This window comes from Rosa chinensis, chromosome 7, assembly GCF_002994745.2.
Source record: "Rosa chinensis cultivar Old Blush chromosome 7, RchiOBHm-V2, whole genome shotgun sequence".
NCBI lineage: Eukaryota > Viridiplantae > Streptophyta > Magnoliopsida > Rosales > Rosaceae > Rosa > Rosa chinensis.
The window spans coordinates 47,062,491-47,206,669 of record NC_037094.1 but is presented as its reverse complement, the minus strand read 5'-3'; the positions used below and the strand labels follow the sequence as shown (position 1 = coordinate 47,206,669).

The 144,179-nt window shown below is 38.7% G+C and overlaps 10 protein-coding genes and 2 long non-coding RNA genes across 15 annotated transcripts; 9 read left to right on the top strand and 3 right to left on the bottom strand.

Moving 5' to 3' along the window:
• The first annotated feature begins 5,913 nt into the window (after positions 1–5,913).
• LOC112180140 (WAT1-related protein At1g68170) lies at positions 5,914–9,464 on the top strand. Of its 2 annotated transcripts, XM_024318641.2 has the most exons (7): positions 5,915–6,365; positions 6,798–6,860; positions 7,348–7,464; positions 7,746–8,007; positions 8,113–8,271; positions 8,406–8,557; positions 8,701–9,461. In XM_024318641.2, the coding sequence occupies exons 1-7, from the start codon at positions 6,169–6,171 to the stop codon at positions 8,921–8,923; spliced, it is 1,173 nt and encodes a 390-aa protein (XP_024174409.1). In that variant the 5' UTR covers positions 5,915–6,168; the 3' UTR covers positions 8,924–9,461. The 2 variants fall into 2 exon arrangements, with proteins under 2 accessions (XP_024174411.1, XP_024174409.1); XM_024318643.2 differs by lacking the exon at positions 7,348–7,464 and having other exon boundaries at positions 5,914–6,365; positions 8,701–9,464.
• An 815-nt stretch (positions 9,465–10,279) lies between these two features.
• On the top strand, positions 10,280–17,715 carry LOC112178023. The gene is made up of 4 exons (XM_024316245.2): positions 10,280–10,613; positions 10,747–10,827; positions 11,246–11,414; positions 17,518–17,715. Exons 1-4 carry the CDS (start codon positions 10,315–10,317, stop codon positions 17,713–17,715), a joined length of 747 nt encoding a protein of 248 aa, XP_024172013.1. The 5' UTR covers positions 10,280–10,314.
• A 25,725-nt stretch (positions 17,716–43,440) lies between these two features.
• On the top strand, positions 43,441–44,569 carry LOC112180944. Its single transcript, XR_005802719.1, has 4 exons — positions 43,441–43,710; positions 43,846–43,929; positions 44,066–44,134; positions 44,434–44,569. It is a non-coding gene; the product is annotated as an uncharacterized LOC112180944 (long non-coding RNA).
• A 583-nt stretch (positions 44,570–45,152) lies between these two features.
• Positions 45,153–45,934, top strand: LOC112178022. The gene is made up of 3 exons (XR_005803027.1): positions 45,153–45,246; positions 45,443–45,500; positions 45,832–45,934. It is a non-coding gene; the product is annotated as an uncharacterized LOC112178022 (long non-coding RNA).
• A 1,453-nt stretch (positions 45,935–47,387) lies between these two features.
• Positions 47,388–49,085, top strand: LOC112178021. Its single transcript, XM_024316243.1, has one exon. The coding sequence runs from the start codon at positions 47,388–47,390 to the stop codon at positions 49,083–49,085; it is 1,698 nt and encodes a 565-aa protein (XP_024172011.1).
• Positions 49,086–49,799: 714 nt separating this feature from the next.
• LOC112178020 lies at positions 49,800–51,500 on the top strand. Its single transcript, XM_024316242.2, has one exon. It carries the CDS (start codon positions 49,800–49,802, stop codon positions 51,498–51,500), a length of 1,701 nt encoding a protein of 566 aa, XP_024172010.2.
• A 14,535-nt stretch (positions 51,501–66,035) lies between these two features.
• Positions 66,036–66,509, bottom strand: LOC112178019. The gene has a single exon (XM_024316240.1). The coding sequence runs from the start codon at positions 66,507–66,509 to the stop codon at positions 66,036–66,038; it is 474 nt and encodes a 157-aa protein (XP_024172008.1).
• Positions 66,510–82,380: 15,871 nt separating this feature from the next.
• LOC112178018 (WAT1-related protein At1g25270) lies at positions 82,381–87,384 on the top strand. The gene is made up of 7 exons (XM_024316239.2): positions 82,381–82,615; positions 82,739–82,801; positions 84,397–84,513; positions 84,602–84,869; positions 85,284–85,442; positions 85,549–85,700; positions 87,018–87,384. The coding sequence occupies exons 1-7, from the start codon at positions 82,401–82,403 to the stop codon at positions 87,232–87,234; spliced, it is 1,191 nt and encodes a 396-aa protein (XP_024172007.2). The 5' UTR covers positions 82,381–82,400; the 3' UTR covers positions 87,235–87,384.
• Positions 87,385–87,716: 332 nt separating this feature from the next.
• On the top strand, positions 87,717–97,972 carry LOC112178017. The gene is made up of 3 exons (XM_024316238.1): positions 87,717–90,481; positions 97,444–97,699; positions 97,856–97,972. Exons 1-3 carry the CDS (start codon positions 87,717–87,719, stop codon positions 97,970–97,972), a joined length of 3,138 nt encoding a protein of 1,045 aa, XP_024172006.1.
• A 16,927-nt stretch (positions 97,973–114,899) lies between these two features.
• On the bottom strand, positions 114,900–118,286 carry LOC112178015. The gene is made up of 5 exons (XM_024316237.1): positions 117,711–118,286; positions 117,323–117,491; positions 115,453–117,261; positions 115,258–115,348; positions 114,900–115,155 (listed from the first exon to the last, which is right to left on the bottom strand). Exons 1-5 carry the CDS (start codon positions 118,284–118,286, stop codon positions 114,900–114,902), a joined length of 2,901 nt encoding a protein of 966 aa, XP_024172005.1.
• Positions 118,287–119,680: 1,394 nt separating this feature from the next.
• LOC112175961 (CDP-diacylglycerol--inositol 3-phosphatidyltransferase 1) lies at positions 119,681–124,797 on the top strand. 3 transcript variants are annotated; one of them, XM_024313701.2, is made up of 12 exons: positions 119,681–119,828; positions 120,178–120,254; positions 121,416–121,552; positions 121,666–121,750; positions 122,202–122,251; positions 123,025–123,064; positions 123,164–123,208; positions 123,285–123,350; positions 123,454–123,568; positions 123,671–123,727; positions 123,806–123,904; positions 124,540–124,797. In XM_024313701.2, exons 3-12 carry the CDS (start codon positions 121,480–121,482, stop codon positions 124,597–124,599), a joined length of 690 nt encoding a protein of 229 aa, XP_024169469.1. In that variant the 5' UTR covers positions 119,681–119,828; positions 120,178–120,254; positions 121,416–121,479; the 3' UTR covers positions 124,600–124,797. The 3 variants fall into 3 exon arrangements, with proteins under 3 accessions (XP_024169469.1, XP_024169468.1, XP_024169470.1); XM_024313700.2 differs by having other exon boundaries at positions 120,178–120,281; XM_024313702.2 differs by lacking the exon at positions 120,178–120,254 and having other exon boundaries at positions 119,715–119,828.
• Positions 124,798–125,209: 412 nt separating this feature from the next.
• On the bottom strand, positions 125,210–128,088 carry LOC112175960. The gene is made up of 2 exons (XM_024313699.2): positions 127,632–128,088; positions 125,210–126,331 (listed from the first exon to the last, which is right to left on the bottom strand). The coding sequence occupies exons 1-2, from the start codon at positions 127,935–127,937 to the stop codon at positions 125,492–125,494; spliced, it is 1,146 nt and encodes a 381-aa protein (XP_024169467.1). The 5' UTR covers positions 127,938–128,088; the 3' UTR covers positions 125,210–125,491.
• Positions 128,089–144,179: the final 16,091 nt, after the last annotated feature.

The following is a 144,179-nucleotide window of genomic DNA, read 5'->3' as shown; positions in this document are numbered from 1 at the left end:
TCAACCGGTCAACAAAGCATGATGCCAAACAACACACCGATTATCCAGATTAAGACTGCACCATTCACCACGATCCCATCGTAACCTATACTACTTTGATATTCAGATGAAGTGTGTGACACAATCAATCACTACAAAAAAAGAAACATGTGGGGCTTGAGTTTATGAATTATGATGCAAGGAAAAGAGCTACTAATAAAATATTAAGGGAACGTCATTTACCTGTTCTGTTTATGGGTGCGATTATCTCCACTATTGAAATAAAAAAATAGAAAGAAAGAAGAAATCCTTTAATAAATACTATAAAAAAATAAAAGGATAAAGAAATGGTAGGTTTTCTACATATGTATCGTTCAGTTAGCTTTTTAGGGAAATAAGTACTCAAATCTGTTGACATCTTGCCAAGAATCGGTCTGCAATGTATAGACCAAAACACAAAGTTTTACGTTAAAGGTAATTAAACAAAAATAAAAGATAAAAGTTGTTTGTTAGTTAAAATTTAAAAATCAGCATAGCGGTACCACTTTTTCTATTCATACAAATAAAAGAAGAGTTGGCAAATGATTGAAAGACCAATCTAGTTAGGTTGGTATTGCACTATATTGATTTGAATGAGGAACGGGTATGAACACCCTGAAATGGGCTGAAAAATTTGGATAATCTAATCTAATATATCACAATAATTGCTGAAATATCAAAAATATTGGTGAGATTTCCCAAAGGGAGGTTCTAGTTGGACCTCCAAATTTGATATTTGGACATCTCCTACTTATTAAACTCAAATTCACTTTTTTAAATACTTAAATAACTAAGTAGACCTCCTTAATTTTACCAAAACACCTTTGAACAATTAAATATGTATCTTCAACAATTTGTTGTTGTTTTTTTTTCTTATCTCTATCATTGCAATCATGAAGAATTGTGTGAGTAAACTGCCAATATTTTTAATGTACTTTCAGTGACAAAACAAGAAAGTGATTCTTGCCTTCTTGGAGGATCCGAACAAGTAGACAATTACAAAGATTTTTTTATTAATCCAGATCATAGTTTTTTGTTTGTTTGTTTTGCAATATGGATGGTTCTAGAAAAGACTTTGGTTCTTAGAAAAATAATATATATATATATATATATCTATTAAATCTAAATAAAAGCTTGGATCTTAATTAGTAATAACTACACTAAGATTTTCAATAAATTTAGTTTAAGGAAATTTCAAATTCATATTGTTTTTAATTTACTTTTGTATTAAATGAAATGACCCTGTATAGAAATTAATTATCTTTACTTAATTGTTTTAGGTAAATTATAAAGTTATATATGTAATATAAGGAATTTCGGGATTTTTTTTTTCTCTTTGTCCTTATTTGTCTTTTATATAAGTTGACAAAATCTATTGATAATTAAAAAAAGATGGAGGTCCAAATATCAAATTCGGAGGTCCAACTAGAACCATCCCAATTGTCACAATATTGGGCAATATTCATTGATATACACATATAGTTTTTGTTAGTAGAATTAATATCGAAACCTTGAAAATCCATTGACATGCACGCCGTAAAAAAACAGTTCATATACGACACAAAAATATCCGCAATAAATAATGTAAATTGTCGTGTTATAAAAAAATATTTTTCTAGTAGTGTGTTTTTTTTTCTCTTTGTCCTTATTTGTCTTTTCATATAAGTTGACAAAATCTATTGATAATTAAAAAAAGATGGAGGTCCAAATATTAAATTCGGAGGTCCAACTAGAACCATCCCAATTGTCACAATATTGGGCAATATTCATTGATATACACATATAGTTTTTGTTAGTAGAATTAATATCGAAACCTTGAAAATCCATTGACATGCACGCCGTAAAAAAACAGTCCATATACAACACACAAATATCCGCAATAAATAATGTAAATTGTCGTGTCATAAAAAAATATTTTTCTAGTAGTGTCAGCAATTATCACAAGTTGAAGGTTTGGTCATTTGGTTTGTTGCTACAGGGACAGGTCAAGATGTTAAGCCGGGTCTTGTTTGCTTCCTAGGGTTTGCTTAAACGGCTTGGGTGATGGTCGTAAGTGGCTTTGGTGCTATATAGAAGGAAACTGATGATGGTTGCGCAATTACAATTTAACACAATGTGTGAACGTGGTGACAATTTGGTGTAGCATCTTCGTTGGTTGGCCTGACTTTTGGCAATTGCCACCGAAGGGTTTGGTGGACGTTGCCTGAGAACGTCTCTAATGGCAACAATATTCCGGAGTTGAGGCTGATCGATTGTTGCAGCTTGGTCGATGAGAACTAGGTGTCGCTTGGTCTTGACAGTGCTTTGTCGTTTTTCCCTGTGTTTTTTTTTGATAAGAAAAGAAAAACAATTTAAAGAAGGAAGACTCTTTGTCGTTTTTCCCTGTGTTGAAGTTGACAATTTGTTGAAATTAAGCACAAAATTGCTTATCATGAGTTTGGTTTCTTCTGTGGGCTCCTTTTGTTTTTTTTTCGTTTTTGTTATTAGGGATGTCGCGAGAAATAATAGGTTCCAAGTTTATTATTTTTTGATTTCAAGATTTTGAAGTGTGTCATGATCGGTGATCAAAAATGAAATAAAGTGAATTGTTTAGGTATTCGATCCTATCTGACATGCCATGTAGCGTAGATTACTATGAGTAATTTTGCTCTATTTTGTTGCAACTGATGATGTCCTTTGCCAATTTAAAAATTAAAAATTTAAAAAAAAAATTGAAATATAACTAGCTCTATATGATGAACTGAGACTTAGGATTTTAGGATATACAATTTAGGGGAGCCCTTCTAATAAGGACTTTTAAAATGAGGACTAGTTGAGAACTTTCTAATCAACGTACGGTTTGAGTGATTCATTTTTCAATTATATTACGACAAGTCAACTGTTAAATGTTTAAGTATGAATGCATAGATCACTTTTGAAAATTTGTTATATTAGAAAGTAGGGCAAAATACTGTTTAGTCCCTGAAGTATGCCTTCGTCCTCATTTCAGTCTCTGCCTTTCTAATTTAATTCCAAAAGTCCCTGAACTCAAAATTTTTAGTCCAACTGGTCCATTCCCTCCATTTTCTCCGGTTGCTCGATGACATGTCAGTTATTGCTTGCCAGCTCAGCGCCACGTAAGACACATATTTTGTAAAGTGACGAGAATACCCCTGCTTCAGTTTCTTCCAAAATTTCATCTCTCTTCTTTCTTATCTTCTTTCTCCCTTTTTTCAGATCATTGATACCAGAGATTTTTTCTCCTTCGCCGTCGTGGGTGTACTGAGAAGTTGCTTAGACTGGGATGAAGAGGAGAGGGGTGATGGTACGACGGTGGGATGACCGGTGCTTGTCGGTGGGAGCGCCAATGAGTATGATGGTGACAGTGGTGAGCAGCAGCATAGAGAGAGAAACCACCACCACCTAGCTCACCAGCAACAAAATTGAAACCATCTTGAACCCAGAACTAACGCCGATGACCTACAACCCACCACCATCAGCAACAAAGAGCAAATAACCACCACCACCCATAAACCATCAATTACAAAACACCCACCGGAGCAAGACTACTACGATCAGCATGGGATCAAATCCTCCAAATCCTACTTCACCTCTCCTAGCAACCTCAAGCTCTTCACCCGCCAATGGCTTCCCCTCGTCTCTCCTCCACGTGGCCTCATCTTCATGGTCCATGGCTACGGCAACGACATCAGCTGGACTTTTCAAGCCACAACCATCTTCCTCGCCCAGAACGGCTTCGCCTGCTTCCCTCTGGACATCGAATCCCACAGCCAGTCCCACCGCCTCAAAGCCTTCGTCTCAAACGTCGATCTGGTCGTCCCACAGCCGGTCCCACAGCCACAGCCGGTTCTTCTTCAATTTCGTCAAGCAAAACCCCCAATAGGAAACCTTACCGTCCTTCCTCTACGGCGAGTCGATGGGCTGCGCGATCTGTCTTCTGATCCACTTCCCTGATCCCGAAGCCTTTGACGGTGGGCTTGGAGGGAGAGGGACTGGCAAAGCTGCTCGAGCTAGTCGATGAGGGCGAAGACAGCGAGCTTGGAGTGGATGACCTCCTTTTTCTCCAGAACATCAGAAATTGGTGGCGAAGAAGATGGGTTTGTTGCATCTTCAAGGTGGGTTTGTGGGTCAGATGATGAAGAAGAGGAAGGGGGAAGGGTTTGGATTCGACCCGTGATTAGAGCAGGGAGCTCACAGTCGCCCATCGAATGAAAAGACGATGGAGGTTTGGGATCTGTAAATTGGAGTTGGTTTGGGCAAATCCAAGGATGTGTTTGGATGGAGAGCTCGGTGGTGGTGGTGGAGAGCTCGGTGCTGGTGGAGAGCTCGGTGTAAAGAGAAAGAAGGAAGAATAGGGGTATTCTCGTCACTTTACAAAATATGTGTCTTACGTGGCGCTGAGCTGGCAAGTAATAACTGACACGTCATCGAGTAACCGGAGAAAATGGAGGGAATGGACTAGTTGGACTAAAAATTTTGCGTTCAGGGACTTTTGGGATTAAATTAGAAAGGCAGGGACTAAAATGAGGACGAAGACATACTTCAGGGACTAAACAGTATTTTGCCCTAGAAAGTAGGTACAAATAACTGATAAAAAGCAACACGTACGATTTGATGTTACACCAAAGTTGTTGTTTTCCTACCAAATCGTAGGCTCATATAATTCTAGAGGACCTTTATATCTCTAGAATGATATGAACCTATAAGTTTGAAGGACCTTAATTCGATGTTACTGCTCTAGCTACTGCCTTCCTTGGAAGACTTTATGCTTTGAATAGCGTTCTCTATAATTAGGTAGATTATGTCCACTTGCACGAATCTATTATCTCCATAGACACACTTCTGGGAAACAAATTTGGGTAGAAGAATCAAATTCTAATTAACACGTACTAATCTTCTCTTCCAGTCAATTATTGCCATGCTTTGGTAGGACAACAACAACTTTGGTGTACCATTGCCGGCTTTAATACATGTCATTTATATATATATGGCCTTTAAAGTTGGTTTTACTTATCCTCTTTTACTTAGTGGCATCGGAAGGATCATACCGACTGCAGAGAGAGATGAAAAAGATGACGATGAAACAGTGCGTGTAATCCCTTTACACTTCATAGAAGCACATCTTCACTTTGCCTTGTACGGATTTTATAATAATTACAATACTTGATGTCACCATCTATCGATCTGATCACAATTGAAATGAAAAAGTATGCAATTCGATCGTTTTAGAAGGCACGTTTAAAGTGGAAAAGACAAGCCAAAAGAACAAGCCGTGGACTGGTAATTTGGCACTGCGGGTATCAATGAGATGAATTTCCAACAATATGAAATAGATGATAACATGTGATTCTCCACTCCTGCATGTTCTTGATCTGTTCCGATCTGCATATTGTAACCACCTGATATAACAGATGATCAAGAGTTGGACATAAAATGGTATATCTCATTTGAAAGCTAATTGCACTTAGCGGTTACTACTTTTTTTTTTTTCCACTTACATATTACCCTAGATAATACACAGTTAGAAACATGATCAATAAGGTTAATTCTATAGACCAGATAGAGACCAGGTAGAACGTACTTTATATATTCCAGCGGCCATATTAATTGTTGTCTCAAGTAATATTTCGTTGAAGTGAGTATGCCTAGAAGATATATTGGTTTTTACTATTTTCAGCTAATGTAAAAAGAAAGTACTTGCAGGTAGAAAATTATATTTGAAAAAGGTAAAAAAAAAAAATATCTAAAAAATTGTTATGCAGTAAAATTTTGAGAAAAAAAAAAAGAGAACGCAGCTCAAACGATTTGCAGCCGTTCGACCGGTGCAAGTTAAATATGGTCTGCATGGGAAGAAATAGATTTTCCTTCGATTTTTGTAGCTTAGTTGAATATAGGCCTCCATGTGTGGTACAAACAATACAGGGGGTGACGTGGGGAACAACCAAAGAAGCCAGAGGCACAGACTAGCTTTGCTACCTCGCAACCTGCTGGCTTTAAAATCCCATTTCCCTAAAATTAATCACTACCCAATTCAATTCACTGCGCTCTCTTTAATCACTCGCAATCTTCTCCAGATCTCTCTCTCTCTCTCTCTCTCTCTCTCTCTCTCTCCCTGTGTGGATGCGCAGATAGTCTCAGATAGATATAGTGATGGGTGGTAGTTGTTTTAATGCTTTGCATGGGTTGAAGCCATTGATGTTAATGCTGGTGGTTCAGTTTACATCTGCTGGAGTCAACTTGTTCTACAAACTGGCCGCTAATGATGGAATGGACATCAGGATTATTATTGCCTATCGCTTCAGTTTTGCCACCGTTTTCCTTGCTCCTATTGCTTTCTTCGTTGAAAGGTAAATCCTCAATTCATTGATTCACTGCATGTATCATATCTCTGTTCTATTTCATCCACAACCATTCCTGCAAAACCTATTTACATAGATCAGAATTGCATGCCAGACGGTGTTCTACCTTTACTCTTTTCCAAAAGGAATACGAATGCAACAAGGATACCTCTTCTTCATTTCAGTGTCATGTTATATATGACGTCACATACTATTAATTTTGATAATTATGTTTTCTCTTTCACATTATATTGATCGGTTTCAAAACAATCTAGCTCTTTTCAGGAATAACAATGCCTTTACTCTATCTAAAACTCTCTGAAAAAGGACAGACAGAGAGAGCATTGCCTTTACAAAATTTTTATGGAGATGGAGATCGATATTGCTTAATTGTTTTTTGGTTAATTAAAATCAATCTGCGCTTATAGTTTTTACATGCAGAAAGAGCAGGCCAAAGCTCACTCGGGTGGTACTCCTCCAAGCATTTCTGTCTGGCTTGCTTGGGTAAGCAAAGCAGCATATATATAAATTATATTTATATATACGTATATAAGAACATATACACATACGTATATTGTTTTTCTTTTGTCTTATTCAATTTGTCAGCAAATAAAGCATGAACCTGGATCATGAATATCATGATCTGGGCATGCATGAATATATGTACACATACTGATGGAGACAAAGTGAGACTTAAGTACACGCTTACACTTGGTGATCCATTGGAAATGGATGCTGCCAACTGTATGTTGATGATATCCATGAGAACTTTTTACATGACTATCATGTTAATTGTTCTTATAGGCTTCTTAAAGTGCTTTTGCATGCCCGGTTATGGTTGTTGACAAACAGCAACGTCTTCCATTTTCCATTATCACTAAATTATGAACAAAATCTATGCTGCAGCCTGCAGAGATGTTAATTAACATGCTTAGGATAAACAACCTCTTTATATGACACTCTAATTAGTAGTCAATTAATATTGATGCAGGGGAGCATTGTCACAAAATTTGTACATTGCAAGTTTAGCGTTAACGTCTGCAACATTTGCTCTCGCCATAAGTCAACTCATCCCGGCCATAACTTTTGTTTTGGCCATCTCCTTTGGGTACGTAATTGAATCATATCCCAAAATTAATATATTGCTAATTACTATAAATGATGTTCGAAGAATCGAAGTTCGATCGGGAATCATCATATTAACAATCTTGTGATCCGTGTCAAAACGGAAGGCTGACAACTTTCTCTAGGTCAAGTCGCCAATCGCCGAGCCAATCGTCCACCAAAACGCTGTCAACTATATATTTTACTGCAACGTAGATGTATTTAATTTGTTTTATTATAAGTATTGTATAATTTGCCTTAATAATTTGCAAAATGCAAGCTTAGGTTGGAGAGATTGAATTTAAGGAGCGTAGGAGGGAAGGCAAAGGTGTTGGGAACATTAATGGGAATAGGTGGAGCAATGCTTATGACCTTTTACAAAGGTCTGGAAATCCACTTATGGACCACCCATGTTGACCTTTTGCATAGTCATCAGCAACAACCACACTTGGAGGCAGCAGCTTCGCATGAGTATGCTCATCGTCTGTTAGGTTGTCTTCTGGCTCTGGCCAGCTCGTTGGGTTACGCCTTCTGGCTAATTATTCAGGTCATCTCCATGATTTTCATACATATTTTCTTTATTCCAAAGATTAAAAAAAAAAAAAAAATCATTCTTTTAGCTAATTATAATTATTTTGGTTTTCTGCAATAGGCTAAGATGGGTGAGAAATACCCTAGTTTTTATTCAAGCGCAGCTCTAATTTCACTTATGGGGTCAATCCAGTCCCTTGTTTTTGCCCTCTGCGTCAACAGGGACTGGAACCATTGGAAGTTGGGTTGGAATATTAGACTTCTAACAGTCTTATACCTGGTACGTGATTTGATCTCAAAATCGATGACTCCACCTTTCTATATCGGTTGCAATACAACAGTAATTTCTTTCTTTTGCTTATCCATCTTCTTAAATTTCCACCTTAAGGATCTAGTTATTTATACGTGTTTTAGGGGACTGTGGGTACTGGAGTAAGTCTGACATGTACTACACTTTGCATAAGCATGAGAGGGCCTTTGTTCGCGTCAGTTTTTGGGCCTCTGGTTCTTGTTCTTGTTGCCCTCGTTGGCTCTTTGGTGTTGGACGAGAAGCTGCACCTCGGAAGGTTCCACTCTTATCAATTACTCCTCTAATGAAATTACCTTGAATATTAACTTCTCTGATCATTGAACAGCAAGTTGGATGCAAAAAATGATCACTTAATTTTAACTCTTAATTTTTTTCCTTTGTTAAATTTGGAAATAACAGTGTGCTAGGAGCGGTTCTAATCGTTGGCGGCTTATACGCTGTTCTGTGGGGAAAGAGCAAAGACATAAAGAAGGTGAATCAATCGGTGCCAACAACAAGCTATGAGGAGGAATCTGCAGGATCTGTAGTTGAAATTGTTTCAATGCCTCGGGATAATAATAAAGGCAATAACTACATGAATGAGACCGTCACAAATAGTCAACATGATCGCATAGAAACCTAGGTCGATACCCATGGAGAATAAAAAAATGGTTCGAAGGAACCACTATTAGGAGATCTCAAGACCTACGTACGATGGAATGAGAGATCGAAGTTTTTAAAACAAATTATATCTATTGTCATCTGGTGACTCATGACTGGTTTGATTAAAACAGTGTGTACGTACCGTACGTTGTTCTTTTTTTCATGTCCTGGGCAACCAGTAAATCCAACGCTACTAGCTACTTCAACCTGGAGCTTCAACTCTTGTTCAGAGAAGGAAAGAGATGCTGGACACATCAGCTCCTTTGCACACTGATTAGATCTAAAATATATATTACGGAACATGTAGATCATGTAAGGCAAAGGAGTGAATTTAATTTCATACCAAAATCGAAGTCACCGGAAAACATAAGAGATACCATGAGCTTTCAAAGCTTGATTCGTTGTCATCATTGATTGCATGGAGAACTGGCTTTGTTAATTAGTACAGGCAAAGAGTCGTTCATGACTTACCTTCATGATGCAAGCTACCGGCAGCCCCTCAAGGTTCTAATGTTCTATTATATCACCTTTATTCTTTGCAAAGTTTGATACCATAAGCTACTTTTATCAAGGTTGAGGCCATCTCCAGTAGGAAATTGCTATATTGGGGCCAGGGCTATAATTTAGCCCCAGAAATATTATTTTTTATTATTGAAATAGTGAACCATCTCCAGTAAGGTAAGGGCTAAATTTTAGCCCTTTCAAGTATTTTAGGCTGTGTTTGTTTCCTGGGACTGGACAGGACTGGACTACCTTACGTAATAAAATTAGACTTATCCCACGTTTGGCACACACAAGGACTCATTTAAATGAGATAACAGAGTCCCCGCATCAGCTCCGCACCTTCTTACACAGACCCCCCAAAAATCACCGGACTGTGGAAGGCAGGACTTCAACAACGCTCATTAGTCTCTCCTCTCTTTCGCGCGAAGCCTCATCTCTCCATCTCTTTCACGCGAAGCCTCGTCTCTCCACTCTCGATCGCGCTTCATCCTGCTTGAACTACTCTTCCAGGTTCAATTTCTTGTCTCTCTGATGCTCCTTTTGCTTTGATTCTGATTCCCTCTTCCCTTCAATTTCTACTGTGATTTGTTAAATTAAAGACTATGGATGGATTTTCTATTAACAATTGTTTATGGGTTGTAACAATTGGTGTCTGGGTAGCTTGATTTGCTAAGAGAATTGATCAATTTCAAGACTGGATTTTTTTCTTTTCTTTTAACAACGTCTGTGTTTTTACCATGAAGTCTGGATTCCAGCTGCTGAAGGAGTCTTGAAGGACTTGGTCAAGAAAAGGGGTCTGGATTCCAAGTTCAAGATTGACTCTGCTGGCACCATTAATTACCATGAGGTAGAGGGACGAAGAAGAAGATGGCCATGGATGGCAGCAATGCAGCAGCAGCGGAGGAATTGGCCGTGGGTTGCTTCGTCTCCATCAAGACCACCTTGGGCGACGACTTCCAGGGCCAGGTCATCACCTTCGACCGCTCCTCCAACATCCTCATCCTTCAAGAGGGTTTGAAAGGAGGGCCTAAGCGGAACATCAGGCTACTCAAGGCCAACTATATCAAGGAGTTGAGCTATTTGGGTCAAGCTGAAGACCCACTTGACATTAAGAACTGTTACCTTGATCTTAATAGTCTCAGAGCCAGAGAGGAATCAGCTATCAGGTAGTTTACTTGCTACCCAATTTGGAGTTTTGTTGAGTACTTGTTAATCCAAGTGTTTAGAGGATGTTAAGTCATGAAGAACCCAATTGTGAATTTAGTTGAATAATGTAGTGTTTGGTGTGTTTAATTGCAGACAAGCAGAGGCAGAGTGTGAGAGGATCAGAGTTGGTGTCACCAGCCAGGCTCAAAACATTTTCGATGCCTTGTCTAAGACGTGAGTGCTTTGCTCTTTCTTCTTAAGTTAGTTTGGAGCTAAACATATGATGTAATGCTCATTGCTGGTGTTAAATAAGCTGCATTTTTGGATTCATGGTCGTTCAATTTAGTAATGCTCTGATACTTGTTTTCGTGCAAAATGCAAGCAATTGTTTGTGGAGGGCAGATTTGGTTGAACTTTGTAATGAGGTGTTGCTCTAATGTTTTGTTTCTAAAGTAGCTTAAGGGTTAAAGTTTATGGGGTTTTAGGCTGTTTGTAGAACTATTGAGTCACTGATGGATGCAAAATCAAAACTTTCTAACTTTCAAGACATAAATCATAATAAAGTTAGCTCTAGATTGTGACTTGTGAATTTTGTAATTCGTAAGTTTGTAGAAGTTATGTTGTCTGGACTGATTGTCATGGTGGTGATCAGGCTTCCAGTACGCTGGGACAAGACTGTCATAGTTGTGATGAATGAGGTTCGTGTGAGCAGTCCATATCTTCCCGAGTCTGTCAGTGGAGGAACTCCTGCTGCCCATGATCGGGTGAAGAAAGTGCTTGAGTTGGAGAAGACTTTTCCCTCAAGGGATAAGTCATTGTGGGTATGTTTGTATACTCGGCCTTCTCTGAGGGGAGCATTATCTTTTTTTTTAAGACATGTGCAGCTCAAGATAAATTGTTTAATCATGGTGGTAAAATTGATTAAATGCAAGTATGGTGGTATGGTGGTCTTGCTGTCAAGACGTAAGACCAAGCATGAAGTGTTGTAGTATGGTTTTGCTTTTTAAGCTTGGAGATCATAATTTATTTGCATGGTAGCTTTGTTTTCTGAGCATGAACTCGAAAAGAGTAGTTCATTTGCAAATGTGGGAGACATGCTTTTTAAGCATGAACTCGAAGAACAAGAATGAAAGATTGTTTAATTGCATTGTGGTGGTCTTTCTGGCAAAAGACCAAGTCTGAAGAATATTGTAGTTTGTGTGTGGTGGTCTTCTTCTTTCACTTTAATGTGTGGCCATTTTCTCCTTCATGGAGAACTTGCTATCGAAACAGAAAAGGAAGAACATAGCAACTAGATTTTCCATCTTCGTCTCATGGAAACCTTGCTGTCAAAGAAGAAAGGAGAAAGCAATTATATCAGATTTCCATCTTGTTTTGCTGTCCACTCGATGCAATCATGATGACCTTGCTGTCTAAGATGGAAGTGGGAAGCAAGAGCCTCTGCACCTCGTCACCATACTTCAACCAAGCTGAAGCAATCTTGGTGATTTCTTCCTCATATAAATATACAGGTTCTGTGGTTCTTGTTGCTATTGAGTATAGTTTGATTTTCAATCCTTTGGTTGTAAAAGAGTTGGTCCAATACTTTTAGTCCAATACACAAACAAACATGGGATAAGACTATTTTGACTATTCTGCTCTTTAGTCCTAAGCAGTACCAAACATGGGTCTTGTATTAACATAGCATATCCCAAGCTAGAAGAGTCCTAGACTACTATAGGAAATAAGGTGGGGGATAATAGTCCCACGTAACAAACACAACCTTATAGTTTTAAATTATATTTTTCAAATTTATCATTTTATTGTATTATAATAATATTTTAATTTAGACAAAAATTAATTTTGGAGACAAAAATTAATTTTTTTTAAGTGTATGTTTGGATGAGGTATTTATGTGGTATTTTTTTATAACATTTTCGGATAGGATTTTTAAGTGCCACATGCCCCTTCACAAGTTGGTGCTTCGCCCAATTTCCTCCTTCTCCTCACGATCTAGTTGTGAACTGAATCGATAACCATGTCACTAACTGTAACTGGTCACGTAACTGACCATGTAATGTATGATGTAACTAACCATGTCACTGACCAAGTAACTGTAACTGGTCATGTAACTGGTCACGTAACCAAAGGTGGAGCCGCTAAGGGCCACGGTGGGTCACGGGACCCAGTAACTTTTTGAAGGTATAAATAAAATGAAGTTGCATTACCTTCAATAATTGTTAGTATGGTTTAGTGTTGTGGCCTAGCTACTTACTTTATGGAAGGGATCTAGGTTTTGATTCTCCCTAGCGACAAGTTTTTTTGTTCAACATATTTACGGTTAGTTAGACTAACTTTTTTGGTATGTTGTTTTGTTCAAATTTTGAAGTTTTTCTCTTTATGTTCTTGTTTCTTTTTGGGTTTGTTTACGTTTCTTCATTACCAAAAACAAAAATTATGAATGAATTAGTTAATTATAAAAGATTTTTTTTTTTACTTGATATATCCATTTAAAAGAAATGAATGATTTCTCAATTTCTTCTATTGAGAAAATCATTTTACTAGTATAAATAAGAGACTTTTATGGAAAAACTTTAAAATATAAAATCTCGTTGAAAACAATCACTATTTTAGTAGGTAAAAATTTCATTTAGACATTTTTTATGTTTTGATATTATTGATTTGTGCCCCGGTAACTTTGAAATTCTGGCTCCGCCACTGCACGTAACTGACCATGTAACTGACCAAGTAACTGTAACTGGTCATGTAACTGGTCACGTAACTAACCATGTCACTGACCAAGTAACTGTAACTGGTCACGTAACGGACCATGTCACTGACCAAATAACTGTGAGCACACTCTTGTATTACAAGATCATGGCTGAGAGTTTCTTCAAATTGAAAAATTCTTTAAACTTTTGCTCCACTTGTTTCCAAATGCCGGTCTCTTTTTGGCTCGTACCTTTGTCGGAGTTTTCAGATACTTGGATGAACACAATGCAAAGAGCTTCATCTTCCTTTCTTGTCCAATTAGCTCCTTTGATGGACATGCTTTTCACTAGAAAGAGAATAGAAAGATGGAAGAAGTTTGTTGAAGTGAATTGTAGAAGGAAAACTAAAGGTGTGAAATTATAGAGAAATTGTGGTTGTATTTATAGAGAAAATGATGCTTTCAAATTTTATTGTTTTGTTAAAAAAAAAAAAAAAAAAAACCAACTAGCCGTTGGATAAATAACGGCTAGATAATAGCAGCCATTGATTTGCAATTATGGTGATAATTACTTAATTGATAGCCATTGATCAATTATGACCGTTGGGAATCAAATTGGTTTCATTTAAACCAATAGAAAGCTGCCACATGCCCCCCCCTTTTCCTTCTTCTAGCAGCCCATTTTCTCCACATTTGGGTCTACTACTGGGACCACAAATTCTGGACTATGCCAGCCAAAGGGCTAAACATAGCCCTCTCACCAGCTCGATGGTATTTTCATGGCCCTTTGACCCTTTTAAAACTTGCTATTGGAGATGAAATAAGGGCTAAATTATAGCCTTTGGCCCTCTAGACCTCCTTATTGGAGGTGGCCTGATAGACGAGATTACGGTGTGGTCAGTCCATTCTGGGGGAGCACTTAATATGTACTTGTGCCTCCATCGAGTCCTTTTCATGAAACCCTATTCCTACCATAATTAGGGTGAGACGTAGAAGCTAGAGGGTTGTCATTTTATTTGTAATTCTTTTCTTGTGTACTAGTCATTTGGATGCTAAACATTAAAATTTTCACTTACCACTTTCATTTAAAGCCTTTAGAGAGCCCTAAAAAAAGACATTTTCTTCGACTCAGTTTTTTAGAAAACTTCCTTCATAAATGTTGTAGATACGTTAAACCTAGTCCATCAACAAAAAGAACTTGAAATTTGGAGTTCATACAACAAGTTATGATCTAAGAAAAACTTGTTACTATTTCAAAAAATTACCCTATATGCAGCTTCCCGAAAGGGAAACTTTCATTTTGAATCTAGAATCCCAACTAACGCCAACTAAGAACAAGCTCACCCGTTGGGTCACTGAATCAGATACTATTCATTGTTTTTTTTTTATATATGTTTTAATTATTTCTACCCTGTGGGTCATTGACACAATTTTCAAACTGACCTGGGTCACTCAGTTTGCATGTAGGTCACGAAATTGACCCAGAGGATGGAAATAAACATCAAAAGGCAATGTATAGTATCTGACCTAGTGACCCAACGGGTGAACTTGCTCTAATTTTCTCAACTAGTTTCCCTCCTTCAACCCAAATACGTGACCCGTTTCCCAGACTACCACACCAATCATGTTCGAAGTTCCTCTTCAAGCCTAAAAGCTTCTCGGCCTCGTTTTCCTTCAACTACCATCAACATAAGAAAATCAAACAAAATTGGTTGCGGCAGACCCGTTTACTTGACTAGATCAATTTTCGCTTTTCCGACCATCATCAGTTGAGCCATCACCTGGGCTTGGAAGCTCTCTTGCTTACAGCCTCAACACCACCAGCCTCAGCTTCCAACTCAGTTGGCCACTGCTAGAATCGGGCTTGGAAGTTTCGAATCCTCGAAGCTTTCGAGGGCCTTCCCGGCCAAACCACATAGAATTGGTTTTAGCCCAAGGTACGTATAAAATTTAGTCCCTGGACTTGTTGATAGGAGCATATTTATGCTACATTATTATTATTTAACCCTATGCTTTTCTTTGTTAGTTTATATTATTTTTAGCTGATTTATTTGTTTTTGTGTTTATTAGGTTTTTCGAAGCAAATTGGGAAAAGAAGGCTTAAAGAAGGAAAGTGCGTGGAATTCTGATTCAATAAGGATTTTCAATGGATTATGACTTTTTTTTGAAGTAAAGACTTAGAGATCCACAAGGAAACAAAGTGGAAGAGTTTTAAGACTGAATAAAAGGCTTTTAGAAGTCACAATCAAGGACAACAATGCACAAGAGAAGCAGGAAACCATTGAAGCAACTCAAGGAGAAGAAGTAAAGTTCGGAACCCAGAAACGATCGATCGCTGGAATCCGGAGATCGATCGTTTGCCCTGTTTTCCATCTTTTTTATTCTTTCTTCTTTCCAAAACTCATGTATTTCTTTTGTGTGTTTTTCAAGATAATGAGTAGCTAATTTTCTTTTAGTTAGGGGTTGCTTTCAGCCCTAGACATGGTGTAACTATGACGTTGGTGTTTATTTAATAAGTTCTTTGAATTTCGGATATTCATTGGTTTATTGTTTGTTCATTGATCAACTTTGTATGTCTATTGATGGTGCACAACATTAGTATGCATGCTAGGTTGTAAAGTTATGAGTGTCTTGTATGATCATCATGTCTATTTGCATTCTAGAGTAGCGAGTGAATGACTTGAGCCCCATTCATATAAACCAACGTCTAGGTAGATTAGGACAACATCAGTACCAAAATTGCCTAGCCTTATTCATAATATTTTGGACCTTAATGACTTCTAGGTGAGAGCTGTGAGAGAACATCACTCTAGGTTCCATTCTAGAAGCTAAGTTAAGTTGAAAACATCATTCTCTTAACATACCAAGTAAGAAACATTGATAGGTTAAGTACAACACATCATTGGCTTAGCTTGAGTAAGGATATCCGAATGATTGAACATGTTAGTAAATACATCATAGGTGTAATCATTGTCTAGTGGTGAGAAGTAGTTCCTAGCTAGTTTTCTCATATTTGATCAAAACCAAAATCCCCAAATTGTTTTCTGTTTTCATTAGTCTTCTGTCCTTTGTTTTATTTATTTTATTTAGTATAGAAATTCAACTCTGATTACGCTTAAATTTTGTGTGCATCTTCGTCTGTGTGTCTAGTTAGTGTTTATTTAATTTTATAATTTTTGGCTGATTCTAGGTATAGTTTTTATTTTCGTCTTTGTCTAGTGTTTGTTTAGAGTTTTCAGAGTATGTTTTGCAATTGTTGAGCCACAATCCTCTGCGGGAGACACCCTTGTTCCTATACTACCATCGATAACCATTGAGATTGCAAGGATTTATTTATACACCTATTTTAGGTGTATCACTTGTCAAGATGAATCTATTGATATAAGTTTCATTCGGAGTGGGAAAAACCGAATCCAGAGTCCAAGACCGACCGATCCGCACTGAATAATCGGGTCTAAAAACCGAACCGACTCAAAATAGTGAAGAAAAAATGTGAAACAGCACCGATCCCAAAATAAACGGTCCGGGTTCAGTGTCGGGTTTGAAACCGACCGTTTCACACTGAACCGGACCGATTTTAAATATATATATTTAAATTAATTTTTTTTATTTGGTGTCATTGTTTCATTGGTGACTCTACTCTCATCGTGCACCTTACCGCATACGATTTCACTCTCATTGAACAAAGTGCTACTGCAGGTCAAAGTGTCAAACCCTAATTCATTTGCACCGACCTCTTTCTCTCTCGACCTCTTCTCTCACAGTCACAGCCGCCTCGCCACCTCACGATCTTAGCCGCCTTGCCACCTCACTGTCTCTAACTATCTCAGCCACCACGCCTCTACTCTCTCGACATTAGGGTCAGATTCACTCTCTCAATTTCATTTTTTTCGATTTGAAAATTGTATGTGTTGGAGACTTGGAGAGTTTCTGGGTTGGTAAATCGGGTTTATGGGTAACGTTCTGCAGTTCTAGACTTCTAGGTTTGGCCACTTTGGTGTTAGAAAACTTAGAATCTAGGGTTTCGACTTTCGATTTGGATTTTGGGGTAATGGGTTTCGAGTTTCTTTAGGGTTTAGGCTGTTCTCTAGGTTTATGCTACTAAAAAAATTGTCTAATGGTTTGAACTTGTTCAGTTGCTATTCATATATGCATTGTTCAGTTACAAGTTACAACGATTTGTGATTTTGTTCTGTTTTATTTCTTCGACTAATTGGGGTTTTTATTGATTGCAGATGATGGAGGGAAACTCTCAAACTATCACACTGACGCCGACACCAATGCCGACTCTGACTCCGACTCTGACTCAGACTCAAGCTGAATCCAGCATTGGGAACACATCAAATCAAGCTGTTGCTGGACCAATCGCCGGATCATCCTCTGTATCTGTTGGAATTCCTCAACCTGGAGTAGCAACTCAACCTTCTGAGTAGCAAGATGATGCTGGTTTGAAGAGGAAGAACACAAGTGTAGCCTGGGATCACTTCACCAAGCTGACAAATGCAGATGGAAGCAAGATAGCCAAACCGAAAGCCAAGTGTAATTACTGCTCGCAGACATATATGGTGCACTAAAAGTCAAACGGGACTTCATCGATGAGGCAGCACATGCTCTACCAATGCAAGAAATGCCCGCTGTACATTCCAACAAAAAGGCGGAAGAACTTGGTTTTTGATTTAGCTGAAAATGAATGTAAGATTATTGTTATAGGCTATGATAAGGATAATTGTAGGATTGCTTGTGCTAGGATGATAATCAGAGATGAATTGCCTTTTAGCTTTGTTGAGGGGGATGGTTTTAGAGATTTTATGAGGGTAGCTCAGCCACAATTCAGTCCACCTTCACGTAGGGCAATTGCTAAAGATATCTAGGATCTCTATCAATCTGAGAAGACTAGGATTAAGAACATTCTAGCTACCTATGGACAGAGAGTGTCCTTGACCACTGATACATGGACTTCTATCCAAAATATCAATTATATGGTTCTTACAGCCCACTTTATCGATGATAATTGGAATCTGCATAAGCGAATCTTAAATTTTGTTGTGATTCCAAATCATCGGGGCAAGACCATTGGTTAGCTTGTTGAGACATGCCTAATTGGGTGGGGAATTGAAAAAGTTTTTACGATTGTGTAGATAATGCTAGTCCTAATCAAGTAGCTCTTGATTATATGAAAGAAAAAATAGGAAATTGGCGAGAGTTGGTGTTGGGAGGGAGTTTTTTGCACATGAGGTGTTGCTGCCACATCCTTAACCTAATTGTTAAGGATGGGATGAAGGAGCTGGATTCAAGCATTGAGGGTATTAGAAACTGTGTTAAGTTCATTAGGTCCTCACCTGCTAGGTTGGAGAAGTTCAGAAAATGTGCTGCTCAAGAGAAAGTAGAATCGAAGGGTGGGATTGTGCCACTTGATGTGTGCACAAGGTGGAATTCCACCTATTTCATGCTGGACATAGCATTGAAGTATAAAAAAGCATTTCTAAGGTTGGAGGATGAGGATTCTCAGTTTGAATCCTATTTCCATGAAAGAGTAGGTGGGAAAAAGAGAGATGGGCCTTCGACTAATACTGATTGGGAAAAGGTAGCAAGGTTGATTAAGTTTCTGAAGATTTTCTATGATGCTACACTAAAGTTTAGTGGAACCAAAGTGGTCACAGTAAACCAGTCACTTCCTTGGATGTGCGCCATTGTGGGAGAGATCGATAAATGCATAGTTAGTGATGATCCACTGTTGGTGAGCATAGGAACTTCGATGAAAAAGAAGTTCGACAAATATTGGCTCAAACTTGAAGACTTGAACAAGATTCTGGTGATTGCAGTAGTCTGTATCTTGAGTATTTTTTTCCCAAGTTACAACAAGATAAGAGCATGGTCGCTTCGATGGTTGGTGAGATCAAAAGCACCTTTCTTCAGCTCTACCAAGAGTATGCTGATAATGATCCATAAGCTACCCAGGCATCTTTGGATGCCACAATACCCAAATTCAGTGATGCAAGTGCCACTGCTGTTGAGGAAGATAGCCATGCTGCAACCATGCACGAGTTTATGATGCTTCAACAAGAAAAGGATATGGTAGAGATCAAGAATGAGGTTGACAAGTATTTATTAGAGCCATCGAAAGACCCCGCAAACGCATAGTTCAACATACTCAACTGGTGGAAAGAAAATGCAGGAAGATATCCCATCTTATCTCAGATAGCAAGAGATGTCTTTGCTGTTCCTGCATCCACTATTGCTACTGAGAGTGGTTTCAGCCTTGGGAAAAGGGTTATTGACCCTTTTAGGGCATCATTGACTCCCAAAACTGTGGAAGCACTTATTTGCTGCTCGGATTGGTTGAGGGCCAATTCTCAGCCACTCTTTACAGAACCTACTTTACAGAACCTACTAGGACTGAACTTGAGGTTTATGCTGAATTGGAGAAAATGGAATTAGGTAAGCACTTCTGCTTTTTACTTTTGAACTTATATTTTACTGATTTTAGTTAATAATGTTCACTTTCGAAATAGATTCTGTGATAACAGAGGAGTCACTGACTTGTTTGAGTAAGTTTGAAACTATTTTCTAGTTGAGTATTTGAGTAAGTTGGACTATTTTTTTGTTTTTTTTTTTGAATTTGAGTAAGTTGGAATCAATTGCTGCTGCTTTATTGTTAAGAATGTTGAATGTTCATTATGTTTGTAGCTGCAATTTTCAGGTTCCATTGTAGTTTGCACTCTGCAACTACTTTATGTGTTAAGAAAGTTCATTTTCTAGTTCATTATTTTTGTTGGAATCCAAACTTGAATTTGCAGCTGCTTTATTGTTAAAAATTTCAACAGCTGCTATATCACTATTGGTTGTTTCCTCTTGCAGGATCCATTGGGCAGTAGCTTTTCTCCACTTTGGGACTTAAGATGAACTGTTGGACTGCTATAGACTTGTTTTCATTTGAACATTTTGGTTGTTATTTTAATAGGACTGCACTATTTTTATTTGGGTCTGTAAGCTATGGGTTTGGATAAGTACTTGGCTGCTTGCCTTCTTTTAGTTTCTGTTGTTGGACTTGTGAATTTGTGGACTTATTTCATGCTGGACTAGTGGACTTAGTTATTGTAATTGTGGACTATTTAGTGTTTAGAAATGAAAGTGCTTAGGCATGATTATATGAAGAAATGAGAGATTAGGAAGAAAAGTTTTAGGCCTGTGTAAAATCCAAGTTTAGCCTAGAATATTGGGCCTTGAAAATGACCCAACATGTGACTTTTGGGCCTAAAAATATAAACCGAAGCCAAACCGGGCTGATTAGAAAATTCGGCCCAATCGAAATATCGACCCAGCCCATTTCAATTGGGTGCTCGGTTTGCATTTTGGCCCAGCCAATTGAATCGGTCTAGAAACGGTTTGGGCCTCAAACTGGCCCGACTTATGCCCAGCCCTAAGTTTCATGTCCCAATTAGGGGTTGAGATGGTGCCGCATATGGCCGCGTGCTGCCTCTTTAGACCTTCTATTTTAGGTTGTTAGGTAGAGCAAAGAGTTATGAGCACGTAGGTATAACTTTTGTTGCACATTTTGGACGTTTGGGGATTGATCAAAATTTCATAGTTTAGAATTTTTGGGTTTCGATTCATGGGAATCCAACCATTAGATCTTCATCGTTTTTCATTAGGTTGGTAGAACTCTTTTGTCAAGGTAACCATTAAAATAAAGCCGATTCTGATGTGAGTTCGATTTTCAAGTTTCCTATGAACTATCGATAAATTATTCAAAAAAAAAAAAAAAGAACTATCGATAAAATGTTTCTTGTTTTGTTTTATATTTGAACTTAATTTTTTGGTCATCCAGTTAATGGTTATGAATCATCATTTTGTACAAGACGATATGTAGAGCCATCGCTCGATGATGATCCCTATCGATGGCTGACCTGCTAGCCGTACTTCTGTGAGTGGACTTTTGTTTTATATTATGGAGCTTCTATTCATACCTCCAAAATTGGTGTTTGGACCTCCCAACTTAATAGACCTCCAACTTACTTTTACAAATAACCAATATGCTATCTATACCTCCCTAATTTTTCCAAAATGCCCATCGTCCAATAAAATCAATAAAAGTTTTCTTTTCTTTTTAGATTCTATTCATACCTCCAGAATTGGTAGATGGACCTCCTTAAATTTTGAACAATTCATAATCCTATTTTACCTTTGAAAAAAAAAAAAAAAAAAAAAATCTCCCGGTGGTAGTCTCTCTTTTTCAATTAATTTTGGTGCTTCTATTTTGTTTCTCTCATTCCATACATATTGTTTAATCTTTCTTCCATTAACAGAACGAACCCATTGAAGTAATGCACCTTTACTTTCAAAAATCTGCACAAACCACATATATATCATTTGGACTTTCGCATACAATCTTAGTCCAAGTAATTCTATATATACCTTATACACACATATATTGCAAGCTCTGAAAATAAACAACTCTATAATCACATATATAAATCATTTGGACTTCAGCATTGTAATACCCCGAAAATTCATTATTAATTTATGATGATTTTCTGGAAATGATTAAATAGGTTGTTACTACGTTACATGGTTCAGGGGTGGAGTGAAAGTGTTTCAGACGAATAAATTCTTGAAACGTTTTATTTTCGAGGGGTCAAAAGGTTGACTTTTTATTTGTTGGGTTTCTCCAAAAACTTTTTTCACAAAAGTTGTAGAGCGCGTTGATACGAGTTCGTGGATATATGGATCACGGAAATCGGAGTTCGTATGAGAAAGTTATGGGCGATTGAAAAATTGGGAAATTTATATAAATAGGAAAAATTCTTGGATTTTTCATAAAACCCAAGAATTTTCCTTTTTATATTTTCCTCCCCCCGGTTTCTCTCCGTTCTCTTTCCTCAGAACCGACGAAACCCGGCAGACCCAACCCAGATTTTCTGGCTTTTTCTGGCGTTCTCCGACCAAGCTACCAACGCAGACTTCTTTGTTGCTACCTCCCCGTCCTCCCTCTTGTGCTCGACGGCGATGACAGCCACCATAAGCGGCAGATCAGAGCTCCATTTTCGACCCGGTCGAAGTTTCTGATTCCGGCAATTTGTAGGGCTGATCCTTATCATTTTTGGATTCCTCTTCGCCTCTAGATCACATCCATACTAGCCTTGAAGGACGATTCAAAGTGTGGAGCAAAAGATCAAGGTTGGAAGATCAACGGCTCATATTAGTTCTGCAGATCAGACAGCCAAGGTTGATCAATCTTGGGAGTTTGATCTAGGACAATCTAGGATGAATCTGACTTAGCTCCAGGTATAAAAGCTGTTCCTCTCTTCATTGTGCGCATTTTGGGACAGTTCGATTAGGGTAGTTTTGAGTTTGGTCCCGCGGCCGTGTGCCACCGCATGTGGTGGCTCTTGGTGGCATTTTTCAGCCCTGTTAAGGGCAGCTTCTGGTTTTATTTATCATTTACTCGTCAATACAAGCATTTTGATATTTAATACGTAATTTTCGGAGTTCGTATGAAATTGTTAGGATTTTTATTATTTTTGATTGTCTCGGTTATCGATCCGTGAGGATCCGGTAGTTCCATCGATTTGTAGCTTTGACATATTGATCGTAGGAGTGTTCCAGAGACGTTAAGTGGTCTTCGATGAGGTTTCGCCTCAATCGGCGTTACTATCGGTTTTTTTTGTTCAAACGGGGGTTTCGAACTTTAAATTGCTTGTAATTCGTATGCTGAGTTGTGATCTTATTTTATTAGGTGCTTGACAGAGGGTGTTCTATAATTAATATTGTTTCGTTGAAGACGCAGCTGTAAATCTCACGTGGTTCATTTACGAATGGATTTACTTATTTTTCTGAATTAATTGATAAATTGTAAATCATTTTTGGAAATGAATATTTGTTTTAAATGATATGAACTCGATCGACTACGGTTCATAGGACTGCAGTTCACTGATTTGGAAAATGAGTTTTTAAGCATAAAAATGAGTTTCTCGAGTTTTGTGATTGTGAACTATAGTTGGTATTAGTGGCATTCCTGAGTGGATGACTACATATTTATATAAATTTAATAATGCGTTTATGTTATGAAGAAGGGAGCTTTGGTGTGGAATTGTATGGGTTGTGATTGTGATTATCTTGTAAATGTGTGTGGTTTCGTATAGTATAACCAAGGTGGTGATAGCCAAGGTGGTGATAACAAATGTGGTGATTATGATTCATATTGCGGATTGGTTATGATGCTATTGATGATTTCGATGAGCTTTATAGTAATTCATATTTCATTAAGTGTTTGCAGTAGATTGTTGGGTACATTAGGTTATGTGTTATTTAAGCAATTCCACGTGCATGTAATCTCCTGAACTAAAATCATACGCATGGATTCCCATTATTCAGTATTGTTTTAATTGCATATAATCTCCTGAACTAAACTTTATGCAAGGATTATCATTGCTTGCCTTCATGTAATCACCTGAACTAAATCATATGCAGGGGTTACTAGTTTGTTTGATTTGTTTAATTTCAGTATTCTCGTCTTCTATGTTGTTTGTTGAAGTTTACTCATATAAGCTGTCATAAACTTACCGGGTTTGTTATTTCAACCCGGTGCATTATTTAATGGTGTAGGGGTTGATCCTGCAGGTCAGGGAAACCATGGCTGAAGTAGGAATCGTGCGGTCGTAACTGTAGGTGTTTCGGAACCTAATTTTGTTGCTTAACTTTCTTTAGACTTTCTGTTTTATAGTAATCTCTGAGGGAGCGTTTACTTATTATTTTGTTAACGCAACTTAATATGTAAATTTGGCATAATGTAATATATGACTCTAACGAACGAGTCTGTATAGACATTATCATGTACTTGTTTTAAGTTGAATTTTTACAGGTATTTATTGTTGATGTTTGAACCATCATGCCCTGTTATTTCTATTTGTTTGTTATTTGTGCTTGAAAATTGGGGCGTGACATGCATACAATTCTATAACTCTATATGAGAAGGCTTACCTACATAATATGCAAACCAATTTAATTACTACAGGGCACCTATGCAAGCTCTGCAAACAACTAACTAATTACCATCAAAGGTGCATGTAGCCATCTTATATGCCCACATTTTGCTTTAATGTTCATCAAACATACAATTAAGGGATCGAGAGCCTAGCCATAATGAGATTTATATTCTGTATATTGAATCACAATTTTTTTTTAACTAATATATGGCATGTGTTACATGTTTATGAACAAGGAAATAAAGAGAATTATATATATATATATATATATATATATATATATATATATATATATGATTTACACTTTTGCACATACAACTGTGAATAGTATTCAACGTCACTCACCTGATTAGTTGTAAATTGGTTGGTATAGTCTTTTGTGGACTCCAATCTAACCCCACTTTTACTAGATTCATTGTCTTCTTGTTGTTGTTCCTGAAAGTAAATAAACTTTGATAAAAAAAAAGGCCAAGAGGAGAAGAATGAATGACCAAAAATAGCTAACTAATATACTTGGTAAAATTTTGAAACCAATATTGACCAAATAATTATTTGTTTTCAATTTTCACAATTTGATATCAATATGTTTAGAATGCTGGTGTGCAAATTCTAACTATCTGGGTTGGCTAGGTACAGATCATAGTTTGGCTTTTGTTTTAGTTTGATTTCTGTTATGCTTTCTTGCTATGTTTCTTCTGGTCTTCTGGTCTCTATGGATTGCTATTGTATTACCAAATATATATATATATATATATATATATATATATATATATAGATATATAAAAGTCTACCAAGCTCTTGAGTCTATGAAAGTATAGTATAAGAGAATTGAAGTGGAAACAAAGAAATCCAACAATTAGATAGTTAGATAGCACAATAGCACCAAGCTTTTAGGCCATTCAAAGATAGCACCGAAAAGCGTACAATTATAGAAGACTAATTAAATAAAAGGCCATTCAAAGTAAGATCAAACACAACTATAGATACAAGACTCTCTAAGGAAAAATACGAATCCTTTTTCCCAATGGCCTGCACAAAAAAATATGGTGCCAAATCGAACCATTTAATCAAACCAAGAACCAAATTCCAAGTTTTTATGAAGTGGATGCTTCTAGTTTTGAGTACAGTAGTACTAATCGAGAACATCATATCATGTAATCAAGCTGCAGAACCAAAATTCCAATTTTCGCAAATGGATGCTTCTAGTTTTTAGTAGCATTAATCAAGAAACCAAAGTTAGACATTGGTACGATACAATGGTCAATGATTTTAGGGTTTCTATTGGAGGAGAAGGTTTTCTCCAAGTTCAAGACTACTAGAAGTAAGAGAAGACTTTTTTTTTTTTTTTTCTTCCTCCCATCTTTTGTGTCCTTGTTGGTAATTTGACATGAGTTGACAAAGTCAACTATTACTTAAAAAAAGATAGAGGTCCAAATACCAATTTTGGAAGTATGAATAGAAGCTCCCTTTATATTAAATTGCATGGAATTCTATTTTTTTAATTAAATAAATTCTCTTTTGGAATATTTGAATAGTGATTTTCGGTTTGAAATTGCTTTGGTGAATTCTCATGTTTTAAATTAAATCTTCGGTTTGAGAAACATTTATTTTTCCGTGAGTTATTTGATTTTTGACAAGAGCTTCAAATTTATGGTTTATATTGACTAATGATTTTGAAAAGTATTTCAGAATTATGTTTTATTTATGATTTATAATTCTCGATGAATATTTTGGATTTGAGTTTTGAGTATGATTTGGATATTTGAATCGATAAATGCTTTGGATTGAATTTCAATTAGGATTTTTGAATTCTCGGATTATGGAATTTTATTCATTTGTCGCGAATATTAATGTTATGATCATTGATTGAGTTTATTATGTGATGAATGTGATTTGATTACTAATAGTTCTTTTAGATTTTTTATTTATATATTATTGGAGACACTAGGAGAGGGGGAGAGAGAGAGATAATGGACTAGTAGTCTTCAGTATGGGAACCAGGAGAGAGTGGATGTATTGGTGGCCTAGATATTGAGGTTGATGAGTGGAAATTCTCATGTTGTGTCAAGTGTTCTGTTGATTCTATATTTTAAGCCCATTAACATGGTGGCCAACGAGTGCTATGGTTACGTTTCAAGGCCGGCCATCGACAAGTGGTATGAGTGATTTTATTATAGTGGCTGATCATGTGACTATCTAGTGAGTGCTACGAGGCATGTTAACCCAATGGCTGTCTGGTGTGAGCTACGGGTGAAGTACTAGTTGTGTGATTTATTTTATTATTTACCAGTTTCGGACAAAATGCTTTCACAAATTGTTGATTAAAGTACTTTCTACTTAATGAATTGCATGCATAAGTTTTAATGAAATAACAATTTAGCAAAGTATTAAATTTTCACTTTTATTTTTCTTTAACCTATTTATTTTTGTCCACTCACTCTAACATTTAATTTTCAAATATTTTTTTACTGGGCCCTTCGGTTTTATATTACTCAAGTTGCAAATTAATTGAGGTTAGGCGTACCGGGTCCCGCATAGTCGTCTTTATCGCTTTCTCTTTCAATTGTAGGGTTTATATTTATCCTACTCTTGTACTATTTGTATGATTTTAGTTAAACTACTAGATTTGTTTTGATAACCAACCTCTTCTAGAAACTTCACCTTTATGGATTTGATCTCTATTGGAAATTGGTTAGTAATGTGGAGAGCATGCATGCTCTTAGTTATTGAGGTTGGTTGATATTGATTTGGAGCGTTAAATTTTGTCATCATAAGGTTTTGGGTAGTCCATTATTAGAAGTGATTCTGCGAAGGTGGGCATTGCCAGGCCATTTCAGATTTCAGGGTGAAATTTAGGATGAGTCCTATCATTATTTCCCTTAGACTTATCACCAACAAGATTTTTTTTTTTTTTTTTTTAAGCTAGGAAAAGAGTCGAAATAAATGAAGAAATGTATGACTTCACAAAACAGACGTTTCTCTCTCGAGAAACCCTAATCTCAGCGGCGGCGGCTATTTGAGAAACCATTCAGGTCTGGTGGCGGCCCTGGCTTCTCAGCTGGCCTTGGCCTCGTCGATGCCATGCGGTTTTGCTGACGGGGACTGATTGTGACAGCTTCAAGTGTTCCCTTGTGTTGGATATTGCTCAAGCTTCTGGCGAGAGGTGTTTGGTTTCGGGTGTGGTTGCGACATCTCTGGGAGGTGGTTGTTCTTGTTTTATGGTGGCTCGGATTGACGGCGCGGCTCGAAATCGGAGGTGGTATGGATCGGAGTCTCCGAAAATGGAGCAGGTTTGTGGTGGTGTTGCGTGTGGCGGTGAGGTTGTCGTGATTTGGGTTGTGAGGGAGAGTTTCGTCGCGATTTGGGTAGTGGCGGTCTTGGCTCGAGACGGCGAAATCATGGCGGTGCTATCAGGTGGCGGAGTGGCGCTGGGATGGTTGGTGGTCTAGAGGTGGAGGCTGCATCCTGGACCAAGCTGGGCCTGCCAATCCTTGAGTGGGCCTTCTCTTGGGCTCCCTTGAACTGTACAAGATTTGGGCTGGAGTTTTCTTGGCCCATACAACTTCTCTTTGTTTTAGGGATACTATGTTAGTAGTTTTACTTCAATAATTCCCTGAGTTTTTAGGGATCTATGCACTTGATGTGTCTATAGTGCCTCTGGAGTAGTATTGAAGGAGGATTTACGCTAGTCTCTACAAATTTAATGTATAATGAATGGACCTATTTCTATGTACCACCGTGGGTACTACCACACTTTCTTGATCTGTCTAGTTGAAGACAGCAGAAGGGTATGTAATAGTCATTCTAGCATGCGATGAATACTATTGACACCCGTTTTGGGTTTGATTCAAAAAAAAAAAAAAAAAATTTTTTTTTTAAAGATTTATTCACATTAGGTGGATAATATCTATAATTTTGGTTTATAAGCCTAATCATACCAAAAGTCCCATTCTCTGAACTATCAACTGCAAAATGTCCTACCTTTCCCCTAGAGCAGTAGATGCAATAAGCTATTTTTCATTAGCATCCCTACCTATCTCAATTTTCTCACTCTTTAAAATGATCCCATACAAAACTATGTTTAGAAGTTGAAGATGCAGGAGCAGGTGGAGTCTCACTTACTGACGCATGAGCTTGATTTTGCTAAGGCTGACTTGAAGATGCAGAAGTTGTTGGGCCTTCAATTTCATTGACACAAATGGTAAGGTAGCTATTGAAGAATCCTGATGAACATATGCCCTTAGTCGAGCTACTACCTTCTTCGATCTAGCCATCAAATCAAAAGAGAAGTGGTGTCTTGGTGATGGCAATTAGGGTTTGCTGATTAATTGCTTCAAATTCTTCTGGTGAGAGAATCAAATAAAGAGAGAATTCAATCTCTCTACGGTGAGGAATTGCCGAATTGGTGTCTTGGTAATGATGATTAAGGATTTAGGCCTTTAGGGTTCGATAATGATGGTGTGGTGATCAAAAATTCAAAATGCGAGAGTGAGAGAGTGACTGAGTGAGAGAGATTGATAGAATTGGAGGATTTAGGGTTTCATATCGGAATGTGGGATAATTGATCAATATACGAACTTATTTGAGTTATTTAATGTGAACGAATATAGACTTCTAATATAGACTCGACAAGACAACACGTTTTAATAAAACTAAAATTAATTTATTTCATTTTGGGCTGGGCCCAATTAGTTTTGAAAAAAAACATAACCGTGGTGTTTGCTCGGTTAGGTACGGTAGGGCCTAAACAGTATATATATATATATATATATATATATTTTTTTTTTTTAAAGTGAAACATTTCCTTCCCGTCTTTCTGTACAATTTTAGTTTAGATCTGGTATCTCGATTTGAAGAACGTTTAGATCTGGTATCTCGATTTGAAGAACATCCAAAATCTAAAAATCATATGTAGTAAATTATTTTAAAAGAAAGAGAACACCGCTCGAATGATTTTGGAGCCTTTCGAACAATTCAAGTTATTGCCTGCATGGTAAGAAAAAAGATTTCCTCCCGATCTAAATGAGAAATTTAGCACAACCTTGTGGAAAATTTGAATATATTTTTACGAAATTTGGAAAAAGACCACACTGATTTTTTCAGTCTAGTACTCTAGTTGAATATATATAGGCCTCCATGTGTGGTGCAAACTAACAATAAAAGTGGTGACGTGGAGAACAACCAAAGAAGGCAGAGGCACAGTCGCACATACTAGATTTGCTACCTGCTGGCTTTAAAATCCATTTCCCAACAATTAATCAGTACCCAATTCAATTCGCTACTTCTCTCTCTCTCACTGCATGTGCAGATAGTCTCAGATAGAGATGGGTGGCAGTTGTTTTAATGCTCTGCATGGCTGAAGCCATTGATGTTAATGTTGCTGGAGTCAATGTCTTCCACAAACTGGCTGCTAACGATAAATGGACATCAGGCTTATTGTTGCCTATCAATTCATTTTTGCCACCGCTTTCCTTGCTCCTATTGTTCTCTCCTATGACGGGTAACATAACAATTCATTCATTAAACACTGCCTGCATCGTATCTCTCCCGTTTAATCCACAACCATTTTTACACAGATCAAAATTTCATGCCAAACGGTGTTCTACCTTTACTCTTTGCCAAAAGGAATACGAATGCAACAAGGTGAAACTTATTCATTTCGGTGTCGTATACTATAAATTTTGATGATCCGTTTTCTATTTTTCACATAATATTGATCGGTTTTACAACGTTCTAGATCTTTTCGAACAAGAATGCCTTTACTCTAAAACTCTTTAGAAAAGGACGCAGAGAGAGAGAGAGAGAGAGAGAGAGAGAGAGAGAGAGAGAGAGAGAGAGAGAGAGAGAGCATTGCGTTTACCAAAATTTTATGGAGATGAAGATATTATTGAGGAATCAAATCCTACATGATCTAGAGTACTTATTATTAGGTTTTTTTTTTTTAGGAAAAGATAACTTCATTCATTTATCTATGGTCAGAAGGCACGTACATCGAATGTTGTCTTACACCAAAATCATAAATGGTATAAGCTACCAAACAAAGGACAGGTGACCCTCACTGCTAACATATGCGCTCACTTATTGAGCCTACATACAATCGATCAAATCCTCACTACAAGCCTCTCTTTGAAAAGTAAGCCTAGTCGCCTAGAGACCTCAATTGGTATACAACTAGAGAGAACTAAGAAGCAAATAGTAAAGACTCAATTTCAAGTACTAGGCAAGGAGACCTGGGAACCAAAAGCTTCCCTTCGCCCTTATCTCGAGAATCCTCTGTCGTTACTACTCTAGAGGATTTACTAGAGGCACGAAAGTGCGTAGTTCCCTAACAAAATTAGAGAGTAATACTAACCTAGGGTTCCCATAACAAAGAGAAGACAAAAGTAAAGTAACTGAAAAAAAAAAAAAAAAAAACACAAGGCAGGGCCCAAAAAGAACCCCAACCTAAGCTTCAGCCCAAAAAAGGCCCACAGCCAGTGCCCAAACCCAGAAGGTGGGCCGTACCCAACCCTCCCTGCCCAAGCCGTAAACTGCCTCGCCGCGCCTCCATCTCCGCCTCCCAACCAGTGGCGTCGAACTTGCAACACGACCCATCGCCGCCTGACCAATGGGGAGTGACAGCTATCCCGATCCATACCAAACAGCCTCTGCCTGAGTCGAAACCAATGTCTGATCATTGTCATCAGCTAACCAACCAAAACATTCAACCCCAGCCGCAGTTGACCACCACCAAACATCGCCTCTACCCTTGCAAGGACTCATGCCCACTCCGATCTCGTTCCATTGCCACGACCTATCCACCACCTGCAATCGGGAGAGAGTTAGTAGAACACCCACCAATCTCAACCTCCGAGTCGAAAGCACGTCTCTGAACTAAACTACCCTTCCAGCCATCCCTAACGTGCGCCGGCTAGGCCAAAGGCCGTCGGAGATGCCGGAGCGCAGCCGGACAGGCATCTGCGTAGCCAACGACATTCTAGAGAGAGGTTTCCTCTAGAAGTCAAGATATATGGTTAAATAGAATACTTATTATTTAGGTGATTTGCTGTATCAAGTAGTTATTAACTAGATATGTATTACTACAGTTAGCAGCATAGATAGTCCTACAAGTTAGGGGATTAGCTGTATAAAACGTTGTAATCATTCATCAATTTGAATTAAGAAAACACTTCTTCACATTCTAAGAATTCTTTATGGTATCAGAGCGTACGCTCTTGGGAACCTAGAAACCCAAAAACACACATCCTAAGACACAACTTACCTCATGGGCGGAGAAGAAGAATAGAAGGCTGTAGTTCAACAACAGAACTCTTCCAAAGCCTCGATACCATGGGAGAATGCCAATCACCCTCTCTTTCTCCATCATTTAGATAAACCAGGTGCTGTCCTAGTTGCACAATCTCTTATGGAAGATAACTACACGACATGGGAGCAGTCGATGACTATGGCGCTTACCATCAAAAACAAAAAGGGTTTTATTGATGGAACCCTCATCAAGCCAACTCACAACGCTTCTGAGGAGCTACAGTGGGAACGATGCAACACCCTTGTGAAAACATGGTTACTAGGAGCTATGTCGAAGGATATTTCAAGCAGTGTAATCCACTGTAAGGATGCGCGAGGTATGTAGTTAGAATTGAAAAAAAGATTCTCTCAGATCAATACAGTTGCACTTTTCCAAATTGAAAGCGACATCCATGGCTGCAAACAAGGCATAACAACAATCACATCATTCTTTACAAAGCTTAAAAGCTTATGGGATGAGAAAGATGCACTTTGTGCTTTCCCTCGTAGTTGCGAGGCTGCTTCTAAGGTCAAAGATTACATCGAGACGCAGAAAACCATGAAGTTTTTGATGGGGCTGAATGAAGGCTATGCACAGACTAGGAGTAACATTATTGGTATGGATCCTTTACCAACTCTTAACAAAGCTTATGCTATGGTCCTTCATCAGGAGAAATAGGCAGAGGTATCCACTAGGAAAAACACACAGGCCTTAGAAGCTTCTGCATTTGCTGTGAGGAAGTCTTCTCGTGAAGTTTAGTTTACAGGAGGAGATACCAAGTGATGTGAAAAATGCAAAATGGACAACCACAATACCAAAATTAAGCTACAGGGCACACCTCGAGTGTATGTATTGTGGCCTCAAAGGCCATACGTATGACTACTGCCGCAAGAGAAAGAAAACATTGGCAGGAGAAGAAGGGAGCTCGAAAGAAAACTTTGTGGGAATGTCTAATGAAGGCAATGAAGACCTTACCGGTCTTCCTTTATCACAGAGTGAATGCAAGCAGATGATGGGATTTTTTTAGCAAGATTAAGGCCGCAGCTAGCAAGACCAATGACGACCATCAGTTGCTAAAAATGTTGAACACTACACAGCCATCCTCTACAAATTTTGTCGGTAACGTTCCTAATTTTGAAGAGATGCCAAGTAAAGCATTTGTTCTCACACAACATCATAAAGATGTGATTTGGATATTAGATAGTGGAGCTAGTGACCATATTGTATGTGATCCTATCCATCTTACGTCATCTCGGCCTGTCCATAATTGTACAGTCAAATTACTTGATGGTACCATGTTGCAAGTCTCCCATATTGGGACTGTAGTCTTTTCCTCACATTTTATGCTGCATAATGTCCTCTGCGTCCCATTGTTCTACTTAAACCCCATATCTATTAGCAAGCTTGCGTTGGATTCCTTTTATGTCACCATATTCATCAAAGAAGTTTGTTTTATATAGGACCTTCAATCAGGGAGGATGATTGGGATGGGAGCTGAAAGTGAGGGACTCTACTGCCTCAATATGCCCAAGAAAGGAATGTGCAATGTGGTGAAGACCAAAAATCAAGACTTGTGGCATTAGCGACTCGACCATCCCTAGCTAAGCTTGTGATCTTAGTCACTGTTCCGTTTGTCCTCTAGCTAAGCAAACTAGACAGCCTTTTCCCTTAAGTTTTTCAACTAGTACTTCTTGTTTTGATTTAATTCATGTGGATATATGGGGTGGCTATCATGTACCATCCCTTTCTAGAGCTCAATATTTCTTAACAATTGTTGATGATTATTCCAGGAGTACTTGGGTTTTCCTCATGCATCATAAGTCCGAAGCAAGAAATTTACTCATTCATTTTATCACTTTAGTCGAAACACAGTTTGGGAAAAGAGTCAAGGTTGTTAGGAGTGATAATGGTCCCGAATTTAAGTGCGTCAAATATTATTCTTCTAAGGGTATTTTATACCAAACGAGTTGCATTAATAAGCCCCAACAAAATGGCATCGCTGAGCATAAACACAGACACTTGTTAAACATTGCTCGTGCACTTCTCTTTCAGTCACACTTGCCTAAACCTTTTTGGGGGATCGGAATGCCATATTGACGACTGCTTACTTAATAAATAGGACACCAACACTACTCTTACAAGGGAAAACACTCCTTGAGAAGTTGTTTCACAAACCACCGACCTATTCCCAGCTTCGTGTCTTTGGTTGTAGGTGTTTTCTTTCCACCCATCCGCTGCGACCTAGTAAATTTGACCATCGTTCTACTGAATGTGTTTTTTTCTGGGTTATCCTCACGGTCAAAAGGGTTACAAGGTTTATAGCTTAAAAGACAAGAAAACATTAGTATCTCGGGATGTGATCTTTTTCAAAACTGAATTTCCTTATCAGGCTAGGACTCCCACATCTTTGACTCCTAATAACTCTTAACCATTAAGTCACTTATGTCCTTACTCATTTAATTCGTCCCGAATAGATCACCACATCTCACCAAATCTTTTCGAATATGAGTTTGATTCCAATCCCATCACATCACCAGATTTTCCAAGATCACAATCTGATTCCAAGCCTAACTCTTCCAATTAATCCCATCACGACACCAGATCTTCCAGGATTACAATCTGATTCCAATCCTAACTCTCCAAATCTTCCAGGATCACAATCTAATTCCAATCCGAACTCTCCCACTTCTTCCTCAACCGTATCGCCTACCACTCATTCTCCAATCATCTCAGACTCTTCCACTTCCCAAGAAGTCGCTCTACAACCACGACGGTCCACAAGAGCCACCAGAACGCTGACCATAATGTAAGGCTTTCACATTGAGGCAGCCCTTCCTTCTCGCCCTACTCCGTAGTCCTATACGAGCGAAGTTCAGCCTTCAAGTACTCTTCATTCCATTGCTCATGTCTTATCCTAAGACAGACATTCTCCCACACACAAAGCTTTTACTGTCAATCTTAGTCTAGAAAAGGAACCATAGTCTTTTTCTCAGGCCGTACTTGAACCAAAGTGGAGATAAGCCATGAATCAAGAAATTCAGGCCCTGCAAGAAAATAAGACATGGAGTTTGGTACCACTTCCTCCCAACAAGAAACCAATTGGCTGTAAGTGGGTCTTTAAGATCAAACATAATCGTGATGGCACCGTGGAACGTTACAAGGCTCGTTTAGTTGCCAAAGGTTACAGTCAAGTTACCAGAGTTGATTATAGAGAAACCTTTGCTCCTGTAGCCAAGCTCACCACAGTTCGTATCCTTCTCAATTTAACAGCTTTACAGGGTTGGCATCTCCACCAATTGGATGTCAACAATGTCTTTCTCAATGGTGACTTATATGAGGAGGTTTTCATGAAGCTACCTCCTGGTTTTGGATGAAAGGGGGAGCATAGAGTTTGTCAACTTCACAAATCACTGTATGGATTGAAACAAGCATCCTGACAATGGTTTTTGAAACTTTCTGCTGCTCTTAAGGCTGGTGGGTTTAGTCAATCCTGGTCCGACTATTCACTTTTCTTCCGAAATTACCAAGGAAGATTTACAACCTTGTTAGTATATGTTGACGATGTCATAGTAACCGGGAACAACTTGGATGACATCTTGAAGATGAAGCAATTTCTTGCAAGCAAGTTCAAGCTCAAAGACATGGGGCAGTTGAAATATTTTCTCGGCATTGAGGTAGCACGGTCTAAACAAGGTATTGTTTTGATTCAGCGCAAATATGCACTTGAAGTTCTTGAGGATGCTGGTTTTCTAGGAGCTAAACCATCACGATTTCCCATTTATCAGAACTTGGTGTTATGACAAGGTGAGGAAATATTGTTAAAGGATGCGTCTCGATATCGGCGATTGGTTGGAAGACTCATTTATCTTACAATCACTAGACCAGACCTTGTGTATGTAGTGCACATTTTGTGTCAATTCATGGACAAGCCTCGCCAACCTCACTTGGATGCAGCTTACAAAGTGTTGAGATATTTGAAATAGACCTCAGGTCAAGGGATATTACTGCCTTCCACCGGACAATTAGAAATAAAATTTTACTGTGATGCAGATTGAGCGAATTGCAAGGACACACGAAGATCTACTACCGGGTACTGTATTTTCTTAGGCAATGCACCAATTTCATGGAAGACAAAGAAGCAAGGAACTGTACCTCATTCCAATGCAGTGGCAGAGTACAGGTCTATGGAAACAACATGCTACAAAATTACGTGGATTAGAAATCTATTGAAGGACTTAAATGTTAATTACACACTTGTAGTCAGATTATTCTGTGACAATCAGGCCGTAATTCATATAACATCAAATCCAGTTTATCATGTGCGGACAAAGCACATTGAAATCGATTGTCATGTTGTCCGGGAAAAGGAACAAAGAGGATTGGTTTAGACTGTTCATGTCAAAACACAGGAGCAGCCAGCCGACTTGTTCACCAAGCCACTGAGTTCTAAACCGTTCACTGTTCTCTTGAGCAAGATAGGTGTAATCAACATACACTCTATCTTGAGGGGGAGTATTGAGGAATCAAATCCTACATGATCTAGAATACTTATTGTTAGGTGATTTGCTGTATCAAGTAGTTATTAACTAGATATGTATTACTATAGTTAGCATAATATTGTAGTCCTAAAAGTTAGGGGATTAGTTGTATAAAACGTTGTAATCATTCATCAATTTGAATTAAGAAAACACTTCTTCATATTCTAAGAATTCTTTAGATATTGCTTAGTTACTTCTTGGTTAACTATAATCAATTGATCTGGGGTAGCTTATATTTCTTACGTGTAGAAAGAGCAGGCCAAAGCTTATAATCCAAGCATTTTTGTCTGGCTCATTTGGGTAACCAAAGCAGCATGTATACATATAAGAAATGAACATGGATCATGAACATATGTACATCCACGTTACAGACAGTTGAGTGCATGCATGCTTACACTTGGTGCTCCATTGGAAATGGAAGCAGCCAACTGTATGTTGATGATATCCACGAGTACCTTTTACATGACTGTCATGTTGTTGGTCTCTTCTAGGCTTCATAAAGCTGCTTTTGCATGCTCAATTATCGTTGTTGACCAAACAGAAAAGTTTTTCGTTTTCCATTATGACCATAGTATAAACATAGCCTATGCTGCAGCCTACAAAGATGTTAATTAAGCATGCGTAGGTTCAACAACCCTCTTTATATGATAGTCTAATTAGTTGTCAATTAATATTGATGCAGTGGAGAACTGTCACAAAATTTGTACATCGAATGCCTAGCCTTAATATCAATGATATTTGCTTCCACCATAACCCAACTCATCTCGGCCATAACTTTTTCTTTAGGCACGTAATCAAATCACATCTCCAATTAGTTTATTGCTAATTACTATTGTTGATGTTCAAAATTGGAACGGAAATCATCAAATGGATGATCTTGTCAAAACGGAGGACAGACAATTTTCTCTAGGTCAAATCGGCAATCTCTGCGAGCTCATCGTCCACCAAAACCCTAGCTAGCAACGACTACATATTATTACTGCAATACTGCAACATAAATACGTGCTTTGTTTTATTAGTCTATAATTCACCTTAATACTTTGCAAAATGCATGCTTAGGTTGGAGAAATTGAATTTAAGGAGGATAGGAAGGCAAAGGAGTTGGGAACATTAATGGAAATAGGTGGAGCACATATTAATAGGAAGGCTAGGCAATGCTTGAGTTATGACCTTTTAAAAAGGTGTGGAAATCCACTTATGGATCACCCATGTTGACCTTTTGCATAGTACTCAGCAACAACCACACTTGGAGGCAGCAACATAGCCAAGATCAGCTACGCATGAATGTGCACATTGTGTGTTGGGTTGTCTTGTGGCTCTGGCTTGCTCCTTGGGTTACGCCTTGTGGCTAATTATTCAGGTCATCCATGATTTTTTTTACTAAATTTTATATTCCAAATTAAAATAAAATTACAATTGAATTAAAGAAAACATGTGCTGGCTTATTAGGCTAATTATTTTGGCTTTTGTAATAGGCTAAACGAAGTGAGAGATAGCCTAGTTATATATTATTCAAGCGCAATTCTAATGTCACTGATGGGGGTCAGTCCAGTGCGTTGGTTTTTCCCTCTGCGTCGACTAAGACTGGAACCATTGGAAGTTGGCTTGGAATATTCGACTTCCTTCACTCGCATACCGCCTTGGTACGTAATTCAGTCTCAGAATGAATGAATATATCTCCACCTTTCTATCTTCTGCTTCATCTTTTTAAATTTACACCTCAAGGATCTAGTTTTGTATACGTGTCTTAGGGGATTGTGGGTACTGGAGGAAGTGCGACATGTACGTACTACATTGTGCATAAGCATGAGGGGTCCTTTATATGCGCCAATTTCGGGCCTTTGGTTCTTGTTCTTGTTGCCCTCATTGTCTCTTTGGTCTTGGATGAGAAGTTGCACCTTGGAAGGTACTAGTCCTTTTACTACTTGCATCTCTAATGAAATTATCTAAATGTTAACTTCACTGATCAGTCAACAGCGTTACACTTACAGCAAGCTGTATGCAAAAGATAACATTTATACTTAGTTTTAACTCTTTTTTTCCTTCGTTAAATTTGGAAATAACCCTGTGCTAGCTAGGAGCAGTGTTACTTGTTGGCGGCTAATATAGAAAGAGCAAAGACATGCATAAAGAAGATGACTCGAGCTTTGAGGAGGAATCTACAGGATATGTAGTACGTTGAAATTGTTTCAATGCCTCCGGATTGTAAAGGCAATAACAACCGTAATGAGACCATGACAAATTGTCAACAAGATCGTATTGAAACCTAGGTAGTTAAATATATCTATAATTGAGCTGATACAACACATGAAGAATGGAAAAATGGATCGAAGGAACCAGTATGAGTAGATCTCAAGACCTATGATGGAATGATAGATCGAAGTTTTTATAATAGAAAGTAATATATAATGTCATTTGGTGACTGGTTTGATTAATAGTGTGTGCGTTGTTCTTTTTTTCTTTTCACGACCTGGCCACCAGTAAATCCAACACTAGCTACTTCAACTTGGAGCTTCAACTTTTGTTCAGAGAGAGAGAGAGAGAGATGTTGAACACATCAACTCCTTTGTGCACTGATAAAATATATGTTACGAACATGTAGATCACGTACGGCAAAAGAGTGAATTTAATTTCATACGAAAATCGCCCAAGTCACCGGAAAACATAGGAGATACCATGAGCTTTTAAAGCTTGATTCGTTGTCATCATTAATCACATGGAGATGTGGCTTTTCTAGTATGTTAGTACATGCAAAGAGTCATTCATGGTGCAAGCAAGGGCAGCCCCTCAAGATCCTAGTATATCACTGTTGGTGGGTCCACGGAACTGGCGTACCGCTGCGTTCATGCGATCACAATCCAACGCAGGCACAGGCCTCGCTTAGCGACAGCTGGCATGGGTCCCAGTACACGCCACCGCCTATATCAGGAGAGTCTCACCTCGAGCTCATGGTATTCGATCATTCCATTCTTTCCACTCGAACTTTCTCATCAATAGCTTCCGTTTTGTTTCCATGTCTAACTTGAGCGTCGGATGAGAGAAGTCTGAAACCTTCTGAACTTCCTCTTAACATTTCCTCTGTTGTAGGTTCATTGAGAGATATCAAGTAAGAGCCAAGTCACAACTTCCTTCCACTCATTCGCCCCCATTCGAATCCGTGTACAAACATTTGGCGCCGTCTGTGGGAATCTAACTAGTATTTATATCCTAAATATCAGTATGTATTTATCACATATTAATTTGTGTTTATCACGTTAGTTGTACTGCTTTTTTGGATTCCTAACTTGTAGGAGTTTTCTTGTTGTACAAGAACTATTCTCTATATATAATTATGAGATATCAATGCAAAAATTCATTTTGCCTCAATACTTTTGCCGCACAGCCTTTTCTATTTCCCATTTTTACCACCATTCATGGCTGCAAAAAGATGTTTTTCCTTCTGTTGCTGGCGGCTTCTCTTCTGATGATTCCACCAACCCTTTGTTCCTTCATCATTCAGATCATCCTGTTCTACTCCTTCTTTCAAAATGGTTGAATGGCGACAACTACAATTTTTAGTGCTGTGCTATGAGGATTTCTCTGAGTGCCAAAAAAAAAACTTGTTTTATTACCGACAGGATCAAGGAACTTTCTGCGACTTTGAACCTAATGGACATGCTCTTTTGTAACATTGCAATGACATGGTACTCTCCTAGATTCTTAATACTATTGTACCAGACCTAGCTGCCTTTGTTCTTTCATACCATTTGGGAAGATCTCTGAGAGCTATATATAAGAATGAACAGAGGTAGATGTCTGTTACTACATATTACAAAAAATTTAAGGTACTGTGAGATGAACTTGCATCCTTCAAGTCTTCAGAGACCTGTATTTGTGGAGCTCAGATTAATGACCATACCAAGCTTAATGCAGTTTCTCATGGGATTGAATGAATCTTATTCAGGTACACGTAGTCAGATTATGTTAATGAATCCCTCACCATCTGTTCGTCAGGCTTACACTTTTGTTGCATAAGAAGAGAAGCATTATGAATTAGCATCCTCTATTATTGTTCCATCAGACACAGTAGTCATGACTATGCTTGGTAGCAATAACAATATGTATAGGACACGACAAAACAATCAAGGTCATGAAAATCGAGGCAACAATTTTCGCAATCGGGAATCATTCAAATGCACTTATTGTGGTGAGGATTATCACAAGGAGGCAATATGTTATAAAAAGAATGGTTATCTACCTGGTCATCCTCGATATAGACCTTGCAACCAGCACCAAGGCAGCAACAACAAATCTTCTGTAACACCTGGCAACACTCCTTCTGACAATCATGTTGATTCTAGTCCCACTTTCAAGGAACTTCAGTCCACCATGACAAATCTCACCAAAGTTCAGTATATATATTCATATTCTTGTTGCCCTAAATCCTAAACTAGTGACACCTCAGGCCAACGCAACCTCACCTTTAGCTTCTGATTTTGCATCAGGTTTGTTACCAACTAGCTCCCAATTGCTAGATCATTGATAGCCGAGCATCTCATCATATTACTTCCTCTTCAAAATTATTTATGAATACTGATGAGCACTCTTCTCTACCGTTGTTGTCTTTACCTAATGGTGACAAGGCTAGCATCACCATGACTAGGTCTATCCGTTTTAATGATTCATTTTGTTTGAATAATTTTCTATGTGTGTCGAGCTTTGAAGTTGATATTTTATCAGTTGGTAAAGTTATTAATGAGTTATATTGTTCGATGACATTTTTTTCTGTCTGTATTATGCAAGATTTGGCTACGAGGAAGATGATTGGTGTGGGTAAGTGATGGGGTGATCTTTACTACCTTGTGGTGTTGGCTTCTACATCTTTATCTCAACGCTTTGCTTGAAATCTAACCTTCACCTCCGACCTTTGGCATCGCCGATTGGGACACTCTTCCTCTGATCATTTATAGTATCTAGCCAACAATTTGCCTAATTTTTCTTTTGATTCTCATCATATATAAATGTGACATTTATCCATTGGCTAAACAAACACACCAACCTTTTTTTCTAGTTTAATTTCTACTTCCAAGTGTTTTTCCCTTGTTCACAATGACATTTGGGGCCGTTTTGAAACACTTTGTAGTTCTAGTGCTCATTATTTTTTGACTATTATGGATGATTTTTCTCACTTTACATGGGTTTTCTTATGCGTCACAAAATTGAAACACAAACTTTGCTTCATCATCTTTTTAATTATATTGCTACCCAATTTAACACCAAAGTTCAACAATTCCGTTATGATAATGAGGCAGAATTTCTTTTGTGAAAATTTTTTTATCTTCAACAAGGAGTGCTTTTTCAACATTCTTGTGTCTATATACCACAACAAAATGGTGTCGTCGAGCAGAAATATAGACACATACTTAAAACTGTTCGAGCTCTACGTTTTCAATCTCATTTACCTATTTTTTTTATTTTTTAAGGAAGTGTGTTCTCACTATTGTCCATAACAACCGTCTCCCTACTGTGTTGCTTAACAAAAAAACACCATTTGAAATTCTCTATAATAAGCCCTCTTGATTACTCTCGTCACTACTAGAATTTTGGCCTTAGACATCACGACAATTAGATCGCTGAGGAATTCAAGCGATGTAAATTAATGTCATTAACATCGATTCCTCAAATACCGATTTCTATGCATATTACTGACATCGATATTTACTGTTGACTGATGTCTAAACTTTGATTTAAATTTTCGCAGAAAGGCTGAGCGGCTAAGTTAAATTTTTTTTTAAAGAAACGCGGGGATGAAAAGTTGTTTCCCACACTTAGATATATTTGGACTAAAATTGACTTAAGACTGCCCTAACTATTCGACAGCCTCCTTTTCCTCCTCTTCGTTCTACGCCTCAAACCAAAACTCTCATCCTCTTGGTTCTTCGAATCCAACCAGAACTTGACGCCTTGTTCTCCTTCTTTTTCGCGTCACACCAACTCCTCTGCTTTAAGACAGTGAACATGATTGGAGATCGAGGCTGCCGTTTCGGAGAAACTTTGAGCTTCTGAGTCATAGGTAATTCACGAATATGTTCAGTACATGTCTTTGAAGGATTTATGAGTTCTGAAATCACCGATCTAAGCTTTTGTTTCTTAATTTGCTTCCAAGGATTTGTGTTTCATCTACCGAGGCATTCTTCATTGAGTTGGGCAAGTTCGAAGCTTGGTGACCATATAACTGGAGCTTCCTGGGCATTCTTTATCTCTGGTTCGCTCTTTCTCAATTCTTCTCATTGTTTGTGATTGATTTGGCAAATTTTGGGGCTTCTGTTGAGTTTTAGGTTTCGGGTTTTGCAAATTTTGGGGCTTAAACTAAACCATAAGCTTAAATTTCCAAACTTTGATGGACCCATTTCACCAAACGTAGCATACATGTTCTTGAGTGGTCAGCCAATGTCAATTTTTGCTTGTTTATCAACTAAAAAGCTTCATATTATCGATGTGATTTGCTTCAAGGAAGGTGCATGCTTTTGTGTTTGAGCTTCACTGATGGCTTCGATGGTAAAGTTTTAAGCTTTGAGATGAGTTTTGATGTGGGTTTGGGTTGTTTTTATTCAGCAGTTTCTGGGTTGCTTCTGATTTTGTTCTTTACCTACTGATTGTTGGAATCTGGATTATAATTGCTCTTTTATCAAAGCTGTTTAGAATTTGTTGTTTTTTGGGTTTATTTGAGGTAGCTCTGAACTTATCTGGGGTTGTCCATACTGGTCTTGGATTTTGTATCGATAGACATGTAGGTGTTGTTTTATATATGATAAGCTCCGGTAGTGAGTGTAAAGCATGTTTCTTTTGAAGTTATGTATTGAATTTGAGATTTGAAATTGTTATGTTTAAATATGTTTCTCTTCAGAAAAAAATGCAATGAATGTTTGGTAAGTGTAGGATTGTGAAAACTATTCCTCTGGGTTACAGAATTTGGTGACGAAAGTTCTCATTGATAATTTCTAGTTCTGCCCGTGGAACTCTTCCAATGTGGATTCTCATTGCTTCCGCTGAAAAAGTCAAGGGAATTGATTTCCCATTTACTCCACTATGCTAACTGAATTAATGTTCTCAACTCTTACTCAAGAGTTAAGATATTGGGATCTCCTTGGAATTTCAGTGAAATAACTATCACTTGGTCTTCCTTAGAATCCTAAATCTGTTTGTTCAAACTTCTGTTACAAATTAATTTTCCATTTATGTCCGAAACACAATGCATTTTTCTTTTTTCCAGTTTGACTGACTACACTGACTTTCAGTGCTATTATGTTTAAGCTCTTCAAAAGCTGGAAAAAAAAAACTGAAAACGATGAAGATTAATGCATGCCTTTTGGTTTTTGTCAGTGTTCCACTTCCATTGTTTTGAATGCTTGCACATGGATTAGTTGCCACACACAGTGTACAATTGTTGACTGCAAAGAGTTTACCTTATGGATTTGGGAATTCTGATGCTAGCGTGGTTTTACTTGGGACTACAACCTCCATGGCAGCTGCTAGTGCTTGTTTCTTATACATTCTTAGCACACAGTTTTCAAGAACTTCGTGCTTCGTATTGTTTGTGATCGGCTTTCCTTTCCTTCAGCTTATTTCATCACTTTAAAGGTTAGCTATGAATGCTATTCAATTTCTTTTCTTTGGTTTGATGTTGTTGTTGAGAATGACCTGATTTTGTTTCCTATTATTGAATTGAATTGAAATTTTGCTATCATTGTTTTGACTCTCACCATCACCCTGCAGGAGTCAATCATTAAGGACATAACCGAAAACCCTTAATATGCTGCTGGCAAGCTGCTATTAAGTCCTCAATGTACCAATTACACTGTAAGCCTTTAACTGTTGGCATCTTCTCTGTGATAATTTAGAAGATTTTCCTCTTTTTGTCTCTGCACTCTCAGAAATGCATATATTGGTTTTTACGTTTGACTCTAACTCTCAAGATTTCCTTTTCATTGCACAGGTTGGTGAGTTTATGCAGCTTCTATGAGTTGAATCAATATCTAAAAAGGAGTTGTTGGGTGTACCAATTGTAAGTCATCCAAAATCTTTCAATTAAAAACATAAGGTTCTGATGCTTTGCCATTGCCATTTGTATGTCAAATGCTAGATCAATTTCTTTAACAAAGATCAGGTCATAATTTTTGTTTACATACCTATTATGTCTTGCTGTTGGACTAGGTTGGTCAGTTTTCTTTTCCTTTTGTGTACTTTTATCGGTCCAGCCTGAATATGTAGTGAAATTAGCTGTGCTTTCTATAAAAGTATTACTCACTCCCCTGTTTCGTCACATCCTTAATATTAAGGCATTTACTTTTCAAATATTCGTAGGTTTCTCCAGTATTGATCTGTACAGGTACCCTAGTTATTTCTCAATTGCTATCCAAGATATATGGAGCATTTTCAAATGTCGATACTGGCATCCAGTGAGACCTTTATGTTGCAAATGGCTCTGAACAACTAGCAGCATCATCAACCTCAATATGCTACTCTGGTATGTTCTCTGGTTTTCCATTTCATCAAACCTTATATGTTATCCATGTCTGAAATTGATATATCACTTCTGGCATGTTAATATGGCTTTTTTCATCTTATTTGCAAACTGGTTTATCTTTTGTATATTATTGCTTCTTGATACCCTACATGTAAACAATTGTTTGTAATTTATAATAGTTTGAATACTATGACAGTGAACAGTGGCTGACATGAGCGATTGCTTTTGAGCATTTACAGAGGCATTATTATTCTTAGTTTAGACCTTCAGCTATGCTGCTATAACTAATGCTTAATAACTCTAGCCAGGAGTCAAATATTCTCTTTGACATAGCTTGACTGGTTAATGGGGCTTGAGGTCCAAATACATGGTGTTCCCCCTTAAATTTGGTAGAAAGCATAAACAACTACATGCACTCAATTCGCTTAGATTTTTATCCTATAGCTCACTTGCTTGGATTTCCAGTTGTTTACTCTTAAAATTGTGGAATTTGATAGTTTGTTGCGACAAGTAACAAGTGTGAATGTGATTATGGCTTTTAATTTTTTTTTTAAAATATTTGTGAAGGTGGGAAGGTGAATGAGGTACCTGTAATAAGAATTTACGGCTCTACTCAGGCCGGTCAGAAAGCTTGTCTGCACATTCACAGAGTAAGATTGTTACTTTCTTCTTCCTCATTGAAAAATTCTTATTTTTTTAGGTCTAATTCTAGTTTACTGTTGCATAAAATGGTTGAGAAATACAGCATCTTTGTTAAGAAGTAGTGCAAATAAAATTAGTGCACTTGTGGTGTGATTTTATTGAGTTTTTTTTTTTGGCGCTAATTTTTTGTTGTTTATTTTGCAGGCATTACCATACCTATTTGTGCCGTGCAAAGATATACCGATTCAACCACATCAGAAAGGTATATAGCATGTTTAGAACTAGGGTGATATTGAAAAATGGATTGAGTAGACTCCTAGTAAGAAGGGGTTAAGGCCTTACTAGGTTGATAATGCAAGTTTTGTATTTATGATTAGGCTTAGTGTACGTCCTTTTGCAAATTTCTGTAATGGAGTTGTTGAGTTATTTTGTGTACCTAGGATGTGCCCCGTAGGCATTCTGATAATTCCTTTATATTGAAGTTGAAGCTCTTTTATTTGATTTTTGCTGTGATTATGATTTAGGTACCTTTGTTTTGGAAAACAGATGTGATGCTTGAATGCTTCCTCTCTTTTTTTCCCCTAAATGTGCAGGTGATTCGTACACATATGATATATCTCTTGCATTAGAGAAAGCTTTGAAGGTATGGGTCATTGCTGTAGAGAGGGTGCTCTCTGCAATAATGTTGTATATGTGTTTGTGGTGTTCTGCTTGACATAGCTGGGATAGGAATGTTAACCAACAAATTGTGTTGTGGATGCTAGGATAGGAATCTCTTGTAAGCTCAATGTCTTTTTGCCTTTCCCTTTGTGGGGGTAGTCAACAAATCTGACAATGCAATCGAGGCAATTAAAGAAAAGTAATGGCAGCAGTAAATGCGACAGTTAATATAGCCATAAATGTGACGGTTAATGCATTTAGTGTGGCAATCATGGCCGCCAATGAATGACGGTTATTATAGGAGTAAGTGCGGTCTTAAAGGTGGCTTGCTCTCCAAGTTGTCAGTATCTTGCCATGCAAGTTTACTTGCAGCCCAAGTTGTAAGCCGCCTATAAAAGGAAAGCATAACCTCCAGGTATGGCATGGAACTCTAGTGGAGACCTCAATTGGATAAATACTGACTTAGGCATCAGAGGGTCTTTTGCAGGTACCCCCTCCTCCTCTCTCACATCGACGATAGAGAGGAGACTTCGCTCCTTCGTCAAAGCCAAGAAGGAGAGAGAGATTGCAAAGAGGAGCTACGGAGAGAGGTTACATAGGGAGGTTACGGAGGGAGCTTGCATAGGGAGGTTATAGAGGGAAGTTATGTAGGGAACTCGCATAGGGAGGTTACGGAGGGAACTCGCATAGGGAGGTTACGGAGGGAGCTCGCGTAGGGAGGTTACGGAGGGAGCTCGCATAGGGAGGTTACGGAGGGAGATCGCGTAGGGAGGTTACGGAGGGAGCTCGCATAGGGAGGTTACAGAGGGAGCTCGCATAGGGAGGTTACAGAGGGAGCTCTCCTTGGGAAAATACAGAAGGAGGAAACTAAAAGGAGTCTGCGCTTCGTCAACATCAAGTCAACAACAAATTGAAACCTCTTAATTGTCCCCGGTTCAGCTTCCGCTCCAGTCCGCATTAATTGTTGGGTCAAAACTCCTCTACGGAATTTTTCGCCTCCAACAAGTGGCGCCGTCTGTGGGAAACACTTTTCCCTAAAAGTGATGGCGGGAGCTGCCCCTGACGGGATTCCATTTCTGTCACTAAGGACTGGTAGTGACGAAATTCCGCCCCATCAGCCGCCTCATGGGTCTATCCCGAGCCCCATCGGCGACCTGAATTTACCCCCAGCTGACGAGATGCAAGGGCTGCGTCAGGAACTTGAGCAATTTCGGAAGGAAAAGCGGGACCGCGAGGCTCGTCGTCGACGGAGACTTGAAAGGTTCTTGCAACTTGACAGTGATTCGTCAGATGACAACGCTGCCGGCGATCCCCATCAAACTAACAACGTAGCAGCAAATGCAGGCGCCAGCGGTGTTCTGGGAGGCATCTTTGGTGGACCCCCATCGAAGGGGTGGGAGGCACATCGAATGGAGGTCTGAACGGTGCAGTTGGAGCAGGCCACTCCAAAAGAGCGCACAACGAAACGTGGCGCGAGAGGATGGAAAAAATGATTGATGCATGCAAGCGTGCCGGCCCACGAGAGTTGGCGGCAGAAATCGCGAAGGACGTCGGTAAATCTCCCTTTACTGACGACATTTTAAATGCCGCGAAACCTCGCCGGTTTACCACACCGGTATTCCAGAAATATGTTGGAACAACTGACCCGGTGGATCACATCAAGGGCTACAAACAGCAGATGTCCATCGAGACGACCGATGAGAAATTGATGTGTAAGATCTTCCCTTCTAGTCTCACAGGGCCAGCATCGACATGGTTCCAAGACCTCAAACCACATTCCATACCAGATTTCGACACATTAAGCCGGGCTTTCATTTCGCAATACTTCTGCAATCGCAAACAAAAAAAGGACATGGCTACTTTATTTAGTACCAAGCAGAAACCAGGTGAAAGAGTAGGGAAGTTTTTTGAAAGGTTTAAAGCCGAAATGCGCCATGTCAATTGCGACCCTCAATTCGCTGCGATCGCCTTTCGAGAAGGGTTGCTTTTGGGAACACCATTATACGAAAGTTTACTACGCGATCCACCAAAAGACATGGATGATATCATCACAAGGGTCGAGGGAGAAATCAGAATTGAAAGAGCCAAAGAAGCACGTGAGGCTAGATACACCAATGTCGTCGCCTCCGGGGATGACAGAAGGCAAAATCGAGGCAGCCGCCATGGCGTGAGGCAGGATAACCGACATCCGTATGAGGCAAAGCCCCGAGCCCGTTTTCCTAAGGAATGGTTCACCTTAAGCCCCACGGCCATATTCAGAAAGCACCAACACAAAGGGCTTTTCACGAAGCCTCCACCTCAGCGGGAATCAAGAGACGTATTTGAACGGACCAAATATTGCCCACTCCATGAGACGTTCGGGCACGGGTTATCCAAATGTGAGGCATTGCGGCCAGCCATTTCGGAACTAATAAAGACAAGGAAGTTGCGTCAGTATCAATCTGACGGTCAGGCTAATGAAGGCAGGGTGGCAGACAAGGTTGAAAGTAGAACCCCAGCAAAAGGCCCAGAACCGATCATCAGAGAAATACTGGCCATCCATGGGGCCCCGTATACCGCTGTAGAGGAGGAAGTGCGTTTGAGATCAGAAACCCGCCAGGCGGAGAAGATACGTAGAGTATGCCAGATCACGGGCAGCCCCTCAGCGGGACAAGACGCATTTCCCCCGCCGGTCATCAGTTTCTCTGCATCCGATACAATCGGCATCCAGTTTCCCCATCGGGACGCCTTAATCATTTCTACTCAAATCGCGGACGCCCTTGTGCGGCGGGTAATGGTCGATGCTGGGAGCAGCGCAGACGTAATATTTTGGGAAGCGTTTGAACAGCTCGGACTAGACAAGACGTTAATCCACCCCAGCAGAGCGCCACTGACGGCCTTTGAGGGTTCGGAAACATGGCCTGTGGGCGAGATTTCCCTACCAGTGACGACGGGAGGGAAAACCGTGAAGGTCGACTTCGTCATTATCAAGAAACCGTCGGCTTATAATGCCATTCTAGGCAGGGATTGGCTCCATAGGATGGGAGCTGAGGCTTCAACCAGATGTCAGGTACTCAAGTTTGTTTCCGACAAGGGCCAGCAAGTGATATCGGTTCGCGGCGATCAACTACTCTCTAAAAAGTTGTATGCCATGGAAATCAAGCGCTCTCCGCCAACGCATAAGGGCAAAGAGGATCCCTCAGCATAGCAATTAACGGAGGACCTACCAGAAGATGAGGAGCTCAAATCCGAACCTGAACCAGCGACCACTGAGCCGCTTCGCGAGGAAGCCCTTGATGCTTTTGGAGAAAGGAAGGTTATGGTAGGCAGCCTCCAAACTGAGGAAGAACGAGCTCGTTTGTTGCAATTCTTGAGAGACAATCAAGACGTGTTTGCTTGGTCGCACAAGGATATGCTCGGGATCGATCCTGGCGTTGCATGTCATAAATTAAATATAGACCCAAGCTTTAAACCTTTCAGGCAGCGTCAGCGGCGCTTTGCCCCTGAAAGGAATAAAATTATCAGCGACGAGATTGCCCGCCTCCTTGAGGTAGGTTTCATACGCGAAGTTTGGTGCCCAACTTGGATTTCGAACGTTGTCGTGGTAAGAAAGAAGAATGGAAAGTGGCGAGTGTGTGTGGATTATTCGAATCTAAAAAAGGCATGCCCAAAAGATTGTTATCCTCTCCCCAAGATCGACCAACTCGTGAACGCCACTGCCGGATGCGAACATTTATCCTTCTTGGATGCGTATTCCGGTTATAATCAGATACCCATGGCCCCAGAAGATCAGGAGAAAACAGCGTTCATATCAGAACGAGGCCTGTATTGCTACACGGTCATGCCGTTTGGCCTTACCAACGTCGGCGCAACCTATCAAAGGCTAGTCAACTGAATGTTTAAAGAGTTACTTGGGAAGACCATGGAGGTTTACATCGATGACATGGTGGTGAAAAGTAAGCATCGGAAGGACCATATAGAGCACCTAAGGGAAGCATTTGAGATATTGCGGCGTTACGGCATGAGGCTCAACCCAGCCAAATGCGTGTTCGGGGTATCCTCAGGACAGTTTTTGGGACATCTCGTCAGCAAAAGAGGAATCGAACCAAATCCGGAGAAGGTGGAAGCCATCATACAAATGCGCGATCCGGAAACCAAGGAGGATATACAAGTGTTAACTGGTCGCATCGCCGCTTTGAGTCGCTTCATTTCTCGGCTCACTGATCGATGTAAACCCTTCTTTAGGGCATTGAAGAATAAGCGAGCTGATTTTTGGGGCCCGGAGCAGTCTGAAGCTTTGGCTAGTTTGAAAAAATACCTCTCCGGAAGACAGTTTCTATCCGTGCCCCGCGACGGCGAGCCCCTTTGCATATATTTGGCGATATCAGATGTGGCGACGAGCGCCGCCTTGTTCAGAGAAGAGGGACATCGGCAAGAACCTATAGCATATACGAGCCGCAGTCTCCTGGACACCGAGACTAGATATTCCCCGTCTGAAAAAGTGATCCTAGCCCTAATTACTGCGAAAAGAAAATTACGACAATATTTCGAGGGGCATAGCATCACAGTATACACCAATCTGCCAATTCGTTCCATCCTGTCGAAACCAGATACGTTCGGGAGGATGGCTAAATGGGCTATCGAATTGAGTGAATTTGACATCACATATAAGCCGAGGTCGGCACTCAAGGGCCAAGCGTTAGCAGATTTCTTGGTCGAATGTCATTTCCCAGCACCAATCCCGAAGGGTTCATGGATAGACCCATCCTGGGAGATGCACGTTGATGGCGCGTCCAATTTCTCCAGAGCAGGGGCAGGTATTGTACTTCAAAGTTCTGAGGATATCCAGATCGAGTGCGCGGTACATTTGGATTTTCCAGCATCCAACAACGTAGCTGAATATGAAGCTCTGGTGACGGGCTTGACCCTAGCGAAGAAACTGCGAATCCAACGCTTGCAAGTATATTCCGACTCACAACTAGTCGTTGGATTGACTAATGACGACTACGCCGCCAAGGACGAACGCATGTCTAGGTATCAGGATTTGGTTCGAGGGTTGATGCGCGGGTTCGAGCAACTTTCATTGGTCAAGGTACCTCGTGAGAAGAATTCCCGTGCGGATGAGTTGGCTAAAGCCGCTTCAGGTTGCACGGAGATCACCAACATCGCTAAAATTGAGGTGCTCGAAGGACCAAGTATTGAAGGTGTCAGGCCTCGCCATCCGGTCATGACGATCGAGTCAATTCCAAACGACTGGAGAGGTCGAATTGTCAATTACCTTGAATTTGGCATCCAGCCAGATGATCCAACGGAGGCCAAAAAGCTCAGGATGAAGGCTGCGCGGTACCTTGTTGTCGAGGAGGAGCTTTTCAGACGTTCATTTTCCGGTCCCCATCTTAGATGCTTGGGACCTTCTCAGGCACTGCTCGTTCTCGAAGAAGTTCACGAGGGGTCATGCGGGGCACACATCGGAGGTAGGACCCTTGCGCATAAGATACTCTCTCAAGGATATTATTGGCCGTATCTCTCTCGCGGGAGGCTGAACAGTATGCCAAGAAATGCAATCAATGCCAAAAGCATGCACCAATCAGTCGTTCACCCGCTGAAGAGCTCCATGCACTAGCCGGTCCATGGTCGTTCGCCAGATGGGGAATGGATATAGTCGGCCCCTTACCGACAGCTCCCGGAGGATTCAAGTACGCCCTATTAGCCACGGATTACCACACAAAGTGGGTAGAAGCAGAATCTTATGTCACGATCACAGGGGAAACCGTGACGACTTTCACATGGAAAAACATCATATGTCGGTTTGGCATTCCGTGGTTTATCATATGTGATAACGGAACGCAATTCAATAATCGGAAGTTTAGAGCTTTTTGTGACCGACAGGGTATTACGCTACATTTTTCATCAAGGAGTTACCCCCAAGGTAATGGCCAAGCCGAAATCACAAATCGTACTATTTTCCACGGAGTCAAGCGGCGGTTGGAGCATAAACGAGGCAAATGGAGTGACGAATTGCAACATGTTCTTTGGGCTTACTGAACCACCCACCGGAAACCGACTGACAAGACTCCGTATGCCTTGACTTATGGGATGGAAGCTGTCATCCCTACTGAAATCATTCTGCCGACGGTTAGAACTCTCACGGTGGAGAGAGGAAATAACGAGGAACAAATCGCAAGGCACCTGGATCTCCTTGATGAGCGGCGAGAGGCCGCCGCCATTCACCTTGCCAACTATCAGAGCCAAGTGGCCCGATATTTCAACAAAAGCGTTTGGCCGCGCGTGTTTAGGGTGGGAGAGCTCGTTTTAAAACGAGTAGTCGAAGACATCAAAGACCACGGTGCGAGAAAATTTAAACCTGTCTGGGAGGGCCCGTACGAGGTAACGGAAGTCTACAGTAAGGGGGCATACCGCCTTCGGAACCTAGGCGCTGGATGCATGCTGCCCCGCCCATGGAACGCAATTTATTTGAAAAAGTATTACAGTTAGGTAGGCCGCGACCGGGGTGGCAACACGGGTAACATAGTTCCCTTCCTGTCTCTCGTGGTAGTCAAACATTATTACTAACTCTCATTCTTTGTTGTATTCACATTGACTTTTATGGCCAACGGCCGGGATAATGCGACATCGTTTAGATAACTTGTGTGACCACATGTACCCCACCCTCGCCGCGGGCGGGGTGGATGTTGGACCACACCCTCGCCTAGGGCGGGGGTGGGATGGCGTGCCTCACCCTCGCCGCGGGCGGGGGTGGGATGTTGGACCACACCCTCGCTTAGGGCGGGGGTGGGATGGCGTGCCTCACCCTCGCCGCGGGCGGGGGTGGGATGTTGGACCACACCCTCGCCTAGGGCGGGGGTGGGATGGCGTGCCTCACCCTCGCCGCGGGCGGGGGTGGGATGTTGGACCACACCCTCGCTTAGGGCGGGGGTGGGATGGCGTGCCTCACCCTCGACGCGGGCGGGGGTGAGATAATGGACCACACCCTCGCCGCGGGCGGGGGTGGGATGGCGAGATAGGTTTTACATTTGCACGATATGGCGGTTGTGTAGGGGAAATGGGGGCAATTTACCCCGGAGGCCGTACATGAACATCAGTACCCTCATTGAGGTTGTCACCGATAAGGGAGGGGCACGAAGCCTACCCTTAACGTGGGAGAAGCCAAAGTTTTTGGAGAGGTTAATTCATCTTTTCAAAGGTACGTAAGGCCATTCGCAAGTAATATTTATTTCTCCAAAGTTTTTGGACAGGTTAATTCATCTTTTCAAAGGTACGTGAGACCGTTCACAAGAGATATTTAAAATTCCGGTGCATGTATTATTGACATATCGAGAAAGTACAATAGAAAGTACAATAGAACCACAGTTCATGAATAGAGAAATAGCAGTCACCTTTCGTGCGACTTTTATTACATAAGCATAAAACACAAAAACAAGAAAGAGACGCGAGCGTCCTCAAAATCGAGGAGTGCCATCAGGTCCCACATAATATGGCAAAAGAGATCGGTTAATCTCCGGGAAGTTCATAATCATGCACTGACGATATTCAATCACTGCATCTCGATAGCCATCTTCACGATTTTGAACCCTGACTTCGTCTAAAAACCTCTCCCGCCTGTAGCATTCGCGTAGCTCAATTTTGAGGTGTTCAGCGTGATCTTTGGAGTGCTGAACCTCCGCAGACAAATCACGAATTTCCGCCTTCAGCTTACGGATCTCTGACATGGTATGTTCCAAAGAATCTTGCAAGACGAAAGATTCTTCTCGTAGAGCTCGAAGGCGGTGCGATTCTGGACTCCGAGCCCTGTCGATGCTCATACTTCGACGCCGAGGCCTGCTGGAGCCAGCATCTCCCCGAGAAGTACGACCAGTGTTCATCTCCACGGCGTCAGGAGAGTCCAGCATGTCCTCAAGGTAGCGACAAAAGTCGTCGTCGGAGTGACCCTCTTTTGCGCATCCGCGTGATCTGAAAAAAAGAGAAAAGCCATTAATGAGGAAATTTCCCCTCCAATAAATTTGGAAGAAGGACCATACAGAATATATGGAATAATAAGGTGTGAACAGTACGAGAAATGCAAAGACTTATTCGATGAGCTATCAGACATGATCATGATCGGGGAAGAAGCACGACGGTCAGGAGTGCGTTCATCGACGGCAGAAATTTGTTTTCCACGACCCGCAGAGGGAAGTTCGGGTAATTGGGCACGAAGGCTGAGGATGACTCTAGAGGGCGTGTTTTGGGGTGCCATGATAAGAAAGTTTCACCTATATGATAAGGGAACTGCGAATCAACCATGAGTGAATGGCTACTTATATAGACAACTTTGAGATGGTATCAGAATTCAGAATTATGGAAATAATCTAGGAATTAAAGAATCTGATCTTATCTGTAAACAATAAATCCCGGCATTAAGAGGACGAGGTGTAACTGCTGATTCAAGAATTTGTCATTTAATGCGAAATATTCAAATCAGGATGGAGGATAACCAGGAGATTTCGATATGAATGGGTATAATCAAAAATTTAAAGTGGAGAAGTCTACATGCGAGATGGCGACAGATAATTCGTTTATTAAAAAAAAAAGAAAATTTGCTGCAAGGGGACTATTGGAAGCGACCTAAAAGCGAAAGCAACAGACCAATGAAAAGTAAAAAGCAAGGCTCAGTCGCATCACAAATATGCTAGAAAGCGAAAGTATGAAGTAGTTGTTTCCGCTTCAAAACCAAACGCTCTCACGCATCAGATGACACATCCTCATCATCATCGCCGGATGCGCTAGATGCCGACGAAGGAACATCTCCTGAAATCATGCCGCGGATGGGAGAATAAGCCATAGGTTCAAACCCGAAAAAGCGGTCAAACTCATCAGGACCTATGTAGCACCTCTTCTCTTCATCAGTTAGAGCCTGATTCCACCCAAGTCGGAAGTATTTGGCAGACACGCGCTTGATTTGAGCGGCCCCTTTCTGGAACTCCTCGTCTTTGCTTCGAGTGACCAGGGCCAGATCATTCTTCAGCTTCGTTATCTCTTGGTTTTTGTCCTCAAGGACGGAGGCTAATTCAACCATCGTCCTCATCTGATCATCAAGCTCTTTCTCCTTGAATTCGAGTTTACGATTTGCTTCGTCAAGTTTCTATTGTTGTTTGGAATGGAGAGCATCAATGCCACGTAGGAGGCGATGGGATGCCAGAAGAGCCTGCGCAAGAGGAAAGGGAAATTAATTCGTAAAAACAAAGATTCTGGAAAGGAAGGAGAAAGAAAAGGTACTCACATCGAGTTGAGAGGCACAAACGTCGTCGTATAATGCCATAGGGCTCTTGGAGGGACCTCCCAGTTTAGGGTGCGATGCTACAAAGGCACCAGCAACCGCCGATGCTGCCAAGCCATTGGAAGCAAGAGATTCCCCTGCTAAAATATAGGAACCATCCCTTTTCTTGAACTTGAGCTCCAAAGCTTTCGGTGGCAGGGGGGGCACAAGAACGGTCGGGTCCTCTTGCAATGAAGAAGCTCTCTGGATTACAGGATTAGCAGCTTCATTCAGAACAGGTCCCTGGAGAAGCGAACCTAAGTGCGAAGGAGAAAGAGGCAAAGGGCTTCGCGACGAGCTGGCAGATGGAACATCAACGACCCCAATACAACGAGGAGGGCTCTCAACCCTCCGCTTCTTCAATCTCCGAGGAGGGGGAATCATCTGAGGTAGTTCCCTCACAGTGTGGAAAGGCACCCCCTCGTCGGCGCCATCGCCATTAGGTTCCTCTTCCCTTTCCTCGGAATCCTCATGCACACCATCCTCCTCAGCCACCAAAAAACCCGAGCCGGGGATGACATTCCTGAACGTTTCCTTAGCTGCGAGGTACTCGACGAATGCGGGTTCGCAACGCTCCGACACATAGAAGTGGCCTTCCATGCTTGTAACCAAGAGGGCCAACGATTTTCCCGAAAGAGATTGATCCACGCGCGTTCTGTAGCGGCCAAACAGAGCGGAGGGGCGAATAGACGCCACATCAAGAAGGTTCCCAAGGGTCGCAAATTGAGAAGGATACCATCCTCGTCCAACCAAGTGTGTCTCAAGCCACTCTACCCGATTAAGGGGGAGGTTGAATTTAGCCTGAGAAATTTTATAGGCTGCACAAAACGAGAGCTGAAATCAATCGGCAAGTTACAAAGATAAATTATCATAATAAAGAGTGTTATAAGGACACGCACCGAGGTCGTCGGCGAAGGCTTTCGGGGGAAGCAAATCAAGTTCAGGAGACCGCCAATCACCCAAAATCATCAGGGCCCTAGATTTCCAATCATTGTCGCGAGCGGAAATCCCTGTAAACACCTTCATTTTTGGGAAGGGTGTGAAATTGAAATACCGAAAATTTTTGTTCAGCTTGGCGCAGTTGTAAAGATAAAGAAAATCAGACAGCCCTAGAGATACTTCCCATTTCAAACCCATAATCAAAAAAGCAGACAAGACGAGGTAGGAATTCGGGTTAAGTTGAAGAGGATGCAGACCCAGCACAGCCCACATAAGTTGAAATACAGGATGGATGGGGAACCTGACATAACGTAAATGCTCAGGAGACAGTATCAAGGCATCGTCGGGAATATTCCTACCCGTGTAGATATCTGCATCTGCGGGAACAACTGAAAGTTTAACCGCACACTTCTCTAGAGTCAAACGCGTCGGTTGCCAAGGCGTGGGTTCCCCATGGGTCTCCAAGCTCCCATTCTGAGATGCAGATAAATCAGAAAATTTGATGCGTGCCATAGGGAGCGCAATGCCAAGCTGTCAAAAGAGAGCTAAAAATCAGAATAAGGGCAAATAGCAATAGCAAAGCCAAAATTTACGCACGACAAGAGGGCAGATTTAGATTTGGGCCAACAAGCACACGATGAGAGTGAGTTAAATACTACTACTACTAGAATGGGTGGCAACAATGAAAGAGAAAACGAAAAGAAAGTCCAGGCAATACGGGGAAAAGAAAAAATATATTTATATGTATACATAAATATATATATGTATATATATATATATATGATAAAAGAAAAAAAAAAGAGAAGAAGAAGGGAGGAGGCGATCGCAGCAAGGGGGACAAGAGGCCTACCACCGTCTCTGTCGAATTCGATATCGCCGCGTGGGGTGAAGGATCAGCGGCGGCGACAGCAGGATGGAGCAAGGGCGATCGAAGTTACCGCGTCAGGGAGAGGCCGGAGCGTCCAGATCCGGCGGAAGGGACGACGGGGCGCGGAAAGGAGACGAGCGGAGGGTGGAGTTCCGCGATGAAGGTGCGAAACGTCGTCAAGAGCGACGGGGATCCGGTCGGAGGCGAGATGGAGGCGCGGGTTTCCGGCGTCGCAGAGGGAAGAGGGGGGAGGAGAACAAGTCCAGGCCGAGCTACTCTTATAGGAGACGAACGGCAATAGACAAGCAGAAGAAGTCGGAGATGTTTTGGGGCTTCAAACCCCAAAAAATCCGGCCGGAAACGTTCCAGAGCGGGCCGAAGACGGGTGGCGACCGGGTTGGGCGGGCGATCGGGTCAGACCCGCGTTCGGATCTAGGCGATCCGCGGTCCGGGTAGGACTGAGGCGGATCCGGGTCGAATCCGACCCGTGTCGTCCAAAAAAAAAAAAAAATTTGATCTTGGGCCTAGAACAGAATTGGTCCGGATTTGAGATGGGCCTCAGTGGTTTGGGTCCCAATTGAGCTTTGAGAACATTTTCTTAAAAGCTTCCCCTAAATGTAGGTGACCAGAGGAGAATCTGGGGTGTCCATGGGGAGAATTCGCCAAAAAGCCATGAAGTAGAACTCCGAAAATTTTCCCTTGGGATAGATTCCCAAAGAGAAAATTTTGGGGGCATTGTGGGGGTAGTCAACAAATCTGACAATGCAATCGAGGCAATTAAAGAAAAATAATGGCAGCAGTAAATGCGACAGTTAATATAGCCATAAATGTGACGGTTAATGCATTTAGTGTGGCAATCATGGCCGCCAATGAATGACGGTTATTATAGGAGTGAGTGCGGTCTTAAAGGTGGCTTGCTCTCCAAGTTGTCAGTATCTTGCCATGCAAGTTTACTTGCAGCCCAAGTTGTAAGCCGCCTATAAAAGGAAAGCATAACCTCCAGGTATGGCATGGAACTCTAGTGGAGACCTCAATTGGATAAATACTGACTTAGGCATCGGAGGGTCTTTTGCAGGTACCCCCTCCTCCTCTCTCACATCGACGATAGAGAGGAGACTTCGCTCCTTCGTCAAAGCCAAGAAGGAGAGAGAGATTGCAAAGAGGAGCTACGGAGAGAGGTTACATAGGGAGGTTACAGAGGGAGCTTGCATAGGGAGGTTACGGAGGGAAGTTACATAGGGAGCTCGCATAGGGAGGTTACGGAGGGAACTCGCATAGGGAGGTTACGGAGGGAGCTCGCATAGGGAGGTTACGGAGGGAGATCGCGTAGGGAGGTTACGGAGGGAGCTCGCATAGGGAGGTTACAGAGGGAGCTCGCATAGGGAGGTTACAGAGGGAGCTCTCATTGGGAAAATACAGAAGGAGGAAACTAAAAGGAGTCTGCGCTTCGTCAACATCAAGTCAACGACAAATTGAAACCTCTTAATTGTCCCCGGTTCAGCTTCCGCTCCAGTCCGCATTAATTGTTGGGTCAAAACTCCTCTACGGAATTTTTCGCCTCCAACACCCTTTTCCTTTCCTTTCTTTCCTTTTGTTTTTCTTGTTATAGCTAATTGTTCATTTCATTTTATTTGCAGGTGAAACAGAAGAACAAATGGGATATAAGTATGGCGAGGCTTGCTTTCGTTTATGTTTCTAGTATTATGTACCATTTACACTTAAATTTTGGTTTTATTTCGACATATTAAGCATAGAAATACTTGGGATGTTGTTATGTACTACTTTGAGCATCAATATTAATCAAAATTTATTTACTTACGATATGTATTCTCATTAGATTTCCTAGCAATAGTTACAAATCAGATTATAACTATAAAAATGAAGTCATATAAGAACTAATACATCAGTTCTAAAAAAAAAAAAATTTGATGTCCCATTAGCCAGTGGATAACAAAATATTAAGTACGAAAAGATGTAACACAACCCAATGAACATTGACTTATTAAGTAAGAAATGATGTAAAACAACGCAATGGACATTGAGTTATTAAGTAAGAAACGATGTAAAACAATGCAATGGATATCGACATTGTGTAAGAAACGATGTAAAACAAATCAATGGACGTCGACTTATTAAATGAAAAACGATGTCTAGTATAAGTATGAACATCGGTGCCAACCTCAAAAACTGATGTTTAATAGAAAAATGGACATCACTTCATAAAAGGAAACGATGTTTAATAGAATAATGAACATCGGTCGCATAATACAAAAGAATGTAGATTCAATCTTAAATAGTGTGATATATGGCAAGTACCCATAAAGCTTATAAACAGCAGGCAAACTTCAAAAACACCGATGTGTAAGAGAATATAACACATCGTTTCTAGAATGAGTAATGATGTTAAAATGAATACTAGTGCTGTTGGACCTATATTTCGTTAAGCATTAAATGCATAAATATGAAGGTTTAACAATATCTAAAAACACCAATTTGTGATTATAATAGCAGTTTAACATCGATTCTGTAACATAATCCGATGTTTATTATTATATGGGACATCGGTTAAAAACCGATGTTTATTTTTTTTGCGATCTTTTACATCATCCACTAACACTTGGGTACAAAAAAAATTTTACATCGGTTTCTGGCCGATGTATATGTGGAAAATTCTAGTAGTGCGTATGCATGTTTTTGGATGTGTCGCCTTTGTGACCTCCTTCAATCCACCATCTAAATTCGCCCCTTGTGCACATAAACACATTTTTGTTGGGTATCCCATGGCCAAAAAGCCTACAAGTTGTACAACATTGAGACAAAGAAAATATTTACCAATCGGAATGTAGTTTTTCTTGAAGATACTTCTCATTATCCACCTCACCTAAGCCTGTCACCAAATAACCTCATTGAAACTACTTCACCAGCCCAGATAATACCTCTTTCTCTCTTACCTGACTTTCCACCCACCTCACCTGCAGCTTCACCGCCCGCAATAGCTTATCCGCATAACGACCTAGAGGATTGTTAGGATGTGATGAGAATTAATTAGGAAATGCAAGTCCTAGTTGGACTTGGTCAGTCTTCCTAATTAGACATGGTTGATGTCAAAGTTTATTCCTATCAGGAATAGGATCTTTTCTCCTGTACAAGAAGGTTTTGTTTTCCTACTACCAATTGGATTATAATTGGGGTGCCTATATATAGAGGGATGGGCAATAAACCAATGCATGGTCGATGCATGCGATCATCGATAAGAGAGTGTGTATCTCTTGGGTAAGGGAGCAGAGATGTCAAGAGTGAATACAGCTCTTGGGTGAGAGTGAGTTCTTGGGAAATTCTATGAGTGTAGTGTACAAGGGTTATGGGTTTGGGTTATGGTGATTTAGCTAAATTGTATCTTGTACTGTAATTATTCTCATAGTGAAGAACATGTATCTCTCGAGAGGACGTAGGCATGGATTTATGCTGAACCTCGTTAAATCTCTGTATTCTCTTGTCGCTTGTCTTGTGGTTTGTTTACTTTTCTATCAGTCTACTATGTGAGCCTTGACAGGAAGGATTCTAATTTCCTTAACAAGTGGTATCAGAGACAAAGGTTCGGCTGGGACACCTCATCATTCAAGGTGGAGTCAGTTAGATGGTTAAGGTGTTAACTCAAAAGTGCATTAGGTGGAGCTAGCTCGGGGAAAATTTCTAGCAACGTGGAACGGGTCAGAAACTCAAGAAAGTCCTGATCAAAGGTAGTCGATAGGTGGTGTGAGCCAGACTCAGGAAAAATCCTAATCAAAGGTGGAGTTGCAAGAGACCAAGATATGACTCAAGGGAATGATGGTTGGTAAGAGTTTATATCTCACCAAGGTGGTTCGTGGTGTCAACGATCATGCTTGTTCGTCGTTCATGATATTCATTCGCTGAAGGTTTGCATGTTGATCGTGGTTGCTCGTCATGGCTTCAGGTATTGCCTCATAGTTTGAGGTGGAGTAGTTTGACAGAAAAGGAAGTTTCACTCTTTGGGTATAAGTGAGTGAAAGACATCCTAGTTCAACAGGGCTTAGTAAAGTGTTGAAGGGAAAGGATGTGAAACTGGAGAAAACAACGGATAATGCACGAAAAACTGTCAGAGATTTAGTGATCATAGCAGGTCTAAATCCTGAGGCTGGGATGCTACAACCGTCGTGACTAGGGTCATATGAAGCGAAAGGCTTGCATGACATTACTGTAACAGAAACCGATTTTCATATGGAGATGCTCTCATAATCTCCATAGGTGACACATATTCTTTGACTGGATATTAGATTTGGGGGGTGTGACGATGTCCCAAAGTTACAGAGGAATTTGATATTTAGGAGCTAGTTGGTTTCCAAAGGCTATAAGTGTTTATAGCAGGTGGAGCCAAAAAAATCACACATGGCGGTACGGTCCTCATACAGGGAGAACACTGTGGTAGGTATCATCTGGTATGTCAAACATCGATGGATAATGGGAAACATGAGTGTGCATAGGCGAGTCTCATTTGCGGGTACAGCAGAGTAGTCGTTGACAAGTTTTCGAGTTCAGATGATGGTGAGAAGGAAATCCTGCTAGGGAAGGGGTTGTTTTGAGGCCTATCTTCAGAGTCAGCTGTTGATTGTTAACTCGGTGCAGTTACACATAGGATTGGCCGTTACGAATCAGGGAGGACCGCAATTGATTCAGGCTATGTGTACATTGTTGGTACAAAAAGGCCAATGGTTAAAGATGGTGCAAGGTAATCTTGCATGGTATTCTCATCAAGGTGGAGATTGTTAGGATGTGATGAGAATTAATTAGGAAAGGCAAGTCCTAGTTGGATTTGGTTAGTCTTCCTAATTGGACATGGTTGATGTCAAAGTTTATTCCTATCAGGAATAGGATCTTTTCTCCTGTACAAGAAGGTTTGGTTTTCCTACTACCAATTGGATTACAATTGGCGTGCCTATATATAGAGAGCATGGGTAGTCAACCAAGGCATGGTCGGTGCATGCGATCATCGATAAGAGAGTGTATATCTCTTGGGTAAGGGAGCAGAGATGTCAACAGTGAATACAGCTCTTCAGTGAGAGTGAGTACTTGGGAAATTCTATGAGTATGGGTGTACAAGGGTTATGGTGATTTAGCTAAATTGTATCTTGTACTGTAATTATTCTCATAGTGAAGAACATGTATCTCTTGGGAAGATGTAGGTATGGATTTATGCGGAACCTCGTTAAATCTTGGTGTTCTCTTGTCGCTTGTCTTGTGGTTTGTTTACTTTTCTGTCAGTCTGCATGAAGAGTTCTAATTTCCTTAACAAGGACGCCGTCGACACAGGGCCAACCTCCATCGGTCCTGCTCTTGATCAACCCAATCCAAATCCCAAGCCCCCACCTTCTGATCAACCTTTTCCCAATTCTCCTATTCTCGATCCTCAACCTCTTCCAGCCTTTCCCGATCCCCAACTCCTTCCTGATCCTTAACTTGATCCTCCTGGACTTGTTCAGGCCCTCCGGAGGTCCTAGCGCCCACGAGAACCCAATGTCCACCTTAAGGACTAAGTCTGTTGGTAGGTGATTCTGCCTCCACACTGACTTTCGTCAACCTCGCCAAGTTCACTACCAGCTACGTGTTATCCTCTTTGCCATTATTTGTCATATCATTGGTACTCCCCTCCACATCTCTCTTATGTTGCCAATATTAGTCGCGATGTGTAGCCTTCTTCTTATGATGCCGCCGTAGTTGACCCCAAATGGCAACAAGTCATGGATTCCAAACTTCAAGCTCTTACTGCTAACAATACTTGACCTCATTCCTTTACCTCCTGGAAAGCGTCTGATTAGTTGTAAATGGGTTTATCGCATCAAGTACAATGCTGATGGTTCTGTTGAGTGATATAAGACTCGTCTCTTTGCTAAAGGCTTCACTCAAACTGCTGGTATTAATTATCATGACACTTTCTCCCCCACTACCAAAATGATTATTGTTTGCTGCATTCTTGCCAATGCTGCCAGTAAGGATTTGTCTCTGCATCAATTGAATGTTAACAATACTTTTCTTAATGGTGATTTGAATGAAGAGTTGTACATGTCTCCTCCTGGTCTTCGGTGTCACCTTGTGTGTCCCTCAACAAGTCGTTGTATGGATTAAAACAAGCTTCTCATCACTGGTTCTCTAAATTCATAGAAGCTATACTTGCTGTTGGTTTCTCTCAGTCCAAAGCAGAATACTCTCTCTTTGTCTGCAAAGATGGTACCACTCTCATAATATTATTAACATATATTGATGATTGATAATATTCTTATCACATGGAACAGTCTAGACTCTATAAATGCTCTTAAAGAGTTTCTTCATGCTCGTTTTTGTATTAAAGTGACTTGAAATATTTACTAGGCATTGGGATAGCTCATTCAAAGAAAGAGATTTATATATCTCAACAAAAATATACCTTAGAAATTATTAAAGACAGTGATTATTTGGGTGCTAAACCAGTTAAATTTTCTATGGAAGAATGCAAGCTTTCAAATAAGAGAGAACTACTCAAAGATCCAGCTGCATATTGGCTTTTAGTTGGTTGATTAATTTACCTAACAATCACTAGACCTGATATCACATACTCAATGCATGTTCTCAGTCGATTTATGCATACGTCGCGCCAACCTCACATGGCAGCTGCTCTTCGAATTGTGCATTATTTAAAATCAGCTCCAAGTCAAGATTTGCTTCTTCCGTCTCACAGTATATTAAACTTAAGAATTTTATGTGATTCTAATTGGGCGTGATGTCCCATTACCCATCATTTTACAACTGGCTATTCTATCTTATTGGAGATTCTTCAATTTCATGGAGGACAAAAAGGCAGAAGACCATTTCTCATCTAGTGCTGAAGTCAAATATAGAGGCCATGTGCAAAAGCTTAAAATGCGGCCCTCCAAGCTTTAGTCTTATATGAAATTTATACTTGAACAAACTCACAATATAAAATAAAATAGCCAACGATTTTTTATCAAAGATGCCTCATTAGTTGAGCCTACAATGTGGCTAAATATTGAATAAAAATGTAATGTTTGTAGCAAAAAACAATTATAAAAAGATGCTTGAGCAGTGTTGATTGATATTCAATTATTCATTTGAAAATCCATCTCCTTGATTTTTCCAAGATATTCATTCTTAATCGAAATCAAAACAATCCATTTAATCTTTCTTGTGACATAGTTGATTGCAAATAAGACTTCAATAACTTTAACTTGAAAATGCTCCTCTCAGCTGAAGCAAAAGTAACAGGCACAATTAACAATATTCGATATGCAAGTCTAACAACTGGTCAAGTATTCATTTCCTACAAGAAATTCAATATATCACTAGCTGTCATCTTCTATTTGGGTAATATCTCCCTTAAGGGTTTTAGCTCTCTAAACAGGTCTTCCCTATTAACATCTAAACTCTCTCCATGCCTCAAAACAGTCTCAAGATGAATACAAGTAGCTTTCAAATCATTCTCATTCAAGGAATTCAAAGTTTCTGAAGTGAATAAAAATCCAAAGATATCATCATAATGTTGATATTGTTCAAACCTTCTATTTAATGATCCCTTAGCTTGATCTACGATATATAAGAAATAATGCGCTCTAAAAGATTCCTCACTTGAAGATGATGGTGATGGATCACTACGGCTTTCATCAAAAAATCTTTTTCTTAAAATTGGACTCTTTTTTGGAAAAAAAGAAGAAGAAGATCAACATCTAATGTAGCAACATTTTCTTTAGTAGTAATTATTGCATTTGTGGAGCCAATTTCTCAAAACTTATCAAGTCAAGCAATTAGACCTTTTTCTTCCGCTATAACAATACTAATTTGCATATCATCGGACTATAGCACTTTGCTAACCCTAAAAAAGCAAACAATATCTCATACCAAATCACGATTTTTAGCAAAAACTCAAAGACTCCCAGATCATTAGTTGCTATTGACTTTGCACCACTTTTAATTTTGGGATCCTTGTCAATTTCTTCCAATTGATGTAATGCTTCCCTTATTTCAATAGGATTAAATCATAGAGGCTTAACACTCTCAATACAACTCTTCCAACGCGTAGTGGATAATGATTTGAGAGTGAATCCTTTTACATTGTCTTTCAAAATCTGCCATCGCCTACAAATAAGGTATAAAGACGTTGTAACATTCCAGAAAAATCCACCGCTTTCCCACAAGAATTTTCCCCATCACAAAGAGTTAATTTTAGACAATGACAACCACACGGAGTGTATAATGCTCTAGGATTGATATCTAATAATTTTTTTGTACCCCTTGGTGTTTGCTTATCATGTTTAATTAACCCATTGTCATATCCTTGTCCCCTCACATTTACATTTCAAAACTCCAAAAAAAACTCTTTAATTTGTATTGGACTCTTTGAAACATTCACACATCTAGGTATCAATGACATCTATTCTTGGTGACTACTATTTGGTGTGCAATCAAGAATCATTGAGAAATATTCAGCATCTTTAATTTTTTTTTTTAATGATTTTAGCTTTGATTTCAATGTCTATCATATGCAGCAACTCATTCTAAATGTTATGACCAAGATAGTGATGATGAATTTCAGAACTATTTATGTGTCGACAATGCTCTTCTATCACTTCTTCACATTTTACCACCATTTCAACTAGGCCCAAAAAGTGTCCATTATTAGGTTCATAAAGCCTCTCATTATTTCCACATAATGCTAAGTTATTTTAGTAAGAAATTTCACAATTACAATTGTTCTTTTCAGCACATTCCTACAGTGTTCTTTCTCTTTACTAATCTGGTCTTCAAAATTTTTATCAATTGTTTCATGCCTCTGCAATCTAAGACACACATCAATCCAAGTATTTGCATTAATGAAATGATCAGTGCTCATTTCATGCTTTTTAAGTCTTTTACTAAGATGACCCCAATCATTGTACCCATCATTCGGTAACTGAGCTCGCATTAGCCTCCTTTTAAACAACTTGCAACAAAAATAAAAAACCTTAATTATCAAGTTCCTTTGAGTACACTAGTCACTCTCTGTCATATTTCTCTACATTTCCTAAAAACCAAGCGTAAAATTTTGAATTGAAATCTCTATTAAACTTGTGTGGAAGACCATTTTCTATTGAAAGATCTCTAAGAGGACCTTTTCCTACCAACAAATCTATTAACTTTTTATCCAAGCTATCCCGATTTCTTGGATCCAAAATATTCGTGGGAGTCACATCCGCATCATTCACATTATCCTTATGTCCCGCATCATTCTCATTTTCAACCAGACCCAAATTATCAACAATTTCATTGCCATCAGTGTGCTTTTGCACATTATCTTCCCTATCAGTTTGCTCTTCTACCTCTTCATTAACCAAATGTTCACCCAAATCTTCTGGTTCACTAGTAATGAACTTATCAAGATTTCCCCTTAAAGATTTAACTAACTCTGCATCTTTTTTCTTCTTTAAGCGTTTTGCATATCCAGATAAGCATTTTCTTTTAGGAGGCATACTTATAAATTTTAAGATAACAATGCAACATTCCCAAACAATTCAAGAAAATCAATGTCAATAAGAGAACCTGATTCCCTGAAGATCAGAGACTCAAAGTATAGTCTAAGACTATGAGTTTGCTCACTGCTCGACTTCTCCAATTTTCTCAATTTTCATAATCCCAGAAAATTGTTAGATGGCCTAGACCTTTGCAATTTGAAAGCCAAATCAAACCATTAGAAATACTAAAGCAAACATTTATTTATTTGTAAAAATAAATCAAAGAATCATACCTCAGTGGCTGAGTAGTGAGGCACTGAGGTTGATGAGAATTGAGGAGGGGAAGAGACAGAACGCAGAAAAAAAAAAACAATAAGGTTTTGACGTATGAACCTATTTCATATTATTTTTAATATTTATTTATTTAAAAATAATGCCATAAAAAAAAGAAAATTGGGCCCTCTCAAAAAAGACATCTAAAAAAGTGTGAACGGAAAAAAAGGAAGAGAGTATAAGGATGGTCCTTTGGGGCCCTATTTTATTTGTAGTTTTTAATATTTATTTATATAAACATAAATCCTTATAATTTTTTTTTTGGGCCCTCTCAATTTGGGGCCCTATTTTGTTGCCCTTGTTGCACGCGTTGAGAGCCGGCCCTGCATTTGGGACCGTTATAAAACCCTTTGTATTTCTAGTGCTCATTATCTTTTGGCTATTATCGATGATTTTTCTCATTTTACATGGGTTTTCTTAATGCGTCACAAAAGTGAGACACAAAATTTGCTTCGTCTTGTTTTTAATTATGTTGCTACCCAATTTAACACCAAAGTTCAACAATTTCGCTCTAATAATGGGGCAAAATTTCTTTCATTACAATTTTTTTTTTCTTGAACAAAGAGTGCTTTTTCAACAAAATGGTGTTGTCGAGTAGAAGCATAGACACACACTTAAAATTTTCGAGCTCTACATTTTCAATCTCATTTTACCTATTTCTTTTTTGGAAGAGTGTGTTCTCACTGCTGTCCATACTATCAATCATCTTTTTTTTTGTTGCTTAACAAAAAAACACCATTTGAAATTCTCTATAATAAGCCTCCTGATTACTCTTGCATGTATGCATGATTTTGGATGTGTTACCTTTGTGACCTCAGTTAATCCACCATCTAAATTCGCTCTTCATGTACATAAATGCATTTTTATTGGGTATACCATGGGCCAAAAAGCCTACAAGTTGTATAACATTGAGACAAAGAAAATATTTACCAATCAGGATGTAGTTTTTTATGAAGATACTTTTCATTATCTACCACACAGAAGCCTCTCACCTAATAAGCTCATTGAAACTACTTCACCAATCCAGGCAATACCTCTTTCTATCTCAACTGACTTTCTACCCATCTCACCTGCCACTTCACTGTCCGCAACAGCTTATTCGCATAACGACTTAGAGGACGCCGTTGACATAGCGCCAACCTCCATCACTCATGCTCTCGATCAACCCGATCCTAATCCTGAACCCCCACTACATGATCAACCTCTTCCCAATTATCCTTTTCTCGATCCTCAACCTCTTCCACCCTTTCCCAATCTCTAACTCCTTCCTGATCCTCTAAACTTGTTTAGGCCCTCTGGAGGTCCCAGATCTCAAGGGAACCCAATGTTCGCCTTCGGGACTACGTCTGTTCGCAGGTCATTCTATCTCTACACTGACTTCTGTCGACCTCGCCAAGTCCTCTACCAGGTACCCGTTATCCTCTTTGCCATTATTTGTCATATCCACTTTGCTAAAGGCTTCACTCAAACTGCTGGCATTAATTATCATGACACTTTCTCCCCCACTGCCAAAATGAATACTGTTTGTTGCATTCTTGCCATAGTTGCCAGCAAAGTTTTGTCTCTGCATCAATTGAATGTTAACAATACTTTTCTTGATGGTGATTTGAATGAAGAGTTATACATGTCTCCTTCTCATATTCTTTGGCATCACCTTGTGTGTCCCCTCAACAAGTCGTTGTATGGATTAAAACAAGATTCTCATCAATGATTCTCTTAAGTTCACAAAAGCTATACTTGCTGCCGATTTCTCTCAGTCCAAAGCTGACTACTCTCTCTTTGTCCGCATAGATGGTACCTCTCTCACAGTCTTATTAACCTATGTTGATGATTGATGATATTCTTATCACAATAGTCTAGACTCCAATGCTCTTAAACAATTTCTTCATGCTCATTTGTGTATTAAAGACCTTGGTAACTTGAAATACTTTCTAGGCATTAAGATAGCTCATTCAAAGAAGGAGATTTATATATCTCAACGAAAATATGCCTTAGAAATTATTAAAGTCAGTGATTATTTGGGTGCTGAACCAGTTAAATTTCCTATGGAAGAATGCAAGCTTTCAAATAAAAGAGCACTACTCAAAGATCTAGCTGCATATCGGCGTTTAGTTGGTCGATTAATTTACCTAACAATCATTAAACCTGATATCACGTACTCAGTACATGTTCTTATTCGTTTATGCATGAACCGTGCCAACCTCACATGATAGTTGCTCTTCGAATTGTGCATTATTTAAAATCCGCTCCAGGACAATATTTGCTTCTTCAATCTTACAGTTCATTAAACGTAAGAGTTTTATGTGATTTCTATTGGGCATGATGTCCCATTAACCATCGTTTTAGTACTAGCTATTCTATCTTCTTGGGGATTCTTCAATTTCATGGAGGACAAAGAAGCAGAAGACAAATTTCTATCTAATGCTGAAGCCGAATACAGAGCAATGGAAGGTACATGTTGAGAGCTTACTTGGTTACAATATCTATTGGCAGATTTATACATGCCTATATTGGGTCTTGCATTTTACATTGTGACAATCAAGTAGCTTTACTAGTTTTGTAAATCCAGTATTACATGAAAGGACACAACATATTGAGAATGATTGTCATTTTATTTGAGATAAAATTTTAGAAGGTCAAGTTGTTACTCAACATGTTATTTCTTCGCAACATTTGGTAGATATGTTCACCAAAGCTTTGGGAAAGGAGAAGTTTAAATCGCTCTTGTACAAGTTGGGAGTTCTTGATATCCACTCTCCAACTTTAGGGTGAGTGTTGGAAGTATATCCTACATATCAATATGTTTTTATCACGTTAGTTGTACTGCTTTTTTTGGACTCCTAACTTGTGAACTTATCATAGTTTTTTGTTGTAAAAGACCTATATTCTGTATATAATTCTGACATATCAATGCAAATATTCATTCTGCCTAAATACTTTTTTATAGTTTATTCTTTGCAAAGGATGCCCTAGCTACTTTTGTCAAGCCTATGATAGATGAGAACGTATGGCTTTAAGAGAGATTATTATTATTATTATTTTCTGTTATGGGAATAAGGTGAATAACTTTGGTCTTCAAGCTTACTCAGGTGTCTTTCTTCCATCATACTAAGCGAGAAGCAAACTTTTTGGCCAATGCCGTAGCCAAAACTGGTCATAAATCCAAATCTCAAAGTTGATTCCCTGACCTACCTCTTTCTGCTAGTCAGGCTTTTCTTTTGGATAATTTGAGTGTGGTTGTCGTAGAGATTTCAGTATGTAGTTATTTTTGGATTATCCAAAAAGAAAAAAAAAAAAAAAAAACTTTGGTCCTCAAGCGGTTGATCCAGGGAGCAATTGTAATGTCCCAAACTGCACCTCACCAGCTTGAGTACGTTACAGTGCTACAAGTCTTTAAAACATAAACCAAAATTTTGATTTACATTTTAGACATCTGCTAGGCCATTTATTGAAAATAAATTTCTCACAAAATGCACAACGAAAACTTAGAAATTCTTTTGAGGTGAAGACCTTTCCAAAACTTTAAATTCAAATGTTCGTCCAGGACTTGACGTTGCAAACAATTGAGAAATAATGAACTTAGCGTACAACAAACAAATTTCAACAAGTTTCGAAAATACAACTTTAAGAAATAAGGATAAGATTTGAAACCTAGAACCTGACTTCCGTTAAGATATATTATTGAAATCCCCACACCCAACTCCGTCCGCTCCAATCCCATTATCAGTGCACAGTGCCTGCAGCTACACTATTGTAGGGGTGAGCTTTCTTCCTCGCTGCTCAATAAGGGCTTCACCTGACTAGGTTTGAAAACCGACACATAAAATAGAAATTTGGGTACCTAGTATGAAAACGTACTTAAATCATTTCTTTTATAGAACGATAAACTTAAAATATTTTTGGACTCAAAACCAATGCACGGAACTCAAATGAATGTATAATAACTGATGGCCAGTCTCGAGGACCAACTACACGGCCTTACCTCAAATAAAGTAATAATCAGGTAAGCGTAGCTAGAGTGTCTACTTACACCATATCACCTAGAAGTAGTGTCACTCCTTAAGGGATGTAAGACACTATTCCATCCATAAGGCCCCTTCGGAGGTTTAGGAGATTGAAGCCCAAAGAATCGCTATGTTCATCTCACTCTCAGGCCATCAATAATCTCTCGTGGAATGGTTAACATATATTACATTATAATAAGGTAAATCAAACCGTGAAACTCAAACATGCATTAATATTTAATTATAGACGGAAAACAACTAACCGAGTAAGTCCCAAGTCCCCTACCTGAATTCCGATGCTTTAACCTTTATGTTGTTTGAGCGATTTTGATACTTCTATTTATCGGGTAACTGGAGTCCTAATTTATGACATATCAATTGTTAATAATTTTTCTAACAATATTTGGAGTCTCAATGATCAAAATATCATCAAACCAACCTTTCCTGGTTTGACCAGGATTGACTAACTTTGACCAATTTGACCGACGTTTGACTAGTTCCCTACCAATTATTCAAACTTATTATTTGAACTTGAAACATTATCCGATTCTCATTCTTTTAGTAAATAGTTGAATTACTATGGACACCCATAATTCTTCTTGAGAAAGTCTTGCGTGGGGCAGCCGCACCACGTGACGGTGTGGCTATCCAATCAGTGCCCAGTAGGGAGATATTTTGGGTATTGCACTTTTAAAAAGTAGAGATAGTTTTGGAATAAGGCAAAAAATTTCTTAAGTGTGATTGGTTAGGCGTACGCAAGAATTTTTCATTCTTCTTAGGCTATTTTCCTCAACGTAATTCCAATTCATTTTGGTACCACCAAATATTCATTTCAATACCAGATTCTATCAAGTGATCCAAATTTCACACTTTATACTCAAATGAACAAGAACGAAATATATAAAAGCATTTCACCCCACTTGTTCTCAGTTTCACTTATTCAACCAAGGAAACAAACTCAATCAACATCATTCTCGACAACAACCATGATTTTAATCGAACAATCATAATAACAATCGTAACTCACCACCAATACCCAATTTCACGGAGTAAACCTCGAATTTACCTTCAGTAGTATAACATGCAAGTGAATACCCAACTCGCAGCAGCTCGATCTCTTTCGAACCTAACTGATGATGAACTAATTAAGGATTTCATGTCAACAACCCAGCAAGTAGTCACTCCAGAAACGAACCAAGAAGAGCCCGAAAAGTCAACCTAGAAACACAAGTCAACAAAACCCAACCAAGTTTGAAAACCAATTACGTAATCATGTAGAGCATAAAGAGGGGATAAATATTCGTACCACATGCAGCTCAATCCGTCGCTGGAGCTGCCGGAATTTTTGTAGAAACCGTCAGAGCTGCTACAACTTTCCGGCGTCGATTCTGTCTCCACGGTCGACGAATGACTAAGCTATGACCATATAGGTGACGGTGACGACGTGACGAAGGGAATGGTGCTGGTGCACCTGCCAGAAGTGGCCTGACGGTGGAGCGCCGATCGGGTCTAGTCGTTGGGTCAGCGATTTAGGTCTGAGCTCTAATATCTAATTAATTTCGACGGCTGAGATGATACAGTGGCTGAACGGATGGCTAAGATCGTACCGATCTCAATTTCCTTTTCCAATTAATATTTTCCAAAATCCCAAAACTTCCAAAATTCATAAAACTAAGCTCGGGTGTCCGAAAAATTCACCGAAAATTCGACGGCTGAGATGATACAGTGGCTGAAATTAATTTGACTTCGTTGGGTCTAGTCTTATATATAATTAATTTCGATGGCTGAGATGATACAGTGGCTGAACTGATGGCTAAGATCGCACCGATCTCAATTTCCTTTTCCAATTAATATTTTCCAAAATCCCAAAACTTCCAAAATTCATAAAACTAAGCTCGGGTGTCCGAAAAATTCACCAAAAATTCTCGCAGACTCACCGCGTCATGTACTTTATTATCAGACTCTTAACTTGAACATTCCGCTTTGTGAAAATTTTTGAAAATAATTACCAAGACCAATAACTCAATCCTGACTAATTCTGCTTCCACTCCTTAAATAATTACAGCAATATGTGTGCCTCCCTTGAGTACCTTTTTCATGAACTGTAATTAGGGCTTTCTACCATATATAATTGAGGCGAGACGTAAGACCAATATCAAAGATCGATTGTTTGACACTTTATTCCAATTTAGAGTTCTTCAAAGGCGAAGTTTTTGCAGTCTTGTCCGTCCTGGCTGAAGCTGGGTGTACCATGTGAATGCGGACCCTTTGAGGGACTGAACAATTTGCCTGACCAAAAAAGCATCTAGTTGAGAAGTCTCTCCGCACGCTGAATGGAAGTGAACCAGAGCCATTTATGGCATCAAACTTATCCAAAGTAGGTCTCTGATACCCTTTGAGAAAAGGTATGGCGTCATAGTGGAGAGGGTATGACTTCCTTTATCCAAGTACACACTTGCAAAGGGAAAACCCTTTTAATGTAGTACACTGAGTGCAATGATGCTCTAGAAGTCGTCAATAAAGCGATCAATTTGGCCGGGGAGACTAGGTTGAGTGAAACTATTCTGTTGCTGCTTCATGCATTTTAGTTTTGTTTTCCCTTACAGTCCTGGTACACGTGTGTAACGACAAAAGACAAGCTCTAGATTCTAACTCAACCTCATTCATATATAGATGGGGAGGCTAGGGGAACTAGTTGGCTCATACCTAACCTCCAGTTAAGCTTATATGAGTTTGTGAGCTTGAATGAAATTGTGGCGTTTGCATGTACGTACGTAGCTAGTATAAAACAGATTTCCTCAAGTTAAAAATTTGCAATTAATTTATCAGTTCCGCAGCAACAGTTCGATTCAATTCCAAATTTTATCTGAAAAAAAAATTGTACAAAAAAAAATCTGCCAGTTCTGTAATCATTTGGTTATAGACATAATCCATTGGATAAAGCTGGATTGAAAATAACAATCAAATGACAAACTAATTTGTTGTTGTTTGATGCTTCCCACATTTCTCCCCATGGTCAGGATGATGTTCCTTTTGAGTTTGATGTTGGTTAGATTGGGGTCGTCTTGAGTACCTTGATGTATGTTATACCTTTATTTATTATTTTTTTTTACTTTTAGTAAATTAATATAGTGGAAACCTACTGAACTGATCAACAGATTACCTAATTAAATATCGACATGTTTCATTTTTAAAAATAAAATTTACCATATTAACAACACACTCTTTCTTGATATGTAAGAGCAACTCCAACAGCTTCCCTATAATTTTTGTATTATAGATAAGCAAAAGTTAAACCTTTAGCCTATTGTTCTTCTCCAACTCCAATAGATTCCCTAGTTTACAGTAATCTATAAAATATCTATATTCTTCTTTAAAATTTTAGAGTTTGCTGTAAATATAGGGAATTTGGTTTTCTCTCTCCTCACTTTCCCTAAAATAGAGATAGTTATAGGGAATCTGTTGGAGCAAAAGATGCTCATTTTTCCCTAAAGTAGAGAAAAATCAAAATATAGGGAATCTGTTGGAGTTGCTCTAACATTGTTAAAAATCATGTAACAAGTATTGTCAAAATAATAAATTACACATAGTTGAACTACAATTACGACTTATGACAACAGTTGTTGTGGTTCTTGTAATTGAGTGGTCAAAGATGTAAATATCATATTTGGACAACTTTTATCAAATTTAGAACCTTCATTATCAAGTGGAGAAGCTCCTTACAATACTGAGTTGTTACATATCTTTTGGTCTAATTTTAATTTTACCATGTTCACAACACAAATGTTGTCGGAATTGTAAAATGGTTGGTAATCTTGTAAATGGTATAGTTTTTGAAGTAATTAATACAATTAGAACAAAAGTTACCGCTTTTACACCAATAATTGTGAGTTATGGTAAAATATGTAGTCATTGAGTAATTATTCCATTAATGATAAAAATATAACGATTTACCCCTTTGACAACAAATTTGTTGTTGCACTTGTTAAATTGTCCATAAATTAGTACATTAGTTTAGGTTGAGTAATTACTATAAATAGGACAAAAGTTGCCGCTTTTACATCAATTGTTGTGATTGTGGTAAAATGTGTAGCCATTGTAGTAATCATTTCATTAATGATAAAAACATAAAGATTTACCACTCTGACAACAAATTTGTTGTCATACTTGTTAAATTGTCCATAAATTAGTACATTAGTTTAGGTGGAGTAATTACTATAATTAGAACAAAACTTTTCGTTTTTTCGTCAATTGTTGGAATTTGTGGTAAATTACGTCGATTAAGAGTAATTACTAATTCAACGATGGACATTACACAATATATTACTTTCATTACGCAAGGGAGAACTTTATTACACAAATGAGGACGGGTAAAGCTATGGACATTAACATTTCTCATACATGTTCTATTTTATATAATATTTACCACTCTGAGGACTATGTAACCACTTTGAGGACACATGTGATAATTAGAAAGAAAAAAATCCTCATTAAAGTAAATAAAGTCGTTAGAGTAAAGTAGGTTCTCATTTGAGTAATTAAGTTCTAAAAGTGGTAATTGTAATAGATTCTCATTAGAGTAAAGTAGATTCTCATTTGAGTAAATAAGTCCTAAAGTAGGTTCTCATTTGACTACATTTAAAACAAATATTATTTATTTTTACACTAATTGTTGTGGTTGTCATAAAATGCATGTAAAAAGAATTATATTTGGTTAAGGAAACTACTAATGATATAATTATTGGTAATAAAGACTACTTAACTAATACTAATTTTGCAAACTTAGGTTAGAAGGTTTTGTTTTTAATAAGGAAAAAACATAATTTTCAATTGTATAATTGTCCATTAATAACAAGCATTAATCAAACATTAATTCACTAATAATAAAATTAATTAGTAATATAGACTATTTAACTAATAGTAATTCGGTGAACTTAGGATAGAAGGTTCTTTTAATTTTTTTTTTAAAAAGGAAAAATCATAATTGTGAATTGTCAATATTAATTGGCTTTATTGTTTTCACTATCTTTATTGTTTTCAATTCAATTAGTAGTTTGTGTTAACATTTTTGCTTATTGGAAATGAGTAGCATAATTAGAAAGGCTAAGGGCTAAACAAGTTACCAATTTGTTAAATATTTTGAACCATTGGATATATTACTAATCCAATGGTCCAAAATATTTAACAAAATGAGGGTATGGCAAACACCAAGGTACCCAAGAATTCACCAAGGTACCCAAGAACTCTCCGGTTAGATTTCCTTATATTTTTCTTCTGCTTTAATGCAAGTTTGTTTTTCTGTCAAAACAAAAATGACAAACCAATTTTGTTCTTTTCGTTTTGGGCCGTTTCGGTCCCCTCTGTAACCAGAAAAAAAAAAAAAAATTGACAAACCAATTTGATTCTTCAAGTCAAGCCTGTGACAATTTGGAAAAAAGAAAAGAAAAAGTGGTACCTTCGACTATATTTGTTTGGATTATTGGTACTTTTGTTCTCTTTTCAGACCTATAAAGCACGCTGACAAAAAAATCTTAAAAAAGACTTTTCTCTCACCCTTAAGATTAAATAAGGGCTCGTTTGAAATTGTTGTGACTTTTATAAAAAAAAAAATAATACTGCTTTAGCTGTGAATTAAAACAGTTTTGTGTTTGGTAAACAATATTTTTGAAAATGCTATCAGTACATAAAACAACTTCAGAACGTGTTTTGATTGAAATCAGCTTCTAAAAGTAACATTTGAGTTGTTTCTAAAATTTGTTGTTAGTGACCTATAATTTTCAATTGTAGCTGTTTTTTTATTTATTTAAAACAGTTTTGTGTTTGGTAAATAATATTTTTGAAAATGCTATCAGTACATAAAACAACTTCAGAACGTGTTTTGATTGAAATCAGCTTCTAAAAGTAACATTTGAGTTGTTTCTAAAATTTGTTGTTAGTGACCTATAATTTTCAGTTGTAGCTGTTTTTTTATTTATTTACCAAACACAATAAAATTTATAATTTTAGACAAAAGATGATTTTTTCAAAAGAGAAGTAATCTCAAATATGGCTTACTCATTTCACTTTAATTAAATGGTGACGTTTTATGCTTTAAAAAAAAAGGGAGAAAGTCACCAAAGTGTCCAGACACTGTTGGTGACTTTCAGAATGATACCTGAACTCTGAATGTTATCAATGTGATACCTAGACTTTACTTTTCGTATTATCGTCGTACCTCTGGTGAACTTCCGTCACGTCTCCGTCAACTGTGAGCATGTGTGGCTCACGTGAGCCTAAAAATGAGCACTACCAGAAAACTTATCTTTTACGACGCGCAAATTACGGCGTGCATTTCGTGGTGCTGTAAATGTCATATTATATTTACGGCGCACATTTTATGTGCGCCGTAAAAGACTTCTCTTACTGATCTTTTACGGCATGTTTTTCATGTGCGTTGGTAAAACACTTTCCAATTTGATCTTTTTGCTTTTTTTATGTGCGTCGTAAATGACAACATTTGAAGAGCCCGCTATTATTTTTGGCTCAAATTCTAATTTCCCTCTTTACTGGAAGTTTTCTATGAAAACCAGAAGATTCGCCCTCGCCTCAAAAGAAAAAAAAAATTCTCCCAAAGTTCTCTCGTCCTCCCTCTCTATCCATCATCGCAAACACCCAAAATCACCTACCCATGTAATCGTCGGATCTTCCACCTCTCCCTCGCCCTCTCTGCCTTCTCGCCCGTCGACAACTACGTCTTCGACTACAGCTCCACCGTGGACTCCACCTTCGACGATGGCCGCCGCTTCGTTCCGGACTTGTCCACTTCAGCTCGCTCAATTTGACTCCGAAACCAAAACCCCAATCCCAATTCCCCCCAAATTTACCAAACCGCTAAGGTTTTCCGGTTGCCGTCCTAGTATGAGTTCCAGATCCGCGACCTGGGCACCCACATGGTACGACTCAATTTCCAGAGGTTCAATTCTTGTAATTTTGATTGGAATAGTGCTCAGTTTCATGTTTTGGTTAATGGATTTGTGGTTCTAAAAGTCAGTAACTTTGGATTTGAGGGTGTATTAGGTCCAATGGTTAGGGAGTACTTGATTTGGGTCAGTACTGAAAAGCTTGTAATTCGATTTGTTCTTGATAAAAATTCAAGCTTTGCGTTTGTGAATGCGATTGAGGTAGTTCTGCACCTACGGACCTTGTTGCTAATACTGCAATGTATGTGAGTGATGGGAAAGTTGTGGGTTTCAATGGGTTGGCTAAGCAAGCTCTTCACGTTGTGCATAGGGTCAATGTGGGAGGTCATAAAGTGACACCCTTTAATGATATTCTGTGGAGGACTTGGATTACTGATTTAAATAGCTAAAATGGGTCTGGTTTTGTTTTAATTGTTTATCTATCTGAAAGTGGATTACTGGGAATACAAGTGGTGGTTGAATTGCTTCTAGGGTAGCATTTGGCTCCGAAATCGATGACTAGATATGGATGTAAGTACTTTGATTAATTGCATTCTATCTGCTTTTCACTTGCTTATTTGTTATTTGATTGTGCAAAAGTTAAATTGGTTATGAAATATTTGAAGACCCAATTTGAGTATTCTAGTTGAGAATTGTTTTGAACTAATTCAATTTGCTATCTGCAGGCTCTTCATATATATTTGGACAAGCTTTTCAATTAGTATGTTGTTATAATCCTCTCCGTGACTTTTGTCCTGTTTTTCAGAGAGGTGAGGCTTTTTCCATGATTTGGCATTGTGGTTCTAATATTTATGCTCGTTTATGGTTGGGGTGAATTTGAATTTGATTTGGTGTTTGCTTCTATTTTGCCAGGTTATTCCACAAGCAATATGCACTAGATATGGACTTGTTGTGGGTTCCAACCAATATGTTATCACTTGGGTGAGTCAGTTTGAATTTATTTCTTTATAACTGTCTACCTTAATGTTCATTTTGGTGAAATCATTCTTCAGATACATTTTAGAGAGAACAGCATGCAGAAATGTGAAATTATGCTCAATGATTTGATTGGTTCTAAGAGGACCAACACCAATATTAAAGCAACCATAGCTCAGCCATCTCATACAGGTAGCTTTGAAAATATATATATATATATATATATATATTTTCCTACAGGTGTTATTACTTTTGGGGCTTGCTCTCGTATTACCAGAAGTCTACTATAATTATTTATTTACATTCTTATAGTTTGACATATCTTCTTGGATTCCTGAGTCTTAAGGTTGAGAGAGCACATTAGATGTTCTATTTTTCATGAATCACTACCGATAATATGAGATTGACACTATATATTGATGGTTAATGCTGTCTCAGTTGGAATTGCAATTTGAAGATAGAGAAATGCAGTTCATGGTTGCTCCTCTTCATACAGCAATTATAATGCAATTTTAAGATCAGAAAAGGTAAATGGGAGGAATATCTTAGTATATCGTTTTTGGTTCATTAATTTTTCTCTTTATTGATATTGCCTACTTTCAGCTGGACCTCCAAAGATCTTGCAGCTGCAGTTGGGGTTCCAATAGATACACTTAATCGGAGGATCAATTTTTGGATAAGCAAGGTACGCTGATGGACTCATGCTTTCATATTTCATAATTTGCTTTTTGTTTTTCGATACATACACTCTTTGCTTAGTTGTGACAAACCCTAGTGATTTCAGTCATCTGTTTTATTGAATGAGAAAATAAGTGTTAGACATTGAGCACAAAACTCTAGCTTACATTTGGAAAGACCCAGTAATTCAAGTCATCTATATTGTTATATTTTGAGGCCTTAAGCATTGGAAATCAAGATTAAAGCTCTCACGGTTGCCTCTGTTTTCCTATTGAAGGGAATTCTTGCAGAATCACTTGGAGAAGATACTGATGACCATGTGTTTACACTAATGGAAGGGATGATTGGTTCTTGCCTCTGTTTTCTATTCTGCTTCGTCATTTTTTATTTGTAGGACAGCAACTTGGTGAGGCACTAGGGCTGTGAGTCCTGTGACAATGAGTTACAATCTTGTAGGTAGAGTAGGTGAAAGAAATGAATGTAAAGTAGTGTAGGAAATGGATTCTTCTTTACTTGCAAGCAAATTTTATATGATGTACAATGATTATATAAATGAAGTTTATTAAATAACAAAAATATAGAATCATGAAATAACAAATAAATTGTGAATTTTTTGTTTTTATTATTATTTTTTTTCAAACATCATTTACGGCGTGCATGGTATGTGTGCAGTAAATGTAACCATCTTTTACGGCACACATGTAACTCATTTACGGCGTGCATGGTAAGTGTATCGTAAATGCACCTCTCTTTTACGGCCCACTTTTGACTCATTTACGACGCATATTGAGACTTATTTATAGCACACATAATGTGCGCCGTAAATGATAGTTGTCTTTTACGGCATGCCCATTTACGGCCTGCATTTGTGGGCTGTAAAATGTCATTTACGGCGCACATTGTGGGCCGTAAAAGACCTTTTTTCTGGTAGTGGAGGGCAAAAAAGACATTCTGCCCTCAATTTGTTTTAGGAAAAAATTCACCAACGGTGTCTGGACACTTAGAGGACTTTCAGAATGATACCTGAACTTACAAAGCTATCAATGTGATACCTGGACTCATTTTTTCATATCAACGTCGTACCTACGACCAATTTCCATCACGGAGCCGTTAAATTTTGCACGTGAGTAACTTAATGAAGACACAAAAGACCAATTTACCCTCAAAAGTTTTTTTTTTCTTTTTTCTTTTATTTCTTTGTTTCTTTATTCTTCTTTCTTTCTTTCTTCTTCTTCTTTTTTGGTTTCTTCTTCCCCTGATTTGAATCATCAAGATTCAAATCATCTTACTCGTCCGATTCCCACTGTCGATTGCCGATCAAACATTGCCGTTGTGTCTCAATTCACCTTCATGCGGATGTTTATGGTTCCCCCTACTTCAAATCCTACAGCAAATTGAAATTGCACTGAGGCTTCGCCGCTCACTCCGAGTTCATCCTCGTCGCCGCCGCTGACGACTTAGCCACCACCACTCTCGTTCTCTCCTCCAACCCCCTTTTATACACCATTGATCAGAAACTCAGACCCTGCCAGCCCTCCACTCTCAAATCACAGCTCCAATCCCACCCTGCCATCCTCTCCGTCTTTCCTGACATGCAACACCACCTCCACACCATCCTCACCTGCAACTTCATCAGTTTAGCAGACAACTTCGAGCTGTTCTAATTCACCAACTCCGCCACTCCGCTGCTACCCACCATTGTGCCTCGTCGATTAGCAGACAAAGAACTCGGAGCCTCCACCATCGAGAAATGGAGGCTCGCGTTCTGCGTGTCCTGCACGACGGATATCAGCACCGTCGGAGAAGATGTTGTCTAAACAGAAATTGAGTTCGGGTTCCAAGGTGGTAGCTCATCGAGCTCGTCGATTGCGGCCTTGGCTTTCTTGATGACCCAATCGACGGCCTTGCTGGGCCGGTCGTATCCGAACTGGACGCGGTGGTCCCTGGGGCCTTTGGCGATGTAGACCTTGCTGTGGCAGTCCTTCCGGTCGGTGGCCCTTAGAATGTGGCCTCGAGCCTCCATGATTTCGCTGGCGATGGAGGAAGAAGCAGTCCTTATACCCAAACCCAATCGAGAAGCAGCGGAGGAAGACGTCATTGTGCGGTGGTGGAGGTTGTTGTGGCTCTCCCCCATTTTTCTTCTTGCATATTCCATGGTAGGTTCTCTGAAAGAGGTGGTGTTGGCAAGGAGAGAAGAAGAGAATAAAGAAACCAAAAAAGAAGAAGAAGAAGAATAAAGAAAGAAAGAAAGAAAAGAAAAGGAAAAAAAAAACTTTTAAGGCTAAATCATTCTTTTTGTCTTTATTAAGTGACTCACGTGCATCTCACGTGCAAAATTTAACGACTCCGTGACGGAAATTGGTCGTAGGTACGACGTTGATATGAAAAAATGAGTCCAGGTATCACATTGATAACTTTGTAAGTTCAGGTATCATTCTGAATGTCCCCTAAGTGTCTAGACACTGTTGGTGAATTTTTCTCGAGGGTAAATCGGTCTTTTTGTCTTCATTAAGTGACTCACGTGCATTGCACGTGTAAATTTTGACGGCTTCGTGACCGAAATTGGTCGTAGGTACGACGTTGATATGAAAAAATGAGTCTAGGTATCACATTGATAACTTTGTAAGTTCATGTATCATTCTGAAAGTCCCCTAGGTGTCCAGACACCGTTGGTGAATTTTTCCCAAAAAAAAAACAAAACTTTTATTTTTCACCAAATTAGAAGCTTTTGAATTTTACGTTTAATTTTATTTTGGTAGGATGAATTTTCAATTTGGAGAAAAAGAATGCACTCATATTTAGTGGCTAGTCGAATATAGGCCTCCATGTGGTACGTATGGGTAGTGACGTGGGGAGCAACCAAAGAAGCTAGCAGCACAAAGACACTAGCTGTACTAGCTAGATACCTAGCTACCCTTAAAAATCTCATTTCCCTACGATCAATTAATACACAATTCAATTCACTCCATAAATATTGCTCTCTCTCTCTCTCTCTCTCTCAGATAGTGAGTGCATGATCGATGATGATGATGGGGGGTACCTGGATTGAGCTTTGCAATGCTCTGCATGGCCTGAAGCTAGTGCTGTTAATGGTGGCGGTTCAGGTAACCTTCGCCGGAGTCAACGTTTTATACAAACTCGCCGCCAACGATGGCATGAACATCAATCTTGTTATTGCTTATCGCTTCCTCTTCGCCACCGCTTTCCTCACTCCTTTTGCTCTTTACTTCGAAAGGTAACACAACATACCTCTATATTTTCATATGTTTGAAGAAACAAACTTCTTCCTTTCTTCTTTCTTACCATGGCTTCATAATGAATCTCTGTCTCTCTCTCTCTCTCTCTCATATATATGCAGAAAGAGCAGGCCGAAGCTAACCTGGATGGTAGTATTGCAAGCATTTCTGTGTGGCTTGTTTGGGTAAGCAAACCACAGGAAACTAAGTTCATATATCTCATATCAATGTGTGCTATTGCTTGAGTTGAGTGGGTACACCGGTCTAGCGGTCTAGCCAGCTTGGTGCTCCACTAGAATTGGAAGTAAAAACGAGTTTTACTTCTTCTTCTTCTACTTCTTCTTCTTGTTTTTTTTATTTTTTATTTTTTTTTATTTTTTTTAATGCAATCTCTCTACCACGAAGATTATTATTGATCATATATCTCATCCACAGTTCCACAGTTTACTTTGTACGTGACGCAATCTATCTATATCTTTTGTAGTTATTAGTCGATCTCTAGCTTCCTGCTAGAGGTGGCAAACGGGTCAGGTTGGGCCATTTTAAGCTAGTCTAGTCGTACTTCGTGCCGTGTTTGGACCGACCCATTTATTATTGTGCCGGCCCATTTACTTAAACATTAAGCCCGGTCCGGCCCATGACTCGAGTCCATATCGTGCCGAACCGTGCACGTGCCGACTCACTATAAAGCACGATTTAAAAATATTAATTTGAATAAATAAAAAATAATTTTATTTAACTATTTATAAAATTCAAATAATTTAAATTTTACAATGTTTTTCTCAATCTTAACTTTTTAAGATTAGTTTTCTAATAATTTTTTATATTCCACTACAAGAAAGAAAGAAAGAAATAACTCAAAATATATTACTTTTAGTATATTATTCTGAGATTAATCATTATTAATATAATGAAGATTTAGTATCATATTATTATTTCCTTCCTTCTATAGTTGTATTATTATGAGATTAGTTTTTATTAATAAACATATATTTAATATTTAGAAAAAATACTTTATGTCAAAACAAGGATATAATCTTTTATTTCACTATTTTGATAACATAAAAGAAATAGCATTGGTGGAATTGTCATGAGATTTTAAATAAAGAGGTCTAATATTCAAATTTCATCATTGTGGTTTTTTAATATTTTAAAAAACAAAATGAAATTTTGTATTTGTAACGGACCGGCCCACAATATGTCGTGCTCAGGCCGTATCGGGCCTATTACAAGATCGGGCCACTAACGAGCTTGGACCGTGCCGGGCCCGTACCGTGCTCATGCTTAGCGGCCGTTTGTCACCTTTACTTTCTACCTTCATACTTAAAGCAGCTTGCATGTACAGTTATAGTTGTTGACCAAACAAAAAAAGTTTTCTTGCACTTTCATTATGACAAATTTGATGGTGCAAATTTGTTTAGGAGAAAATCTTGGGATTAGGACCATTCTAGTTGTCGATCTGACTGACCAATCGCACCTTGACATGCATATTAATTTCAAAATTAGTGCTGATACCCTTGTTATTGTCAATGAAATGTTGACATGCCTATTAATTTCAAAATTAGTGCTATACCTTTGTTATTGTCGATGAAATGCATGTGCATTTTGAACATTTTTGAAGATGTCATTTTAATTTTTTTAGATTGTAAAAAATAAACTTAAAAAATTCAGGGTTTATGTTAAACTTAACTAAAGATATTTCTACCAAAAGCCTTTAGTGCTTCCTATCATATCTAATGGCATTCTCATTAGTTATTAATTAATATGCTAATTAATACAGGGGGGCAATGTCACAAAACATGTACATTGCAAGCATAGCCTTGACATCCGCGACTTTTGCTTGCGCCATAACCCAACTCATTCCGGCCATAACTTTCGTCTTGGCCGTCATTTTCAGGTAAATCATAATTAATCGCTTCAAATTAACTTGAGGTACTCTTAATTATAGGCTCTTTGAGAAGGTCATTTTGCATATGCATGCCTAGGTTGGAGAAACTGAACTTAAGGAGCATGGGAGGGAAGGCAAAGGTGTTGGGAACATTAATGGGAATAGGTGGAGCAATGCTTCTGACCTTTTATAAAGGTGTGGAAATCAACATATGGTCCACGCATGTTGACCTTTTGCACAGAAGTCAACAACCAAGCCGCCACGTGGCAGCTCATAACAGTAGAACAGATTTCACAGATCGCATATTGAGTTGTCTTCTGGCTCTCGGCAGCTCTTCCGGTTATGCACTGTGGCTAATTATTCAGGTTATCTACCTATTCTAATTTCACAGATAATTTTCGATCCAAAATCTTTGTCATAAAAAAGAAAAACCCGCAAGTGATATTTTCTATTTCTTTTTGAAAAATTTAAATTGATTTAGCATCAAAAAACTTAATAAGCTAATAAAGACAAACTTTAAATTCTTTTTACTCTTCATGTCATGATATTGTCAGAACCAGATGTTAAGACAAACATAACTCAACGATAAGACATTTAGCTAATTGATTTATCAAATATATTCATCGAATGAGTTTACTGGACAAGGGTCTTTAAAGAAATTATTTGCAAGTGACAAAAGATGAACTTTAATTTCACTACACAATTTAATCACAAAATGTATGATTTCCTAGGTTAACTTAAATTTCCTCTTTATTTAGCTATTGTTTTTGTGGAAATAGGCGAAAATGGGAGAGAGATACCCTTGCTATTATTCAAGCACAGCTCTAATGTCACTGATGGGGTCGATACAGTCAGTTGGTTTTGCCCTTTGCATGGAGAGGGATTGGAACCAATGGAAATTAGGTTGGAATATTAGACTCCTTGCGGTTGCATACACGGTACATGTCCATCCTCTTCTTTATTTATTTTTTATTTTTCATTTTTTATTTTTGAAGGAGATTGTGAATATTCATTAACTCTAATTTTATAAAATGTATATATTAGGGGATTGTGGCTACGGGAATAAGTGTGACAATTATAGCCTTGTGTGTACGCATGAAAGGCCCGCTATTCGTATCCGTTTTCAACCCTCTTGTGCTTGTGCTTGTTGCCTTTGTTGGCTCTTTGCTCTTGGATGAGAAGTTGCACCTTGGAAGGTAGAACTCAATCACTTCGTTTTCAATATTCATTAGTATTCAATGAATTTCAAACAACTCCAATAAATTTCCTAATAAGATCTGTATGCACAATGGCTCAACTCAATAATCCATACAATTATCGGGCCCAAATAGAAATAAGCAGCTCAAGCTCAATACATGACCCATCTTATTAGTAATGTTAATGTTAGGATCACAAGTATTATAGAGAAAACTTGGTCATTTCTTTTTTTGTCAGAAAAAAACTTGGTCATTTTTGCTCCAACAATTTCCTCAAAGGACTCTATTATTCTTGCTCTTCACACTATTTATTTAGGTTTTTACATGCTAAAAATTTCCAAAAGATAAAATTGTAGGCACATCTAAAGTAGATATTCTTCAGAAAAACAGATCACACGTTCACTTCTCTTGTCCGCTAAATGCAAGGTAGTTTTATAACATCAGTTCTGCGTTTATGTTTCAAGTCACTCTTCAAGCATTGTTTCACGAAAATTGGCTACATCGATATTTGAATGGTTGGTTAAACTAGAGAAACAACATGATCGATTTATCGCAAAAAGTAAATGATTGTGATAGCTACTAAAAACTAGCTTCTTCATACATGGTCCTGCATGTGTAATACTTTTTTTTTTCCCTAAAAAATTAAAAAAATAAATGAAATAAAACGGTTATTGCAGAGATAAAATAGGAGGAGAGAAAAGTGAGGAGAAAAGTGGGGGTTGTGGTATAATTTCTTTTTAATTTTTGAAATGAAAATTCATTTTGTAATTGTCATATTTACCCTTGTGATTTAATTTATTCTCAATGTTTTTTAATCTTTCAGGGTTAAATCTGTCAAATTTTTTTATTTTAGCTAAGAAAACCTCTTCTCTTAATAATAGTACTAGCAATGTGCCCGCGTTTCTCGCGGGTGATATTGGGATGTTAATGAAAAATATATCGATTAAAGAGAATAGTGGTTATTTATTCTTTGGACATAAAAAAGTGGTGGTTTGACTATTTTTTCAATGTACATTTTTATCTATTTATAATTTATTAATTTAGTTTGATAATTATATTATTGAAGGGTATTATAGGCACTTTAAAATTTGGTGAAGCCCTTTGACACCAAAAAAGGGCCTCCATTTATAGTAGTAGAGATAAAATAGAAAAATCGTTTTGGCAGTAACAGTTTCTTTTTTTTTTTGAGAAAAAAAAAAAAGATAATTGACATTAACTGTTTTGCCGATTACGTCTGACTTTCCTTTATGAATAACCATGTGTTTAATTTGATTTTATTTAACTTCAATTTTTGTTTGTTCAATTTGGAAATTATAGCGTGCTAGGATCGATATTAATCGTGGGTGGTTTATATACCGTGCTGTGGGGTAAAAGCAAAGACATAAAGATGATGAAACAATCTGTGCCAAGAAGCTTTGAGGAGGAATTTGCAGAATCACTTGAAATTGTTACAAGTTCTCCAGATGACAAAGCCAACAACAACAAGAATGAGAGTGAAACAAAGAATAATGCTCCAAATACTCTGCCAACTTGATTCATTAATGTTTGAGGAAATAGCTATGTACTGGAGAAACATAAGGACAGTTCTGTAATCTGAATTAAGAAGAGTTATCCAGATCTGCAATTGAATGGTAGAAGTTTTAAATGCTTGTGTTTCTGTAATCTGAATGTAGTTGATCATGTTAATCTTTATGCATGATTTATATATATCCTAAATTAGTTCAGTTCGTTCATTAGTATAAGCGAGTTAGATATCTTAAAGATCATTAATTTGGCTGAAATTTTGCAGAGATAATGTATTAGTACCTAAAGAACTGCAGGAGCCATTGAAAAAGAACTGCAGGAGCTTTTGCAAAAGGAACAAATTTTTTGGCAACAGAGGCCTCGTGTACTTTGGCTAGCCGAAGGTGACTTAAACACAATATTATCATCAGAAGGCTAGCAATCGGAAAAAAAAAGAATACTTTGAAGGGACTTTTCAATGAGGTTGGAGTGTGGTGTAGCGAAGAAAAAGAAATGGAGGAGATTATTCTACGTTATTATGAGAAGTTGTTTACTTCATCAGTGCCTACTCTGGGTGAGGGTGACTTGAGCTTTGTGACAAATATACTCTCTGATGAGGAGAATACCCGGTTGAATAGTGAGATCAAGGAGGAGGAAGTTTATAAGGCTTTGAAACAGATGCACCCCTCAAAAGCTCCGGGGCCTGATGGCTTTTCCCCGGCGTTCTACCAACAGTTTTGGGACGTTGTGGGATCGGATGTGGTGGAGGCAGTGAGACAATTCTTGAATTCCGAAAACCTTCTCAAACAGATCAACTGTACTTGGGTAACCCTAATTCCGAAAGTGAAGAATCCAGAGTTTGTCCATCAGCTTCGACCTATCAGTTTGTGTAATGTTATATATAACATTGGGTCTAAAGTTTTAGCAAATAGATTGAAGCCCCTCTTGGATGATATCATCTCACAACAACAGAGTGCCTTTGTTCCCGGAAGATTAATTTCGGATAATTCTTTGCTTGCATTTGAGATTTCTCACTGTCTCAAGCGTCGTAGAAGAGGTAATGTGGGTTTTTGTGCTCTTAAATTGGATATGAGTAAGGCGTATGATAGGGTTGAATGGGATTTTTTGGAAGCAGTCTTGGACAAATTGGGTTTTGGAGCTACCTGGATTAGATGGACTATGGCTTGTGTTAGTACAGTAAGCTACTCTTTTCTCGTGAATGGTGATCCGTGCGGCAATATTTCCCCTTCTCGAGGACTTAGGCAAGGTGATGCAATATCACCGTATCTATTTCTTCTATGTGCTGAGGTGCTGTCAAGAATGATCAAGGAGGCTGAGCGTAATGACCTTATGCATGGAGTTAAAGTTTGTCAACAAGCACCTGCTATTAGCCATCTTTTCTTTGCAGATGACTCGTTCATTTTTTCTAAAGCAGAGATCACTGATATCTTGTGCATGAGAGATATTTTCCAGAAGTATGAGCACATGTCTGGGCAACAGATTAATTATGAGAAGAGTTGCATATCGTTTAGCAAGAATGTTCCGAGATGGAAACAGGATGATTTGGCTCGTGTGTTGGGCGTGACAAGGGTGGACAAGCACGATAAATATCTAGGTTTACCTACAGAACTCAGTTACTCTAAAGATGAGGCCTTCTGGTACTTGGTTGATAGAGTGCGGACGAGGACGCAGGGTTGGAGAAACAAAACTCTAAGCACGGCAGGGAAAGAGGTGTTAATAAAAGCTGTGGTGCAGTCTATTCCAACATATGTGATGAGTTGCTTCGAATTACCTAAACACTTATGTGATGAGATGCATCGACTGATGGCTCGGTTTTGGTGGGGAGAATTTGGCGAGGAGAGGAAGATCCATTGGGTGGCATGGGACAAGCTCTGTGCACCAAAGAAGGAGGGTGGCTTAGGGTTCAGGGACATGCACTTGTTTAACACGGCCTTGCTTGCTAAGCAAGGATGGAGGTTAATCTGCAGGCTGGATTCTTTGCTTGCTCAGGTATTTAAGGCACGTTATTTTCCTAATACTGATTTCATGCATGCTGTTTTGCATAAGGGTGCGTCTTTTTCGTGGAGGAGTATTATGAAAGGGAGGGATTTGTTGAAAAAGGGGTTGAGATTTCAGGTGGGCAATGGGGAGGATATTTCGATTTGGAACGATCCATGGGTGCCTCTACCCTATCGTTTCAAACCTTTTTCCATCCCCATGCAGGGTGCGGAGGATCTTAGAGTTGTAGATCTCATTGATGAGGAGACTGGGGATTGGCAAGAATGGTTATTACATGAGCTATTTACACCTATGGAAGTTGTTAATATTATGAAAATCCCTCTGAGTCTAAGTGGAGGGATTGATAGGCTTGTATGGCATTTTGATAAGAAAGGGAGGTATAGTGTGAAAAATGGATATCATGTGGCTCGTGTTATGGACACTTTGGAGAGGACGGCATCAGGCTCCAGCTTCGGGGCAGATCGTGCAAGGTTATGGGGAAAGCTATGGAAAGTTAACGTACCTCCTAAGGTACGTATGCATGCATGGCGTCTGGTCAAGGGAACGTTACCCACTCGAGCTGCCCTAGCTAAGAGGGTCCAGCTCTCAGATGTGAGATGTGTGTACTGTTCTAATGGTGTGGAAGATAGCCTACACTTGTTCAAAAACTGTGATGCCTTGAGAACTTTCTGGATGCATAGTTCGCTCGAGTTACAACCTGGTAAGCACCCCTCTATTGTTCTTGACGTTTGGTTTTGGGATATGGTTGATGCACTTAATGGTGAGAAGCTGGAGTACTTCTTGATGGCCCTTTGGGTGGTTTGGATGGAGCGAAATAATATAGTTTGGAAAGCATCAGTTTCCAACCCCACTAACATGCATGCATGGGCTAAGTCATTTCTTCATGAATATAAGCAATTACATAAACGTCAAGGAGGGAAGGCTAAGAGATCACTTATCAAGTGGACTTGTCCTCCAAGAGGAAGGTTGAAAATTAATATAGATGGAAGTTTTTGCACAGAAACTGGTGGTGGAGGTGTAGGGGTTGTGGTCAGAAACTTTGAAGGAACATGCATAGCTACTTTTGCGCGACCTTTTCACTTTGCACAGTCAGACATTCATATGGAGGCCGAAGCTCTTAGGGCGGGGTTGTTAATTGCAATTCAACAGGATTGGAAGGAAATTATTGTTGAAAGTGACTGCGTGAACTTGGTGAGTGCATTACGTGCAACTGATGATGATTTTTCGAGCATTGGAAGGATCTTGGATGATTGTAGAAGGTATGTTAATGCTTTTACTTTATTTCATTTTCAACATATATGTCGCGAAGCAAATGGTGTGGCCGATAGATTAGCCCACCTTGCTAGATGTGGTAATTTAGATGCGTTTTCTTTAGAAGAGACTCCTGTTATTATTCAGGACGTTCTTTATGAGGATCTTTGTAATCTTTCTTGTGTAGCTCGGGGTTCAGGTTATATGTCCCCCCCCCCCCCGATGCAAAATTTTAATTCAATAAATGGAACCGGGCGTGGGGCTGAGCCTCCCAGCTAGGCTGGGTTCCAAACCCTTTCAAAAAAAAACTGAACAGTCGAGATGTGGATATGAGATCGAAAAGTGACCCTAAACTCTAACTTCAAACTTTAGTGTCAGACCAAGGCCTCGCTCTGGATAAATAATATATATATATATATATATATATATATATATATATAGAACTTTGCTCAGGTGCGGATATCCGCACCGAAGCAAAAAGGTACGGATTTCCCATTTTTTCCCACTTTCCGATCATATTTTCATATCTTAACCGTTCAATTTTTAGTTCCTAATGTATAGATCATCTCTACAAAATTTCAGCCAAATTGATGATCGTTAAGGCATCCAAAACAACAATTTACATGAACGAACCGAATCTGTAGAACCGGAACCGTTTCGTCTTTATAATGGTAAATTACAGTGTTGGATGCCTTAACGATCATTAAATTGGCTGAAAATTTACAGAAGTGATCTATACATTAAGATCTAAAAACTGAATGGCTAAGATGTGGAAATATGATCGGAAGGTGGGAAAAAACTGGAAATCCTCACCGAAGCAAAAAGTGCGGACGTCCGCACCCAAGAAGGGCTGTAAATATATATATATATATATATATATATATTTAATCTTGCTCTGCTAAGGAGGTCCTTAACTTAGCTTAAGGAATGAATTTCCATATTTTGATTACTTTTCGATCACATATTCACATCTTAACCGTTCAGTTTTTAAGTACATATGAGTAGATCATCTCTGCAAATTTTCAGTCAAATTGATTATCGTTAAGGCATCCAAAACACCAATTTACACAAACGAACCAAATCTGTCCAACCTGAACCATTCATGTAAATTGCAGTTTTAGATGCCTTATTGATCATCAATTTGGGTGAAAATTTGCAGAAGTGGTCTACTAATATATACCTAAAAACTGAACGGTTAAGATGTGAATATGCGATCAAAAAGTTGTCAAAATATGGAAATCCGTTCCTTTAGCTAAGTTAAGGACCTTCTTAGCATACAAGGCCTGTGTGTGTGTGTGTGTGTGTGTGTATATATATATATATATATATAGAGCGGAACTCCTCTTTAAAATTAAAGTGCGCATTTAGAGTTTAGAGTCACTTTTCGGTCGCATATCTACATCTTGACCATTCAGTTTTTAGGTACTAATGTATAGATCATCTATGCAAATTTTCAGCTAAATTGATGATCATTAAGGTATCTAACTCGCTTAAACCAATGGACGAACTAAATCTGTCCAACCTGAACCGTACTAGCTTTAAGTTAGTTACCAATACCTTAACGATCATCAATTTGGCTGAAAATTTGCAAAGATGATCTATGTGGCACATGATATGAGTTTGTGGATATGTGGCACGCGAAAATCAGAGATTGTATGAAGAAGTTATGGTCAGCGGAAGTTATTTCCATTTGTAGAAATTTTACTATAAATAGAGAAAATCAGAAAATAAATTTCAGTATCCCATTTTGGAAACTTTCCTTATTTTTTCCAAAAGTTTATCTCTCTCACCAAACCCTCGATCCGGATGAAAACAGCCGACCTGATCCAGATTTATTTCAAGTTTTCGGTGTCCTTCGGCTGCCAAACCAGATCAGATTAACTTGTCCTTGAGTCCTGCACCTCTCTTAGCCATCCTCTTCCTTCGGCAAGCACTGTGCGCTGCGGATCGATGCAAGAAAGTATGGCAGTGCCGACCCGATCGGACCACCATTTTTCGGGGACAGCTGGACGTGAAATTGGTCAGGTTTTGAAGCTCTCTTTCTCTAGGTTAGATCCATGCAAACCTTGATTATCAATCTGAAGTGTGGAGGAAGAAATCAAGGTTTGAAGATGAGAGGTTGAGATCTTTTGAGCTTGATCTAGCTCGATATAGGCCGAATCGGCCTTGGTGCCAGTTATGAAAGGTTTTCATCATGTTGTGATCTTCAAGTTGGGTGGACCTAATCTTTCTAGTTTTGAAGTCGGCCCAGCGGCGTGTGGGCTTCAGTCCAGCCGCTTGTGGCAGCGCGTGGTGGTGCGTCCAGCCACTCCAGGTGCAGTTCCTCACTCTGTTATCTTGTCTTCGTCAAGACAAACGTGTAAGTATGTTCAGTTTTATGTTTGCTCTATGTTTTGGTTGAGTTTGGTAATTTTCTGTTTCAGTTTGTACGATTTTCTATCCCTGGGGATCCAACCGTTGGATAATTCTTTTGTTTAGGCGATTTGATTCTAGAAGTGTTCCGGAAACCTTGCAAGTAATATTTGTTTTGAAAAATATGAACTTGAACGTCAACAGTTCATGGGTAAGTAAAAACAAGGATTTGTTACAAATGATTTTCGATTGAGTAGATTGTGAAATATAGTTGGAATAGTTTGATGAAATGAAAAGCATTATGTTTTGCATGTTTTGATCATTATTGTTGTACAATGTGATTTTGAGGGAAACAAATGAATTTGGGAAGAAAAGACGGTTTTGTCGGTTTTGAGTTTTGAATGGAGTATGTACAATTTTGGGTGATGGTTTGAGGTGTGAAAATAATATTTGAAATTTTTTTTGATATTGTTTGAGATTGGTGAATTTGTATATCAAGTTATGATAACCAAGGTGGTGATAATCGATACAGTAGTACCAAAGTGGTGATACATTGTATGATGATTGTTGTATAAGGGACATGAATTATTGTTGAGTGATTCATGTTAAGATTAATTGTTGTGGTGATTTGTGTTATCAGTAGATGAACAAATATCGATTTTTAGTTTATTTCTATTATTGAATTGATTGTTTTCTTTTGTAATCTCCTAAACTAAATTATATGTCGGGATTACTATTTCTAAATTGATTGGTTTTAATGTAATCTCCTGAACTAATTTTCTAATGCAGGGATTAAAATGACTTCTATTTATTTGATTTTAATGTAGTCTCTTGAACTAATTTTCTATGCAGTGATTTCTATGATTTTGGTTATGTGCTTTTGATGTCAGCTCCTGAACTAATTCATATGTAGTGATTACTTTTTACTTGGTTTAAATTATAGTGCATTACATCTTTTGAGAAGGGGTGGTTGAGTTTTCAATGATTGTGATAGGTCACTGAGGTGACAATTATTTAGTTGAGTTAAATGGAGGATGATTTTGGATTATTAGGGTTTTAATTGTTTTAAAATGTTACTTGAGTTTGATTGTTTAGTTGAAGTTTTGTGAAATTAGATGCATGAGTTGAAAGTCAAAGTATGTGGGTTTTAGTTTTGAGTTAACTTACTTGAGCATGATATTGTAGGATATGAACTTGATGTTTTTGTTATGATAATTGCATATCATTTTTGTTAGGTTGAGATGGTTTAAGCATGTGTTTCTGTTTGGTTGTTTTGAGTTTACTCACACGAGCTTTCATAAGCTTACCTGATTTGTTGTTGCAACCGGGTGTACTATTCAATGGTGTAAGGGTTTAACCTACATGTTAGGATGAACGTGATTGGAGCTAAGATGTATCTTGCTGTTGCAGTTATATGTTTAGAAACTTGTTAGTCTTCCGTTGCGTAGTGAGTATGGTGAGTTTGTTTACTTACTGAATTGTAGATTCAGTTTAATTTGTAAACTTAGTGTAATGTAATATATGACTCTAAATAATGAGTTTGTATTGACATTGTGGGTTCAGAGCATCTTTACTTACTCATTCTTTAAAGAAATTTTTTTCAGGTATTTTGTATTGATGTCTGAACCATCAAACTCGGGGTCTTTGTATTTTTTTATTTGTTTATTAATTGTGCTTGAAAATGGGGGCGTGACATTGTGGGGGGACGAGATTCTTAATGATGAGAGAGTGCAGGGACCAAATTTATACACGAGATGACTTATAGTTTGCATTATCCCATAAAAGAAGCTATTGAAGTCTCTCTCTCTCTCTCTCTCTCTCTCTCTCTCTCTCTCTATTTATATATGAAATTTTCTTAAGTACCCGAGAGCAGTGGCGGATCCAGGATGAAAATTAGGGGTGGGCTAATTAAAGATTGCTTACAGGATTTTTTTTTTTTTTTTTTTTTGTTGACGATGATTTCAAGAATTTTAGGACTAAAGTTTAGAAGAATATTTACTATATACTATTTCTCAGTTAACTGTTCATCGGCTTAGTAGCAGTGACGGCTCAAACTGAGCTGGCACTATGAAATGACCATTTTGTCTTCTTTTCTGCCCTAGGTATAAAAGCCTTCTTCTGCACGCGACCGCGTATCCCCTTCTTTCTTCTCTCTCGCTCTCTTCGATTTCTCTCTCGCTCTCTTCGATATGGACATGGGGACAAGAAGACCACGAACAAGGTGAATATCAGTTATTGGGTTTCGCTTGTGGGTTTTTTGGTTCCACAGATCGAGATAGACAGAAGTGGATAGAAGCAGAAATGGGTAGAAATTGAGAGAGAGAGAGAGAGAGAGAGAGAGAGAGAGAGAGAGAGAGATTATATGCCTTGCAGAAAGAGAGACAAAGGGGTTGTTCCCTCAATACATTGGTTTTGCCCATGTACAATACATCTTCTTTTTTTTTTTTTTTTTTTTTAGAGAATTTCTTCAAACTTGTGGGTTTTTTGGTTCCCTCAATACATTGGTTTTGTTCAAGAAGACCGCGAACAAGGTGAATATTAGTTATTAGGTTTCGCTTGTGGCTTTTTTGGTTCCACAAATCGAGATAGACAGAAGTGGATAGAAGCAGAAATGGGTAGAAATTGAGAGAGAGAGAGAGAGAGAGAGAGATTATATGCCTCGCAGAAAGAGAGACAAAGGGGTTGTTCCCTCAATACATTGGTTTTGCCCATGTACAGTACATTTTTTTTTAGAGAATTTCTTCGAACTCATTCTGAAGTTTTGCATGTCACTGATTTTGGGTTTGGGTGGTGCAAGCGTTGCTGAGATTGTTATTGATTTTGGAGCTTAACCTCCGGTGGAAGAAGTAGCAGTAGTAGAGAGAGAATACGGCAAAAAGCATGGTCTCCAAACAGATTTCTCAGGTCGTACTATCCACTTCCAACCTCCTCCACCTCATGCAACAATCCTCGCCTTCCCAGGTATGATCTTCCACTCTTTATTCCTCTTCTCAATTTCTCTATCTCAATATGTATGGAAGCTTCAACGGAAAGTGATCAAATTGTCTTCTTTTTTTAATATCAAACCAATTTGACAACTGGGATTTTATTGGATTTGGGAATGGTGAATGCATTGCAAAGAATCTTGTTCAATATCTTTTGAAGATTTAAATTTGAACCTATTCTATGTGGCTAGGGTGGTTTAGCTCAAAGATAGTACAAATAATGGAGGAAGACTTTAATGGAAAGATGGGTAGAGAAGGAAATAGTTATAGATGTCTATCTGGCCACTAGAAGAGTAATAGTAAATTGATACAAGTAGGCATATGATTTTTTTTCTTGATGCATGTTCTTTTTTTTTTTGTGCAGGAATAGATTTGGCAAAGAAGACGTAAGTGTTTTTGCTGTCTAGACTTTTGTTGAATCTAGCATGAGAATTGTTAGCACAATAAAATCAAATAAATAAAAAGGATCAGGTTGAATCTGGGTTTCCCTTCTTCTTCTTTGCTACTTTATATTTTCATTTGTTGTTTAAAATGGATCCTTGGTGTTTCTTCTTGAGCCTATGAACTATTTTGTTTCAAGTTCTACACATACAAAGCCAAGTTTAGACAACCTGAAGTGAAAACTTGATAGAAAGTAATAGTTTAGCTTGAACCTATTTTGTATTTATATTCTGATTCGAGTGCACTCTCTTTTAATTTTATGCCATACTAGTACTGGATTGCAGTTTCCAATATGAGATCATCAAGATTAGGAATCAATCAAGATGGTGGGGGAGGGGGGGGGGATTTGCAATATATACAGGATCACTATTTCCTAGACTCAATTTCTCAGTTGTTCGTTAGGTATTGTTCTTTTCAAAAAACCAATATTGTTCTTTTCAAAAAACCAATCTTTTTGTTTATGAATCTGTTTTTCTATTTGGGTGTTGCTTATATAATCTCACATGGTTTTTTTTGTCTTATTACTAGGGAGTTTATAGTGCTAAACAATATCCTTTTTCACTTGGGTACGTTACCTTTTGATATAAACCTTGAAATTTAGTTGTACTATATTCATATAGGTTTTCTGCACATCGCCTGAACATAATATGGATATAGCAAGTGCAATTGTGGTTTGGGATCATTGGAAGAAAATGAATTGGCCTGTAGAAGTTTAGATGAGGGATAATTGAGTAATCCAATTTCAAATCAATGTGTTGGAGGCAATGCCTTTGAAAGTCTCAAGTCCCTTATTGAATGGAGAATGGGGTTGAGATGACAATAGCTTAAGGCAGAAATATAATGATGATGGCCGGTGAATTATATTGATTATAAAAATTTGTTTATAAAATGTTGTCCCTTCTCTCTCTCTCTCTCTCTCTAGATGAAAGTTAGGGTTTCTTTTGTCGCAAGCTCCGGCAAGCGCAAAAGTCACAATTGACCTGTGTCGGTGGTGAGGGTTGGCTCTCATCACATGTGGAGTTTCGTGTGGTGGACAACAGGGTGGTTGTGTGCACTTGCAGATTGGTTGTGTCAAATGGAGGAAGATCTGGTAAATCTGATTCGGCGCCTGGCACTGACAGAGGAGGAGGCTCAGGAGGTTATACTATCGGCAGAGTCTGATGTTTGGAAGCCGAGAAAGTTTCTGATTGTAGGGAGGTTGATGACGAGCAAACCATACAGGAAGGAAGCTTTGATGGGCGCTATGAGATCTCGAACTGGTCACCGAAGAAGAAAAAGAATGATGAGAGACCTCATGTTACTGCTGTGATGTTGGAGGGTAGCGATCAGATTGTTTTCTCCTTCTCCCATAAGTATGACAGAAATAGGGTTTTGTCCGGCTGTGCATGGCATTTTGACAAAGCCCTCTTTGCAATTTCGGCGACGGATGGCAAGGAGGATTTATTAAGGGTACCCTTGAATTGGTAGTTGTTCTGGATCCGTGCATCGGGAGTTGCACCACTGTATATGGAGAAGGAAACAGGAATCTGAATTGGTAATGCAGTTGGTCGGTATGTTCGGATGGAAGAGGATGTGTATGGTATTTATCTGGGCTCATCTTTAAAGGTAAGAGTGATGATTGATGTTAATAAGCCTCTCAGAAAGGTGGCTTCTGTTAGGCTTCCCCAGCAGGAGAAGCCGGCGTGTTACGAGCTCGACTATATCAAACTTTCAACATTCTGATTTTACTGTGGTATGTCGTCTCATGACTCAAACCGGCGTGCACTACATTTGAACAGGATGATCAAAGAGAAGCAGTATGATGCGCTATTGGTCGTTGAAAAAAGGGATAAGTGGTTGGTGGAACAATTGGAGAAGAAACATGGAGAACAGGGGGTAGAGTCGGAGCCTTGCTGCACTGGTTGCAGGTTTGAGTTGATTGAGAAAACACGCAGTGGTTGGGCTATGCAAGCACCAGAGTTCCAGGTTTTCTGCATGGCTCGGTCTCAAACAGAATGGAAAAACAATAAAAATTCTCCAATTGTTGGGGATTTGATTGAGGCGGACTAGTGTTGGATAAGGAGTTGAGTGAGGGAGTAGCAGTGAAGAAAAGGCGTATTGGTGAACCCTCATTGGAGACGGAGATGGCCGTACTTGGAAGGAGTAATTTATCGGATGTCCCCATTAACTCTGGCCCAGAATTATCGTTGGCGTTAATGGAGATGAATTCGGGAAAAGAGATGACTGTGGACATGGCAGATAGAGTGGAGGAATCTCGATGGTTGATTACAGATTTGGCAGGAAAACATTCAAACACGGCAGTAACGTAAGCAATAAAGAAGGGCGCTGAGAGGAAGGCGTTGACCTTGGAGAATGAGGGCTCAAATGGGCCAAGTAATGCGGACATAGAGTGTGGGCTTGACAACATTTCTATTGGGCCCAAGGACAAAACTATAGTGGAGGGGGGGGGGGGGGGGAAGAGAGTTAGGTTGGGCCACTAACACATAAACTGACTAAGAGGGATCAATCCTAGGCCACATTGACCCCGTCTTCTCCTAGGCCTATTGGGAACTCAGACGGAAACAATTCCAGTAAGGTTAAACGAGGGTTTGCGGTTGAAGGGTATCGAAGAAAGGAAGCTAGAGGTACAAAGAAATCGAGCTCCGGATGTGCTCTTGAACGTTCAACCGTGACGGATCTGGACTCGAGCCATCACGAACAATGAATCTGCTGAGTTGGAACTGCCAAGGGATTAGGAACCCTTGGACAGTTGAAGGGCTAATTACCCTCAACATTCCCAAGCTGATCTTCTTAAGTGAAACTCAATGTATGGAGGAGGAGATGGGTGGGGTGAGAAGACAGATAGGGTGGAAGAATTGTTTCATGGTCGACTGTAAATTTGTGCCTAAAAAGAACAGTAAAGGAGTTAGTAGGTTTGGTGGGTTGGCTTTACTTTAGGAAGAGGATGTTGTGGTTGATAGACAATCCTTCTCAGATAGTCATATTGATGTGGTAGTGGGAGAACCCTCTGATCCAAAACGGTGGAGATTTACCAGTTTTTATGGCCAACCAAGACCGAAGAACCGTCATTTATCATGGGCATTGCTTAAAACCATGAGTTTGCATGGGAATTTGCCATAGGTGGTAGGAGGCAACATGAATGAAATTATGTCGACAAATGACAAGGAAGGTGGAGTAGTAAGGAATATACGAAAGATGATGGGCCTAAGGGATGCACTAGACTTTGGACTTCTCTTAGAAATCAAATTCTTGGGTCCGAGGTTTACCTAGCAAGGCATTAGAGGAGGTCACCTCATCAAGATTCAGCTTGATAGGTTTGTAGCATCTTAGAGATGGAAAAATTTATATTCGGCTTCTAGGGTTTTACACTTAAACCCTAGCACATCGGATCATCTGCCAATCCTCCTGGAGGTCCGTGAGCACAAGCAAACGAAGAGGAGACGAGGGAGAAGATTTAATTTTGAGAGTACTGGCTTAGGGAAGAGGATTGCAAGCAAATTTTTGAACAAAGTTAGGAGAGTGGATCAACTGGGTCTGATGCATTTTCAAAAATATGTGATAAGATAAGGCTGACTCGGCTTGCCTTAGAATCTTGGAGCTTTGACAAGCTTTGATAAGATAAGGCGATATCGCTCAGGGTGGAGTTGAAAACCAAGCTACACAATCTTCTACAGCACGAGATGTTGTTTTAGAGTGCGTCTAACATGAGGCCCAAGAATTTGATCATAGGGCTTTTCGATGAGAATGAAGTCTGGTGTACAAGGGATGAACAGATTGAAAAACTTGTGTTGGATTATTATAAAGGCTTGTTCTCTTCTTCACGACCTGCCGACTTTCAACAAGTGTTGGATGCTATCCCTTGCGTGATCACAGATGATATTAACAGGGAGATCATTAAGGAGGTAACAGCAGACGAGGTTTTTGGTGCACTGAAGCAAATGCATCAGTTGCAGGCTCCTGGGCCTGACGGTTTTTCCCCTTGCTTCTATCAGTTCTTTTGGGGGACAGTTGGGGAAGATGTAGTTGAGGCTGTGAAGGCTTTCTTGTTGTCGTAGGAGCTGCTTAGAACTATCAATTGCACCTTTGTCACCTTAATTCCAAAGGTAAAGGCACCTCAGTATGTGGGACAGTTAAGATTGATTAGCTTGTGTACTGTATTGTACAAACTGGGTTTGAATGTGCTTGTAAACCGGATTAAGCCACTAATGGACTCGATCATTTCACCTTGTCAGAGTGCCTTCGTGCCTGGACGACTCATCTCAGACAACTCCCTCATTGCCTTTGAGATTGGGCATTTTCTAAAAAGACGGAGAAGTGGAAATAAAGGCTTTTGTGCGCTAAAGCTCGACATGAGCAAGGCTTATGATAGAGTCGAGTGGCGTTTCTGGAACTTGTTATGCTCAAAATGGGGTTTTGTAGTATGTGGGTGCAGTGGATAATGGGTTGTGTAAAGACGGTAACTTATTCTTTCATGCTAAATGGTGTCCCAAGAGGGCTTATTCATCCTAAGCGTGGACTTAGACAGGGGGACTTAATCTCTCCCTACTTGTTTCTGTTCTGTGCCGAGCCCCTTTCAAGGTTGCTTAGTTTTGAGGAGGAACAAGGGAGATTACGGGATGTGAAGATATGCACTGTGGCACCTAGCATCAGCCACCTTTTTTTCACGAATGACTCGTTCATCTTTTGTCAAGATGAGTAGGAAGATTGTTCGATTATAAAGGATGTTCTTAGAAGGTATGAAGAGGCGTCGGGGCAGTAAATAAACCTGTAGAAAAGCTAAGTCTCCTTCAGCTGCAACGTTCCAATGAGTAAGCAAGAAGGGTTGACTGATTTTTTGGGTGTTCAACGGGTAGACAAACATGATAAATATTTGGCTATCTTGTGGATAGGGTACAGAAGAGAACGCATGGGTGGTGAGAAAAGCTCCTTAGTGCGGTAGGTAAAGAGATATTGATCGAGGCAGTAGCACAAGTAATCCCTTCTTATGTGAGGAATTATTTTGAGCTTCTGAAACAGATGTGTAATGAAATGCATAGGCTAATGGCATAATTTTGGTGGAGAGATGTGGAGGGGAAGGGAAAGGAGCATTGGCTTTCATGGGACAAGCTCTGTGTGTTGAAAAAAGAAGGTGGATTGGGATTCCGAGATATGCATGACTTCAACCTCGCGTTACTTGCAAAACAAGGCTGGCATTTGTTGCAACGTCCGGATGTCTTGTTGACACAGCTACTCAAGACGAGATACTTTCCGCACTCTGACTTTATGGAGGTGGAGTTGGAAGTTGGTTCCTCTTACACATGGAGAAGTATAATGGCAGGTCGACAAGTGTTGGAGTAAGGGCTACGGTTTCAAGTGGATAATAGGCAACGTATCTCTGTGTGGCATGGTAGGTCGGTGCCTGTAACACGGAATTTCAGACCATATTCAGCACCCATGGAGGGACTCGAGGAGATGTGTGTAGCTGATTTGATTGATTCGGAGGACAAAATGTGGTTGCTTGACCTCCTTAATGAACTGTTTAGTCAGGGTGAGGTAGAGCTTATAGCAAGTATCCCTCTCAGTACTAGACTGGTGGAGGATCGATTAGTGTGGCATTACAGTAAGAAGGGCGTTTATAATGTCTGGAGTGGGTATTTTGTCTGAAGAGAGTCGAGGAAGGCCCCGACAACTGCCTCTACATCTAGCTCAGTTGTTGGAGGTTCGTTGAGCAAGTATTGGAATGCCATCTGGAGTGCACATGTACCAGCTAAAATAAAGGTTTTTCTCTGGAAGCTACTTCAAGGAATCTTGCCTATACGCACTGCTCTTGCTGATCGGAGGGTTCACTTACCAGATTACAGGTGTGCCTTTTGCTCTAATACTTTTGAGACTAGTGTACATATTTTCAAGAACTGTGATGGTGTGGAACTCTTTTGGGTGGAGGGGCCTTTGAAATTAAAGCCTAAAGATCATGCAGCCATTAATTTGCATGAATGGATATATGGTATGATTGACGTATTGCATGGGGAGCAACTCTGCATGTTTTTCATGGCTCTTTGGAGTCTGTGGAATGAAAGGAACAAAATAATTTGGCAGGGTGCCCACTTCAATCCTATGTTCGCTGCTCAATGGGCTATTAATAATTTGGTGGAGTTCCAAAAGGTTCACTACAAACCTATTGTGAAGATGAAAAGAGGCGTGATGAAGTGGGAGTGTCCACCACAGGGAAGGCTCAAAATAAACATTGATGGAGCTTTTCGTGGTGTTGACGGCAGTGAGGGAATTGGGGTAGTGGTTAGAACTGATGAAGGTGTGGGAATCGCGACTTTAGTTAGGCCCTTTGTACATGCTCACTCTGAGTTGAATATGGAAGTTGAAGCATGTAGAGCGGGTTTATTTCTTGGTGTTCACCAAGGTTGGACTGACATTGACATTTAGAGATATTCTATCCTTTTGATTTCTGCCCTACAAAGAGGTGGAGAGGATCTTTCTGAGGTGGGTCAGGTTTTAGTAGATTGTAAGTATGACGGCTTTTCAATCTGTTAATATTTTGCACATCTATAGAGAAGCAAATGGTGTCGCGGATCATTTAGCGCATCTTGCTAGTTGTGGTATGCTTGATGATGTATGGTTAGAGGAGACTCCTGCTATTATTCAGGATGTTTTCAACGAGGATCTGTGTAATTGTTCTTATGTAGCTCGGGGTTCAGGTTTTATCTCCCCCCCCCCCGCCAATGCAAAATCTAAATATTAATATAATAAATGAAACCGGACGTGGGGCTGAGTCTCTTAGCTAAGGTGGGTTCCAAACCCCTTTCAAAAAACAAAAATTGTTTATATATAGAAGTTTCTTTTAGTGGAGCAAGAAAATTCCATTTACTTGCTGGTTTCTTTGTCTTTTTAGACAATAGCACCTTAAATTCTAAAACCTGATGCTATGTCAATTAATAACTATTATCCTTCTTCTTCTGTTAACCTTGCATGTTTTGTAAATGTGTTCAAGTTCTTGCACTAAAATTGGAAGAAATAGTCAAAGGAAAAATGTTTTGGACAATATATGTTAATCAACGACGAACTTGTCTTTTCACTAGAATCCTAAATGCTTAGTTTTTTCTCTGTGTGTAGGCATTCACACCATGAATAGGATTCTCGCTAGCAGAGAATTAAGAACCGGAGTGCCCAAAATCAACCCTGAACTGGTTTAGTTCTTTTGATATATCAAAGTATGAATATTGTGTTTGGTTCTTGAATAATTTCTGGGTTTTGCTATCTGGGATATCAGATTTGGTTGTCTATGTGTGCAGAACGATGACAAAGGATTTAATTTGATCATAAGTTGGACAATCATATGCATCAACATAGCTCAAGGTAAACATCGGAATCACATATACAGTTTATTCGATATTATGTATTCAGTGCTTTCAAATACCAGCTCATACAACGATGACAAAGGCACATAAAAACCACATCAGTCCCATGGCAAGTAGGATTAAAAATTCAAGGACGATCTTTTCAGCAATGTAAATAAAAGACCAAGCAAGCCATGAAGATAATTTTTTGCTTCCTACATGACAATCTCATGTGCTGAAATGATACCAACAATCTTTTTAATGAAACAATGGTTTGTAGTTTTGTATACTTTTGAACTATATAAATGGAAGTCCTATGATCAAGCCATAGGAATATTTTTTGTTTCTTACATGGCAATCACATCAACTATTTTTTGATGCGATAATGGTGTGTACATATTGATACAATGTAAGTTGACTCATAAACAATTTCAATGAACTTAATTTCGCACAGCTTAATTAGTATTATCCTGTAGCATCGCACGGGTTTGTTTACTAGTTGTAACTAAAGAAAAGAGAAAGGGAGAACAAAATGGGGAAAGAGCCAAAAAAAAAGAGAGGCAAGATTTGCCTTTAAGAGAGGAAATTTTTAAGAAATAGGAATAGAAAATGTTATAAGAAAAGAACGAAAAAAAAAAAAGATTTTTTATATTGAAACCTTCAAATTTACTCACTTGACCTCGTATGCTTTTACACCTCCTATCAAATTTTCAAATACTAAATTTACTCACTAAACCTCACTAAATTTCCTCAAATAACCTCAATCATAAAATTTGCAAACAAACTATTATCTTTAAAATAAAAATCTTAATCATTTCAATGATTTAATTACTCTATATCATTGAAAATCTTATATGTTGGTCTTAACCTATCTTTTTACATCGTTAATGAAAAAAACCTAGCGCTTTGCTAGGGTTGAGAGCGGCCGCCTTCGCGGTCTGTCTCTGAATCTTCCTCCATGAATATGGAGGCCCTGGGAGGCCTGTGTCGTGAGGGAGGGACCATATCTTCTTCTTTGCAGCAGGGTTCCAAGTTTCGCGGCCATAGGAGTTTTGGAAGGTGGAAGCACCTTTCAAATTTGGTGGTGAAAAGGAGTAGCACGATGGATGTGGCGGCGCAGTGTGGCTACAGATTAAGCAGGTCTCTAGTCTGATTTGAGCTATGCAGGCGTATTCACCGACTGCAGATCTTGGCTGGTCGTAGGCGAGTACGGCTGCGTTGGGCGGCAAAGCTTGGACTGAGGATGCGGTGGTGCGTCTGGAGGGGGGTTTGGGCTCGGATCCAGGTTTATTGTTGGGCCTAGATTCTGGTTTGGGCCGTGGGTTGGCAAAGATGGTCTTGGAGACTGGGGTCGGGCCTTAATTTGGACTAGGTCTCTGGGTTTGGGTTGGGCCTATATTGCTTGGATATGGGTCATTGAGTTGTGGTATTGTTTTTTAGGTGGAAGATTATCCTCTATTAGGCATATTTTTTACATGGAAGATGCATGGATGGTCATGTGATGCCCCAGAAATTCGTATTTATTTTCCGAGGATTTTCCGGAATCTAAATTATGGTTATTGGACGGTTTCGTGGCTCGTGGATGGAGCGGAAGTGTTTCGGATGAATTTTTATTCGGAAAGTATGACTTCAAGGGGGGTTGCAAAGGTTGACTTTTTATTCGTTGGGATTCTCAGAAAACTTCCTTCACGAAAGTTGTAGAGCGCGTCGATACGAGTTCGTGGATATGTGGAATATGTAAATCGGAGTTTGTATGAGAAAGTTATGGCTAGCGGAAGAAGTTTCCGTTTTAGTATAAATAGAGGAAAATCAGAAATTAATTTCATTATTTCACTTTCCATTTTCGGAAAGGTTCTTTTCTCTCTCTTCTCTCTCGGTCGATACCTTCAGTATCAAAGATTTCAGACTGACCCGACCCGAACCCGGTATTCCGACCCGGTCGGAACTTGCATCTCCGGCGACCTCTTCCGGTGAAACCAGCCCAGAACGACTCGCCTCTTTGCTCCGGTCGTCTCTGTGGTGACCTCTTACGGCGATTCTCCTTCGCGGTGGCGCTGCAAGGCGGCACAGGTTGTGGAAATCGGACCCGACCGGAAATCGTAGCTCCGGCGACTGCACGGCTTCAAGTTTCCTTCCTTGGCTTCGTGGGGGTCGTTTGAGTCGATCTATGGTGTTTGTTTTGATCTGTTTACGTGGAAATCGGTTCAACTCAGTTGGGATTACTGTTCACGGCTTGTGAGGTAGTTTTCGATCCCTTAAGCTTGTTTTCTGACTTCGAGCCAGTTATGAAAGTTCACAAGCATGCTTAGATGAAGAACTTTGATGTTGGGAGTTTTGTGAAATATTGAGTTTTGGCCGGCGGAGGTGCGCCACCATCTGTGGAGGCGTTCCGGCGGTGTTCCGGCCACTTAAGGAACTGTTTTTGGTATTATATATGTTCTACTCGTTGTTACGAGCGTTTCGATATATAATATGCAAATTTTGGAGTTCGTATGGAATTGTTTTGATTTTTACAGTTTCATACCGATCGATTTTTTTATTCGTGAGGATTCGAGTGTCCGATCGACTTGTGGTTTGGTCACATTGATCGTGGACGTATTCCGGAGACTTTGGGAGGTCTCGGATGTGGTTTTGCCTCGATTGGCGCCACTTTGGGGATTTTAGTTCAAAATAGGGGTTTCGAACTTTAATCAAATGTGAATCGTTACTGATTTGAGATCATTGGTGATTAGGTGTTTCTAAAGGTGAATTGGACGAGTTGTTGGTGATAGTGTTAGTTCGATTCTGTATAGAAGATGCAGCGGGATTATGAGGTGAGTAATCTCACGAAGTTCATTCACGAACGGGCTTACCTTTATCGTTTTGAGAGTTATTTAGTTAACTGCAAACTATAGTTAGTATTAGTAGGCATTCCTGAGCGGATGACTACGTATATATATATTTACGTGAAATATATATGTTTTGGGTGGTTTGTGGATTTTGAAACAATATGCATGAAATGAAATGATGCTTTTTATTGTTTGGGTTGTGGCTTTTGGAAAACAAATGATTTTGGAAATGTTAATTTCGATTTGTTTTGAAAAGCATTGAGATTTGTGTATTTAAGGAATATTTTAGTTCGCGGGTGGTTTATTTAACTATGGGTTTTTACCGGGAGTAATTGATAGGGATCAATTACGGGGAATCTTTCATTTTAGATTCGTGTAACATTTTGGGTCCACTGTAACTCCTTTAATGTTTTGGTATTTATACCGCGGGTCCAAAGACTTACGAGTTGAGGATCGTGGGTGGCAAAATCGGGACTTCACGCCTTTGGCCGGGTTTGTGAATACGATCAGTTAGAGCTCTAGTCTGTCCGCCGCGCTTGTTTATTGATTTAAACGTGTGAGTTTATCTCGTGCTTTGTTTATTGATTTAAACGTGATTCGTGTGAGTTATTCTCGTGATTGGCGTGAGTTGTGTGTGGTTTGAGTTACTCATACGAGCTTGCAAAAGCTTACCGGGTTTGTTGTGTGACAACCCGGTACACTATTCAAACGGTGTAGGGGTTAATCATGCAGGTTAGGTAATCGGGGCTGAAAACTGAGGCAGCGAGCTAGCAGCTTTACGGTAGGAAGCCAATTTTGTGACCTTACCGTTATTAAGACTTCCACTTGTAGTGAGCTCTGAGGAGCATTTACGTTTTATGTTGTTGTTGTCAATTTAATTCGTAAGTTTGTGTAATATATAACTCTATGGAGCGAGTATATATTAACTTTGAGGGTTCAGGGCATCAATATGTGTGTAAGTTAAGGGGAAAAAGATTTCAGGTATTTTGTATTGATGACTGAACGTTCACGCATGTATAATTATGAGATTATATATATCGATTTTCATGTGTGTAAAATCAGGGGCGTGACAGGTCATATCACCAGTTACACTGTTAGAAGATTGCTCTTTTATGGTCGATCATACTATCGGTAACATAGGTGGAAGATTGTTCGATCTCTTTTAGGCTTACGAGATTCGAGAAATATGCTTGGCTGGTCATATCACCGGTTACTTTGATGGAAGATTGGCCTCTTATGTCATTCCATTAGTAATTATTTAAATTTAAATAGCCCGGATTACATCCGGTGCGTCTTCAGATGCATTATTGCATCCCGTTACAGCTATGCTAGGTTTTAATTTCAATGTCTTGTTGTCGCTTGTTTCATTTATGATGTAGTTTCTACATCTATCTTTTGTAATATTTCTTATTATTAATAGAGTCGACATTTTCTAAACTCCTGCTCACCTAAGGGACAGTGAGGGACAAATAAATCTGACGGCTGAAAATAAATGCACAGTTTTAAGTTGTTATAATTTCTGCTTTTATATTTAATACATGTGGTTGAGATGCATTAGTCCCTCACAGTCCCTTAAAACTGTCCCTTAGGTGAGCAAATCTGACATTTTCTATATAAAAAGAAGAAGAAGATGATTTAATTACTCTATAAATCTTAACTACATATCCATTCCTTAATTAGACAACATAAATATCTTTTTTCAATAAAAAAAAAAACACAAGGTATTGAGTTTTAAAAATTAATTTCTAATCAACAAGAAAATAACATGAACTATTCTGTGATTTTTTTTTCCTTTTTTTTTTCTATTTTAACTATGCAAAAAAATAATAATAATAATAATTTGTCTTATTGTTTATTTTATTTTCTCTATTTTCTGTACCTCATGATTAATTATTTAAATATTTCTTTAGTTTTTTTAATTTCTAGCTCAATATTTTTTATTTTTTTTTGCAAATATAATGGATAGACTTAGATTTAAGGCATAATATGATTTATTTTGTTTTCCTTCACCAATATGTGTTCAACATGTATATCATACATTTGTATGTCACATGATCTTAATCATAGTTTTAATTCTTATTAAATATATATGAATGCTTTATTGAGTATGTAGTGAAATTAGAAAATGAAAATAGATAAGGAACTAATAAAGAATGCAATCTAATATTATTGAATTGGAAAGTCTAGAGAAAATCAATATAATATTTTTTTGGGTATAATTATTATCCTTAGTAATCATTTTATAATAGGTTATATATGTCATTTAATAATTCATAATAGAGTGAGGTCAAATGAGCAGATTTGGAAATCTTAATAGTAACACTAAAAAAAAAAAAAAAAAGAGGAAGAGAGAAGAAAGAGAAATTTTAAATACACACCTTAATTACTTAATACACATCTCTAATATTTTATGTTTCAAATCAGATTTCATAGGTAGGTTAAATGACCAAAACAGACATCTATGTATTTGAAGAAAAAAAAAGGGTAAATTCCTCCTATGGTACTTGAGGTATTGCTACTTGGACAGTTTGATACCCGATGTATTAAATGGGACAATTTGGTACCTGAAGTTAGACTCCGTTTGACACTTTGGTACTTCTGTTAATTTTTCTGTTAAATGTAAGGATAAAATTGACATTTAGAATATATGTATAAAAACATTAAAAAAAAAGCATGAGTTTGTGGGTTGATTGCCGTTCTTCATAGTTTTATAGGTATGAATTAATGTTTATGAGTTATGTTGAAGCTGAAATATTCGAATTTTATGTGCCATTCTCTATGAATCCACCGATTTTTCCTCCAAAACTTGAATTTTTCCTCCTCTTCATAAACACAATGTGATGATATTATTTGGTATTATTTTAGGTCTTCATCATTTTTTGGGTCATTTAGGAGAAAATGAAAATAAATTAATGCTTTTGGGTTATGTTAAAGTTGACATAATTGAATTTTATGTTTAAAAAAATTTAGTTATACGAGACTAGTTTTAATGGAGTACTCTCATGGGTACGGTGTTCACTATATGATTACTATATTTCTTAAATGTAAAATTTGAATATTTTACCTTCAACATAACTCATAAACATTAATTCATACCTATAAAATTATGAAGAAAATCCACCCACAAACTCATGTTTTTTTATTATGTTTTTATACATATATTCTAAATGTCAATTTTATCCTTACATTTAACAGAAAAATTAACAAAAGTACCAAAGTGTCAAACGGAGTCTAACTTCAAGTATCAAACTGTCCCCTTTAATACATCAGGTATCAAACTGTCCAAGTAGCAATACCTCAGGTACCATAGGAGGAATTTACCCAAAAAAAATTTGAATTGCTCCTTTCTACATCTTCTTTTCTAAACTCTAGATGTTGCAATAGATCTTTCTTTCCGCACTTCATCACCAGAATTTTGACTATGGACATGAATTTTGAAGACCTCGTTCAACAATCTTCAGGTGAGGTATGTATTCTTCATCTTGTACTGTATGCAATTCAACATGATCTCAAGAGCTATCTCATTGGGATCCACCGACATTTTGGAGATGGTGGTCGGTAAGTTGCCAGAGTGAGTAGAGTAAGAAAGGAAAGCATAGAGAATGTAGTTGCTGAGAAAACCCATCTAAGCCATTGAGGTTTGGAGATTATTATGGCAGTGAGAATTTTCGTGGGGTTTTATGCACTATTTATTTATGAGCATTAAAGTTAATAACTTTGTTGGGATAAGCATGATTCTTGTAAAATTTTGTTTTCTTTCGCAGTACTCTTTCTGACCTACTACTATTGGGTCAAAAGGAAAAGCTTTGAACTTTCCCAGTATGCAACTGTTATAATGAAAATATGAGGCAAGTCTGGAGCATCCAAGTCAAATTGTTTATTAACTGTATTTACTGCAAATTCTAATTGGCAACGACAACATGCACCAAGCCATGCAAATTCTAATCTCATCCAAGTCAAATTCTAATTGTATAGGAACACAACCATGCATTAAACCAGTTCCAGTACCTTAGCAGTTCCAAACCAGGATATATTGCTATTGCCATCTTTTATTGTAGCATGCTAAAGTTGAACAACAATATGTTTATGTGGCATCTAATTTTTATTGTATTGTAGCATGCTGAAGTCCAACAACAGAATGTCTCGACCATATATAGCAATATTACAAAAGAATGTTCACGTGATTATACCAATAAATTCAAGATGTACCAGGTAATATTTGTTCAAGTTGCATTTGGATTGTAAATTGTTATTTATATTACGTAGTAACTTGAATGTGTTGTGAACAGATATTTGAAAGCAAAGCCGCGTTGGTTCGATGGTTCCTTAAGACGGGGAGGAGAACCAATTGTGTCATAGTGATACAAAGGTCTAATTTGGTAAGCTCGGGCAACAAAAGAAGGAAACCAAGAATAAAATTCAGTTGTGAGAGGGGTGGAAAATTTAGGAAGTTTAAGGGAATAACCAAGATGGCTGACAAAAGCACCCAAAATTTTGAAGTAAACAGTAACAAGGCTGATGAACAACAACGCCCGAGGCTGACTTCTACAAAGAAATGTGAATGCGAATGTTCATTCTTATTAAATGCCTTTAATATTGGTGGGGATGAGTGGGTACTTGAGGTTGCTTGCGGAATCCACAATCATGTTGCCCCATCATATCTAGAAGGTCATTCCTATGCAGGGCGACTATCTGAAGAAGAATATGAGTTGGTGGTGGATATGTCTAAGCGTTTAATGAGACCTAAGGATATATTGATTGCCATAAAGATATATTGATTGCCATAAAGAGCCAAGATCCAAGTAATACATCAACGATGAGAACTATATACAATGCTAGGTATTTTGCTTGGATTATCGCTAGAGCATGAAAAACTCAAATGCAACAATTACTAAAGAATTTGCGCGATCATCATTATATTGAGCATCAAAGAAGCGAAGATCACGTGGTCACTGGTTTGTTTCGGTGTCATCCATTCAGTCTTCAAATGCTACGTACATTCCCACATGTACTTATCATGGATTGCACCTATAAGATAAACAGGTATCGTTTTCCACTTTTTGAGATTGTGGGCATTACATGCAGTAAAACTTTCAATGTTGCGTTTGTTTACATATCAAAGGAGGCAGAATATAATTATAGATGGACACTGAGTAGGTTAAGGACACTTATGGATGAGGATTCTATACCCGGGGTAATTGTAATTGATCAGGAATTGGCACTTATGAAAGCCACTGAAAATGTCTTTCCCGATACTCATAAGATTTTATGTAAGTGGCACATTGGTAAGAATGTGATAAGAAAATGCAAGAAAAATTCACAACAAAAGAAAGGTGGGAAGCATTTAATAATGATTGGCATAGCTTGGTGCATTGTAGCACTAAGGATGAGTATGTACATAGCCTTACAACTCTTGAAATCAAAATTCTTTGCATTTCCTGGGGAGATAAATTATTTGAAGACCAATTGGCTGAACAAGTATAAGGAAATGTTCATTGCAGCATGGACAAACAACTACATATATGCATCTTGGTGCAAAGACTTCGAATCTGTAATATTTATACATTGCCTCATTTCAACTTTATCATTCTTATCCTTTTAACTTATCAATTTATTTCTTGATTAGGGCGGAGAGTGCGCATGCAAAGCTCAAGCGAGAACTTAGATCTTCCTAACTTGACTTCAATGTATCATGGGAGCATATCCACTCATTATTGTGTTTGCATCATACTGAAGTTAAGGCTTCATTTGAAAAAAGTCGATGTTTTGTGCAACATGAGTTCAAACATGCATACTTGAGAGAGTTGATAGGATTTGTATCGATTGCGGCATTGAACAAGATCGTCTATAAAGTGAACAAGTAAGCTCTCATTGAATTTTAGATTTATTTTAATCATAATAGAAATTAGATCGGAACTTGAATCATAGTAAATTGTGAAATCAGTGTCATAGCCTACTGAACATGAACATGAAATCAGTGTTTGTCACTTTTATCTGCTATTCTTTGGTTCATTTAATTATAGTGCTTGGTGTTGGTTATGATCAGTTCTCATGTCATTATTAGAGTTAAATGTCAAATTACAAAGCATGTTGTATAGATGTTTATGCTAATCTCTTTAATGGTTTTGAAATATAACTTTTTATATAGGAAATATAAAATATGCTGACAACATAATCATTGTGCACTAATATACTGATTGATACATGATATTATGTTGGCAACCTTCTATAGAGATAAATTTATACAATGCGAGGTTGTGTCTAGGTCTGATAGCAGGATTTTTTTTTTGGATTACATAGGGCTGATGATATTAGATGAAAACTTGCATCATGTAATTGTGCCATACGTAAAACACATGGGTTACCATGTGAGCATGAGATAGCTGAATATAAGCGTTGTGATAGTCCCATACCAATTACATATGTGCATCACTACTGGAGAAAGTTAGATATCGGGGCAATAGTGAAAGACTCGAAAGTGCACGAAAAGGTTCATTTTAAAGCAGAATTGGAACGATTGGCAGAACGGGTTGAAGAACAAAATGAGGATACAAGACTTCTTAGTGAAGATTGATGAGCTGATAAATTCGAGCTCTATTATACTTAGGGAGCCAGCTGAAAAGAAAAAGACCAAAGGGCGTCCAATGAAGGAAGACAGTAGCACTCATCGTTTGCCATCCGGTTTTGAAATTATAAATACAGTGTTGTCTGAGCGTGAGACACATTCGCCTCTTCCAAGTGTTCAAAAAGTTGCATGTAAGTCAAATACAAAGACAAGTAATGACCACTCAGAGAAAAGTAAGGTACGGTACAAATATGCTTTTAGTAATATTTACTTGAATTTTTTGGATAATTTACTAGTTGTTTTATGTATAGTATTATCTTTTCACAAGCAAATAAGCTGGCTCAGAAGGATATGAGGTTTGAGCTAACTCAGAAGTATACAGTACAGTTCATATTTGGCATGAGGCCATATATTATCGGTTCAATGGATGTCGAAAATGATGGTAATTGTGGTTTTAGAGTTATGGCATCGACTTTGGGATTTGGTAGAAAACATTGGCGTAAAGTGCGAACTGATTTGCTAAATGAGCTAAAAGGCACGCTTGAGCTTTATGAAGCTCTTTATAGAGGACAAAGTGCTGTGGACAAACTTTGTAAACGAATTAACCATTCTGCATCCAATATTGCACCTAAACGGAAATGGATTGATCTACCAGACATGGAGCATGGGCATTTGATTGCAACTTGTTATGGAGTAGTGGTTGTCAACTTATCAGATGGTCAGTGCTTCACATTTCTCCCATTACGTGAATACAGCGAGGGAAAACTAATGGAAGTAAATTTACGTGAGATTGGCCTTGGATTTGTGAACAATGATCATTTTGTTCAGGTGAGGAGTAATATGGATCAATTTGCTAATAAATTCCATATATTTTATGTGACTAATGAAACTTCTTATTTTCAACACAGATATGTTTATTGCCTGGGCACCCATTGCCACCGGTTACACCAAATTAGATTTACCATGCAAATGAAAGCTAAAGTTTGTACTTGAAGTATCAATACCATTTCCAGCATTGTGATCAATTGCCACATCCTGAAAGAGTGACTAATATATCCTCAGAAACAGTGCAACTTGACGATGACAATGAACTTACCAATGAAATTGTTCAACTTGGTGATGCCACTATGTCTAGCAAAGAAGAAACAATGCATCTTGGTGATGATTGAATTGTCAGAAACGTATTGTTTGGTTTATTAGCTAACTGTTCAACTTATATTTATTTAGTTAATGTATTTGTTTAACATTGTGGTGTTTTTTCCTATAAGTTTTTAGTTTTCATCTTGCAGACCATATTGAACATGCATACATGTTCACCTTGCAGATCATATTGAAAGTTGAATTTTGAAGGACTCGCAAATTAATGTTCAAAATTTTATATTTTCAAATTCCAATTGATTGATGTCGTAATAGAGCTGGAATAGGCCAAAATTTCCAGCAAAAAATAGAACAAAATATGTTAAAAAAAAATTATGAAACGTCAATATACTAATATATAATAATTATATTAAATAATAGCCTTAATATAGTCAAATAATAGGTTTAAAAGGATTAAGGATATATCAGGTACTTTGAGTTGTGTATTTTTTTTTTGAAGTAAAGTACTAATATTTTATTCAAAATCATGAATTGGGATTACATTCTTGTAACACAAGATCAACAATACAAGGAGGAGTAGCTCCCTGCCAAGTTGCTTGCTGTTTCGACTCAAAAGCAAGATTAGCCAGTCTGTGGGCAATCCTATTATAGGTCTGTGGTGCAAATGTGAGCAGGACCCCAGGCATGGTTCCAACTCCCTCTGAATGTCCAGCACTAGACTACTCATCGCAGATAGAGTTGTTGCAGTACCAGTTATTTCCTGAATAGCTACTAGGCAATCAGTCTCAAGAATGACATTCTGTAGGTGCAGATTTTTGATAAATTGCAAGCTAGCCTTCCTTGATAGCTAATAATTCAACTTGATGTGCTGAGTTGACATAATAGACTGGTTGTGTGAAGGCAGCTTGGAAAGTCCCACAAGAGCTCCATAACACTCCTCCAGTTCCACCATGTGATTCTTGTGGTATAAAAGCTCTATCAACGTTGAGCTTAGATGTTGTAGCCGCATGCCATATCTTTGCACCTCTTTGGACCGGTAACTTATCACTTTTCCTAGCTCTTTGGAATTCATCAAGCCATGTAAGGCTGCCAAGCATGATATCATTTCAGGATTGAAACCTGCTCTCCCAAAGCATCTCATTCCTATTCTTCCACAAGCCCCAAATGATTATAAGAAGTTTCTCAAACAATTCAGGTTTGAGATTAAGGGCTTGCTCAAGCATCCACTCCTTGAAGTGCATGTTAGGTAGAATAGTATGCTGTAAAGAAAAAGATGGACCTGAAAGAATTTGAAGAGCAGTTGGAAACTTACAAAACAAGTGAGCATTGTTTTCCATCTTGTAATTGCATAGAAGACAACTAACTTCTCCATCATAACCATACCCTTACGGAGTAGTTGCTCCCTTGTGGAGAGTAAGTTGTTACAAGCCCTCCATGCACATATAAGAACTTTTCCAGGAACTCTAGCCTTCCAGAGGTGTTTCCAAAGTTCTTTAAAAGGATCACCAGATGAAGATGAGGCTAGGGCATTACCTAACACTTGTTGTCGTGTTATCCAGTAGGCACTCTTCACGGTGAAATTACCACATTTTTCAGGCCCCCAATCCAACCTATCAGGCATAGGACGTTTACTCAGTGGGATGCACAAAATATGTTCGGATACACTAGGTAGGAATGCAGCATGTACGGACGTTAAGTTCCAAGTTCTCGTCTGAGGGTTGATCAACTCAGCAACACTATCAAAAACAATATTTGTTGGTCTTTGAACCATATATCGTGGGCAGTTAGGTACCCATTGATCATTCCAAATATTGACCTGTGTTCCATCACCAATTCTCCAAGTAGTTCTTGCTTTTAGAAGTGGTCTACTTTCAAGTATACTCCTCCAAGAGTATGATGGCGCATCACTCAAACCAGCCTCCCAAAAAGAACAATTTGGAAAGTAACGAGCTTTGTACACTTGAGCTATCAAAGAGCTAGGATTAGTGAGGATCCTCCAGCCCTGTTTGGCCAACATAGCCATATTGTACGCATAAATATTCTTGAAACCCATGCCGCCTTCATGTTTCGTTAAACACAACCTTTCCCAACTTCTCCAATGGATTTTCCTTTTGCCTTCCATGTCCCCCCAGAAGAAAGAGGCACAAAGCTGATGGATGTCATCACATAAGCTTTTAGGAAGGAGATAACAATTCCTGGCATAAGTGGGCATAACTTGTGCAACAGCCTTGATAAGAATTTCTTTCCAAGCACAACTAAGAATTTTGGCTTTCCAGTTCACTAGCTTTTTTGAGACTTTCTCTTTCAAGTACTGAAATCTCTCAGTTTTAGACTTACCCACCCGCAATGGTAGTCTAAGGTACCGGTCATGTTTTTCAACACATTTGACATTCAACACCGAAGACAAGGCTGCTTTTAAGTGAGGCTGAACATTCTTACTGAAGACAACACTACTTTTAGTAAAATTTACCTTCTGTCCTGAAGCTTTTTCATATACATCAAGAATGTGCTTGATAGACATGCATTCCTCCATAGTGGCTGCTCCAAAAATGAGGCTATCATCAGCAAAGAAGAGATGATGCAGCACTGGTGCTTGTGGGCTCATCTTTAGCCCTTTAATATTGCCATACTGAACTGCTTGAGAAATTAAAGCAGATAAACCTTCAGCACATAAAATGAATAGATAGGGTGAGAGTGGATCACCTTGTCTAATACCCCTAGTAGGAGTAATTGTTTTAGTTGTTTCACCATTCACCAAAATTGCATAGCTTATAGAGGTTACACATTTCATCACCATATTGATCCATTGTAAAAATTTTGAGAGAATAGTTTGTAAAAAGGACCATTCAAGTCTGTCATAAGCTTTGCTAATATCAAGCTTGAGTGAGAAGAAGCTTTCTTCTTGAGACCGGAGCTTATGCATGAAATGTGCTACCTCAGTAGCAACCAATGTATTATCTGAAATTAATCTGCCAGGAACATAGGCACTTTGCAAAGGAGATATGATTTCTGGCAACCACTTCTTGAGTCTGTTAGCCAAAACCTTGGAACAAATCCTGTAAATGACATTGCTAAGAGCTATAGGGCGAAAATGAGTTGCTTCTGTTAGATTTGGAATCTTTGGGATCAAGCAGATATGAGTAAAATTTGACTCCTCCCAAATTTCACCTTTTTCCAAGAAATTCCGGATAGCTGAGCAAACATCAAGGCCAACAATATACCAGTATTTTTGGTAAAAAGAAAGGGGACATACCATCCGGTCCCGGACTTTTCGCTGGGTGCTTTTGAAATAGAGCCGCTTTGATCTCTTCATCAAAGTAGGGCAAGTTAAGATCATTATTCATGGCTGAAGTAACTCGCATTGGTGTTGCTCTGAAAATGGTGGAGATAGCCTCATCATCAACATTTGCAGTGGTGAAAACCTGTGTATAGTACTCAAAAAGCATACGTCGAACTACATCCGGATCAGTTTGTCATTCACCATTGGGAGACATAAGACCCTTGATTGTATTCTTGGTTCGTTGATTTGAAGCCTTTCTATGGAAGCAGGCAGAATTACGATCATCGTCTTTAAGTCATAAGGCTCTAGAACGTTGCCTCCAATATTTTTCTTGAAGAGAAAGCAATTGGCTTTGCTTCACATGGAGCCTACGTTGTTCTTCATATTGGTCTGCTAAGTACGGCTGTTTCATAATGTCAAACAATTTCTCCTGCACCTCCTTCAATTCAGCCCTTTGTTTCTGCACATCAATCATGTGCCAATGTGGCAGTTGCTTGCCGGCATTGTGAATTTGGGTACCAATTTGATGCAATAGGTTCCCAGTAAGGGGCAACGACCAGTTTCTTTGTATAATCTCAGTACATTGATTATGTTCAAACCACTCTTCTTCAAAACAGAATCTCTTGGGGCTTCTCCTAGGAGAATAACTTTCAGTTCTTACTTCCACCAACAGAGGATTGTGATCGGACTCTGAGGGGGGCAGTGTGATAACACGACTGAAGGGATAAAGATCTCTCCACTGTAACGACTGGAAGCCCCTGTCCAATCGTTCTTTCATATACTTGTTCGACCACGTATACCGACAGCCTATAAATCCCATCTCCAATAGACCAACATCGATCATAGTTCTCTGAAAGAGATTTATTGCAGCAGCAGCAGGTGGTACTCCACTAGATTTGTCTGCCCTACACCAGAGTTCATTAAAATCCCCAGCCATAAGCGACGACAATGAGCAGTTCTCACGAGCTAGGGCTTCAATTAAAGACCAGGTTTGATTTCGAATTCCTCTAGCTGCAAAACCATATACTCCTGTAAAACGCCAAGAGATAGGTTCCCCATTCTCAGATATGTCAGTGTCAATGTGATGAAAGGACGATGAATGCTCCCCAACTCGCAGATCTGCACTCCATAGTAAAGCAAGTCCTTGACATTCAGGTTGCTTAGCGACACAGATATTTCCAGCAAAGCCAATATGTGTTGTGATCGTATCAATTTGTTTCTGCTATGCTAGGGTTTCTGATAGAAAAATGAGATAAGGACGTTTTGCTTGAACCATGTCAATCAAAGCCCTTTGGGTTTCTTTGTTGGTGATTCCTCGACAATTCCAAACGAGAACATTTCCTTGCCACATGGTAGCAAGATTGGTGGCTCACACAAGCTCTTTGGCGGCGGCGCATAGGAAGACCAACGGTGCTTAGCTTTTTTTGGCGTTTGTTCTTTTCTCGCCTCTTTTTTTTTTTTTCTCTTTTTTTTGAGTAGATTGAAAACGAGTATGGGAATGTTATACTTTGGGTTGTGTATTTAGTAAAATATTAGAATGAAAAATTAGATAGGTTGTGTATTAAGAAGACAAGGGTGTGTAAATTCATCGAGAAGAAAATGGGAAAAAGACATAAATAAACAGGAACAAAAGGAGAAAAAATGCCAAAAAGGGAGCAGGAAATGGGAAAACAGCAACACTCGAACCAGACATTCATAACTGTGATTTACAAATATAAACATGAACGGTTTAGGTTGGACAGATTCACTCCGTTCATTAATTTTATCTAGTTCTATACCTTAACGATCATGAATTTGGATGAAAATTTGCATAACTGATCTATACATTAGGACCTAAAAACTAAACGGTCGAGATGTAGAGATGTGATTGAAAAGTGAGTCCCACAAAGTATCCCTTTGTGGAAGGGCCATATATTATATATTGATTTTAAAACTTTCAATAATACAAAAGGTGTTAGGCAAAGATTTGTAGATGTTACTCCTCCATAGTCCATACATAACCAAACTCCAAAATAAGGAGAACATTATCTGATTATCTGAAGCATCTACTTTGCGTAGTAAGTGAAAGCATCGGATGTTTATATAACAAAAGAAGAAAATGATAAAGTCAAAACCTATCCTGAGAACCCAAAGAGCCCCAAAGTGATTGAGTTAAGGTTAGAATTAGAAGAAAACATAATTTTTTTATTATAAAAGAATTCAACAGTTTTATAAGTTAATCATAATAAGACAATTATGATAAAGAAAAAGACGTGTAGCCATATATATATATATATATATATATTTTTTTTTTTTTGGTACTACTTCTTATGAACAAATTTTATCGTTTTTTATTATTTTAAAAGAAAAAAGAACATTGAAAAAAAAAAAAAAAAAGCTTCTGGAATGCTTTTATTTGAGGTCTGTGCAATTAGAATAGAACGCATCTCGGCGCTCATCCATTTTCTCAATTTTCCGATTTACCCTTTTGTCTTACCAGGTTCGTCTCTCTCGATTCCCAACTCTATTACGTTGAAATTCCAATCATTTCCAGGTTTCGTCAATATTATTTTGTTGCTTTCGGATCGATATAATATATAATTTCATTTCAACTCTGGTTTTTTGGTTACATCAATCTTAGAGTAGAATCAGTAATGGAGTGCTGTATTAATTTTTGTGCTTGTGTGTTTAAGAAGAAATGTGTGTGAGTTTTGAGAATATTGAAAAAGTTCTCAGATGCTTTTTTTTTTTTTTGGGAAGTAGAAAGAATCATAGAGCACCGAATACTCTTATCTTACAATCCGGGAAAGAATCTGAAACTTTTTTTTTTTATAATATTTGGACTGAAGGGATCCCAAGTTGAAATACGGAAGCTACGCGTCCGAGTCTTGGTCCAACACATTTTGCAATTAGGGCTTGCAGAGAGGTAGAGGAATTGGCCTTGGATTCTGAGGTCTGTCTTGCACTGAATGCTCAGCTTTTGATTGATGTTTATTGCTGGTATAAGAATGTTCAGCTTTTGTTTTGGTTAATTTCAGTCCAGGTTCTTCTGCTTCTCTATTTGCTGTAGTATTTCAATCTTTGGTTTTACCTTGTACTAATAGAGTCGCTACAGGTGGGTATTGGGTAGTTGAGATTGTTCTAGCATTTTGTCTTACGCTAATATTTGTTGTCTTTGTTTGTTTTCTAGGATCTGTTTTTTTTTTTTTTTTTTCTGTTTCAGTTGTATCTTTCTTTAGTGCGGTCGATTTCTAAATTGAAAACAGAACTCCATTTTTGCTTTTGGATGACACTGTAGCTTGTTACTTGTTTCTTAGCACTTCTTGTGTTTGTTTACAGTTAAAATTGAAGCATGAGGCAACGGCTTTTCTTTTGTTTCCTTTCTTCTTTCTTTTAAAATTGAGAGCCTCTCTTGTTTTAAAGTTGTTCTACTTTGTTCTTGCCTTGAAAGCATAACTGTTCTATTGCTGTTTATCAATTGTTGTGGCACATTGTTGTAGTTTGAGTGTTTTTTTTTGCAACCCAGATTTCTTTTCTTCTTTGAAGTAGGATTTTCAATGTGTGCCTTTTATTTTCCAAAGTTGATGTTACAGACTTGGGCTACTTGAGTTAGGGACATTTGGTTATTGTTAATCATGTTCAGTGTTTTGGGTATTAGTTACCATGTGGTGATCAAAATTTTGCAAATTTCGGGGACAAATTTTTTTTAAGGGGGAGGGGATATTGTGATATCCCGCACCCGATTTTGATTTATTGTCTTTGAGCTAGATTGAGCTAGATCTTTTTGTGGTTTGGTCGGAAATCTTGTTATAGTAAATGTCTTACTTGCTTTGGTTTAAATCTTGGGCCGGGTCTTTACATTAGTCTTGCACTGAATTCCTTGCAATCTCCCCCTGGGTTTTGAAGTTCATTGAATTCATTCAATGCATCGTGATAATCGGCATTCAATGCATCGTATGCTCCCGTTTAGATGATTTTCTGTGGTTATTGCTTGCTGTTGATGTATTTAGTGTTGCGTTTTCTATATTTGTAATAGACATGCTTGGATAAATGGGTTGTGACAAGAGAGTTGTTTGTGTGCATGCAGGAGCTACCTATATTAGCTAATCCAATGCATTTAATGTAATTTGAAGTTTATAAAAGAAGTTTCAATGGCCAAGAAATCGGTACCACAACCACGGCTAACAAAGCTTTCGGTCTATCTTTACATTCCCAATATAATTGGTGAGTATTTGTGTACTTGACATTCTTGTATTGGTTACATGTTACTTTCAAACTTCATGTTGAAGTTAACCCAAAAAAAAAAAAACTCCATTTTTATGCTTCTGGGAATGCAGGGTACATTAGGGTTCTCATGAACTGTTATGCTTTCGCCATATGCTTCTCCAACAAACGGCTTTTCTCCCTTCTCTATTTTGTCAGGTGAGAATGTATGCTTTTATTGATTTATCATGGAAAAGAAATCAAATTTATCTGCTTTTGTAGAATTATTTTTGTACTTGGACTTGTGGATTTGGAAGAAGAGATTTGAGTTTGAAATCTCAGAGATTTAACACAGGTTCTTTTAGAGTTGGAGAAATCCATGTATGACTTTCAAATTTGAGAGAGGATTGGGTGGAGTTTAGGTACTCAAGGAAAATCATATTTATCTATATATCACTCGAAATGTGAGCTTTCCTTTTGATTCCAGCAGAGAACATAGCAAAATTTCTCTGTTTTAGAATCTTTCCTAAAGATCTGATGCAAACAAAATATAGAGTGTCTTAATCTCTTATTTCAAATACACAGTCCACATGCAATCATAGTTTGTGAGCTTTTTTATTTGTTTAATATGTCTGTTGATTATACTATATGATTAAATTTTCTGTTCCAGCTTTGTCTGTGATGGAGTAGATGGTTGGTGTGCTCGCAAATTCAATCAAGGTATGAGTTATGCGGTATTACATATTTTTGTTCAAACAAATTAGCTGGTGCTCTGTTTTGGTATCTGTTTGAAAAACGCAAACATTGAGAATGTTAGGTTTTTGTTTTTGTTTTTATTTTATGGTGGAGTCCAAGGTTTACAACAGATAGAACCAGACCTTAGTGTGATTCAGAGTTTCAGACAATCAAACAACCACTAAGAAACTAGAATGTTTTCATTCAATTCAAAATCTTATTATTATCTTACAAATACCGAGTTTAACAACTGTATGCCGTGCAAAATGAATATCACAGAATGCGTTTAACAAAAGTTTGTCAAGTAAATTGGTATTCACAAACTCTATTGCTTTTTAGTTCTTTTGGTGGTTACACTTCTCGACTCTGTCTTGTACTTTTTCTCACCATACAGGCTACTCTGACTTGAACTGCTTTCTGGGTTTACTGTTACCTAGCTAGCTAGTACAGGTTTTCAAGCATTTCTGTTTATAGATATTTAAACATCAAGATCATCAGGTTATGGCCTTGGTTTTTTGTTTTTTGTTTTTTGTTTTTTGCAATATATAATTGGTAGAAGCCGCCTTGTTAGTCTACTGAGGCTTATATACTTACATTACTTGAGCGCTGTCATTGTTTCCTATCTGGTAACTGGTAAAATAAGAGTTTTATGTTGGCATATACGATGAAATTATCTTCTGCATTCAGGAATTTTGTAAATTGTAATTGATCATGAGAAGTAATTAGAACGTATCATTCAATTCTTTTTCCTGATGCAGTTTCAACATTTGGAGCCGTTTTGGACATGGTAACAGACAGGTGCTCTCTCTCTCTCTCTTATGTATTTTTCTACACTGACCATGTAGTTCTCATGTAATTTTCTACACTGACCATATTGATTGTTATGTCGCATCTCAGGATAAGCACTGCATGTCTCTTGGTAATTCTTTCACAAGTCTATCGGTGAGACATTTTATTTATATGTTGCTGTAACTACGTATGCATGTTTATCTTAACTTCTGGTGGGCTCTCAATGTAGGCCTGGCTTGATTTTCCTCTCGTTGCTTGCCTTAGATATTGGTAGCCACTGGCTGCAGATGTACAGGTTGTTCTCCATTATCCTTTTCATTTAATCAAATGTATAATTTTGGTTATCAGATTCTCAACAAAAATTTCTTATGCTAATACTGCAATACGTTTATTTGCAGTACCTTCCTGCTTGGCAAGGCTAGTCACAAAGATGTGAAAGATAGCACTAATTGGCTTTTTAAAGCATACTATGGGAATCGGATGTTTATGGCTTACTGTTGTGTGGCATGTGAGGTAACTGTAACTTGTCTATCTACCCCGATGAAGTTTTCTTTTCTTTTCTTTTTCCAATAAATGCAGTTGCCAATCCTCTTAATCTGACTGTTCACTCTTCAGGTGCTTTATATCATTCTATTTCTTGTTGCAAAGAATGAAACTGAGAATGTGATTGAAGTAAGTGGTGTGGTTTTTGTAGGATATAAGAAGGATATTTCCAGATTATATTGGTTTCTGAATGTTTTCCTCTCTCAGGTTCTAATGGGTCTTGCACAACATATTACACCTCTTTCTGTTCTTGTTGGTTTGTGTTTATTTGGATGGGCAGTCAAACAAGCAATTAATTGTATACAGGTAATGAATAGTGCCTCCATGACTTAAATTTTTAGAACAAATCATAGCTGTCTTTTATCTACCTGAAAATGAATGTAGACTTGTATCTGAGGTCCAACATGAAAGAATAAATCAAACATATTGGCCTATTAGTTTTATAGTTTCCTGAAGTTCACCGTTCTATATAGAAATCCTCTATTCACATCATGAGTATCTTAAGTGCTTAATTTCATCTGGTATGAATTTTCAATTAGACAAGTGTGCTACATAAGCGATGAAGACTTCAGATGAGAACAGGAGGTGATACTATATTATTTTGATACAACTAATGTAGTGGTAGTAATGTTCCTTGTTCTATGACCATCACTAATATCATCTTCTTGTCGGGGAATGACATCAAGATGGCTGAACAAATTCTGAATTTAGCCTAAGTTTACAAATCCATCAAAGATTGTGGGTTGTACTAAGATTTCACAGACTTTGTTCTTGACCATGGATGCCTAACTCTTATTTGACATACATGACGGAAACCCTAGTAGTTTTAGTCTACCATATTCAATTGCATTGTCTACCATATATTCAATTTCATCTAGCTGATCAACTTTAAGTCTTCTAATTCTTTGTATTTGGATTGTAAATTCATTTCATGAGTTCAGTTGAAGACAGCAGCAGATGTGTGTGTTCTTCATGATATCAACAAAAAGCAGAGCCCATAATGCTTAGCAATGACTGGAGGTGCATTCTGCATTCAGCTTTGCTACTCGTTTGTTATAATTCAAATATGTAACTGTAGCAGATGGGATTGCTTTATTCTTGTGAGACACACGGATAAAAGATTTATAACACCTTTTTTTTTGTTCTTTTTTTTATTCTTTCCAATTGAAATAACACTAAATTAATTTTTTGACGTCTTATATTGGCAAACTCAGAAGAAAAATCTCTTACTAACAGAAGAAAATGTACCTAGAGAGAGCTTACCATGGCTTTAACCCAATTATATTCACTAGTTTAGGGCTTGTGTTTGGATGAGATTGCAGTTTTGATCTCTATGTTATCCCAAGTACAGTTCCAATTCTTGCAATTATGGTCATTTTCTTCATTCTGAAGTTGCAAATGAATGTTAATTGATTTCATTCCGGTGGTGAAACTAGATATTGAACTTGAAGAAAATAAAAAATTTACCCATTTATGCGAGTTATTTGAATCTCGAATTAACCATAATTTAATGGAAATTGCCATGATGATTGAATTTAAATAGAAGTTGCAATACAAATAAGTAGATCACTGCTTGTGAGGCAGTCAGACATAATAACTGGTGCAACAAGGTAAAACTGTCTAAATATCAAAATACCATTTAACACAAAGCAAATGACGTAATGCAAATCTTCAAACCAATATTGATTTCTACCATAAAGAAATTCAAACGAGGAAGGGTTCGTCTCTATATTCAAAGAAAGCTTCAAAAACAGAATAGGATGGTACTCTTGCTGTGAAAAGGAGCTTCATAGTTGAACTTTTGCTCTAATAAATAGAATAATCCTTCTAAGATCATTATCTAACTCTCCTGGGGAAGCCTGCAATACATGAATCTTAACCAGGTCAAAAAAACTAATACAGGCTATACCCAAAGAACTGGCTGATAATAATGGCAAATCCAAGAGCAATTGCAATCAGGGAAGAAGCCCATGTCAGTTTCTCTGTTATTCTGGGCACTCTGTCCTTTAATGCCTGACTACATGAGCCTAGAAAGACTGTGTAGCTTCCCATGGCAACTACGGTCCCAACTAAGAACATAACTAGAAATGCAGCGCCAGCAACACGAGATGGCAAAGCAAGTGCAGGCAACACCATCATCAATGCATCTGGCTGCAGCCCATGTACAATTCCGGTGGCAAAAGTAGCAAATCCAATCTTCTTCTTCCCAACAGTTGGGTTATCAAGAGTTTCGTACACACTAACATCACACTCGCCATTCTCCAAGGCAACACAAGGACTTGGGACTTCTGAAGCTTCCTTAATGCCCATAGCACCAATAACTAGTAAAGTAAGCCCAACAACTCTTGTGCCCCAAGTTCGAATAACTTCAATATGGAGCTGGTCCTTCAGTAGTAGAAATACTAATCCAAAGATAACCTGGCCAGCATCATGGCCACATCCCCAGAGGGCTCCAACAAGAGCACTTTCAATGCGGGTACGCCCAATTGAGAGTGGAGCCAAAGCAGCTAGGTGGTCAGGCCCTGATAATGTGTGCAGGCAACCAGCAAAGAAACCGGTCCATGCACTACTAAGTAATTCAGTCTGGATGAGTCTTCCCCCAACTGCAACAGCAGCTGGACCACCTGTCTTAGTTGCAGTTTGAAAAGAAGCAAGAGCCGCTGGTGCAAAGGCAGGTTGTACTAAGACCAAAATAAGAGCAGAAAGCGCAACAAATGCCCCAGTGGTGATGGCCTGTCCATATTAGGAAAATAAAGTATGTTAGGTGGGGGAAAAAAGAAAAAAAAAAAAAAAAATATTAGGACCAGTCGTCAAATGGTGAATCTAGAGTTTGGGGTTTGCAGATGCCCTTATAACTTTAAAGTTAACATATAGTAGTAGCAGAAGTATGATTTCATGGGGTAAGATGTAACTGCACAAATGGTCATTTGGACAATAATAAAACTCGAGTAGAGTTTGCCTTCAGTCAAACTCATTCAATAGGAGGTGAACTCACCCATGTTCCTAGCCCTGCCCATTATTTCTATCATAGTGATCCCCAGTTAAGATCGCTGGTTATATTCTAAAGATCATGTTTAAAACCTGCCCTGAGGGTGCAATCAAGTGGACAAGCAGCTAAAAGAGAGAACCTACTCGAACTGCGGTAAGGAGATATCAGACTTGTAAAAATCCCTAATTTCAAGACCTTACTTACCAATACTAACAATGATGTCAAATTTTGAGTAAAATGTCTGAAATTTCCTTGTATGAAATCTGAAAATGGTTGAAAATCTGAAACATAAACAGAGCTGCACTGATTAGCAATCACTTGAATACTTTAAAATCTTATATGCAGCAACCCTTGCAATCGGGACAACGGTTAGGATAGTCCAGAATATTGACCGTTAGGGTAAAGTGAGGACACCAGTAAATTGCTGAATTACATAGACTAAACATGAACCTCAACTAGCTATTGAACTAGGTTCATAAATACCTTAAAGATAACAACTCAGACATCCGAACCTAAATCTAAACCTTGACAATCCAATGCGTGTTCAAACTTCAAAGACTAATTCAGCACCTACACAGATCGACTATCGACAGGTCATACATCTGTGATTTCCCTTAGTTTTGTTCCTTGTTGTAAGGGGCCCCTCGGCAAAGGTTTGCGATAGTGGTTAGTCAGACAAGTTTCAGCCCTAGGTCTCTGGTCCATGCTGACCAAGTCATGCTAAAGTTTCATGAAAGCCCAGAGATTTGAGAGGCTTCCCTTTTGGAAGAGGAATTTTGTAATTTATTCCCAACAGCATGGATAACACAAAAATTTGCGAACAGAAAATGGACCATCAAACGAAATCAAAAACAGGGTTGAAGCACCACATATGGGATCTACACGTGAATCAATTGCCATTGTTTGACTCGAATTTTCATCACCCATCAAACCCAATTGCTTACATTTCCAAATTCACCAATTCCATCAAAACAAATAAAATAAAATAAATGCCCAGAATCAAAATCACATCTTTTTCGATCAATTTTGTTCGGAGACGAATACCTTGCGTTGCTTAGAGGCGCCATCTGCGATCTGATTGAGAAGCAGGGGATTTGGCGCCGACCCATTTGTCCCCGACCCGACCCGGTTCGACGGCAAACCGTCCGGCGAAGAAAATGGAGATGGGTTTTGATGTTTGCAGGAAACAGAGACGGCGGCGGCGGCCCGTCTCAAAGTGGGCAGCTTTGAAGAGGAGGGGAAATTGAGCTTGGGGAAGTCGAGACGAGCGAGTGGGTGGTGAAAGGAAGAGGGTTGTTTAAGATGGAGTTTAGGGGTTGGGGATGAAGAAGAGGACAGAAGCCTTTCCATGGCTTCTCTGTCTCTCTGTGAATGTGTAAAAACAAAGTTGTTGGGTTTTTTAGAGGTAAAGAAAAGAAATTGGAGAGGGCGCTAGGGAGAAATGAAGATAAGCTTTGGGGACTCTATTATTAGATTAGATATGGTGGTTTAGCACAAATTTCATAACTGAATATTCTGTTTCAATGTCATCTTTTTCTCAATAGGTTACCTATTAAACCTACTCTTGTTAACTGATTCCATCGTAAGTCGCCTTGAATTTCAAGAAGAAAAAAAAAAATGGAAGATATGTAATATGTTAGGGAGAAAATTATTTTGAATTTTGGTTCTTCTTTTTAAAAAGGAGCAATAATTAGGTCGTCTCAAACTATAATCAGACATTGTTAATTGACAGAATGATTGAACATAGTAAAAATAATTATGCAATGATTAATATTTATTCATTAAATAAAATGTACAAAACTAAGATCGGTAAATTAATTGGCAATCAAATCACTTGAATGACAGACTCGTAGTGACTCGAGAATCGAGATTAAATAAAAATTTCTTGTTTTCATGTGTTTCTTTTCATCAGCATTAAAAGTTTTGGATAAGTTACTTTAAACTCAAACTCTTTTATAATTGTATTTTGAAATTTTGAACGGAAAAGGAAAGGAAAGGGAAAGAGAGTAGTTATAGGTTGGTGTCAATGGCCTAAAAGTCCTCCCATGGTCTCAATTTGTCCACAACATCCCCTTGAACAAGTAGTCGCCTTCACGTTTATTCTTTCTCTACTATTCCCTTTCCCACTTTCCTCTTCCTAGAGTCCCCAATCAATGAACCAGTCCATTCCTAGTGTATGGTTATTGTCTCAAAGAAACCCCCTCAATCCCATTGGCCATTATATATTTAAGTGACCAGTGACTTGGGTTTAGAGGACTCTTATGATCACCCTCTCTTCCTCAATTTTAAACTTCCAAGTTTAAATCTTTCAATGCAGTTTAAGGGTAGCTTAATTATTTACTATTCAGATTAAACCCCTAATTAATGGGGTGGCTACTTAATCAAAGGGCCAATCTTTTTTGGAAGATCGAAGTCTATTTTGGCAGGTAATATTGGCTCCAAATTTGGTGGAACTTGGAATTTGGACTTTTCTAGTATATTAATTGTGTTGGCTAAGATAGAGGATAAGTTGGTCCTCCCTGGATTTCATAGAGAAAAAAAAGAGAAGCTTCAAATAAAACACATATCCATTCTAACCTCGCGCCTGACACATAGACGCCCCATGCCTGCATGCTCGCGGCACACGCACTCTTTGGCCACTAATATTTCATATGGTCGTTCAATGTTAGGGGAAATGACAAAACATAAGCCATTCATGCTAAAAATATGTAATAGAACACAACGAGATCATTTAATAAGAACCGCTACAATGAAGACCTTCATAAGGATTTTCTTGTGAGACTCAATTTTTTATTACATTTTTGTAAATCAATCGTTAGATATTTAGATATTCATAGATTATTTATGTAATTTTTCAACCAAATTTAAAATCATTAAGGCATTCATAATCATGATTTATCATTTATGAATATGAACGATTCAGGTCTGACATACTTGGTTTGTCCATTGATCTGATTTAGTTCGGTACCTTAACAATTAACAATTTGGAAGAAAATCGTCAAAAGTGATTACTCATGCATTTATAAACATCTAACGGTTGATTTGCAGTAATATAATCGAAAAGTGGGTATCCCAACAATGGTGTAGCCATAAATTTTGTTAAAATGGGTCAAACTTACATAGCTACTAATCTACAAATTGAATGGCCTAACTAAATAGAAAGAAATTTTTTACTATAGAGAAAAGAAAATACTATAGATAAGGATGAGATAAACCAAATTAAGGAGAGAAAATAGATACAAAGAAACACTTTTTTTTTTTGCTTCAATCTCATAAACCAGTTAAAAGAAACTATATATTTTATCAGAATAGGCAAAATGAATCAAATAGGTTATATTCTCTTATATAAAAGTAAAAATTTAAGACACAAGGGACTTTGTTAAGACGGTGAGCAGGGTCAATTGACCTTCCTAATGTCCATGTAGTTACGCAATTGTCTCCCAAATCATTTATTAGAAAGTCTTCATTTTAGTGGTCCTCATTAGAAATTCTCCCATCTATAGAATACAATGGTCTAGTTGATCTAATGATATTTTACATTAAATTTTAATAAACTATTAAAATTTTTCATATAATCTCATGAGTACACAATCCCAATGTTTACGTTAAGCTCTTCTTTAGATGAAAACCACGTGCACAGTCTAGATTAGTGGTCTGTTTATTTATACTATTATTAAGAGAACCCACTTTGTTAGCCAAAGTGGCTGTGAATTTTCGTAAATATCCTTAGACTATAAGTTTAATTTAAAATACTTTTTAATATATGAGAGGTGTTATGGTAAATAGCAAAGTATAAATATAAATAAAAATTCAGAAAAAAAAAAATTCATCCCACTTTCTACATATATAACTTCTCACATCTTACCGTTGTAACTTTCTACTTTTTTTCTCTAAAAAGTAAAAAGTAAAAAGTAAAAATAAAAATAAAAATAAAAATAAAAATGTTTAACACATACATTGCATGTGTCAATAAAGACTAGTATAATTTAATTATATAACCAAAAACCCTGCTCTACTTATGGATTGAGGAAGTTTCACAGTATATAACTAGTTTTCTCCTCTATATCTACATTTTGTGTATTACCAAATCCCCTATTTGCGAATACAAAGTAACTACAATAAGTTTCGTAAACGTGTATGACCAAATTTTTCTAAATTACAAATTTGGTAAAATTTTCAGGTTAATATGCATACCAGAAATTATTGCACATAAGTTTCTATTGAGGTTTCCTTTTTTTTTTTCCTTACGAACTACTATAATTAAAAACCCACCGTCGGTTTCTCGCATTAAGTGTTTTTTGAATAAAGATAAAAGAATACAAAAAATAGGGAGTGGGGGGTGACTGGACCAATACCACTACCAAAAAGAAACCATAGATTTTGAGCACAACACGGAACATGACACCACAAATCAAATAGGTGTAATACAAAAGAACTAGCATACAAATTGGAACTCTATGAAAGGAGCCCGAAACAAAAGCAATCAACAAAACTACAAAAGCGATATGAGAACCTAGAAATGTAATCGTGACCAAAAGATTGAGTAAGAAAAGTTGGTCTAACATCCCACCACACGGAATCCTCGTGACTTGCACCATAGTTCGCCAACTTATTAGCTATAGAATTACCTACTTGATTATCTGGGAAATATGGAGTTGCATTTGTTTTGAAATCTGCATACAATTATTTAGCCCCCAAGATACATAGATGCCAAGGAACAAGATGACGTGACTGGAAATAACGAACTACTCATTTGTCTGTCAGGTTGCGATTTCATAATTCATATGGCTCCTTCTTCTCTACGACCTTTTCATTGCATTTATCAATCTCTTTTTGCATTTATGAATCATTTTTCAACATGTATTTTCAGGTTTATGTGCTTAACTCACTAGTCTTAATGGGTTTGCTACTCCCTCGAGTCGGCGGCTGTGCGTCCGTACACCCTTGTGTTAGAACTTTACATGAAGATAAACACAAATCTATATATCCAGATGAATACATGGAACATTGATATTTCTGTGCAAAATAGAATTAGGATAGATGCATCACTTGCAATCCCAGAATTCCAAAAAACAAATATTAACTAGGATAGAAACTGGACTTGCAATCCTGAAATATCAAAAAACAGAAAACTGGAAGAACAACAAACTTACTTGATGAACTTGACTCATTCATTCTGATCTTCTCCTGATTACACCTTTAGATTTCTCCTACAAGGAAATGGGACTATTTTGATGAATGAGAAAAGAAACGTGTATCAGCAGGGACCAAAATCTGTGTCTGACCCAAACTCTAGGTTACTTAACCAAGTTGTAATAGGGTTAGGAATTAGAGATATTCTCGGAGATATTCATAGATATCCGATTAATTGTACGATTAACTTTCCTTGTACAACTCTGATTTTATGTCTTGTAACTATTATCAATGAAAGTACGACTCAATCTCTCCCAATTTTCAGTTTTCCTTAAACACGTTATCAGCACGAGCTCTAACCCTAGTTTCTAGAAGCCAAAAACCCAAAAATCCTTCTTCACGTTCGCTGCCATTCGTTGTGCATCTCTCATACGCGCCCGTGCGCCTACTCTTGCTACAAGCCTCTGCCGCTACTCCGATGCCCCTGCAACACCACATCCACCTAACACCGGCTTCGACCGGCTTCGACCAGGATTGCAAACCAGTTGCAATCCTAGCTTAGGATCAATAACACATCTCTGCAGCCCAACGTTGCAAGCCAGCAAGCAGCACACCGCGCTGCCAGCAGCTGCCCCGCGCGCCTTTCGTCTGTCAGTTTTAGCAACTGGGATTGATAGTAGTCTGCAATCCTATAACAAGGATCGAAACCACGCTGCAATCCTACAAATCAGTTCGCCAATACTAGGACTGAAGTTTGTCTACAATCCTACAAGTCTATTCGCCTAGGACTAAAGCTCGTCTACAATCCTACAACGAGGATCGAATACTCTCTGCAGTCCTAAGAGGTATGTTTTACTAAGGGTTCCAGTTTTTGAAGTTTTTATTATTTTTCTCGAGGACTTGCATACCCCTTCTTCTACCTCCCTTTCTTCATCATAGGGGAGACCTAATTAAGCCGAACTGTAGGGGTTCGTGCTTACTCCAAGCTTGGAGCTTGTTGAGATCTCCAAACTTAGAGTTTGTAGAGAATTTATGATCGACCACTTAAGTCATTGTTTCGATCTAATCCAATACCTCTTGGAAGTGATTACGCTCAGAAATTCCTAATTTCTTGGAAGCGATTACACTTAGAAATTCATAATTTATTGGGAGCTACTACGCTAAGAAATTTTATATGTTTTCGTGGTAACTTTTTCCTCTCCGAAACTAACCCTTTTTCTTGTTCTCTTTCAGGATGAGTAACCTGAACAAATTGGACTTTGCTCCATTAGGAACAACTGGCTCTGGATATCATAGGTGGGTTTGTGATGTCCGCCAGCATCTCAAGGCCGATGGAATCCTGGATATGATTCTCAAGCCTACCCAGGACGTGCTAACTGTTGAGCAAGCTCAAGCTTTGGAAGCAAATAGAGTAGCCTTAGAAGCAAATAAGGCGAAAGCCATCATCCTAATGACTCGTCATATGGATGATTCTCTCTAGTACGAGTGTATGAATGAAGAAGACCCTAGAAGGCTGTGGGTCTCACTCGAAGAAAGATTTGGTAACGTCCGTGACTCCCTGCTTCCTGATCTAGAAGTGAGATGACATAGCCTCCTCTTCTGTGATTTCAAGTCAGTTCTTGACTACAACTTGGAAGCACTTCGCATTAAATCCTTAATGGAATTCTATGGTAAAGAGATCACAAATGCGATGTTGATTAAGAAGACCCTCTCCACCTTCCCCGTCTCTACATTGATGGTTACTAAGAACTATTGAATCGATGTTACTGCAGGACGGATCACAAGGTTTCATGAGCTTGTTGGAGCTATGAATGTCACTGAAAAACATGACAACATCCTTGTGAAGAACTATAATTCGAGATCCGTGGAAACAAAGCATATTCCGGAATCCAATTATAGTCGCACCCTAAGAGAGGGCGCCAAGAGCGAAACCCTAATCTTAGGGATACTTCTGGACGTTCTGGTCCATATAATCGCTTTATTTGGGAAGGTAACCGCCAAACAAGGCGAACACGGAACCGAAGAGGTCAACGTGGAAAGAGAGAGGGTGGCAATGCCTTTAGCCATGTTGGTGGCGCCACCAACACTAGGAGCCATCTAAATGACATTTTTAAAATGCCTCAATCAATGGAGTCTGAGCGTAGAGATGTATGTTCTCTATGTGAAGTATCTGGTCATTGGGCACACATTTGTAGAGCTCGTGCAGAAATTGTCACCGTCTACAAAGCCTATTGTGAAGCAAGAAAAGCTCACTATGTGGAACAAGAAGATCAAGAAGATGATCTAAAGTGAAGGGTTGAAGACTACAAATCTGGCTGGGATCAATAGATCGCCAATTTTGTTTAAGTCTTTATTTTTCCAAGAGATGTAATTGGCAATTGTCATATACTTTGTAGTAATTGGCAATTGTCATATACTTTGTAGCAAATGCCATTGGTTTAGTTTTTCTTCACATAGACTTATCCAAAGTGAGTATGATGTCTAGGAAGGTTTTGAGATAAGTGGTGCTTAAGAGAGCTTTGCTCCACCGACATCTCTCTACTCACCTGGTCATATTTATTTTGGAGTTACCGAAAGAAGTCAAACGACTACCTTTATTTTGCATTAGCTAGCATTTGGATTAATTATCCTAATGGTTATGAGACAATGATGTACTCCGTTGGCTTATGAATAAAATTTCGAGTTCTTTTCATTGTGACTCCATTTTGATTATGAGCATATTACTTTGTGACTACGATGGCTGGGCCATCAGTATTAATTCAAGGACATGGAATACCCCTGGTTCCCCTTGCCAAATGACACCTTGATTACTGTCACAGAAACTCTCTACGCTCCTAGAGCAAATCGCACCCATGAATAGCCAAATAGATTCCATGCGAAAACGCATGTAGAGAACGAAAATAAGTTCCTTTGCAATACCTCTAACGATTGCGAATAAAGGCATATCTTAGAGAAGTTTATGCGTCTCTCTTGTGGACTCTATGTCACTATTCGAGCTATCAAATCCAATAAAGTTATGAGAGAAGATCTCTTGGATTTAGACACATATTGGCTTTGTCACGATAGGATAAGTCATCCTAGTCATGATATGATGATCCGTCTACTAAAGACTTCACATGGACATCCTTTCTTTCGAGCGAAATGAAGCATGAATCAAAAATTGATTCCTGGACTAAGTGTGACAACCGCCGCTGCCTCTGGCACCGCTGCCATCCACCACCAGCCTAGGGCTGGCATAGTCCTTATCTATGACGCCATGGATAACATACATCATGGTGCTGACGCCCCGGGTGATGTTGCGATCACCAACTTTGCTTCAAATAGAGTTTCAGACACTTAAGCCTAACCAAAATCCTCATTGGTTGATTCTAAGGCCTCTCGCTTGTTTTACAAAGCCTGTTCCTTAGGAAAATTAGGACTGAAACAGTCCTATGCAAATAATATGAAAATACTCATTTTGTTCTTACATAGAATCGTTAGGGATTATGTGGCCTAGTTCAACCAACTTGCGGACGTTTAAATATCTCATGATGTTGGTTGACACGCAAACACGCTGGTCACGTGTTATGTCTTTGTCCACCTGTAAATACTGCTTATGCTACACTCCTAGCACATATCATATGACAACGGGCTCACTCCCCGAATCATCCTGTTCAGTCAATTGGATTTGACTACGCTAGAGAGTTTACATCGAAGACTTTTGATGGATATTGCAATAAGACTGATGTTAGACATCATATTCTCATGAACACACCCAAATGATCTCGCGGAAACGACTATGATGGTAGTCAGGACATTGGTAATGCGCACCACTCTCCTTATATCCGCTTGGGGTGATGCAATATCGCATGCAGCTATGCTAATTCGTCTACGAGCTACCGCCACTCAATGTATCTCTACGTTATAGCTAGTGACTGGGTACAAGTATTTCATACTTACGCACATTTGAGTGAGCCATTTATGTGCCAATTGCACCGCCACAGCACACTATGACGGGTCCTTACAGACGAATGCGAAACTACGTTGGATTTGAGACTCCAACAATCGTCTGCCACTTAATGCCCTTGCAAGGCGATCTCCTTACCGCTAGATCTGTGGGTTGTCACTTCGATGAGACAATCTTCCCGTCGTTAGGAGGAGATAAGAACACGGATGTTTAGTAGGAACGACAGGAATTGTCGTGGCCTGTCCACACTATGTCTTATCTCGATCCCCAATAAAGTGGCGAGATCGTACATATCTGCTGAAAACATGCCTGCAAGGAAGCACATCCCTACGAGAGGATGTAGCTCCACCCTACATAGAGGTTGGCATGGCTCCAACGCCAAAGAAATTTGCACTCTAGCATTATAGGCCTTGGCCCCAGTTAGGATGCATGGGAGGCCCGTGGATTCGAATGATACTTTGGCACATTCCTATCCTTTGAACATCAAGACTCCAAATAATCCGTCTCATGAGAATCTTCCGGGTTATGGTTATCATTGGGAGACGCCTCAATGTCAGAACCTATTCCTGAGAATATAGAGCTCTTTGAAAATTACACTGGTGTACATGAGACGTGGGATAGAAACTCCATCATAATTGATGATGTAGTTGCGCATTTCGTTGCGCATGAGTCTGTTGAGTCCAATGATATCGAACTACTCTCCGTTGATGAATGAATACCAACGTAGAGAAATTTGGCCTAAATAGAAAGATGCGATCCAAGTTAAGATGGATTCTCTAACGAAGAGGAAGGTTTTTGAGCCAGTGATGCCAACACCTCCTAACATAAAACCTATTGACTAATGGGTCTTTGTTAGAAAGCGTGTTAAGAAAAAGTGATAGTAATCTCGCCTTATGGCGCAAGGCTTCTAACAAAACGCCCTGAAATCGACTACGATGAGACATATTCTCTTGTAATGGATGTCATTGCACTCCACTACCTTATCAGTTTGGTAGTTTCCGAATAACTGAACATGCAGCTTACTAATGTGGTCACTATGTATCTCTATAGGGATCTAGATACGGAATATGCATGAAAGTTCATGGTGAACTTCATTTAACGCTCACTAAAGTGACTACTTGATTGGAAAGGGATATGCCTGCACGTTTCCATAACAAGTTTCGGATTCTATCACGGTTCATATTGGACATGATCTTCATTGGATACCCTTAAAGAGTTAAGGGAAACCGCTGAACACTTGAAATTCGAGTTTGAGATGAAGGATTTTGGGAGAACACGATTATGTCTCTGTTTGGAACTTGAGCATCGTGTTGATAGATGCTTAGGCATTTTGACAAGGTCAAACATTCAAGCACCCCCATGATCGTCCGTAGTCTTGATCTTGAAAAGGATCCTCTTCGTCCAAAGGATGATGATGAAGATGTGCTAGAGGCAGAAGTGCCTTACTTAAGTACAACATATAGGCACATTATTGTACTTAGCTCAATGCACAAGACTAGACATCTCATTTGTAGTGAACTTGTTAGCTAAGGTATAGCTATGTGCCAACGCAATGACATTAGATTGGTGTAAAAGATATCTTTCAATACTTGAGATGTACGATTGATATGGGCTTGTTCTATCCCTACAGAGAGACGATGGATTCAGACCCATCACACATTAGGAACACAGCCAATACTAGCCTGCGTCCTCTATCTCCATCCCAAAACGACATAAGTGTTTTGGAAGGTTTTGCTGATGTTAGGTATCTCTCTGACCCACACAAAGGTCATTCCCAAACTGGTTAAGTGTTCCCCATGGGTAAAGACCATGATATCTTGGAGGTCTACATAATAGGCCCTAGTCGCTATATCTTCGAACCATGCAGAGATCATTGCTCTTCAAGAAGTGGTTTGTGAATGTATATGGGTTGGATCCATAATTACGCGTGTTAGAACAATTGTGGTTTGAAGTCTACCACAAATGAGCCTACGAGCATTTAGGATAATGCTGCTTGTTTTGAACAAATGAAGCAAGGCTACATCAAAAGCGACAACACCAAGGATAATCAGCAACAACAGACTCTCCTCAAAATCAAAGTGAACTAGGTTCGATCTGAGGATAGTGTGGCAGGCTTGCTCACTAAGTCATTGCCTAAATTCCACTTTCGAGAAACATGTTGGTAGCATCGTTTGCGGAAGTTATCCGAACTCCCATAACCGTAGTTATCAGGGGGAGATGCAGACATCAGGGGGAGATGTCTACATGTAGGGTCTCGAAACGTGAAGGGTGTGTTGTGCTCTTTTTCCCCTTCGACTGAGGTTATTTTTGTCCCACAGGGTTTTTGTTACTCGACAAGGTTTTTAATGAGGCAACGAGAGGAGCACCACGTTTGGGCGACACAAGGGGGAGTGTTCAAGTAAATCCAGAATATGTGTCTGGCCCAAACTCTAGGTTACTTAACCTAGTTGTAATAGGGTTAGGAATTAGGGATATTCTCGGAGATATTCATAGTTATCCGGTTAATTGTACGATTAACTTTCTGTGTACAACTCTGATTCTATGTCTTGTAATCCTCTATATAAAGAGGCCCCTATTATTAATGAAAGTACGACTCAATTCTCTCCCAATTTCAGTTTCCTTAAACAATTATTTATTAACTTTAGCCATGCATGACAGTTTCTTCAATCAAGAAAATGTCAAGCCATTCTAAATGCATTTTCAAAATTTATCCGGATTAGATTTATCTTAATAACTATACTCATTTTAATTTGAAATCAAAACAGATTAATGAGGTGGACTAACATGATTTAATTAAGTCTGCAACCTCAATTTGATAATCGAATTCAATACCAGTCACACACACACACACATAATTTAACACAATGTCTTGTTCTTAAGACATCTAACAATCTCCCACTGAACTAGACATTGTTTAAAACTTAGATATACATACATAACTTAGTATACTAGAGTGTACACTTGAATCCAATTCACATCCCAAATCTGTTCTCAAAATTCCGTCAGCTATACTTAAACTGTAATGAACCAAAGAATATCTTGGTGAATTAGTAAATCAACAGCTTTCCAAAGTCACAATGCAGCAAGTAAAACCAAATGAATTCCCTCAAAGTACAGTAGTGAATATATGCTTAAATTGGAACAACCATTTGTAATTAATCATACACATATAGTCCTACCAAAATTTCAAATACATTAAAGACTGAATTAGTTTCATACAAAAATCATTTGTCTGCAAATATGCTATTAGATTAACAACATCCATAGTTGTACAACTTCATTTTGCAGCAAACAACACAGGAGGAGGACTGATGCCAAGATGCATCAGTATTCACCAAAAAGCCATGAGAGTGTGCAATTTCTTCTAAGGTATCGAGTTAGTATCCAGAAACACTACATTAGTATTCCCTCATGCGATCTGCAATTTTTTTGAGTCCACAAACACTATACCAGATTATACACTGTAATGCTCCACAGGATTCTAGCTGAGGGAATAAGGGCAGACAAAATGGCCCTGGTAAGAAGATCAAGTAGAGTATAATGTGGGGAGGGCAGAATTTTAAACATTACAAGACACTAATTCGATACCTTAGAAGAAACTGCACACTCTCAAAAGAGATGGCTTCAGGTTTTCTCCCCTAAACCACAAAGATTGACATTTTGAGCACAGGGAAACCCCATGTCTTTGCAGTACATCATCAATCAAAATTTTCCTGTGCAGCGTCTTTCAAGTACAGATGCTTTTATGGGGCTGTATAGCTTGATGCCAAATCATGGGCCCCCACTCCAAAGAAGGTGGAAGAGTGAGTAAATAATAATACAAAGCCTTTAAAGTTAGTTCCCCATTAGCAGATTCAACCCAATCAACCCAATCCTTAATTAGCACCACTAGAAGAGTGTAAGACATAAGAGATACAACTATGTACACATGTGAATACTTGAGCAAAAATATCCGGAAACTCCCATTTTCCACCAACAATAAACTCACTAATTTTATTGTCCAAATGCATCAAATCCTGGGAGTTCAAATTAAAAGCCTCACCCAAAATCTCCCCTATCCAGTTATCTTTGCAAACACAGATAGCGTTACCATCTCTAATCACCTAGAGAGAAGTGAACCCCAAACCTTCCTTAAGCAAAGCCAAATAGATGAGTTTTTATAATACGTGCATGATTGTAGTCCAGCATTCAAGAAACCTGCCATGAAGAAAAATTGCAGAAGGAGAAGACTGTGACACTACGTCAACCCTTTTTAGTGGAAGAGCCTAATTAAGAACATACTATTTAAGGAAAACTGAAATTGGGAGAGAATTGAGTCGTACTTTCATTGATAATAGGGGCCTCTTTATATAGAGGATTACAAGACATAGAATCAGAGTTGTACAAGGAAAGATAATCGTACAATTAATCGGATATCTATGAATATCTCCGAGAATATCTTTAATTCAAAACTCTATTACAACTAGGTCAAGTAACCTAGAGTTTGGGCCACACACATATTCAGGATTTACTTGAACACTCCCCTTGTGTCGCCCAAACGTGGTGCTCCTCTCGTTGCCTCATTAAAAACCTTGCCGAGTAACAAAAATCTTGTGAGACAAAAATAACCTCAGTCGAAGGGGAAAAAGAGCACAACACACCCTTCACGTTTCTAGACCATACATGTAGACATCTCCCCCTGATGACAATGGTCATACGAGTTCGGATAACTTCCGCAAACAATGCTACCAACATGTTTCTCGAAAGTGGAATTTAGGCAATGACTTAGTGAGCAAGTCTGCCACACTGTCCTCAGATCTAACCTAGTTCACTTTGATCTTGAGGATAGTCTGTTGTTGCTGATTATCCTTGGTGTTGTCGCTTTTGATGTGGCCTTGCTTCATTTGTTCAAAACAAGCAACATTATCCTAAATGCTTGTAGACTCATCTGTGGTAGACTTCAAACCACAATTGTTCGAACATGCATAACTATGGATCCAATCCATAGACATTCACGAACCACTTCATGAAGAGTAATAATCTCTGCATTGTTTGAAGATATAGCGACTATGATCTATTTTGTAGACCTCCAAGATATCACAGTCTTTACCCATGGTGAACACTTAACCAACTTGGGAATAACCTTTGTATGGTTCAGAGATATATCCAATATCAGCAAAACCTTCCAAAACACATGTCGTTTTGGGATGGAGATAGAGGACGCAGGCCAGTGTTGGCGGTGTTCCTGGTGTGTGATGAGTCTGAATCCATCATCTCTCTGTAGGGATAAAACATGCCTATATCAGTCGTACATCTCTAGTATCGAAAGATATCTTTTACACCAATCCAATGGCGTCGCATTGGCGCAGAGCTATACCTTAGCTAACAAGTTCACTGCAAATGAGATGCCCTGTCTTGTGCATTGAGCTAAGTACAATAATGTGCCTATTGTACTTAAGTAAGGCGCTCTTGCCTCTAGCACATCTTCGTCATCATCCTTTAGACGAAGAGGATCCTTTTCAAGATCGAGACTACGAACGATCATGGCAGTGCTTGAAGGCTTAACCTTGTCAAAATGCCTAAGCATCTATCAACACGGTGCTCAAGTTCCAAATCGAGGCATAATCGTGTTCTCCCACAATCCTTCATCTCAAACTCTGATTTCAAGTGTTCAGGAGTTTCCCTTAACTCTTTAAGGGCATCCAATGAAGATCATATCCAACATGAACTGCGATAGAATCCGAAACTTGTTATGGAAACGCGCGGGCATATCCCTTCCCAATCAAGTAGTCACCTTAGTAAGCGTTTTAACCTTATTGTAAACGCGCTCCGTGCTCTAAAGCCACTTGACATGGGCAAATGAAGTTGATCATGAACCTTCATGTATATTCAGTATCTAGATCCCCATAGAGATACGTAGTGGCCACATTTGTAAGTTGCATGTTCAGTTATTCGGAAACTACCAAACTGATAGGGTAGTGGAGTGTAATGACATCCATTACGAGAGAATATGTCTCATCGTAGTCGATTCCAGGGCGTTTTGTGAGAAGCCTTGTGCCATAAGGCAAGATTACCATATCTTTTTCTCATCATGCTTTCTAATGAAGACCCATTAGTCCATAGGTTTTATGTTAGGAAGTGTTGGCATCACTGGCTCAAAACCTTCCTCTTTGTAGAGAATCTAACTTAACCTGGATCTCATCTTTCCATTTTGGCCAAATTTCTCTACGTTGGCATTCATTCATCAATGAAGCGTTGTTCAGTATCGGACTCAACAAACTGATGGGCAACTTAATGCTCAACTACATCATCAATTATGATAGAGTTTCTATCCCACGTCTCATGTGCACTAGTGTAATTTTCAAAGAGCTCTATATTCTCAGGAATAGGTTCTGACGTTGAGGCGTCCCCCAACGATAGCCATAATCCAGAAGATTCTCATGAGATGAATTTTGAGTCTTGATGATCAAATGATTGGAATGTGCCAAAGTATCCTTCAAACCCACGGGTCTCCCACGCATTCTAGCTGGGGCCATGGCCTATAACGCCAGAGTCCCACTCTCTTTGGCATTGGCGCCATGCCTACCTCCATGTAGGGTGGTGCTACGTCCTCTCTTAGGGACGTCCATCCTTGTAGGCATATTTGCAGCAGATATGTGTGATCTCATCACTTTAACAGGCATCAAGATGAGATATAGTGGGGACAGGCCATGACAATTCCTGTCGTTTGTGCTGAACATCTGTGTTCTTATCTCCTTCTAACGACGGGAAGACTGTCTCATCAAAGTGACATCCATAAATCTAGCGGTAAGGAGATCCCCTAGAAAGGGCATTAAGTGGCGGACGATTGTTGGAATCTCAAATACAACGTAGTTGCCCATTCGTCTATAAGGACCTATCATAGTGCGCTGTGGTGGCGCAATTGACACATTCAAATATGTGTAAGTGCGATTCTTGTACCCAATCACTAGCTGTAACGCAGAGGTAGATTGAGTGGCGGTGGGTCGTAGATGAATTAGCATAGCTGCATGCGATATTGGATCACCCCAAGCGGATATATGGAGGTTGGTGCGCATTACCAAATCCTGACGACCATCGTAGTCGTTTCCACGAAACCATTTAGGTGTGTACATGGGAATATGATGTCCAACATCAGTCCCATTGCAATAACTATCGAAAGTCTTCGATGTAAACTCTCTAGCATAGTCAAATCCAATTGACTGAATAAGATGATTAGGGGAGTGAGCCCGTTGTCATATGATATGTGCTAGGAGTTTAGCATAAGCAGCATTATAAGTGGACAATGGCACAACAAGTGACCAGCGTGTTTGCGTGTCAACCAACATCATGAGATATTTAAACGTCCGCAAGTTGGTTGAATCAGGCCATAGAATTCCCATGGGTTCTATGTAAGAACAAAATGAGTATTTTCATATCCTTTGCATATGACGGTCTCAGTCCTAATTTCCCTAAGGAACGAGCTTTGTTAAATGAGCAAGAGGCTTTAGAAGCAACCAATGAGGATTTTGGTTGGGCCTAAGCGTCTGAAACGCTATTTGAAGCAAAGTTGGTGATTGCAACATCACCTGGGGCGTCATCACCATGATGTACGCTATCCATGGCGTCATGGATAAGGAGTATGCCAGCCCTAGGCTGGTGGTGGACGGCGGTGGCAGTCACTCTTAGTCCACGAATCAACTTTTGATTCATGCTTCATTTCGCTCGAGAAAATAGATGTCCATGTGAAGTCTTTAGTAGACGAATCATCATGACTAGGATGACCTATCCTGTCGTGACAAAGCCATTATGTGTCTAAATCCAAGAGATCTTCTCTCATAACTTTTATGGGATTTAATAGCTTGAATATTGACATAGAGTCCACTAGAGAGATACAAAAACTTCTAGAAGATGCGCCTGTGTTCGCAATCATTAGAGGTATTACAAAGGAACTCGTTTCAGTTCTCTACATGCGTTTTCGCATGGAATCCGTTTGCTATTCATAGGTGCGATTTCCCTATGAGCGTAGAGAGCTTTTGTGATAGCAATCAAGGTGCCATTTGGCAAGGGGAACTTGAGCTATTCCATGTTCTTGAATTAATACTGATGGCCCAGCCATCGTAATCACAAAGTAGTATGCTCATAATCAAAATTGAGTCATAATGAATAGAACTCAAAATTTTATTCATAAGCCAACGGAGTACATCATTATCTCTTAACCATTAGGAGAATCTAATCCAAATGCTAGCTAATGCAAAAAAAGTTAGTCGTTTGACTTCTTTCGGTAACTCCAAAATAAATATGACCAGGTGAGTAGAAAGATATCGGTGGAGCAAAGCTCACTTAAGTACCACTTATCTCAAAACCTTCCTAGACATCATACTTATTTTCGATGAGCCTATGTGAAGAAAAACTAAACCAATAGCATTTACTACAAAGTATATGGCAATTGCCTATAACATCTCTTGGAAAAATAAAGACTTAAACAGAATTGGCGATCTATTGATCCCAGCCAGATTTGTAGTCTTCAACCCTTC

Coding starts and splice junctions, on each gene's coding strand:
- LOC112180140 (XM_024318641.2), top strand. CDS start 6,169: ATGGGTGGTAGTTGTTTTAATGCTTTGCATGGGTTGAAGCCATTGATG. Junction 7,465..7,745: donor GTTTTGGCCATCTCCTTTGG/GTACGTAATTGA, acceptor ATGCAAGCTTAG/GTTGGAGAGATTGAATTTAA. Junction 8,558..8,700: donor GAGAAGCTGCACCTCGGAAG/GTTCCACTCTTA, acceptor TGGAAATAACAG/TGTGCTAGGAGCGGTTCTAA.
- LOC112178023 (XM_024316245.2), top strand. CDS start 10,315: ATGGCCATGGATGGCAGCAATGCAGCAGCAGCGGAGGAATTGGCCGTG. Junction 10,828..11,245: donor TTCGATGCCTTGTCTAAGAC/GTGAGTGCTTTG, acceptor GGTGGTGATCAG/GCTTCCAGTACGCTGGGACA. Junction 11,415..17,517: donor CAAGGGATAAGTCATTGTGG/GTATGTTTGTAT, acceptor TATTGATTGCAG/ATGATGGAGGGAAACTCTCA.
- LOC112178021 (XM_024316243.1), top strand. CDS start 47,388: ATGATTGATGCATGCAAGCGTGCCGGCCCACGAGAGTTGGCGGCAGAA.
- LOC112178020 (XM_024316242.2), top strand. CDS start 49,800: ATGGAGGTTTACATCGATGACATGGTGGTGAAAAGTAAGCATCGGAAG.
- LOC112178019 (XM_024316240.1), bottom strand. CDS start 66,509: ATGCCTCCTAAAAGAAAATGCTTATCTGGATATGCAAAACGCTTAAAG.
- LOC112178018 (XM_024316239.2), top strand. CDS start 82,401: ATGATGATGATGGGGGGTACCTGGATTGAGCTTTGCAATGCTCTGCAT. Junction 82,616..82,738: donor TTTGCTCTTTACTTCGAAAG/GTAACACAACAT, acceptor ATATATATGCAG/AAAGAGCAGGCCGAAGCTAA. Junction 82,802..84,396: donor TTTCTGTGTGGCTTGTTTGG/GTAAGCAAACCA, acceptor TAATTAATACAG/GGGGGCAATGTCACAAAACA.
- LOC112178017 (XM_024316238.1), top strand. CDS start 87,717: ATGGAGGAGATTATTCTACGTTATTATGAGAAGTTGTTTACTTCATCA. Junction 90,482..97,443: donor ATCTTGGATGATTGTAGAAG/GTATGTTAATGC, acceptor TTCTGATTGTAG/GGAGGTTGATGACGAGCAAA. Junction 97,700..97,855: donor GCAAGGAGGATTTATTAAGG/GTACCCTTGAAT, acceptor TCATCTTTAAAG/GTAAGAGTGATGATTGATGT.
- LOC112178015 (XM_024316237.1), bottom strand. CDS start 118,286: ATGGCTGGGGATTTTAATGAACTCTGGTGTAGGGCAGACAAATCTAGT. Junction 117,492..117,710: donor AAGAACAACGTAGGCTCCAT/GTGAAGCAAAGC, acceptor TACTATACACAG/GTTTTCACCACTGCAAATGT. Junction 115,349..115,452: donor GGAGCAACTACTCCGTAAGG/GTATGGTTATGA, acceptor AAATTCTTTCAG/GTCCATCTTTTTCTTTACAG.
- LOC112175961 (XM_024313701.2), top strand. CDS start 121,480: ATGGCCAAGAAATCGGTACCACAACCACGGCTAACAAAGCTTTCGGTC. Junction 123,209..123,284: donor ATTCTTTCACAAGTCTATCG/GTGAGACATTTT, acceptor CTCTCAATGTAG/GCCTGGCTTGATTTTCCTCT. Junction 123,728..123,805: donor AAACTGAGAATGTGATTGAA/GTAAGTGGTGTG, acceptor TTCCTCTCTCAG/GTTCTAATGGGTCTTGCACA.
- LOC112175960 (XM_024313699.2), bottom strand. CDS start 127,937: ATGGAAAGGCTTCTGTCCTCTTCTTCATCCCCAACCCCTAAACTCCAT. Junction 126,332..127,631: donor GCGCCTCTAAGCAACGCAAG/GTATTCGTCTCC, acceptor TAATATGGACAG/GCCATCACCACTGGGGCATT.